The sequence below is a fragment of the Salvelinus namaycush genome, chromosome 15 (genome assembly GCF_016432855.1).
Source record: "Salvelinus namaycush isolate Seneca chromosome 15, SaNama_1.0, whole genome shotgun sequence".
NCBI lineage: Eukaryota > Metazoa > Chordata > Actinopteri > Salmoniformes > Salmonidae > Salvelinus > Salvelinus namaycush.
This window is the reverse complement of record NC_052321.1, coordinates 38,886,092-38,993,555: the sequence shown is the minus strand read 5'-3', so window position 1 is coordinate 38,993,555 and position 107,464 is coordinate 38,886,092. Positions and strand designations below refer to the sequence as shown.

General features: G+C 43.5%; 1 protein-coding gene across 2 annotated transcripts; it reads right to left on the bottom strand.

The window, feature by feature from the left end:
• Positions 1-28,702: 28,702 nt before the first annotated feature.
• On the bottom strand, positions 28,703-107,243 carry efcab11 (EF-hand calcium binding domain 11). Of its 2 annotated transcripts, XM_039009036.1 has the most exons (6): positions 107,104-107,243; positions 98,489-98,584; positions 95,609-95,657; positions 92,514-92,615; positions 80,602-80,692; positions 28,703-29,603 (listed from the first exon to the last, which is right to left on the bottom strand). In XM_039009036.1, the coding sequence occupies exons 1-6, from the start codon at positions 107,179-107,181 to the stop codon at positions 29,522-29,524; spliced, it is 498 nt and encodes a 165-aa protein (XP_038864964.1). In that variant the 5' UTR covers positions 107,182-107,243; the 3' UTR covers positions 28,703-29,521. The 2 variants fall into 2 exon arrangements, with proteins under 2 accessions (XP_038864964.1, XP_038864965.1); XM_039009037.1 differs by lacking the exon at positions 98,489-98,584.
• Between the last annotated feature and the right edge of the window lie 221 nt (positions 107,244-107,464).

Here is a 107,464-nt window from a genome sequence, read left to right as displayed (position 1 = left end):
TTGCTTATATACATGAAAATATCAACAAAAGGGAAACCTTTGTTACGATCTATATTGTGGAGTGCGACGCAGTATATAATTATAAAATACATGTCCTGTCTGTATTGTGTACTTCATACCACTGAGAAAGAAGGTAGAGCAAAAAAAGGGTAGGTTAGATGCATCATGTCTTTTTCAACTCAAACTTTCAAAGTCTAATGAACTGAATCCCTCGTGGACATGTCTACCGACGTGGAAAAATAGGTCATTAGTGAGCAGCGTGTATTACAAACGCATCATTGGCATACACTAATTATTAGCATCATATCTGCCAATCAATAATTGAGTTCCAAATGTCTTGTGGGCAGGACCAATCAAATCAAACACAAAGGTGGAAGACTCCCGAAATGAAACCACAACCTAGATAGAGTTACAAACTGGAACAATGCATGTGTAGTGATGTTCCATGGTCGAAAATGCATACATTTATGCTGAACTAAAATGCCTTTGCATACATTTATCATAGATCACACATCTCAAATGTACTGGACATACATTCATCCAGTAGTTGTGCTTATTCAACACATTACCGTACTAAAACTCAGCTCTCTCATCACTGAACACACACACACACACACACACACACTGAGTGGGGCTGAGAGGAGCAGTGAACCTGGAAAGATACATCTGGAGGAGTTCCTCTTTAATTAATATTACGGATGCTAACGAAGCGGATAATAACGCCCATGCTGCCAGTATGTTCTGGTCAACCAGGTAGTCCCGCCCGTACACTGTCTGACGACGTGGATCGCTCACTGTAAAAGTTTGTGGATTTTTGGGGTTTGTGAAAGCGTAGGGAAGTTTGGGAGTATCTGGGTTACTTGGACAGGACGCAGTGGATTAGCCATATTGTTTACAGAAAACTGTTCAAGACAAGGCCATCCAAGGTTGAGATTACAGGGTGAGTCAAGAGAACCATGCAATGTCCCCCCCCCCCCCCCCCCCCCCCCCCCCCCCACACACATCCCCAAAAATATGCATTGTGATTGATTGTGGAATAGCCCATCTGTAACAGGACATGAACCACTGACCCTGTGGTTTCAGGTAAGTGCACTACCTACTGTGCCATAAAGGTCCCAAAAACACACACATAGAGAAGCTAGAAAAGCAATACAAAACCAACACACTCCATTCCCCATTTAATCTCGGGCCTCTCTCTTGGCCGGCAACGTAACCATGTGTGTTATAATTAGATGGAGGTGTTTTTGTGAGAGTTCCAAAGAGCGCAAGCCTCCCTTGGGATCTCTTTCGCTGTGTAGGAAAGAAAAAAAGAACGCAGATGCCAGAAGAATCTGTCTCTATGGCAACCAAACTCTGCACGCCGACGCGGCCCATGTCTTAGCGTCTGTTTCTGTATCAGGGTCTTATTCCGTTTTAAACTCGCCATAACTGAAGATGTTTCCGTTGAGTCCGTCTCTCGTTGGGTGTATCATACTGCTACATCGCCTGAATGCTGTTACGCTTTTACAAAGAGAGAGAGAGACAGAAAGAGAAAGAGAGAGAGAGAGAGAGAGACCTTTTTACTTCTATTTTAACAATGTATGAAGAAAAAAGAGCCACACTCTAGACTCTGGCACTGTCGCTGGTTTTATGGTTTCCATTTGGAGCCAACCGGCATGATGATCAGAGTTAACACAAGCTAGCCTCCAATTCTGCTTGTATAATAAAAAGCGATCATTGTTGGACCTTCGTCAAATCTGCCAGAACTGGCTGAAGTAAAGATAAGCTGTAGTCTAGTTTATGTATTAACCATTTACACAGGGTCTCTTTTTGCTTGAATAACATACATCTACTATGGCACTATCTGTGAGTAACAGACATCTCTCTGTCAGCCGTTGGCATGACGATAGCTCCTCCAGTTCTTTAACTCTCCAGATTTGTGATTCAGTGCTTCCCCGAGCCACAGACAGCGCAACCAGCCTGCCTTTAGAAATGGGCCAAATAAGGGACACACACACACACACAGGCACACATGCAGAGGAGCAGAGGAGTGCACACTCCACCCTTTATTCTGTCAGCATTTCGGGAAACACCTTGTAAAATGTGATTGATTGATGTATCATTGATTGATGTACATCATTGATTGATGTAGTTGAATGATTTGACCATTTGATTAATCACTGGTTTCACCCTGCCTCTAGTCCCCCTCCCCCATTCACTCTACATCTCTCTTTACCTTTCACTTGTGACAAATGATTGACTGGCAATGGCCCCCCTACACGCTCTCACGAGACCCACTAACAGCTTAGATCGAAGATGACATCTTTCGCGCTTTCTCAACATCCTACTAATACCACACACACACACCATGTGTGCGTGCACACACACACACAAACACACACACACACACACAATCTAAGAGATTTCCAGATTCAATATTTGGGGATTAAATATAGAAGGATGATTGGTCATGTAATGATTAGAGGGGATAGACAACTTACAGTACAATGGCATGTTTTCTAAATCTGTGACTAAATTACTTTTGATTCAGGCTCAGTCAGATAACAACTTTCATTTATTGTCCTCTCATATTCACTCTTACTGATGAAATCAAATAAAAGTCGGCATCATTTATCGCGATAAGGTCAATCATCATAATATTATTGTCATCACTGAGTTATCTTTATATAAAGTCCCATTATTATCCCAACCCTAATCTTAAAGCCATGAACCAGCTAGACAGCTATGGAGCAGGTAAATACAGGCTACCAATGTGTCAATGATCCTCATCTCAGGAATATAACGTTGCTGTCATTATTTAAACACGATGCTGCCAACAGCCGAACCATCTCCATCCTGCAGGATAGGTACAAAATAAATCACTTAATCATAGTGGGAGCCAAACCCATTTGACTGGTGTCCCGCCAGAAAGCACAGACTGTGTATGTGTGTGTGTTTTCTGCCAAGGGAAATGGGAATGGATTTGGGAATACGTTACCGAGCTGGAGATAGAGGCAGAGCAGACACAGCAGACTCACACACCTACACAACGCACACACACACACACACACACACACACACACACACACACACACACACACACACACACACACACACACACACACACAATTACAGTCATTTAAAGCTCAACAGGTCTCTGTTTACACATAAAAAAAGTAATTATTATTATACTTTTTTCATTATTTTGTATTTTACCCCCTTTTTTTCCCCAATTTCGTGATATCCAATTGTGATCCAATTATAATCTTGTCTCATCGCTGCAACTCCCCAACAGGCTCTGGAGAGGCGAAGTTCGAGTCACGCGTCCTTCGAAACAGGACCTGCCAAACCACGCTTCTTAACAGCGGCCCGCTTAACCCGGAAGCCAGGAGCACCAATGGAGGAAACAGTGTGCAACTGATGACCGAAGGCGCTTGGCCCGCCACAAGGAGTCGCTAGAGCGCAATGAGCCAAGTAAAGCCTCCCCGGCAAAACCCTCTCCTAACCCGGAGACACTGGGCCAATTGTGCATCGCCCTATTGGACTCCCGGTCACGGCCGGTTGTGACACAGCCTGGAGATCAAACCCGGGTCTGTAGTGACACCTCAAGCACTGCGATGCAGTGCCTTAGACCGCTGCGCCACTCGGGAGGCCTATAAGTTATAGAGTTAGACAGTTCACTGGGTGTGTGTGCGCGTGTCTCCCTTTGCCTCTATTACGATATCGTTCTGCCTGATAAACCAGTGATAGCTCTGCACTGCACCTTGTTTTTCTCACTTATTGTGGACTCTGTACTCACACTTTATAACACATATCTATCAACAATATATCATTATCAACCTATCAAATATATCATTACAAGCGCCAACCGGCAAGATATTCATCAAACAACATATTTCATCATCCATTACTCCATATCAATTATTGCATGGAACAACACATGGACATTATGAATAGTCCCGAAAACCAGACCCTAGGCAACAGTGATTAAGGTCCGGTTTCAATGACAGATTATTTTGGCAATTTCAACAAGGGAAAAAAATTCTGGCAGACAAATCTCCCAACAAATCACTAGTGTGGGAAGGCAGGGCTTAAAATGCGAGCGGGAACTCGTGCTCACGAAAAATCCTCCCCTCTGAAACATGATAGAGGCCTTTTCTCAATTAGATTTGCTCAACTCCCGCATCCTCTCTCCTCCCTCCTCTCTCACCTCCTTTTGAAAAAGACCAAAAGGTAATCGAGGAGAGGCTGCAAGGAGAGTGAACGGGGACGAAAATGTGCTTGTATGAAAAGAGAAGCTCCTTCTCCACTCGTGCGTCATCAGGCAAATTGTGTTTACAGTTGTGGATCCCCAAATAAATGTGATAAAAACAAAGTCAGTTAATTGTGCAAGGCATATTGTTTTTAAATGTGTGTAGCTTTACTACTCTGGCAATACAACATCAAATACAAAGGGGGTGTGGTGGCAGATATCAAAACTCTTCCGCTTTAGGATGCACTTGTACTTCCTCGCCAAAAGGAGGCTATTGAGGAGGAGAGGACCGTCTTCCGTTTGCCTACTAACGAATTGACACACTACTCGACCAGTTATCGGTTTCGGGGTCACGGAGGAGAGAGGACGGAGGACAGACTTGTGGCCAAAAAAGAAAAAGCGCAAGTCGGACCCAATCCCAAACTCAGACGTTCGTCACTCGCTTCTATAGCCACAAAGTCATAATCCTTCAAATGTGTTTTTAAACCTAACCCTAACCACATTGCTAACCTTATGCCTAACACTAACCTTAAATGAAGACAAAAAAAAATAAAATATTTTTTGCAAATTTTGGCCAGGTGGCTGTGGAATCTGACTTTGTGGCTATAAGCTAGTGGAAAGCATCACAGAAAGCTAGGCTCACCTCCTTCATCTCCACTAGTTTGTGTCAGTTTTACCTCAAGCTCCATATCCGCTGCCCCACCATCTTCTCACTCCTCCTTCATCGTCCTCCTCCTCAATCGCTGCACTATTGCCCTCGTTTGTCTCCACCATGCAGTGTTTTAGAAGGCTATTTACTCATTGCAATGTGGTGCAGCACGTTGGTTTTCACGGCATTACATTGTTATAAATCCACAGCAAGAGGGGAGAAATTGTCTACAATGCTGGCCGTCTCAATATTTTTGATTTTACATTTTTGGAGTGATATTTGTCTGTGTGCAGGCTAGCATGAGGGACAATAAATAGTTAGCCACAATGAGGTTCATTTTGAGAAAAGTCAGCTTACCTTGTAAGCTACCTAGATACACTGCTCAAAAAAATAAAGGGAACACTAAAACAACACAATGTAACTCCAAGTCAATCACAGTTCTGTGAAATCAAACTGTCCACTTAGGAAGCAACACTGATTGACAATAAATTTCACATGCTGTTGTGCAAATGGAATAGACAAAAGGTGGAAATTAAAGGCAATTAGCAAGACACCCCCAATAAAGGAGTGGTTCTGCAGGTGGTGACCACAGACCACTTCTCAGTTCCTATGCTTCCTGGCTGATGTTTTGGTCACTTTTGAATGCTGGCGGTGCTTTCACTCTAGTGGTAGCATGAGACGGAGTCTACAACCCACACAAGTGGCTCAGGTAGTGCAGCTCATCCAGGATGGCACATCAATGTGAGCTGTGGCAAGAAGGTTTGCTGTGTCTGTCAGCGTAGTGTCCAGAGCATGGAGGCGCTACCAGGAGACAGGCCAGTACATCAGGAGACGTGGAGGAGGCCGTAGGAGGGCAACAACCCAGCAGCAGGACCGCTACCTCCGCCTTTGTGCAAGGAGGAGCACTGCAAAATGACATCCAGCAGGCCACAAATGTGCATGTGTCTGCTCAAACGGTCAGAAACAGACTCCATGAGGGTGGTATGAGGGCCCGACGTCCACAGGTGGGGGTTGTGCTTACAGCCCAACACCGTGCATGACGTTTGGCATTTGCCAGAGAACACCAAGATTGGCAAATTCGCCACTGGCGCCCTGTGCTCTTCACAGATGAAAGCAGGTTCACACTGAGCACATGTGACAGACGTGACAGAGTCTGGAGACGCCGTGGAGAACGTTCTGCTGCCTGCAACATCCTCCAGCATGACCGGTTTGGCGGTGGGTCAGTCATGGTGTGGGGTGGCATTTCTTTGGGGGGCCGCACAGCCCTCCATCTGCTCGCCAGAGGTAGCCTGACTGCTATTAGGTACCGAGATGAGATCCTCAGACCCCTTGTGAGACCATATGCTGGTGCGGTTGGCCCTGGGTTCCTCCTAATGCAAGACAATGCTAGACCTCATGTGGCTGGAGTGTGTCAGCAGTTCCTGCAAGAGGAAGGCATTGATGCTATGGACTGGCCCGCCCGTTCCCCAGACCTGAATCCAATTGAGCACATCTGGGACATCATGTCTCGCTCCATCCACCAACGCCGCGTTGCACCACAGGCTGTCCAGGAGTTGGGCGGATGCTTTAGTCCAGGTCTGGGAGGAGATCCCTCAGGAGACCATCCGCCACCTCATCAGGAGCATGCCCAGGCGTTGTAGGGAGGTCATACAGGCACGTGGAGGCCACACACACTACTGAGCCTAATTTTGACTTGTTTTAAGGACATTACATCAAAGTTGGATCAGCCTGTAGTGTGGTTTTCCACTTTAATTTTGAGTGTGACTCCAAATCCAGACCTCCATGGGTTGATAAATTTGATTTCCATTGATAATTTTTGTGTGATTTTGTTGTCAGCACATTCAACTATGTAAAGAAAAAAGTATTTAATAAGAATATTTCATTCATTCAGATCTAGGATGTGTTATTTTAGTGTTCCCTTTATTTTTTTGAGCAGTGTATAAAGCTACTAGCTACTAAAAAATGTATCACGATAATAAAGCCAACAAAATGTTGATTAAAACAGCATATTGATACATAGAGCAACCATGTACTGTCTATTAATGGGAACACCTGCAACATTTTTGCAAGTAACATTGCTAAAATGAATGATATAAATTATAATGAATCTCATAATGTTACCTGTAATGCTCATCTCCTGTAGCCTAATTGTCATCTCCTTATTTTCATACTGTAGCTAAATTACAAGGTTTCGATTTGCACTTAACAATTTCATGTGTCGGCACTTCAAAGGCACGTTCAAAATCTGGATTGCATCAGACATAGTCTTTAAAAAAATATTTATTTGGGCCTCCTGAGTGGTGCAGTGGTCTAAGGCACTGCATCGCAGTGCTAGCTGTGCCACTAGAGATTCTGAGTTCGAGTACAGGCTCTGTCGCAGCCGGGCGGCGCACAATTGGCCCAGCGTCGTCCTGGTTAGGGGAGGGTTTGGCTGGCAGGGATGTCCTTTTCCCATCGCGCACTAGCAACTCCTGTGGCGGGCCGGGCGCAGTGCATACTGACACAGTCGCCAGGTGTACGGCGTTTCCTCCGACACATTGGTGTGGCTGGATTCCGGGTTAAGTAGGCATTGTGTCAAGAAGCAGTGTTGGGTTGTGTTTCAGAGGACGCATGGCTCTCGACCTTCGCCTCCCCCGAGTCCGTACGAGAGTTGCAGCGATGAAACAAGACTGTAACTACCAATTGGATACCACGAAATTTGGGAGAAAATGGGTAAAAAAATAAAACATTTATTTAACCCTTATTTTACTAGGTAAGTTGACTGAGAACACATTCTCATTTACAGCAACGACCTGGGGAAAAGTTACAGGGGAGAGGACGTGGCATGAATGAGACAATTGGAATCTGGGGATGATTCGCGGTGGCCATGATGGTATGAGGACCAGATTGGGAATTTAGCCAGGACACTGGGGTTAACACTCCTACTCTTACAATAAGTGCCATGGGATCTTTAGTGACCACAGCGTGTCAGGACATCTGTTTAATGTCCCATCTGAAAGACAGCACTTTGCACAGGACAATGTCCCCAGCTATGGTCCCCAGATATTTTTTGGGGGGGGACCATAGCTCAACATGTAAACAATGTGTGAATTTAGCTTCTCTCTGTTTCAGATGACAAGGGGTGCATTGCATATGACCAATAAGGCCAATAATGCATTCATACTGTAGGCCTATGGCTGCATTGGTGATGCATGCCATATGATAAGCTGCAAAATGGATACACATGGCTGATACGCTGAGAAAGTGACAATCAAATAAAACAGATTGGAGATCTTACAATCAGACAATACAACACAGAAACACAGACAGAGACAGAACCCCTTCCCCTCTTTATTGCAGGATTGTGATCTGTGATTAATCAACATTGACTCTAGTTCATTTTAAATAATGATTTTCACTTCAAAGAACCAACACTTCATCACTTCAAAATGTACAAATAAGCTAACTCATATGGGAAGATTAGATTAGTCTAAACAACAATATATCATTGAGTAGTAACAAGTAGGCTATTATTACAAAAGTATCATTTCAGGTGAACAAATAAAAGTTCATACCAGCGATGGCCAACCTTGCTCCACTGATCCCCGATGAACTGGGTGAGCAGACATTTTTTTGAGCCCAGCAATAGCACACTTGATTATTAAGTTGAATCAGATGTGTTATTGCTGGGCTGAAACAGAACCCTGCACACCCAGCAGACCTCCATCAGGGTCGGCCTCCTCCAGTTGTAATAGGTCTATACATTGTGTGTGACGTTAACCTATAACCCATGGCATATAGGATATACCCTTAGTCTCTTGGGACATTCATTGGGACCTCTCTCTTCATCTGCAAACAGACTTTCACAGCTTTCCATATCTGAAAACATCGCAAAGAAACAGGCTTTATTCTACTCAAATTGGACAGCACTGAATGTTATGTTGCTATTATCTCTTTGTCCTCAAAGTTTTCTCCTCTAGGGACTGGAGAATCTTTTCATAATGTCCTCCCACAAATAATACCTGCCCTATCCAGTAGCCTACACTCGCCCTTTACCCTCTTCAATGGCTGTTTTCTATGCATTTGGAGACTGTTTTTAATTTACAATGATTACATCAAGATAGCTAGCTGATAGGAAGCTGATGACATGTAATTCACTTAAACGGTGTATAAAGTTAGCTAGCTAGCAGGTCAGTTCTATTCGCGGGAATGTTCACTTAGGACAACAATGGGAAACGGCAGTGACATAGGCAGTGACGTAGGAAAGCCGGATCTCCCAACTCCTCCTTTTCCTCTATGCCAAACTGACGTATTACGTACTGATGCAATGCTTTTCCAACAGTCTTGAAGGAGTTCCCACATATGCTGAGCACTTGTTAGCTGCTTTTCCTTCACTCTGCGGTCTGACTCATCCCAAACCATTTGAATTTGGTTGCGGTCGAGTGATTGTGGAGGCCAGGTCATCTGATGGAACACTCCATCACTCTCCTTCTTGGTAAAATAGCCCTTACACAGCCTGGAGGTGTGTTGGGTCATTGTCCTGTTGAAAAACAAATGATAGTCCCACTAAGCGCAAACCAGAAGTGATGGCGTATCGCTGCAGAATGCTGTGGTAGCCATGCTGGTTAATTGTGCCTTGAATTCTAAATATATCACAGTGTCACCAGCAAAGCACCCCAACACCATAACACCACCTCCTCCATGCTTTACGGTGGGAAATACACATGCAGAGATCATCCATTCATCCACACCGCGTCTCAAAAAGACACGGCGGTTGGAGCCAAAAACCTCCAATTTGGACTCCAGGCCAAAGGACAGATTTCCACCGGTCTAATGTCCATTGCTCGGGTTTCTTGGCCCAAGCAAGTCTCTTCTTCTTATTGGTGTCCTTTGGTAGTGGTTTCTTTGCAGCAATTTGACCTTGAAGGCCTGATTCACACAGTCTCCTCTGAACAGTTGATGTTGAGATGTGTCTGTTACTTGAACTCTGTGAAGCGTTTATTTGGGCTGCAATTTCTGAGGCTGGTAACTCTAATGAACGTATCCTCTGCATGAACTTTTCCTCTGCAGCAGAAGTAACTCTGGGGCTCCTTTACTGTGGCGGTCCTCATGAGAGCCTGTTTCATCATAGCGTTTGATGGTTTTTGCGACTGCACTTGAAGAAACTGTCAAAGTACAGAGGAATTTTCTGAATTGACTGACCTTCATGTCTAAAAGTAATGATGGACTTTCGTTTCTCTTTGTTTATTTGAGCATATTATGGACTTGGTCTTTAACCAAATAATGTCTATCTTCTGTATACCCCCCCCCCCCCCCCCCCCCCACACACACACACACAAACACACACACCTTGTACCAACACAACTGATTGGCTCAAACACATTAAGAAGGAAACAAATTCCACAAACTTTTAACAAAGCACACCTGTTGATTGAAATGCATTCCAGGTGACTACCTCATGAAGCTGGTTGAGAGAATGCCAAGAATGTGCAAAGCTCTCATCAAGGCAAAGGGTAGCTATTTGAATCTCAATTGTAAAATATATTTTTGTTTAACACATTTTGGGTTACTACATGATTCCATATGTGTTAGTTCATAGTTTTGATGTCTTCACTATTATTCTACAATGTAGAAAATAGTAAAAATAAAGAAAAAACATGTTTTATTTCATCTTTATTTAACCAGGTAGGCCAGTTGAGAACAAGTTCTCATTTACAACTGCGACCTGGCCAAGATAAAGCAAAGCAGTGCGATAAAAACAACAACACAGAGTTATACATGGGATAAACAAACGTACAGTCTAAAACACAATCGAAAATTATATGTACAGTGTGGGCAAATGTAGTAAGGTTAGGGAGGTAAGGCAATAAATAGGCCATAGTGGCGAAATAATTACAATTTAGCATTAACACTGGAGTGATAGGTGTGCAGATGATGATGTGCAAGTAGAGATACTGGGGTGCAAAAGAGCAAAAATAAATAAATAACAATATGAGGATGAGGTAGTTGGGTGTGCTATTTACAGATGGGCTGTGTACAGGTACAGTGATCGGTAAGCTGCTCTGACAGCTGATGCTTAAAGTTAGTGAGGGAGATATGTCTCCAGCTTCAGTGATTTTGGAATTCGTTCCAGTCATTGGCAGCAGAGAACCTGAAGGAAAGGCAGCCAAAGGAGGTGTTGGCTTTGGGGATGACCAGTGAAATATACCTGCTGGAGCGCGTGCTAAGGGTGGGTGATGTTATGGTGACCAGTGAGCTGAGATAAGGTGGGGTTTTACTGAGCAAAGACTTATAGATAACCTGGAGCCAGTGGGTTTGGCGACGAATATGTAGCGAGGGCCAGCCAACGAGAGCATACAGGTCGCAGTGGTGGGTAGTATATGGGGCTTTGGTGACAAAACGGATAGCACTGTGATAGACTACATCCAATTTGCTGCGTAGAGTGTTGGAGGCTATTTTGTAAATGACATCTACCGAAGGATCGGTAGGATTGTCAGTTTTACGAGGGCATGTTTGGCAGCATGAGTGAAGGAGGCTTTGTTGCGAAATAGGACGCCGATTCTAGATTTAATTTTGGATTTGAGATGCTTAATGTGAGTCTGGAAGGAGAGTTTACAGTCTAACCAGACACCTAGGTATTTGTAGTTGTCCACATATTCTAAGTCAGAACCGTCCAGAGTAGTGATGCTAGGCGGGCAGGCAGGTGCAGGCAGCGATCGGTTGAAGAGCATGCACATAGTTTTACTAGCGTTTAAGAACAGTTGGAGGCCACGGAAGGAGTGTTGTATGGCATTGAAGCTTGTTTAAAGGTTTGTTAACACAGTGTACGAGGAAGGGTCAGATGTATACAGAATGGTGTCGTCTGCGTAGAAGTGGATCAGAGAGTCACCAGCAGCAAGAGCGACATCATTGATATATACAGAGAAAAAAGTCGGCCCGAGAATTGAACCCTGTGGCATGCCCAAAGAGACTGCCAGAGGTCCAGACAACAGGCCCTCCGATTTGACACACTGACCTCTGAGAAGCAGTTGGTAAACCAGGCGAGGGAGTCATTTGAGAAACCAAGGCTATTGAGTCTGCCGATAAGAATGCGGTGATTGACAGAGTTGAAAGCCTTGGCCAGGTTGATGAAGACGGCTGCAAAATACTGTCTTTTATCGATGGCGGTTATGATATCGTTTAGGACCTTGCGCATGGCTGAGGTGCACCCATGCTCTCAACGTTAAGGCTAATCTGAAGATGGTGCTGGTTAAAGCTAAAACTGGCGAGTAGAGAGAGTATAGGGATATTGTTATCCACGTCGGCACCAACGATGTTAGGATGAAACAGTCAGAGGTCACCAAGCGCAACATAGTTTCAGCGTGAAAATCAACTAGAAAGATGTGTCGGCATCGAGTAATTGTCTCTGGCCCCCTCCCATTTAGGGGGAGTGATGAGCTCTACAGAGAGTCTCACAACTCAATCACTGGTTGAAAACTGTTTTCTGCCTCTCCCAAAAGATAGAATTTGTAGATACATTGGCCCTCTTTCTGGGACTCACCCACAAACAGGACCAAGCCTGGCCTGTTGAGGAGTGACGGACTCCATCCTAGCTGGAGGGGTGCTCTCATCTTATCTACGAACATAGACAGGGCTCTAACTCCCCTAGCTCCACAATGAAATAGGGTGCAGGCCAGGCAGCAGGCTGTTAGCAAGCCTGCCAGCTTAGTGGAGTCTGCCATTAGCACAGTCAGTATAGTCAGCTCAGCTATCCCCATTGAGACCGTGTCTGTGCCTCGACTTAGGTTGGGCAAAACTAAACATGGCGGTGTTCACCTTAGCAATCTCACTGGAATAAAGACCTCCTCCATTCCTGCCATTATTGAAAGAGATCGTGATACCTCACATCTCAAAATAGGGCTACTTAATGTTAGATCCGTCACTTCCAAGGCAGTTATAGTCAATGAACTAATCACTGATCATAATCTTGATGTGATTGGCCTGACTGAAACATGGCTTAAGCCTGATGAATTTACTGTGTTAAATGAGGCCTCACCTCCTGGTTACACTAGTGACCATATCCCCCGCGCATCCCGCAAAGGCGGAGGTGTTGCTAAAATTTATGATAGCAAATTTAAATTTACCAAAAAAACAAAAACATTTTCATCTTTTGAGCTTCTAGTCATGAAATCTATGCAGCCTACTCAATCACTTTTTATAGCTACTGTTTACAGGCCCCCTGGGCCATATACAGCGTTCCTCACGGAGTTCCCTGAATTCCTATCGGACCTAGTCATGGCAGATAATATATATTTTTTTGGTGACTTTTATATTCACATAGAAAAGTCCACAGACCCACTCCAAAAGGCTTTCGGAGCCATCATTGACTCTGTGGGTTTTGTCCAACATGTCTCCGTACATACTCACTACCACAGTCATACTCTGGACCTAGTTTTGTCTCGTGGAATAAATGTTGTGGATCTTAATGTTTTTCCTCATAATCCTGGACTATCGGACCACCATTTTATTACGTTTGCAATCGCAACAAATAATCTGCTCACACCCAAACCAAGGAGCATCAAAAGTCGTGCTATAAATTCTCAGACAACCCAAAGATTCCTTGATGCGCTTCCAGACTCCCTCTGCCTACCCAAGGACGTCAGAGGACAAATATCAGTTAACCACCTAACTGAGGAACTCAATTTAACCTTGCGCAATACCCTAGATACAGTCACACCCCTAAAAACAAAAAACATTTGTCATAAAAAACTAGCTCCCTGGTATACAGAAAATACCCGAGCTCTGAAGCAAGCTTCCAGAAAATTGGAACGGAAATGGTGCCACACCAAACTGTAAGTCTTCCGACTAGCTTGGAAAGACAGTACCGTGCAGTATCGAAGAGCCCTCACTGCTGCTCGATCATCCTATTTTTCCAACTGAATTGAGGAAAATAAGATCAATCCGAAATGTATTTTTGATACTGTTTCAAAGCTAACTAAAAGCATTACATGGACTTGCTCCTACCTATCTTTCCGATTTGGTCCTACCGTACATACCTACACGTACGCTACGGTCACAAGATGCAGGCCTCCTTACTGTCCCTAGCATTTCTAGGCAAACAGCTGAAGGCAGGGCCTTCTCCTATAGAGCTCCATTTTTATGTGATGGTCTGTCTACAAAGTGGGTGGGGTTATATCCTGCCTGTTTGGCCCTATTCGGGGGTATCGTCGGATGGGGCCACAGTGTCTCCCGACCACTCCTGTCTGTCTCCAGTATTTATGCTGCAGTAGTTTATGTTTCGGGGGGCTAGGGCCAGTCTGTTATATATGGAGTATTTCTCCTGTCTTATCCGGTGTCCTGTGTGAATTTAAGTATGCTCTCTCAAAGTGCTCTCTCTCTTTCTCTATTTCTTTCCTTCTTTCCTTCTCTCTTTCTCAAAGGACCTGAGCCCTAGGACTATGCCTCAGGACTACCTGGCCTGATGACTCCTTGCTGTCCCCAGTCCACCAAGCCGTGCTGCTGCTCCAGTTTCAACTGTTCTGCCTGCGGCTATGGAATCCTGACCTGTTCACCGGACGTGCTACCTGTCCCAGACCTGCTGTTTTCAACTCTCTAGAGTCAGCAGGTGCGGTAGAGATACTCTGAATGATCGGCTATGAAAAGCCAACTGACATTTACTCCTGAGGTGCTGACCTGTTGCACCCTCGACATCCACTGTGATTATTATTATTTGACCCTGCTGGTCACCTATGAACATTTGAACATCTTGGTCATGTTCTGTTATAATCTCCACCCGGCACAGCCAGATGAGGACTGGCCACCCCTCATAGCCTGGTTCCTCTCTAGGTTTCTTTCTAGGTTCTGGCCTTTCTAGGGAGTTTTTCCTAGCCACCGTGCTTCTACACCTGCATTGCTTGCTGTTTGGGGTTTTAGGCTGGGTTTCTGTACAGCACTTTGAGATATCAGCTGATACAGTGGGGAGAACAAGTATTTGATACACTGCCGATTTTGCAGGTTTTCCTACTTACAAAGCATGTAGAGGTCTGTAATTTTTTATCATAGGTACACTTCGACTATGAGAGACGGAATCAAAAATCCAGAAAATCACATTGTATGATTTTTAAGTAATTAATTTGCATTTTATTGCCTTTTGCCACTTTATTGCCTTTTATTGTCTCTCTAATGAGAGACACCTTGGAAAAACTACAACTACTCATTCATTTTTCAAAAAACAAGCCTGAAACCCTTTCTAAAGACTGTTGACATCTAGTGGAAGCCATAGAAACTTCAATCTGGGAGGAATTATTTTTAATATCCCATAGGCTTGCATTGAAATGGCCTGTGACCTCAAAAAACAACAATTCCGAATGGAATTCTCCTCGGGTTTTCGCCTGACATATCAGTTCTGTTATACTCACAGACATTATTTTAACAGTTTTAGAAACGTCAGAGTGTTTTCTATCCAATGCTAATTATATGCATATCTTAGCTTCTGGGCCTGAGTTACAGGCAGTTTACTTTGGGCACGTCAGTCATCCGGAATTCAGGATACTGCCCCCTAGCCTTAAAAAGTTAAAGAACAACCAGGAATCCTCTACTGACGGGATGAGGTCAATATCCTTCCAGGATACCCAGACCAGGTTGATTAGAAAGGCCTGCTCGCTGAAGTGTTTTAGGGAGCGTTTGACAGTGATGAGGGGTGGTCGTTTGACCGCAGGCCCATTAAGGACGCAGGCAATGAGGCAGTGATCGCTGAGATCCTGGTTGAAGACAGCAGAGGTGTATTTAGAGGGCAAGTTGGTCAGGATGATATCTAAAGAGGGTGCCCATGTTTACAGATTTAGGGTTGTACCTGGTAGGTTCCTTGATAATTTGTGTGAGATTGAGGGCATCTAAACTCAGCAAAAAAAGAAATGTCCCTTTTTCAGGACCCTGTCTTTCAAAAGACAAATCTTAAAAATCCAAATAACTTCACAGATCTTCATTGCAAAGGGTTTAAGCACTGTTTCCCATGCTTGTTCAACCATAAACAATTAATGAATATGCACCTGTGGAACGGTCGTTAAGACACTAACAGCTTATAGACGGTCGGCAATTAAGGTCACAGTTATGAAAACTTAGGACACTAAAGAGGCCTATCTACTGACTCTGAAAAACACCAAAAGAAAGATGCCCAGGGTCCCTGCTCATCTGCGTGAATGTGCCTTAGGCATGCTGCAAGGAGGCATGAGGACTGCAGATGTGTCCAGGGCAATAAATTACAATGTCAGTACTGTGAGATGCCTAAGACAGCGCTGCAGGGAGACAGAATGGACAGCGGATCGTCCTCGCAGTGGCAGACCACGTGTAACAACACCTGCACAGGATCAGTACATCAGAACATCACACCTGCGGGACAGGTACAGGATGGCAACAACAACTGCCTGAGTTACACCAGGAACGCACAATCCCTCCATCAGGGCTCCGACTGTCCGCAATAGGCTGAGAGAGGCTGGACTGAGGGCTTGTAGGCCTGTTGTAAAACATTTTAACATTTTACCTTTATTTAGCTAGGCAAGTCAGTTAAGAACAACATCTTATTTTCAATGATGGCCTAGGTTTAACTGCCTTGTTCAGGGGCAGAACAACAGATTTTTACCTTGTCAGCTCGGGGATTCGATCTTGCAACCTTTCAGTTACAAGTCCAACGCTCTAACCACTAGGCTACCTGCCGTCCCAGTAAGACAGATCCTCACCAGACATCACCGGCAACACTGTTGCCTATGGGCACAAACCCACAGTCGCCTGACCAGGCAGGACTGGCAAAAAGTGCTCTCCACTGACGAGTCGCGGTTTTGTCTCACAAGGGGTGATGGTTGGATTCGTGTTTATCGTCGAAGGAATGAGCATTACACCGAGGCCTGTACTCTGGAGCGGGATCGATTTGGAGGTGGAGGGTCCGTCATGGTCTGGGGCGATGTGTCACAGCATCATCGGATTGAGCTTGTTGTCATTGCATGCCATCTCAACGCTGTGCGTTACAGGGAAGACATCCTCCTCCCTCATGTGGTACCCTTCCTGCAGGCTTATCCTGACATGACCCTCCAGCATGACAATGCCACCAGCCATACTGCTCGTTCTGTGCGCGATTTCCTGCAAGACAGGAATGTCAGTGTTCTGCCATGGCCAGCGAAGAGCCCGGATCTCAAACCCATTAAGCCTGTCTGGGACCTGTTGGATCGGAGGGTGAGGGCTAGGGCCATTCCCCCCAGAAATGTCCGGGAACTTACAGGTGCCTTGGTGGAAAAGTGGGGTAGTACTTAATGCAACTGGTGGCCACACCAGATACTGACTTTTATTTTTGATTTTGACCCCCCCTTTGTTCAGGGACACATTATTACATTTCTGTTAGTCACATGTCTGTGGAACTTGTTCAGTTTATGTCTCAGTTGTTGAATCTTGTTATGTACATACAATATATTTACACATGTTAAGTTTGCTGAAAATAAACGCAGTTGACAGTGAGAGGATGTTTCTTGTTTTGCTGAGTTCATCTTAGATTGTAGGACGGCTGGGGTGCTAAACATATCCCAGTTTAGGTCACCTAACAGTACAAACTCTGAAGATAGATGGGGGGCAATCAATTCACATATGGTGTCCAGGGCAAGGCTGGGGGCTGAGGGGGGTCTATAACAAGCGGCAACAGTGAGAGACTTATTTCTGGAAGGGTGGATTTTTAAGAGTAGCTCAAACTGTTTGGGCACAGACCTGGATAGTATGACAGAACTCTACAGGCTATCACTGCAATAGATTGCAACTCCGCCCCCTTTAGCGGTTCTATCTTGACGGGAAATGTTGTAGTTGGGGATGGAAATTTCAGAATTTTTGGTGGCCTTCCTAAGCCAGGATTCAGACACGGCTAGGACATCAGAGTTGGCGGAGTGTGCTAAAGCAGTGAATAAAACACATTTAGGGAGGAGGCTTCTGATGTTAACATGCATGAAACCAAGGCTTTTTCGGTTACAGAAGTCAACAAATGAGAGCGCCTGGGGAGTAGGTCTGATTCTGGGGGCTACAGGGCCTGGGTTAACCTCTACATCACCAGAGGAACAGAGGAGGAGTAGGATAAGGGTACTCCTCAAGGCTATAAGAACTGGTCGTCTAGTGCGTTGGGAACAGAGAATAAAAGGGGCCGATTTCTGGGCGTGGTAGAATAGATTCAGGACATAATGTACAGACAAGGGTATGGTAGGATGTGAGTACAGTGGGGTAAACCTAGGCATTGAGTGACGATGAGAGACCTTGCATCTCTGGAGACCCCAGCTAAGCCAGGTGAGGTCTCTCTATGTGTGGGGTGTGTGACAAAAGAGCTAAGGCATGTTGAGCTGGACTAGGGGCTCTACAGTGAAATAAAACAATAACTAACCGAAACAGCAGAAGACAAGGCATATTGACATTAGAGAGAGGCATGTGTAGCCGAGTGATCATCAGGTCCAATGAGCAGCAATAGGTTAGACTGGGAGCCATTTGGTTGTCATCCTCTCACTGTCAGAAAGCTAGCGGGCTGGGGCTAGAAGATGGGTCTTCGGTGACATTGCAACGGAAAAGCCTGCTGAAACCACATCGGACGATTACGTCGGCAGACCAGTCGTGATGGATCGGCGGGGCTCCGTGTCGTCAATTAAGTGTCCAGGCCAATTGGCAAAAGAGGTATTGAAGCCCACGAATTAGCGAGTATACCTCTTCGGCTAGCCGGGAGATGGGCCTAGCTCGAGGCTAGCTCAAGGCTAACTGGCGTTTGCTTCGGGACAGAGGCGTTAGCCAGCAGTAGCCACTCGATTGCAGCTAGCTAGCTGCGATGATCCGGTGTAATGGCCCAGAGCTTGCGGCAGGAATCGGTGATGTGATGGAGAAAAGCAGTCCGATATGCTCTGGGTTGATATCGCGCTGTGCAGACTGGTAGGTATTGACCGAGCTAAAGCTGGCTGGTGACCGAGCTAAAGGTGAAGACCGCTAGCCGTGGCTAACAGTGACTACTAGCTAGTAGCTAGTTAGCTGGCTAGCTACTGATGGAGGTTCCAGTTATAACGTATAAAAATATCAGGTCCGTACCACATTGGGTGAGACGGGTTGTAGGAAAGTATATTTAGATTGTAGGTGGAAAGTGAGATTAAAATATATACGGGAAAAAACGAAGAAAAAAAACGTTGAGACCGACTATTTACATGGGACAAGACTGGACAACACAAACACACGTCCGACTGCCACGCCATCTTGGATGAGTAGGTGTTCTAAAACATTTGACCGGTAGTGTACGTCACTATTAATGGTTGAATCATTGGTACAGTATTAGCCATATTTTTCACCAGATGTAATGCAACATTTCTCTCTCTCTCTCCACCTCCCAGTCGTGCTTTCCTGAGCTGAACCCCTCAGAGCCCAGAACATCTGCATAGAACACACACCGCTCTGGGTTGTCAGGGAGCTGCTGCCTTTGGTCTGAGCATCTCACACAGGTCAGATCATCAGACAGTGAGCGACAGGAATGTGCGGTGTTGGGGTCAAAATAGAAAACGTTATATTGTATGAATAATGCATGTCTCATTATATTGGCCTTTCAATTAACTCCATTCATCAATATTGTAGCGACCTTAACCCAGCACCTAGCGACCGGTCAAGAGGTTCGGACCTCTTGGCGTAACGGTTAAGGTGTTGGCTTGACAGTTGCTAGTCCCGCTCGGGGCTACAATATTCTCCATTGTACTCACTATGTTAGACAATCCCCTGCATCTTCTCCCAGACTCTGAACTGCAGGTTGCCCAGGTATTTGGTCATGTCTATCATCGCTTACTGAGCCCAGCTCAGGAGTCCAGCAATCATTTAGCCTCCCTTGATAAAAAAAACTATAAAATAATTGGCCAATCAACGTTGAGCTGGGCAGGTGCAGCAAAACACCCACCAAGTGAGGCCAGTTTGGATTTGGCTTCACCCCAATCCAATCACATCCTATGCAAAACGTCATTTTCGTTTCTGGTCTGCTTGTGTTGATGTGCTGCAGTAGCTAGTTTAGTAAATCGGCCCTTCCTAAGCCATGGATGGAGATGGGGATTTGGCCTTGTACAGGCCAATGATTATGACGGCGATTCTGATCTAACCATAAACTAATATGTTGTGCCACTGGCCTGAGACGATTGACGTTCAATATGTAGCCTAGCCCGTTTAGGCTCACATTAACGAGCTATTTACTTACTTGGCTTGGCTTCCTCAGTGATTTTACCCACGTACCACTACTGAGTGAACAACACGTGAACAATAGAAACCATAGAAATTGAGAATCAGGAAAAACAACCATTTAGAGTTTTGTTTACTCTCCCACCTTTGGATATATCCCTTCACCCAATAGCAGCGTCAACATCATATGAAGTAAAACATGTGAATCAAGGGTGGAACATGGAAATCTGCCAACGCAAGTAATGACTTATTTCTTGAGTTACCTGAAGAGGGCTTACTTCAAGCAATAGCCATTACAATATATTTAGCTTTGGAAACTCAGCACATCATATTCAACTCACAAGAGACATTAACCATAATGGTGTAGGTTATTCAGTGTGTCCCACCACCCACCACCCGCCAACCCCTCTTTACGCTACTGCTGCTCTCTGTTATTCGTATATGCATAGTCACTTTAACAATATCTAGATGTACATACTACCTCAATCAGCCTGACTAACCGGTGTCTGTATGTAGCCTCGCTACTGTTTTTCACTGTCTTTTTACTTCTTTACCTACCCATTGTTCACCCAATACCTTTTTTTCACTATTGGTTAGAGCCTGTAAGTAAGCATTTCACTGTAAGGTCTACACCTGTTGTATTCGGCGCACGTGACAAATAAACTTTGATTTGATTTGATTTATCGAACGTAGCTGGTTCATATTTGTCCATGCAAGCATTTTAGCCAGGTAGCCTATGACAACAAACATTAAAGCGTACTGTATGACAGAGCCATAAACCGTTTTGCCAACAGGAAAGAGAGGAGGAAGGCATTGGCATACAACTAGTCAACAAGTACGGGGAGTCATAAAATAAAAAATACGTGCATGCACGCACACACAGACAGAAATCCGTTCCATGGACAGCCATATGATATTTAGCAACATTGATTGTACTAAGTTGTTTTAGATAACTAAGTGTTTTCAGTGTATTAATCTAAGCATATATAGCCTTGTTGATTTGATTATGTTTAAATGTTTAGGTTGAAACGGTGCTGAAATATGTAGTTGCATTTATTCCGCCACTGTGTGACTTTACTTTTTTGCTGTTGTCACGGCCTTATCGTATATCACCCTGGGGTATGAACCAATGGGTCGTAGAGCAAACAACGCAATTATCAAAACATAGGTTGTAATATGGATTTTTTACTTACTTGGCTTGGCTTCCTCAGTGATTTTACCCACGTACCACTACTGAGTGAACAACACGTGAACAATAGAAACCGTAGAAATTGAGAATCAGGAAAAACAACCATTTAGAGTTTTGTTTTCTCTCCCACCTTTGGATATATCCCTTCACCTAATAGCAGCGTCAACATCATATGAAGTAAAACATTTTTTTGAATCAAGTGTGGAACATGGAAATCTGACAACGCAAGTAATTCCTTATTTCTTGTTTCTTGAGTTACCTGAAGAGGGCTTACTTCAAGCAATAGCTATTACAATATATTTAGCTTTGGAAACTCAGCACAGCATATTCAACTCACAAGAGACATTAACCATAATGGTGTAGGTTATTCAGTGTTATATGAGAAATATTACACATAGCAATCATGAATTAATCTCCTAAGCACTAGTATGACAGCACATACTGTGGAAGTGTTTCTTCTTTGTTCAATCTGAGTAAATTGTTGAATAAATTGCACATGATTTGTAAATAATATGAATAATAGTATATTCAGATTTATAAATCCACCCCCTGCTATATGTCACCATTACAGTATTAGCCTAGTTGTTCTCTCTCTCTATTTCTCTCACAGATTGGCAGATCTGTGTTGTTAGCATGACCGGCAGATCCAATATCTTACGTCTCTCAGTAAACGTGCCTTTATGGGTGAAGGTGAGTGTCATGTCCAAAAGGGAGGTAACCTAGCCTAGAGGCGAGCCAGCAACCGGAGGGTTGTCAGTTCGAATCCCAGGTCCGACAGGAAAACTCTGGCAGGAAATGAGCTTGCAACCGGAGGGCTGCTGGTATCTAATCCTATATGCCATTGCCTGTCGTTGTGCCTTTAAGCAAGGCACTTAATTCCCCACAACAACAGGTCCCCTGCACCTCTCCAAAACCTGTATATGTATGTGCATGTATATATGTGTGTCTTTCGGAGAGGTTGGGTCAAGAGGTCAAATTTCAGTTGGACCTTGTGTGGCATTGACCAACAAAGAGATTTAATCTTAAAGTCGTAGGAGGACACCTCTCCCCTTTTGTAGTCCAGCTGCACTCTGATCCTCGGATAGGATGAAATGCATAGAAATATAATGAATAGACCTGGAGTCCCCATTCAAGTCAATGTTTTGTCCGTTCTAAGCATTCTATTTGTATGCATTTAATCCTATCCGACAGGCAAAATCCAGATAACTTTTGAAAAACTGGGCCCTGGGGTCTCCTCTTTAGAGAGAGGATCTTACTTCCTAATGCTTCATACTTTTTTTTCGCGGTTCAAATACGCTATAGCCCAAATTCAATACTTTGCTCCTGACTTGATCTCTCCCTTCCTGTCGACTGACTCTTTGACCACTCCCACACTCCAGCGAAGGTGGTCACCCCACCTCCGCCTTCCAGCTGTGCTTCCCTGAGCTGAACCCCTCAGAGCCCAGAACATATGCATAGAACATATAACGCTCTGGGTTGCCTGTGGCCTAAGCATCTCACACTGGTCAGATCATCGAAAAGATAGACATGCATGTGTGGTGTTGGGTCAAGAATCACAGGGGCTAAAAAAAAACAGTAAGAGTCATTTTGTATGAAAAATGCATGTCACAATAATAAACATTTCAGTTAAACTCAACATTAATATGAACAAATGAATCCATCTCACTTACTGTGTTTTACAATCGCCGTCTTTTCCCCAGACTCTGAACGTCAGGTTTCCCAGGTGTTTGGCGACATCTATCAGCGCTCCTGAGACCAGCTGTGGATCCAGTAGTGTGCACTGGACATTCATGAGCTAGTGCTGCAGTGGGGCTGGATTGAGAACCTCATAGGGTGCGTTTACACAGGCAGCCAAATTCTGATCGTTTCCCCACTATTTGGTCTTGTGACCAACCACATTAGATCTTTTCACATCAGATATTTCTCAGTGCTGATCTGATTGGTCAAAAAGAATTGGCCTGCCTGTCTAAACACAGCCAAAGAAGGAGACAAAAGGCAACATACTAACCTTTTCATGGTGGTCTCGAAGTTCTTTAACACATCATATGAAAACCTGTTATTATTGGGTAAAGATGTAATATGTACAGTAGGTAGTATTTTGTTTCCTGACATCGTCCTGTATCGGCAGAATAAAATCCCCCTGATCAAATAACTTCAGTCCCAGTGTGAGGTTGTGACATAGAGATAGAGTGAGCCCCGAAGTGATCTGCACTTTACCTCTCAACAGGTGAGTCAGTGGAGAATGGAATTGAGTCTGGTTAGACAGGTAAATCATATTTTGTGGGTGTGTGGGTGGAGTGAGGGTATTAGTGTGTCTGATTCGTGTACCCGCGTGCCTCACAGAACAGCGTGAGACGGAGGGAGTTAACAGAAGGAATGGAACACTCCCTCCTTCTCTCGTCAGGTGGACGAGTGTTGAAGGGAGAGAAGAGAGGGCAGCAGTGACACTGTGTAGCAGCTAGCCGGTAGGGCAGATACAGGTAGAGAGAGAAAGAGAGGGAGAGAATAACAGTGACACTGGCTGCATCCCACATTGCACCCTAATGACAATATAGTGCACTACTTTTGACCAGGGCCTTTAGGACTCTGGTCATAAGCAGTGCGGCATTATACTGTATAAAGAACAGGGTGCCATTTGGGACGCAATCTATGTAGCAAGGAATATGTAGAGTGGAGGGCAGAGAAGGAGAGCAAGAGAGTAGCAGTGACACTGTAGCAGCTAGCAGCTAGAGAGAGCAAGGTCCCTCATTTGTATCTGCCACAGCTGATTAATGAGATCTCGTCCTCTCCCCGTTCTCTCCTTCTCCCCACCTCCCCTCCTAGTTGTCCCTCGCGCCGCTCCTCTCCCAGGCCTCATTTACATTCGGATGGTGGGAGAGAGCGAAAGAGAAGAGTACATGGATGGTAGGTTACACCACTGACAGACAGGAGCGATGGCTCCATTTAGGGGCCCTATAGAGAGGAACACCGCAACAACACACAATACAAGTGTGAGAGAGTACGTGTGCGTTACAAACTGAGAATTATTCTGTACAGTACATTGTCAGTGTGCATGTATGAGTGTATGAAAGTCGTTTTCTGTGTGTTTAAAAGGAAAAAAGGAAAGTGTGTGTATTGTGTTAGTTCTTGAGAGTATTCATGTGCATTTTGTGCGTACGTGACTGTTCACCTCCCTCTAAGTGTGTATGAGTGTATGTAGAGAGTGTCACGTTCCTGACCTGTTTTCTGTTGTTTTGTATGTGTTTAGTTGGTCAGGACGTGAGCTGGGTGGGAATTCTATGTTGTGTGTCTAGTTTGTCTGTTTCTATGTCCAGCCTAATATGGTTCTCAATCAGAGGCAGATGGTAATCGTTGTCCCTGATTGAGAATCATATATAGGAGGCTTGTTTTGTGTTGGGATTTTGTGGGTGTTTGTTTCCTGTCTCTGTGATTGTCTGCACCAGATAGGTCTGTGTCGGTTTTTGCACATTTGTTATTTTGTATTGTTGTTTGTAGTGTTTTACTTGTTCTTTATTAAACATGTTTAACACTAGCCGCGCTGCACTTTGGTCCTCTCCTTCACCCCTGGAAGAAAACCGTTACAGAGAGAGAGAGCAGCTTGGGTCAAGTGCAAGCGGGTCAAACTGCTGATTCATCAACACCTCCAGGGACTTTACATAGCTTACTGTGTTGTACACACACACACACACACACACAGGAAGTACGACCAATCAGAGCCAATCAGCCAATTAGTAGCATACATTCATGCATTTCTCTCCCTCCCTCCCTCTCTGTGTCGTGGCTCTGTCGTGTTAGCCCAACATGCTGACTCATCGGATAGATTTATTTAGAGCGTGTGGTTTTTACGGCAGCAATAGCAGTGGGACTATCGCTACTGTAGGTAGGAAGGGAACATTGGCTGGGAAGAGAATCAAATGGAACTAGAGCCGCAACAAGAAAGTGTGAGGCCCACATAGACACTACTATAACATAGCATTATAACATATTTAACAAGTGTATAATGTTTTAAATCAGCCACTAGATAAAATGGACTTTGCTTATTCACATTCAGGCAACACATCTCCAATTTTAAATTCTCCATTCAAAAACAGAACCCACAGACAGGTCTCTAAAAAAACTAACAAAAAAAGGGCCTAATTTAGAAAAGTACAAAAATGTAGACACATGACATTTTTTTTCAATTGATTGAGATATACATATAGCCTACATTGAGCATATATAAATCCCACTTACTTTGGAAGCACATCTCCGGAGGAAGATATCACTTTCCATTTCTTTCTGTGTCACCAAATGTTTGCATGTACTGGTAAAGTTACCATGTTGCCAGTAGGACTGCACGATATGGGCTAAAAATCTCATTGCAATTTTTTACCCAAATATTGCGATTTGACTTGCGATATAGATCAAAACACCTGGGTGAACTGTTGGAATCATAGAAATAGAATGATTTTTCTAATTCTATGGTTGTTGTGTATAACAGAGAAAACATGTGAATTCATATTTAGAAGCAACATGGAGGCAGCATCGTTATTGTTTTGGAAGAATATGTTAAGTTCATGCTGGGAGAATAAACATTGACTGTCCAACTCACATTAAATACCGTGGATTGATGGCAGCCTCGGGAAACTGAAGGAGAGAAATGCTGCTTATAAACACGGCAAGGTGACCGGAGACAATTGCATGGTTAAACAGTACATACACGACCTATGCAGATCGATCAAGATGGCTCGACACAAGTATAGGGACAAAGTGTAGGAGCAATTCAGCGGGTCGGATTCGAGGCGTATGTGGCACGGGCTTCTAACGATCAGATTACAAAAAGAAAGCCAGTCACGTCGCGGACACCGACGATGCCCTACCGGACGAGCTAAACACCTTTTTCTCACACTTCAAGCATAACGAATCTGAGCTGCCGAGGAGAGTGTGCTTACGGTCTCCACGAAGGATGTATGTAAGTCATTCAAACGTGTTTACCTTTGTAAGGCTGTCAGCCCAGACGGCATCCCTAGCCGCATCCTCAGAGCATGTGCAGATCAGCTGGCTGTTGTGTTTTTGGAAATGTTCAATCTCTCGATAGCTCAGGCCGTTATCCCCACCTGCTTCAAGATGTCCACAATCGTCCCTGTGCCGAAGAAAAGGAAAGTAACGGAACAACTACCAACACGTAGGACTCACTTCTGTCTTCATGAAGTGCTTCGAGAGGCTAGTCAAAGATGACATCACCTCTTCCCCCCCCCCGACACATTCAACTCACTCCAATTTGCCTACCGCCCCCAACAGATCCACGGAAGACACAATCCCAATTGCACTGCACACTGCCCCTCATTCACCTGGACAAGAGGAATGCACGTGTGATACCATAGTGCCCTCTAAGCTTACCACTGAACTCCTCGCTAGACTTTCTGACGGACCACACCCAGGTGGTGAAGGTAGGCAACATGCCCTCCTCCACACTGACCCTCAACACTCCCTGTATACTACCGACTGCGTAGCCTCACACAGTTCCCACTTCATCATCAAGTTCGCTGACTGCGCGCCAGTAGTAGACCCGATTACCAACAACGACGAGACGGTCTACAGGGAGGAGGTAGGCACTCTGTAAACAACCACTCCTTCAACGTCAGCAAAACAAAGGAGCTGGTTGTGGACTTCAGGAGGAACAGGGCTGTGCATGCCTCCGTCCTTATTAACCGTGGAGATGGTCAAAAACGTCCGAGTCCCTCAGAGCTCAGAGGAGCCGAAATGTTCAAAACACACGGACACCGTGGTGAAGAAGGCAACGACAGCGACTCTTCACATCAGGAGTCTGAAGAAATTCGGCCTGTCCCGAGGGCCCTCAGTGTTCTACCGGATCACCATCGAGCGCATACTGTTGGGCTGCATCAGCCTGGTATGGCAACTCTACCACCGCTGACCACAAGGCAATACAGAGGGTGGTATGCTCAGCCGAACGCACCATTGGGGTGCACACTGCCTGTCCTCCAGGACACATACAACACCAGGTGTCACAGGAAGGCCAAGAAGATCATGGACCTCAGCCACCCTAGCCACGGCCTGTTCTCCCCGCTTCTATCCCTCAGACGTGGGCAGGACAGGGGCATCATGGCTAAAACTAAGACTGGCTTCTACCCCAAGACCATCAGGCTGCTGAGGACACCACTACTCAGCTACCTGCTCCCCCTGTCCCTTCCTGCCACCCAGACTTCCTACCCCCCCCCCCCCCCCCCCCCCGCCCCCAATGGACATTTATCAAGCTGTATAGACCACTACTCCTTTTTTAAAATGGGGTTTTTAGTCACACTGGTGCTCCCAAAATAAAACTCCAGGTCACACAGCAAAATACTGTCACATATGTAACCACATTTGTCCCACTTTAGAGCCCCACCTCCGTGGCCTGGCCTTGAGCCCAGCAGAAATGTGTTTGGCCTGCTGTTTGGTTGTTGGTGTCTAGGCTAGGCTAACAGGTTCTGTTGGACGGGAAAAGCACAGGACACAGCACAAAGCACCAGTTTCTCCAACAGTGGGTTGGCATGGGCAGTAGACAAGAGGAGAGAGGGATGGATGGAAAGAGTTTGAGAAATGGCCAAATAAAAAGATACAAAGATCCCTAACCCAGCCAGACAGAGCCTGTCTGTGCTGTGGTTTCAGCCAAGTCAGTGTCCTGCAACAGCAGCACAATAGACCAGCATGCATCCTTCCCTGCCTCACACCCATGCCAAACCTCTGCTACTGGATAACCTCTGCTACTATCATCTCTGCCACTTTTTTCTCTTTCTCCCCATTTCTGTAGCTAGATCTGTTCCTCTCTCCCGCGTTTCTCTCCATCTTTTCCTCTCTCCCCGTTCATGTCTCTGTATCAGTTCCATTCTCCTTCTCTACCTCATAGCTTCTTTATCCCCCTCCCTCTCTCCGTCCTCGCTCCCTTTCTCTCTCTCCGTAACCCGATGTTGTGTAGAATGAATGGGAGGATTGGTTTAATCCAGTAAGAGAGTGGATTAAAGTGTCTTGTCCCAGTACGTATCGGATGCCGCTACCGCTGCTTCCTCAAGATGAGACGGAGGCAGGATTAGACAATTACTCTATTTGATTAAACAACTGCTTGATTATATTTCCCTTCAAGTCCATTTCCTTATTTCACAGCCCCCTGAGTCCTCTTTGATGGATACATGAAACAAACAAATGTGTGTGAGTGAGAGTAATTGAGTGTGTGTGTGTGTGTTAGAGAGAGACTTGTGAGAGTGTGTTCGTATACAAGTGTGTGAGACTGTTTGTGTTTAAACAACAATGTATGTGTGTTCATACGAGTGTGCATGTAAGCTTTTGACTGTGTGTGTGTGTGTGTATCCCTTTGACTGTGTGTGTATGCATTTGTATGCCGTGTGTGCACTTGCGTCTCTCTGCGTCACACAGATCCAATACTCGGGTACTTTGATTACAAAAACAAATTAATCTTTATTCAGACGGGAGTGCCGGCGTCGTAAATCTCTCCAGAACACAAACATTGTATTTACAGTCCTGTAATTGGCGGGAACAAGAAGAGCGCTGGCAAATCCCCTCTGGAGCAGCAGCCCTGGGTCCTGTTCATCAGGCACCAAATGTACTGAAACCTTGGGGGGACTACCTGAACATGTCAAATAAGCGATTTTGTTGATGTTCCGTTGCAATGTGTTTTACTACTTTGTGCACTAATGAATATGACCCTGTTAACCGGGGCTTTATAATACAGAGAAGCTATGCAGGCGCAGAGCTAGGGCCATCCTGGAGCCCTGCCTGATTAAAAATCCAATATTATTACTACCAGGGGTAATATTCAATTTGGATGCAACCTACCCCTTCATCCCTTCTCCCCCCTCTCTATCTCTCGCCCTCCCCCTCATTCTTTCTCAGGTAGAAGTGCATTTGGGAGAGCAGGGGATTATGGGATGGGACCTGCTTAATGGGGTTGAGAGAGAGAGAGAGATAGTCTGAGAGACAGAGAGAGAGACATAGAGACAGACAGAGAGAGAGACAGAGAGAGAGACAGAGAGAGAGACAGACAGAGAGAAAGAGAGAGAGAGAGAGACAGAGACAGAGACAGAGAGAAAGGAGGGGGTAAAAAGGGAGACAGAGGTGGCTGGGTCACTGGTTCTCTGTCAAAGTAGCAGAGGTGGCACAGAAGCACGTCAACAGTGGGCTCCAAAATGCATTCTGCACAAGTTGCTCCATAGTTGATTTTTATTAGATGTTGGCCAGAACGAAGCTGTCCAGTCCAAGGAGGAGAGAGGAACGGAGTGTCCACTCTCAGTTAGCTGTTGGCCTGTCCATAGCTGATGACACACTCAAAGTCTCTGAAGCTCACGTGGCCATCACTATCCTGGTCTGCCAGCCTGTAAGAGAGACAAAGAACACAGTTAGAGAAGAGGAGGAGAGGGGCGGGGAAGAGATGGGAGAGGAGATGAGGGGAGAAAAGAGGAGGACAGAAGGAGGAGAGGAGAAGAAGCATACGTCTCTGTGGTAAGAAGCAGCCAGTTGTCCAAAGTTGGTTTTTTATTCTCTACCCCTGGAGAGCACAGCTAGTCAGCCACAGTACAGCCAAGCTCTGGCACACTGGCTCCTGGTGTTTTACAATAGCTCTATTCCTCTGTTCTATATCCATAAAATAGCAGTTCTACAAACACATTGAAACACACACGCATTGTACACACACACACAACTGCATGAGCACAAACACACACAGACATACACACACTATCACACCAGAGGATGAGCCACTCCACTCCAGAGCCAGTGCATGAAGAAGTCGCCACAGCAAATTGAATCATGTCAATGGAGAAATTACAGTACAATAGACCTGGCTCTCTCTCTCCTCCATGTCGCTCTGCCACACACACCTTCTCTCCCTCTCGCTCTCTCTGTGTGATCTCCCCATTCCTTGGCTGTGCAAAGTGTGCGTGTAAACACAGCAGCTGTGTGGAGATGAGGATCAACAGGGAGGAGAATTAGAGCAGCATTAAACAGCCAGCCAGTGGAAAATCACACTTCCTCCTCCTTCCCGTGTCTCATCGTCTCGCTCTACTAACCAAAGCTCTAACGGGCGCTCTAAATGAGAGCACTGTGAGGATCCAATTTGGACTCTACCGCAGGGGGTCTATCTGTATCGTAGAAGAGGGTTAGATAGTGGGAGACCCCCATTCACAGCCCATTTATCACTCCTCCGCCGCACCCTCCCACCACCAGGGACGTAGTGGAGGGCGAACAAACAAGACCCTGTCCTCCTAGGCACCTGTCGTCATTTCCCGAAATACCTCTTTACCTGGTGGACCTACTGTGCACCTGCAACAGCTACTCCGTGAATACAGGGTTTCCCCAAACTCGGTCCTGGGGACACCAGGGGGTGCACATTTAGGTTTTTCCCCCCAAGCACTCCACCACACAGCGGATTAGTGAGGAGTTGATTCGTTTAATCTGGTGTGTAGAGCTAGGGCAAAAAACTAAAACGTGCACCGCCTGGGGTTCCCAGGACCGAGTTTTTGGAAACGCTGCGCTGCTACACCTCACATACACTCACCCATCCCTCTTCACCCACTCGTTTCCCTCAAGCCCTCTAAGCTCCGCTAAGAGTGTCTAGAACGGTCTACTACGGTTTAGTAAAGACCCTCTGAATCCCTGCGGGAGAGCAAGAAAGACGACAAGAAAAAGTGACTAAGAGAGAGAGAGAGAGAGGAGGAGAGAGAGAGAAAGTGATACGGAAAGACAGCGGGAGAAAGAGAGAGATTGCTATGGAAAGAGAAGACCAGACAGGGGATACTGATAGACAAAAGATGATGAGGGTGAGCCCGAATAACAACACTTAGGAGACCACTTTATGTAGCATTAGATGGAAGACGAGAGAGGATCATGACTTAATGCCTGCGTGCTGCTTGTGCGTTTGGGTATGAGTGTGTGTTTGGATATGAGTGTGTGTGTGTGGGGGTATGAGTGTGTTAGTGTCATTTAAACAAACCACTTACACGGCGACATTTAAACTGACAGAAGCTACGACCACAATCAAGAACGTACCATTAAGACGTGATTAGTGTGTGTATAATCACACATTTGGAATGGCGTGTGTGTGCGTGTGTGTGTGTGTGTGTGTTGACAGTCTAATTAAGGCCTGACACTGACCGTTCTTGAAACCCTGTGTTGTAGTGACAGCTATGAAATTACAATTACTGCTCAGGCTGTCAAACACAGACTGATAGTGGGTCAGAGAGAGGGGGATGGAAAGGGAAGGGAGCTGGTTGGAGAGGGGGAAACAGAGTCGGAAGGAGATAGAGAGAAGGGCGGGGGGGTGGAGAGAACATGTGGTGAAAGAGTGGGATGGGGAGGGAGAGAAAGGGAGAGTTGACGAGAGTGAGAGGAAAAAGGTGGTGTGAAAGTCAACTCCTAGAGGGCAACTCTGCTGCTTTTCATACTTTCCTTTTAATTAGTGAAACCAGGTGTGTGAACTCCCTAGCCAATCAGTGACATTAAGTGATCAACTAAGTGCCAGCGGGAGAGGAGAGAGGAGACCCACCTGACAGACCCTGTAGCGTAGCTCCTGGAGGACTTCAGCTTGATACCATCCCTTGCTCTAAGTGGTATGAACCTGGGCCTGAGGGCGGGGCTGAATATGTCTCACTCACTCACTGCAGTCAGCTTCCGCAAGGGGAGAAAGACAGCAACTCCCAGGGGCCAGTGGAACAAGCAGGCTATGACATCATCAGCATGCACCGGAGGCCCAGGAGCATTAATCACAGTATTCTCATTGCTCTAAAACAGGATGGGCAACTTCAGTCGCCCCCCCCCCCCCCCCATCCCGAGCAAACACAGCAGATCAAACTAATTGCATTCTAAACCAAAGACCGTGATTTGTTGATTATTGGAGACAGGTGTGTTAGTTGGGGCAAACTTTGTGACACCAGTCAGCCCCTCGGGGACTGGAGTTGGCCATCCCTGCTCTAAAGACACACACTGATCGCGCACACACACAAAGAACACAAACACACCATGTGCATAAAAAGAGAGCATGCCCCCCCCCCCCCAAAAAAAAACAGTTTCAACTCCGTCAATGTTGAATAGAGCGGACTCAGTGGTCCAACACTGTCTACAAAGAAAGAAAAAGAGAGAGAGAGAGACTGCTCAGTAGTTGACTGTTCATTCAGTCCATTACAACTGGTTACACCAGACGGATCCATTCATACCTAATTACATTATCAGTGTGTGGCAGATGTGTGTGTGTGTGTGTGTGTGTGTGTGGAACTCCAATCGGGATATTGATGCTCTCATGAGAGCATCTGCCCCAGTTTCTGCCTGTGCATCACAACACACACACACACACACACACACACACACACACACACACACACACACACACACACACACACACACACACACACACACAGACTTATGGCGTGCAGGAGCCCAGGGTTCCAACCTAGTCAGTCAGTAACTGCCAAAATAAAGGAAACACACCAAAATAAAGTGTCTTAATTAGTGATGCACTGATATGACATTTTTGGCTGATACCGATATCCGATATTTTCCTTGCTCAAAAAAACGATACCGATTACCAATATTTTAAATTTCAGCGGCCTTTTAAGCATTCTAGTAGTTAAATAGTTAACACACACACAACGGTCTAAGGCACTGCATCTCAGTGCAAGAGGCATCACTACATTCCCTGGTTCGAATCCAGGCTGTATCACATCCGGCCGTGATTGGGAGTCCCATAGGGCGGCGCACAATTGGCCCAGCTTCGTCCGGGTTTGGCCGCCATTGTAAATAAGAATATGTTCTTAACTGACTTGCCTAGTTAAATAAGAGGTTACACACACACACTAAAAATGTATTTTGTTGGCATTTACGTATGCCCCCATTACCAGTAAAACATAATCAACGCCTATTTCACTTACTTGCTGTGCTGTTTCGTTGTTAATTTGTTCAGTCGTTTCATTCTCAACCAGGATTTCATCATACATGTCAAGCATCATACATTTCAGCTTTGTCTGTCCGTGGCCTCTCTTCCTTACTGTGTCTGTTTCCATCTTGTCCAGCTGTGTATGTAACATTTCACGTAAACCCGGTTTCTTGTCTGCATCGAAGTAGCGGTCCTTGTACATAGCATTGAGCATGGTGGCGACACAGTAAAGAGGCTCAGAGAGAATGCCACCGAATCGCTTGTTCACAGCCTGTGTCGGCAGTTTTGTTGAGCAGGCGTTTCAATGCCATGACAGAGGATATCATGTCTGCTGCAGGTGCAGTTGATGAGCTTATTTCTCGAGTCAGTTGTTCGAATGGAGCTAGCTTGTGTGTTCATGTTTCCAAGTTTCAAACATATTCTCAAATGCCATTGAAATGGCAGCAGCGGTATGACAACCAGCACATTCGTGAGCATGCAGTACGACTTTCCTTAGTACAAAATCCTCGACGACTGTACCCACTGTGCTGTCAGACTCCGCATGCTCATGGGGCTGATATCGCTGATCCAAATGTCAGTCGTGAAGCTAATATCAGTGACACTATTACTGTGTAACTCCGGTAGGGCAACATCTGAAAAATAACGCACCTGGTAGTGTCTACCTGTGCTCGACCAGTCAGCGAAAGCCAACATCACCCACGACAGAGAACGGTTGATTGTCAAGGGCATGAATTCCATTATCTTGGCATTAATGGAGTTCACCTTTGAGTTGTCTCGCTGAAATTGTCTTAGTCTTTCAAATGACTGCTCAACTTGTTGACTGCTCGATCCACACAGCAGACATTGTGGACTAGGTTAGGAATGCGTTGTTGCACATGTAGCGCTACATTTTACATGGCATCATTACGTCATCTACCTACGTTATATAGGTATGCACGTCAGCTTTGACATCGGTTTTGCACATCGGCGTTAAACTAGACATTGGGCCGATGCCAATGTTGGCATTTTTAGCTAACATCGTCTGATTCCGATATGTTCACTGATATATTGTCCATCCCTAGTCTTAACAGGGCCTTGGGCCACCATGAGCTGCCAGAACAGCTTCAATGCACCTTGGCATAGATTCTACATAGATTCTAAGTGTCTGGAACTCTATTGGAGGGATGCGACACCATTGTTCCATGAGAAATTCCATCATTTGGTGTTTTTTTATGATGATGCTGGAAAAGCTGCCTCCCGCGTGTTCAATTGGGGGGGGGGGGTTTCTATAATATAACAAAGTATATCATTGCCCTTTTAAGACGCCATTGCCCCCTTTAAGAGCTCTACTGCGCAGCTGCCCCAAAACCATGCTTGAAACTCCGGTTGTAAATTAATTTTTAAAACAATGCCATACACACAATTGTAGGAGGCCTTTTTAACAAAGGCCAAAAGTGTTTTGTGTTTTGCCTAGATTGCATTAAGAAATGTTGCGCATTGGAAAGCACTGGAAAGTTACATCCTGAATGGTAAAGTATAAGCTTTGAATTACACTGAACAAAAATATAAACACAACATGTAAAGTGTTGATCCCATGAGCTGAAATAAAAGATTGTTTCAGAAAACTAGGCGTATGTTGCGTGTCACTACTTTACAGGATAGATATTTGAACGTAGACGAGATTTTTTGGTGAACTTTCATGTGCCTTAATAACAAACGTGTATGCCATCTGTAAATACGAATAATACTTTACAAAATACGAGCCTAGTTGGTTTAGACATGGAAAAAGTCTGGAACCTACAGGATAGTAACGCCATGTTTGGCTGAGATAATGGATGGGCTGGACATGCCGAGATGAGTTTGGATTCGTCTGGCATGTAGTATGCTTCTGTCTATAACATGAGCTGCTCAGCATGTGTAGTTAATCCTTTCTAGCGCAGCTTTTTTGACAGATATCACGAAGAACTGCAAGAAACACGTCTCCGGATTACATCTTCCAACTAAGGGCAACCATTGCATCCGTGACGTAGAGGGAAAAGCGTTCATCCATGTCTACGAGTAAGAAAGTCTAGCTAGCTACATTTTCAGATATTATACATTTCTATTTTGTCAGACAGTCAAATTCATTGCAAGTTAAAGCGTACTGTTAGATAGCTCGCTAATGTTAGCTGGCTGGCTCGCTACCAAATATTACGTGTATGATTTGTGCAGTAATATTATTCGTATCCCAGAGCCATTTGCATTTCTAGTTATAGCCTAATGTTAGCTAGCTAGCTAACATAGAACCTAGTTGGTTAGCTTTAGCCACCTGTAGATTCATACAGGATAGTAACGTTATGAGTTGGGATTATGGTTCATTGTTTAGCTAGCTAGCTACATGTCTAAACAAAAGACTCCACTATGCAAGTAACCATTTCACTGTACCGTTTATACCTTCTGCATGTGACAAATAAAATGTGATTTTAATTTATATAGTGTGTGTTTACCAGAGACGGTAATGTGACAAACATGACCTGCACCAAAGTCAAATTGTGGCTATATCCAGGAAAGCCAAAATTCCAAAAGCTGGGCCTAAAATAGCGTATAAGAGATCATACTAAAGATCTTGCTGTGACTCTTATGTTAAAAATATTTGTTGGTCTGATGTGATAAATAAGGAGCATCCAGACGCTGCACTTAATGAATTTATGAAATTCCTTCTTCCAAGTATTGATAAACATGCACATGTTAAGAAACTGACTGTTAGAACTGTTAAGGCTCAATGGATTGATGAGGAATTGAAAAACTGTATGGTTGAAAGAGATGGGGCAAAAGGAGTGGCTAATAAGTCTGGCTGCACATTTGACTGGCTGACTTACTACAAATTGAGAAATGTGACTAAACTCAACAAAACGAATAAGAAACTGTATTATGAAGCCAACATCAATAATATAAAGAATGATGAAAAAAAAAAAATTGAGTACTTTAAATGAAATTATGGGCAGAAAGACAAATTGAACTCATCAAACCATTTTGATGTTGCCAATTATTTTAACGATTATTTAATTGGCAAAGTGGGCAAACTTAGGCAGGACATGCCAACAACGAACAGTGAGCCGTCATCCTCATGCATAAAAAATTAAAAAACAATGAAAGAAAAGTCTTGAAAGTTTGAATTTTGTAAAGTTAAGTGTGGGAAAGGTGGGGAAATTATGGGGAAATTAACCTCCTGGCATTGACAGCTACTGAAAATAGTAGCTGACTCTATAGCCACTCCTATCTGTCATAGCTTAAATCTGAGCCTAGAGAAAAGTCTTTGTCAACAGGCCTGGAGGGAAGCCAAAGTCATTCCGTTACCCAAGAGTGGAAAAGAGGCATTTACTGGTTCTAACAACAGACCTATCAGCTTGCTGCCAGCTCTTAGCAAACTGTACAATCCTACTTCTCTGTAAACAAATTAACAACAGCCTTTCAGCATGCTTATAGAGAAGGGCACTCAACATGTACTGCACTGACACAAATGACTGATGATTGGTTGAAAGAAATTGATAACAAGACGATTTTGGGAACTGCACTGCTAGATTTCAGTGCAGCCTTTGATATTATTGACGATAACCAGTTGTTGAGAAAACATACACTACCGTTCAAAAGTTTGGGGTCACTTAGAAATGTCCTTGTTTTTGAAAGAAAAGCAAATTTGTTTTCCATTAAAATAACATCAAATTGATCAGAAATACAGTGTAGACATTGTTAAAGTTGTAAATGACTATTGTAGCTGGAAATGGCAGATTTTTTTCATGGAATATCTACATAGGCGTACAGAGGCCCATTATCAGCAACCATCACTCCTGTGTTCCAATGGCACGTTGTGTTAGCTAATCCAAGTTTATAATTTTAAAAAGCTAATTGATCATTAGAGAACCCTTTTGCAATTGTTAGCACAGCTGAAAACTGTTATTCTGATGAAAGAAGCAATACAATTGGCCTTCTTTAGACTAGTTGAGTATCTGGAGCATCAGCATTTGTGGATTCAATTACAGGCTCAAAATGGCCAGAAACAAAGGACTTTCTTCTGAAACTCATCAGTCTATTCTTGTTCTGAGAATTGAAGGCTATTCCATGCGAGAAATTGCCAAGAAACTGAAGATCTTGTACAACGCTGTGTACTACTCCCTTCACAGAACAGCGCAAACTGGCTCTAACCAGAATAGAAAGAGGAGTGGGAGGCCCCGGTACACAACTGGGCAAAAAGACAAGTACATTAGAGTGTCTAGTTTGAGAAACAGACGCCTCACAAGTCCTCAACTGGCAGCTTCATTAAATAGTACCCGCAAAACACCAGTCTCAACGTCAACAGTGAAGAGGCGTCTCCGGGATGCTGGCCACCTAGGCAGAGTTGCAAAGAAAAAGCCATCTCAGACTGGCCTATAAAAATAAAAGATTAAGATTGGCAAAAGAACACAGACACTGGACAGAGGAAGATTGTAAAAAAGTGTTACGGACAGACGAATCTAAGTTTGTGGTGTTCGGTATCACAAAGAAGAACATTGAGACACTGAAAAAATAAAAAGATGCTGGAGGAGTGCTTGACGCCATCTGTCAAACATGGTGGAGGCAATGTGATGGTCTGGGGGAGCTTTGGTGGTTTTGTACAGGCTAAAAGGGATCTTGAAGAAGGAAGGCTATCACTCCATTTTGCAACACCATTCCATACCCTGTGGACGGTGCTTAATTGGAGCCAATTTCCTGCTACAACAGGACATTGACCCAAAGCACACCTTCAAACTACGCAATAACTATTTAGGGAAGAAGCAGTCAGCTGGTATTCTGTCTATAATGAAGTGGCCAGCACAGTAACCGGATAGCAACCCTATTGAAATGTTGTGGGAACAGCTTGACCGTATGGTACGTAAGAAGTGCCCATCAAGTCAATCCAACTTGTGGGAGGTGCTTCAGCAAGCATGTGGTGAAATCTCTTCAGATTACCTCAACAAATTGACAACTAGAATGCCAAATGTCTGCAAGGCTGTAATTGCTGCAAATGGAGGATTCTATGACGAAAGCAAAGTTTGAAGGACAATTATTATTTAAATTTAAAAAAAATCATTATTTATAACCTTGTCAACATCTTGACTATATTTCCTATTCATTTTGCAACTCATTTCATGTATGTTTTCATGGAAAACAAGGACATTTCTAAATGACCCCAAACTTTTGAACGGTAGTGTATTTGTTATGGCTTTTCAACCTCTGCCATATCATGGATTCAGAGCTAATAGAACTCAGAGGGTTTTATTTAACGGAAGCTTCTCAAATGTCAAACATGTAAAGTGTGGTGTACCGCAGGGCAGCTCTCTAGGTCCTCTACTCTTTTCTATTTTTACCAATGAACTGCCTCTGGCATTAAACAAAGCATGTGTGTCCATGTATGCTGATGATTCAATCATATACGCATCAGCAACCACAGCTAATGAAGTCACTGTAACCCTTAACAATGAGTTGCAGTCTGTTTTGGAATGGGTGGCCAGTAATAAATTGGTCCTGAACATCTCTAAAACTAAGAGCATTGTATTTGGTACAAACCATTCCCTACGTTCTAGACCTCAGCTGAATCTGGTAATGAACGAACAAGTTGAGGAGACTAAATTACTCGGTATTGCCTTAGATTGTAAACTGTCATGGACAAAACATATATATTCACTGATTGTAAAGATGGGGAGAGGTCTGTCAGTATTTAAGCGATTCTCTGTTTTTTTGACACCATCCTCCAAAAAGCAAGTCCTGCAGGCTGTAGTTTTATCTTATCTTGATTAATGTCCAGTCGTGTGGTTGAGTGCTGCAAGGAAAGATCTAGTTAAGCTGCAGCTTGCTCAGAACAGAGCGGCACTAAGCTAATTGTAATACTACACATGCCAGTCTCTAAGAGTTGACGAGAAACTGACTGCATCACTTCTCCTTTTTATAAGAAACATTGTGTTAAATTCAAAATTGTTTGCATAGTCAACTTACACACAGCTCTGACACACACACTTACCCCACCAGACATGCCACCAGGGGTCTTTTCACAGTCCCCAAATCCAGAACAAATTCAAGAAAGCATAAAGTATTATATAGAGCCATTATTGCACGGAAATCCAATCTCAACAGCAAACCTGGTTGAAAAAAAACAGATAAAGCAACACCTCACAGCACAACGCCTCTCACCTATTTGACCTAGATAGCTTGTGTGTAGGTATTGATATGTAGGCTACGTGTGCCTTTTGATGCAGTTCTGTCCTTGTGCTGTCCTTGTTTATTAAAGTTCTGTATTATGTCATGTTTCATGTTTTGTGTGGACACCAGGAAGAGTAGCTGCTGCTTTTGACACAGCTAATGGGGATCCTCAGAAAAGTTGTATTTTAAATAATGATCTTGTTGTGAGTTTATTTTCTTGTTATAATGAATAGAGATTAGCTAAAGTTAAGATGTTGTCAGCTATGGTCATTATTTGAACTGGCTAGCCAGCTAACTTAACATTAGCTAGCTAGCTATATTAAATACATTTTTAAACGGATGGGTTTATTGATGTTATGCTATTTGGACCACCAAGCTGCAGATGTCATGCAGCCTGTCATTTTTGTGTTTATACTTTTTCATAAAGACAAGTTTGATGTCGGACGACAATAGAATGTTCATGATGTCATGGACTGTATACGGACATGCCGATAGACGTTGTATAAAGCAGCCTTTAGTCTTGAAATCTTTGGTTGTTTAGTACACTACCGTACTCACTCTGTTTAGCACATTGCCTCACATGTGAATACTTAAAGATGTGGGGCTAAGCCTTAAGAGGGTGTGAACGATGTTGAATGGGTGTAGACAAAGAAGAGCTCTCCACTAGGTGTACCAAAACTTTCAAGGGCCCTTTTCTCAAAAGTGGGGTTAGAAGTTAATCAACTTTCAAAGCAAAATTACTTTCCATTGTTCCTCAACTGTAGTGTATGATATACCATGTTTTAGCTCTGAGTCTCTACTTTTATCCAATGTAGAAAACACCAACTACATAAGACCGAATTGAGCCGGTCGGTCCCATTTTCCATATGCACAAAATACCTATTTCTCTCAAATTGTGTGCACAAATGTGTTTTTCCATCCCTGTTAGTGAGCATTTCTCTTTTGCCAAGATAATCCATCCACCTGACAGGTGTGGCATATCAAGAAGGTGATTAAACAGCATTATCATTACACAGGTGCACCTTGTGCTGGGGACAATAAAAGGCCACTAAAATGTGCAGTTGTCACACAACACAATGTCACAGATGTATCAAGTTTTGAGGGAGGGTGCAATTGGCATGCTGACTCCAGGAACGTCCACCAGAGCCGTTTCCAAAAATGGAATGTTAATTTCTCTACCATAAGCCGCCTCTGACGTCGTTTTAGAAAATTTGGCAGTATGTCCAACCGGCCTCACAGCCTCAGACCACGTGTATGGCGTTGTGTTGGTGACCGGTTTGCTGATGTCAACATTGTGAACAGAGTGCCCCACGGTGGCGGAGGGGTTATGGTATGGGCAGGCATAAACTATGGACAATGAACACAATTGCATTTAATCAATGGCAATTTGAATGCAAAGAGATATTGTGATGAGATCTTGAGGCCAATTGGCGTGCCATTCATCCTCCACCGTCACCTCATGTTTCAGCATGATAATGCACGGCCCCAGGAAGCTGAAAATGTCCCAGTTCTTTTATGGCCTGCATACTCACCAGACATGTCACATATTGCGCATGTTTGGGATGCTCTGGATTGAGTTTTTGCCAATATCCAGCAACTTTGCACAGCCATTGAAGAGTGGGACAGCATTCCACAGTCAACAGCCTGACCAACTCTATATCGAAGGAGAGGTGTCGCGCTGCATGAGGCAAATGGTGGTCACATCAGATACTGACTGGATTACTGATCCACACCCCTACCTTTTTTTTAAGGTATCTGTGACCAACAGATGCATATCCGTGTTCCCAGTCAAGTGAAATCCATAGATTAGGGCCTAATGAATTTATTTCAATTGACTGATTTCCTTGTATGAACTATAAGTCAATAAAATCTTGGAAATTGTTGCATGTTAAGTTGATATTTTTGTTCAGTATACTTTGCCAGCAGGTACAGTAGGCTACACACCGGTGTTTGAGTTGAGCGCTGCAGTGGTGCTCATTATAGAATATTTAATTCCCTTCATCTGAACATCAGAGTGTCGGCAACAATCATGCATGTCAGTCCAGTAACAGAGAAAATAAAATATTTGAGAAAACATTTATTTGGGAATTTATTTCGTAGAACAGACATGCTTCTGTATTAGGCTATACTGTATCATCTCCAAACCAGCCCCCAGAGATTTTTTTATTGCGGATCTACATTGATCTCAGAAACGACCTCTCTAGAATCCAATGACAGAGAACTGCAACCCCTGCCCTATGCTCCTTTGAGATCCCTCTTTCAAAGTCACCGAGATAACTTTTTCTAGCCATGGTAGCCAAAATAATGGGCAACTGGGCATTTTTATACATGACCCTAAAAATGAGATATTAATTAACTCAGGAACCACACCTGTGTGGAAGCACCTGCTTTCAATATACTTTGATTAAATGAGGGATACAATGACAAAAAATCCCAATGAAATATATTAATCCCACTTTGCAACACAACAAAATGTGAAAAAATCCAAGGGTGGTGAATATCAAATCCAATCAAATGTTATTTGTCACATGTGCCGAATACAACAGGTGTCTACTTACAAGCCCTTAACTGCATTGTTGGTTAAGAAAGTAGTTACTAAATTAAACTGAAGTAAAAAAAATAAAAAATAATTAGAGCATAAAGTAGCACTTAGTGTAAACTCATAGCTGCTTAAAATGAGAATAAGGCAGGAAGTAGAAACCTATTGTGTTTCCTTATATGACATCACAGATTAGGAGAAAAGATAGGGAAGGTGTAGGGATGGATAGAGGGATATGTGCCTGGGTAGCAACAGTTTGTGTGTGTGTGTGTGCACAAAAGGAGTACGCTCTAAGGTGGGTAGTGAGATACTGCTGGCCCTGTAATGTGAACGCAGAGGAGGAATCAGCCCCCTGCCGCCAGTGAAATGACCCACCCCTGGAGGCCATGCTCTAAAAAGGGGGCTGCCCGGCCTTCTCTAGCCAAGGAGACAGGCCCCTGCCTGGGATGTGTCTGGGGAGAGGCAGGGGGTCGCCTGGGTCTCACACAGACTCCATTACTAACTCATTTCACTCACCTGGGGGGGTGGGGGAGGACGACGACATCAAATCACACACATAAAGAAGATGAGGCAAAGGAGGGAGATACAAAGTGAGAGAGGAGGGATGGAGAGTCCGAATCACTGAGCAGTGAAGAAATACTCTCGCAAGCACACACGCACACACTCTCACTCTCTCTGTTCCAATCAGAGGGGACCGGTGCCACTGTGCACATCATACGTTGTTCAGCTCCTGCTAACACAAACAGCTCCATGGGTACCCACAATCTATCAGTGTGGGGGCAAGCCTCTCTGATCAAATGAGAAATATACTCTGAAACAGCCAAGAAGTGAATGGGGGATGAGAGGAAAGGGGGGGTACGTTACTCTCTTTGTACCCTAAAACACATCTCTATGCCTCCTCGCTGAAACCGTTTCCTTTGTCACAGTCTGAACGATGAAAAGCCTTCATCTTCACCCACACACACACACACACAGGAGGATGAAAGACCTTCCTGTTCTCCGTTGGGCCCTACAGACCCCAAGGGAGGCCTGTCTGTCACATTTGGTTGGAACCAATGTTCCTTATAAGTTGCGTCCGTGCAGCTCCCTGGGACTGCCGAGCAGAAATATCAACCCATAGAGAGAAGCATGAGATTGAACTTCACTCAACTTTCTAGAACAGTGGTCACCAACCGGTCGATGGCAATCGACTGGTCGATCTCCAAAGCCTTCCTAGTCGATCGCAAAACATTTGTGAAAAACCCCCAACAATAAAGCCTTTTCTTCCATTTTTTAAAATGTATTTGTCATTGTCACACCTGATCCCACTCCCCCTCCCTGGCACTCGAAGGCGCCAGGCTCCCCAGCATTACGTACTCCTGCCACCATCAGTACGCACACCTGCCTTCCCCCGTCACGTGCATCAGCGATTATTGGACTCACCTGGACTCAATCACCTGTGTCATTACCTCCCCTATATCTGTCTGTTCCCAAGCTCTGTTCCCCGCTTCAGGATGAATGTTCGTTTGTCTTTGCGTATCCGGTTCTGACGCTGTCTCTGTCCTGTTTGATGTCTGTTCCATATTAAATGTTCTACTCCCCATACCTGTTTCTCTTCTCCAGCGTCGGTCATTACAGTCATGGGCTGTTGGCAGTAGGTGCACCCTTGTGCGCCGGGTAGGCGAACTGTTGCCATTTTGAACCATTTCATGTGTATGAAGGTACACTCTGCCTTCCCGGCGGGCCCAGAGATAAAATCAAGCGCACTATAGGCCTAACGCTGACCAATCGGATGGCTCAGATTACCGTGTCTGCAGTAACGTAGCAGGCATAAGAAATCTACAGCAAGGTTAATACTGTGATATTTCAAAATGTTTAAAACCATGACTAGAGAGAGAGTCTACAAATACAGCAAAGAGCTGCTGTTTTTTTCTTACTCAGCACTGTCAACACTTTGTATTCAACACCTTACTAAGCCATACATTTTTATGGCCTGAACAACAATGCATTATCATTGTTATCGTTGCTACAGTACTGTTTTTAATTGGTTAATGTTGCATAGGCGTACGTTTTTTAAGTCATGTTAAAAAAAGAAGAACTCGGATTGCATTTTGACTCAAAGTGATTTTAACTCAGAAAAGGTTGGTGACCACTGTTCTAGAGTTCTCCCTGTTAACACTATTCACATTTCCCTTTACTGTGGCAATTGTGGTCGAATCAACACAATATTAGCCACTTTCAATGCAACACACCGAAACAAAATGAACTATGCAAGAGATGTTGTTGTAGGTAGAACACAGAGTAGGATTTTATTGCATTGACACGCACTACTCAGCCCGTACTCTACACAGACCGGTTCGGCATAAACAAATGAGCGCTGCAGTAGGCCTATATGCAAACAGAACATTGCCATATATGGATGTGCCATTTACTTTGAGCTGGACTGTGTTCACAGCATGAGCGGTTCTGAGTAGATGCGCTTGTTTTGAGATCAAAGCGAGGTGCATGTAGCCACGTGTATACATTTAGTTCATATCCTTTGCTCGTTAGTGAGTTATTCGCCCAGTAATAGATAATTTGCTGTCAGTAATAGGGGAGTGATTGTCTCCTACAAGAGCACAAAATGTGTACTTTTCTAGACATACAGTGCATTTGGAAAGAATGCACTCTATGTCTAGAAATTAGTATTCAGACCATTTGCTATGAGACTCGATAATTGAGCTCAGGTGCATCCTGTTTCCATTTGTCATCCTTGAGATGTTTCTACAACTTGATTTGAATTTACCACAAGTGGACTCCATTGATTGGACATGATTTAGAAAGGCACACATACCTGTCTATATAAAGGTCCTACAGTTGACAGTGCATGTCAGAACAAAAACCAAGCCATGAGATCGAAAGGAATTGTCCGTAGAGCTCCAAGACAGGATTGTGTCGAGGCACAGATCTGGGGAAGGGTACCAAAATATTTCTGCAGCATATAAGGTCTCCAAGAACGCAGTGTCCTCCATCATTCTTAAATGGAAGAAGTTTGGAACCACCAAGACTCTTCCTAGAGCTGGCCGCCCGGCCAAACTGAGTAATCGGGGGAGAAAGGCCTTGGTCAGAGAGGTTGAGGCTGTAATCGCTGCCAAAGGTGCTACAACAAAGTACTGAGTAAAGGGTCTTAATACTTATGTCAATGTGATATTGATTTTTTAAATTTATAATACATTTTCAACTATTTCTAAAAAACACTTTTTATTATGGGGTATTGTGAGTAGATTAATGAGTCAGGTAAACAGCCTATTTTTATTTTAAAGGGGCAGTGTTGTATTTTGAGACAGCTTATTCAAGCCTAAGTAGCTAATAGGCAGAGGGTAGCAAAATTTGTCTGATTCTCTGTAACAATGGTATGGGAATAATAATGCATTTTATTTTGTAAAGTGGTTTCTTGCATTAAAACAACATTTTCAGTCTCCTACTTGTTAGAAGGACAAGTGGATAAACATGTTAATGTCAAACCCTCAATGTTAAAATGTTATAGGATGAATTTTCTCAGCAGACCTAAAATTCCTGTGTGTGTGTGTGTGTGTGTGTGTTCCTGGATGTGTTTAACTATACTTGTGGGGACCAGAACAAACATTTGACCAACTGGGGAGATTTTAATTAATCCCCACTAGGTCAAATGCTATGTCTAGGGGGAGTTAGGGTTAAGGTTAGAATTAGGTTTAGGGTTAGTTTTAGGGTTAAGGTTAGGGAAAATAGGATTTTGAATGGGACTGAATTGTGTGTCCCCACAAAGTTAGTTATACAAGACTGTGTGTGTATGTAGTCGCAGCAGCTCCGGGGGCTTAGATAAGGATTGACCCCTAGAGGCCTCTATCCAATGAGAGGAGGAACACCCTGCCTTAGGTTATCTGCTTGTCTACTGCGCGCGCACGCACACACACGCACCAGAGCCACTCCACAGGAAAAAAGACTTCAGAGGAAATGCAATGACAACAACTAACATTTCTGATTACAACATCTGTGTTCTTCCGCGTCGGTTTAAAACCATAGAGGGCTCGTTAATTACAATGGGAGTGTGCTCATAAAGCCTCTCAGAGTAAGAGTGCTTGGACAGGTTCCCCCTGTCCATCGTAATCTTATTCATCATGATCTAAAAGGCTAAACTGATCCTAGATCAGCACACCCAATCTGAGACGCTTTATGATAGTCATCATCTGAAACGAGGCTGCACACTGGGCTCGGTTTTTTTCTCTCCCTTATTTGTCGTTTCTCGTATTTGTTGTTTGTTTGTGTGAGTTCTGGAGGCCTTTTATAAAAAGTTAAAAACAGAGAGAGATAAGATAAACACAAGTAGTAATTAAAATAATTTCAGGGCTGAGTTTCACACACACACACAAAAAAAAGGGTGTTCGTTAGTGAGCATTCTGGGAGAAGTTGTTGCCTGGGAGCGATCTCAGCATGATCTCTTCTATACACATCTGTAGGAGAGAGGGAATGGATGGAGGAAGGAGAGAGAGACAGAGAGAGAACATTTGTTTGTGCACGCGGTCATCTCTGTGTGTGTGTGTGTGTGTGTGTGTGTGTGTACATGCACCCCATCGTGACACTGCTGGCTCTCCATACAATCAGATTCAGAAGCTGGTTCCAAATCTATTGATGTCAATCACTGACAAACCCAGCTACAGTACATTTTACACCATTTAGCTAGACGCTCTTATCCAGAGCGACTTACAGGAGCAATTAGGGTTAAGTGCTTACGGGCACACCTAGTTGGCTTGGGGGGGGTTCAAACCAGTGACTTTTCAGTTACTGGCCCAATGCTCTTAACCGCTAGGCTACTTGCCGCCCCAGGTACAGCAAGCCCCTGTCAGTGAGGCTGCTTTACTCTGTCACAGACATCACGCTAGAGAGAAACATTACATTATTACAGCAAGGACATAGCAGGAGCATGACATAGCTAGTCATCTGAAACAGACTTCGTAGCTGATCTGATGTCACTTCCTGTCAACAGATCTAACACAGACGTGTCACTTACTGGCAGCATTAAGCTAGTTCACCAGTCTAAAATCTAAAAGTAAAACGTTTTATAGAACACACACACAGATGCAATACACACACTCCCCTCACTCGTCACTCAACCTGGCAATGCCGACACGTTGTTTACCTTACAGGGCCGTGGCTCCAATGCTATTTCCATCTAGTGGGCCAGACAGAGGGCTGTGTGTGTGTGTATGTTTGTCTGGTACAAAGCTGGTGCAGGAGGTTTAAACGGGCTTCGCTAGGACACGTGCCTGATTGAGTCCTTGTCTGCTCCCATTATTGTTTTAATAAAATCACACACACACACACACACACACACACCTGCGAATGGAGCTTCCAGTGTTACCCGGGCGTTACGTAAAGAAAAGCTTCTGAACGCAGCTCGCTAACTTTGAAACACAACGGGAATCCTGCGATTAGTTCATTAGAATGTTAATTACAGCTATTCAGCAGAATGGAACTACTGTAAACAGAACATCTGAGTTAAGGAGAGAGAGGAAGGAGGAAAGGAATAGGAGCAAGAGAAGACAGAACAACAGAGTTTCTGGAACTTTGGCTTTGATCTTTTTCAAAAACTATATTGGTTGAACCGTATTGGTTTTCCACAGGGGCACAGTATATGCCGAGATACAGTTTGTGATGCAGCACCTTGTAATTGCATGGTTGTATCAGCTCATTCATGGGGGCACAGTATACGTTGAGGTACCGTATCATACTGTGGTTCAGTCAGAGGGTACTGTGCTGTTTGGTCCCAGGTGCAGTTGAGGTCTTTGTGGATTACCTCAGGCTTAGCTCTGCTGCCGTGATCTCAGCTTGTATACCATTACACACTACCTAACAAATATCCTCCCTCTATAGAGTACCCCAGTATGAGTCATAATATCATATATAATAGGTCAAACAGGGAAATGGTTCCAATCATTTTCCCACTATAAATTTGCCCCATAGGGGATTTTAGAAACTGTGTTTTGATAACCATGTAAATCTCTCTCGAAAAAGGGGCCTTTTATTAATATATTCGCCTGTATTTACCCCCCCCCCCCCCCCCCCCCCAAAAGTAAATGCTAATTAGCTGCTAATGTGGCTATCATAAAGAACTACAAATGCCATGATGATCTGGAAGAGACTGCTGAATCGAGGCAAAGGTAAGAATCTCTGGATTAACTATCTAATGTTAGCTAAATGTGGTAATGAATAAATAGGCTACATTTCTTTAAATGGACAAGTCTGTGAACTGTCTTTGGCGAGTTTTAAATTGACACAATATCTGTTAGCAAAGGTATCAGCTCGAGATGATATACAGGAGCTTGCAGGGATTTGTTGTTTTGCATGTCGTCTACTTTGATGCTAATTAGCATTTTCAAATCTGAGAGTAAAGAGATCCGAATATATTGATAAAAGGCACCTTGTCCGAGAGAGATTTACTAGGTTATCAAAACAACATGCCAGGGTAAGCCTATATACGAAACAGACCTTATTTTAAGTGTTTCTAAAATCCTCAATGGGAAAAACGAAAGGTGGAAAAACGATTCGTTTCACCGCTAGATTTTATGGGTATCATGACACCTCCACTGTGGGGCTCTATCCCTTTCCCTCTTTCTTTATATGTGTCCCACCCCCTCTTCATCTCTCCCCCATGTCCTTTATCTGGCTACACTGCATCACTTTCTGTATCTGTCATTTTTCTGTTTAAACTATATAGCTGTCTGCTATATCTCTATATCTACTTCTGAATACGGTATCTTACTCCAACACCTCAATCTATCAGTCTCTCTCTCCCCCATATCTATCTCTCCTCCCTCCCTCATCTGGCTCTCTGTATCTGACCCATAGTGCCCACAGTGTATGACCCTATATCAGACATTAGAAGGGGATAGAATATTTAACGGGGCTTCCTGATTTTGCCAACACAGATGCATAATCTCCTGTTGCTATGGCGCAAGGGAGCCGTGGCAGTGATGTCAGAGGGCACATGGGCATTCCGGAATGTGATAGGACGATGGCGACGGTTGGACGATGGTGCCAGAGATACAGAGGAAGAGCTGACCCCACTCACACATTAACACACACTCTATAGAGAGACATGAAAAAACATATACATTGCACGTGCACATACACATTACAGAGAGACATAAACCATGTACACAAACACACAGCAGTGGTGCGTGGGTAAAATCACTGGGGAAGTCAAGCCAGGGGGGAAAAAAGTGGCGGTCAATCAAAAGCCACATTACAACCATGGTCAACCAAGTTAATGTTTCCGACATTTTCAGACGAGTAAACAAATATTGATTTAGAACACTGGAGAGTTACCGCAAGTCAGCCTCTTGCGAATTTGAAAAAAATTATGAAACACCGAGAGATGAAAGAAAAAGTATTTCATACTTTATCTTTGTACATTCTTTGGGGAAGCCTGGCTTCCTTTGGCATCCATGAATACACGCCACTGCATACACACACACTCCCTGTCCTGACCTGAGCCCCTTGTTTCAACTAGAGTGCAGCGATCAGATATGCTAACACACACATGCGCAATCCACTGGCTGCTCAGCAGTCACAGGGCATGGTATTCTTCACATCCCTTCACCCAACCTGTACACCTCAATTCCCCTCTCCTTCCCTCTGTCCATCCCTTATTCCCTTCTGTCCATTATGTCACCTTCCTCATTTACTAAACACAACCCGCCTTCATTCTCTATTCCATACACATTCCCTTCACCCCTTATCGGTACATCACATCACCTCTCTGTATCGCTCCCTCCATCGCTTTCTCCCCCCTGCTGGCCCACCTCTGTGTGAGCAATTTTACTCTCAGAGACTAAGAAAAAGGGCTGTGAGGGTCATGGAATTTTGGATGACAAAAATGACAGCGGTCACAGTAATAACCGTTTTTTTAAAAACACACATTTTGCCCTCTCCTTCGTTCCTGACTGCATGTGCTGCCATTGAAATCGAAAGAACAGAACGGGCGTCCCCATTCAAGTCAATGATGGCATAATGGGTGGACTAAAAGCAGGATGTAAAAGCAGGAAGTGTACCCATCAATATGTGCTGTGATTTGTTGATTCAACTCAATTGACATAAAAAAAATGAGTCACATGAAGTTTGAATGAACAGTCTACATTACCATGTAAATGATTGCATCACAATACCAGGCAGCCATACTCTGAGTTGATATGCACATAATAATAATAATAATAATAATAAGGAATTCCCCTCGACCACAGCCACAAATTGGGGAAAACAAACATTCTTTCCCATTGATCTTCATTGTAAATTGTTTGTTATACAGAAACATGCCTAAAAGCTCCTGCATGGTTCAATGTACATGTAAACAGGTCTAAAATTCCGACCTACGGTCCACAATGCTCCCGCGTAGGGAAATCGAGCCTGCTAGAAGAGCTCTGTGGCTTCAGGCTATTCGACGTGGGAGAGTGGGAAATGTGGGGACCCCGGTGTCTGTGTGTGTGGAAAACATTTCATCACAGGTAAGATATTTTACACCGTCATGAAAAGGGGATACAATATTACGTTTTCTATGTAGTGAGCAAGCAATGTTGAAAAGTCATCTTTAGACTGCCAAATTGAGTTGTTCTTGCCATAATATGGACTTGGTCTTTTACCAAATAGGGCTATCTTCTGTATACCACCCCTACCTTGTCACAACACAACTGATTGGCTCAAACGCATTAACAAGGAAAGAAATTCCACAAATGTACTTTTAACAAGGCACACCTGTTAATTGAAATGCATTCCAAGTGACTATCTCATGAGGCTGGTTGAGAGAATGCCAAGAGTGTGCAAAGCTGTCAGCAAGGCAAAGGATGGCTACAAGTGTTTAACACTTTTTGGGTTACTACATTATTCCATATCTATTATTTCATTGTTTTTATGTCTTCACTATTATTCTACAATGTAGAAAATATTAAAATAAAGAAAAACCCTTGAATGAGTAGTTGTCCAAACTTTTGACTGGTACTGTATAAATATACACTAGAGTATGTGGACACCTGTTCAAATCAGTGGATTCGCCTATTTCAGCCACACCCGTTGCTGACAGGTGTATAAAATTACGGACACAGCCATGCGATCTCCATAGACAAGCATTGGCAGTAGAATGACCTTACTGAAGAGCTCAGTGATTTTCAACGTGGTACTGTCATAGGATACCACCTTTCCAACAAGTCAGTTCGTCAAATTTATGCCCTGTTAGAGCTGCCCCGGTCAACTGTAAGTGCTGTTATTGTGAAATGGAAACGTCTAGGAGCAACAACGGCTTAGCTGCGAAGTGGAAGGCCACACAAGCTCAGAACGGAAACGAGTGCTGAAGAGCGTAGCTCACAAAAATCGCCTGTCCTCGGTTGCAGTACTCACTGCCTCTGGAAGCAACGTCAGCACAAGAACTGTTCATTGGGAGCCTCATGAAATGGGTTTCCATGGCCTAGCAACCGCATACAAGCCTAAGATTACCATGCGCAATGCCAATCGTCGGTTGGAGTGGTGTAAAGCTCGCCACCATTGGACTCTGGAGCAGTGGAAACGAATCATGCTTCGCCATATGGCAGACCGACGGACAAATCTGGGTTTGGCAGATGCCATGAGAACGCTACCTGCCCCAATGCATAGTGCCAATTGTAAAGTCACGGTTCGGGCCAGGCCCCTTAGTTCCAGTGAAGGGAAATCTTAACGCTACAGCATACAATGAGATTCTAGATTCTGTGCTTCCAACTTTGTGAAAACAATTTGGGGATAGCCCTTTCCTGTTCCAGCATGACAATCCCCCCGTGCACAAAGTGAGGTCCAATGGTTTGTCGAGATCGGTGTGCAACAACTTGACTGACCTGCACAGAGCACCGACCTCAACCCCATCGAACAGCTTTGGGATGAATTGGAACGCCGACTGCGAGCCAGGCCTAATTGCACAACATCAGTGCCCGACCTCACTAATGCTCTTGTGGCTGAATGGAAGCAAGTTCCTGCAGCAATGTTCCAACATCTAGTGGAAAGCCTTCCCAGAAGAGTGGAGGCTGTTATAGCACCAAAGCAGCATATTAACTTCACTAGGGTAGGGGGCAGCATTGGGAATTTTGGATGAAAAGCGTGCTCAAATTAAACTGCCTGCTACTCAGCCATAAAAGCTAGAATATGCATATTATTAGTAGATTTGGATAGAAAACACTCTGAAGTTTCTAAAACTGTTTAAATGATGTCTGAGTATAACAGAACTCATATGGCAGGCAAAAACCTGAGAAAAAAATCTGAGGTTTGTAGTTTTTCAACTCTTTGCCTATCGAATACACAGTGTCTATGGGGTCACTTCCTAAGGCTTCCACTAGATGTCAACAGTCTTTAGAACCTTGTTTGAGGCTTCTACTGTAAAGTGGGGGCGAATGAGAGGGGATTGAGTCAGAGGTCTGCCAGAGAGCCACGAGCTGCCCACGCGTGTTCATGTGATAGTTAGCTTGCGTTCCATTGCAATTCTACAGACAAAGGAATTCTCCGGTTGGAACATTATTGAAGATTTATGTTAAAAACATCCTAAAGATTGATTCTATACATCGTTTGACATGTTTCTACGGACTGTAACGGAACTTTTTGACTTTTCTTCTGCACCTAGTGATCGCGCCTCATGAATTTTGATTACTGGGCTAAACGCGCGAACAAAAAGGACGTATTTGGACATAAATGATGGACATTATCAAACAAAACAAACATTTATTTTGGAACTGGGATTCCTGGGAGTGCATTCTGATGAAGATCATCAAAGGTAAGTGAATGTTTATAATGCTATTTCTGACTTCTGTTGACTACACAACATGGCGGATGTCTGTTTGGGTTGTGTTGGTCACTGAGTGCTGTACTCAGAGTATTGCATGGTGTGCTTTTTCCGTAAAGTTTAAAAAAAAAATCTGACACAGGGGTTGCATTAAGGAGAAGTGGATCTAAAATTCCATGCAAAACAGTTGTATCTTTTAGCAATGTTTATTTTGAGTATTTCTGTAAATTAATGTGGCTCTCTGCAAAATCACCGGATGTTTTGGAACTACTTAACATAACGCGCCAATGTAAACTCAGATTTTTGGATATAAATATGAACTTTACCAAACAAAACATACATGTATTGTGCAACAGGAAGTCCTATGAGTGTCATCTGATGGATCATCAAAGGTTAGTGATTAATTTTCTCTATTTCTGCTTTTTTTACACCTCTCTTTGGCTGGAAAAATGGCTGTCTTTTTCTGTGACTTGGCTCAGACCTAACATAATCGTTTGGTGTGCTTTCGTCGTAAAGCCTTTTTGAAATCGGACACTGTGACTGGATTTACAACAAGTGTATCTTTAAAATGGTGCAAAATACTTGTATGTTTGAGGAATTTTAAATTATGGGATTTCTGTTATTTTGAATTTGGCGCCCCGTAGTTTCACTGGCTGTTGACGAGGTGGGACGCTAGCGTCCCACATACCCTAGTGAGGTTAATGCCCATGATTTTGGAATGAGGTGTTTGACAAACAGGTGTCCACATACTTTTGGTCATGTAGTTATTTGTTTTTAACGGTTATAACGGTTAATGAATTTTCATTACGTTCTTCATCCATAACCGTCGGTTAAGCGGGTCTACGGCAATTGTGCCAGCCCTACTTAGAAATACCATGTTTAAAACAACAAACCATGCCTTTGTATTTCAGGAGACAGTCCCTGAAATGTCAACAACAAAATGCGTAGCACTATCTAATGTAATCTATTACAAAAATAAAGCATATGGAACATGGAGAAAAATGCTCCAAATTCTTCCTGAATCAAAATAATTAGCTAAAACTCATTACTAAAGATGGAGTCATCCATGATTCCCCAAATTATATTTTAAAAGAGGAAGCTAAATATTTTAAACAGATGTTTTCATTTCCATCTCATCCTCACCCTCTGAATGACGATTACTGTAAGGAATTCTTTCCAAACAATAAAACAAATAGAAAATTAACAAATGACCAAAAAGATCAGTGTGAAGGTCAAATTACAGAGGAATAACTTTTTGAGGCTATTAAATCCTTTCAGTCTGGAAAAACCCCAGGGCTTGATGGTACAGATATATCAAGCCTTTTATGATATACTTAAAGCTGTTGTTTTAACTACTCCTATAGAAATGGTCGTTTGTCAGGTACTCCGCAGGAAGGTCTGATTTCGCTATTATTAAAACAAGACCCAGATGGCAAATATAAAGATCCAGTCTAAAAAACTGGAGGCCCCTTACACTTCAATGTTGTGATGCTAAAAAACTAGCGAAATGCATAGCACTCAGAATTAAAGGTTTTACCAGGTACTGTTCCTCCTGATCAGAGTTTTTTTTTTACATGGGCAACACATTGGAGATAATATACGACAACTACTAGAAATAATAGAACAACATGAAACATCTAAGAAGCCAGGCCTGGTAATCATAGAGGATTTTGAAAAGGCATTTGATAAAGTAAGACTGGATTTTTCCATTTCGGTGAGTCTCTTATTCAATGGGTAAAAGTAACGTATAGCAACACCAGGTGTAAAATAGTAAATAGCGGCTACTTCTCAGAGAGTTTTGAACTGTCAAGAGAAGTTAAACAAGGGTGTCCGCTGTCACTATATTGATTCGTTATAGCCATCAAAATTCTAGCTATTAAAATCAGATCAAATAACAACATTAGAGGATTAGAAATCCAAGGCTTAAAAACAAAGTTGTCTGTGAATGTCGATTAGTTTTATATTAAGTCCACAAGCTAGATCCCTGCAATGTCTCATTGAAGATCTAGATAACTTTTCTGGCCTCTCTGGACTAAAACCTTTGATAAGTGTACCATATTACATATTGGATCTTTAAAAACACAACTTTTACATTACCCTACAGTTTACCTATAAAATGGGCTGACGGTGAAGTAGACATACTTGGGATTCTTATCACAAAATATGTAAATGAGCTATCCACAATGAATTTCAAAAGAAAATGAGTAAGATAGACAAGATCCTGCAACCATGGAGAGGTAAATATCGGTCTATTTATGGAAAAATGTGACTTGTTAAGTTTACTCACTTACTTATGGCGCTGCCTACTCCTGATGATTCGTTTTTCAAATTATATGAGCAAAAAATATTTAGCTTTGTCTGTGATGATAAACCAGACAAGATAAAGTGTGCCTATCTATACAATGAATATGAACTTGTTGAGTTGCGATTATTAAATATAAAAGCACTAAACCTCACTCTAAAAGCTACACTTATTCAAAAGTTTTATTTGAACCCTAAATGGTTCTCAAGTAGATTATTAAGAAAAGATTTGTTTAAAAATTGCCTTTTTGCAGATTGCCTTCGATTACTTTCAAATGAAACCTTGTTCAAATTCTCTCTCTTTTTCAAACAAGCATTGCAGAGCTGGTTACAATTTCAATTTCATCCGCCAGAAAAGATAGAACAAATATTACCACAAATATTATGGTTGAACTCAAATGTGCTGGTTGATAAGTCTACCATTGCATACAGTTATTTTATGTCTTTAATGCAGTTGTGTGGGAAGGTCTGCTCAATCCAAGATTACAACCAATTGATTATAGCATTACCCCAAAAATGGAGGCAGGTGGCAGCGGGAGGAGGTAGGGAACTGGTCTGTCTGTCCAATATACTGTAAAGGATCAAAACTGGCGGAGGAACAAAAATAGCATAAATAGTATACCAGTTTCATTTGAGGACCAGGATGTTGAAAGCTGTGCCATACAGTTCGCAAAATTGCTGGGAAGAGATTTTTGATTAACCGATTCCATGGCACAAGGTGTATGAGTTGATATATAAAATGATGCAAGATTCAAGACTTCGTGCCTTTCAGCTAAAATTATTGTACATAATTCTTGCCACCAACAAGGATATAGGATATAGAAACAGTAGACAATTTGTTCTGGTATTGCCCTCAAGTAACCTGTTTCTGGTCTCAGTTTCTGGAATGGCAAAAAAAAAAAAAAACATTAATGTAAAATTGACCCTAGAAATAGCATTGTTGGGAGATCTGGAGAGACCTGGTCAGTCAATTACTAATATACTAATACTCTTAGTAAAAGTATTTCATCTTCAGCTCGCAATCTGTGGATTCTATTCGATTAGATAGATTCAAATTGTATGTTAAACATCACAGCATAGTTGAAAGATACAGTGGGGCAAAAAAGTATTTAGTCAGCCACCAATTGTGCAAGTTCTCCCACTTAAAAAGACGAGAGAGGCCTGTAATTTTCATCATAGGTACACTTCAACTATGACAGACAAAATGAGAAAAAAATATCCAGAAAATCACATTGTAGGATTTTTAATGAATTTATTTGCAAATTATGGTGGAAAATAAGTATTTGGTCAATAACAAAAGTTTATCTCAATACTTTGTTATATACCCTTTGTTGGCAATGACAGAGGTCAAACGTTTTCTGTAAGTGTTCACAAGGGTTTCACACACTGTTGCTGGTATTTTGGCCCATTCCTCCATGCAGATCTCCTCTAGAGCAGTGATGTTTTGGGGCTGTTGCTGGGCAACACGGACTTTCAACTCCCTCCAAAGATTTTCTATGGGGTTGAGATCTGGAGACTGGCTAGGCCACTCCAGGACCTTGAAATGCTTCTTACGAAGCCACTCCTTCGTTGCCCAGGCGGTGTGTTTGGGATCATTGTCATGCTGAAAGACCCAGCCACGTTTCATCTTCAATGCCCTTGCTGATGGAAGGAGGTTTTCACTCAAAATCTCACGATACATGGCCCCATTCATTATGTCCTTTACAAGGATCAGTCGTCCTGGTCCCTTTGCAGAAAAACAGCCCCAAAGCATGATGTTTCCACCCCCATGCTTCACAGTAGGTATGGTGTTCTTTGGATGCAACTCAGCATTCTTTGTCCTCCAAACACGACGAGTTGAGTTTTTACCAAAAAGTTCTATTTTGGTTTCATCTGACCATATGACATTCTCCCAATCTTCTTCTGGATCATCCAAATGCTCTCTAGCAAACTTCAGACGGGCCTGGACATGTACTGGCTTAAGCAGGGGGACACGTCTGGCACTGCAGGATTTGAGTCCTTGGCGGCGTAGTGTGTTACTGACGGTAGGCTTTGTTACTTTGGTCCCAGCTCTCTGCAGGTCATTCACTAGGTCCCCCCGTGTGGTTCTGGGATTTTTGCTCACCGTTCTTGTGATCATTTTGACCCCACGGGGTGAGATCTTGCGTGGAGCCCCAGATCGAGGGAGATTATCAGTGGTCTTGTATGTCTTCCATTTCCTAATAATTGCTCCCACAGTTGATTTCTTCAAACCAAGCTGCTTACCTATTGCAGATTCAGTCTTCCCAGCCTGGTGCAGGTCTACAATTTTGTTTCTGGTGTCCTTTGACAGCTCTTTGGTCTTGGCCATAGTGGAGTTTGGAGTGTGACTGTTTGAGGTTGTGGACAGGTGTCTTTTATACTGATAACAAGTTCAAAGAGGTGCCATTAATACAGGTAACAGGTGGAGGACAGAGGAGCCTCTTAAAGAAGAAGTTACAGGTCTGTGAGAGCCAGAAATCTTGCTTGTTTGTAGGTGACCAAATACTTATTTTCCACCATAATTTGCAAATAAATTCATTAAAAATCCTACAATGTGATTTTCTGGATTTTTTTTTCTCATTTTGTCTGTCATAGTTGAAGTGTACCTATGATGAAAATTACAGGCCTCTCTCATCTTTTTAAGTGGGAGAACTTGCACAATTGGTGGCTGACTAAATACTTTTTTGCCCCACTGTATATGGTGTTTAGAAAACCAAAGAGGGTTGCCAGCAGAGATGGGTGGGACGGGCTGAGGGAAACTAAGGGTTGGGATGGTGGAACTGGAGACAAGTTGGAGTGCAGTTGCTGGGCGGGGGATAGAATGATGGTGAAAGATAAGTAAAAAACATGGTTGATGGGCAGCTCTCGGGGAACTGTGGGAGGGATCTTGAACGGTTGGTGGTCTGGCGGTTGGGAGCTGGTTCAGACCCCCATTTTGACTTGGTGGGAGATCTGTCGACTTGCCCTTGGGCGGGGCGCTTGACCCTGGTTGCTCTGGATGGGATTCTGTTAGATAGCTGAATGTAATGTAAATGTTGAGCGGCTTCACTGCAGGTACATGGTATGTTTTAATATTTAATAAAATAAAATAAATGTTATAAAAAATGTATGTGTGTGTGTGCACCCTGTACCTTTGATCCAAGAGTAACTCCGGTTTTACTTTCTCCCAGCGGGGGGGGGGGGGGGGGGGGGTTCTTGTCTTTGGTTTTTGTTGTTGTTGCTGTTCCTGTTTTCTAAACACACACGGTACACACACACACAGTGCTCAAGTGGAAAGCCCTCCTTGACGATAACCTACGACAGGATTTCCCAAACTGTTTTTTTGTCCCAGCACTACACAGCTGATTCAAATAATCAACTAATCACCAAGCTTTGATCATTTGAATCAGCTGTGTAGTGTTAGGTCAATAACCAAAATGTGCACCCTTTGGGGTCCCGAGGACTGAGCTTGGGAAACGCTGACCTACGACCTTTCCCAAAAGCGTCCCAGGCAACTAATCAGCCTCAGTTAGAAGATAGCAGTGTTTAATATCAGGTGACAACACACACACAAACGCCACTTCCCAGCGCACTGACAGCTGTGTGTTTGATAGGGAGCGACCAATGATCTCTCATCACCCACAAAAAGGTGAATTCTCAGGAAAAGTCGATACTGTGAGTTTGTGTGTCTCACTCTTTGTCTCAACCTCTATTGTCACATTTCCATTTCTCTCTTCCGCAACGTATTTTCTTCTCCCTACCCGTCGCCGTCTCTCCCCCACCAATCTGTCAATCTCTCGATCATACCCTCTTCCTTCTTCTGTCGTTCTTCATCTTTGGCTCCCTCCTTCACCCTCTCTCAGCGGCACATACACGTCAAAACACACACGCATGCACACCAAAACACACATGGTATGGTGTGTGTCCAATGGGAGCACTGTGTGTTTTATCACCGACCAGCAGCAGTATTTCCATGGATCTGCTGGACGGATTAATCACACTGCTAAATGTCCAGGAGAGAGGGATGAGAGGAGAGGAGTAACAAAACGAGAGGAGACGAGAAGATAAGCATGCGCTCCATGTCTAAAGCCCCTGAACAGCGCTCACTGAGAACAGAACTCTGTTACCAAGACAACAGCTCCCAAAGCCAGACAGACAGTGCATGCTAAAGCTGTCTCTGCTGCTAGGCTAAATCCTGTTTTTAACTGGGCCAACACTCCAGGACCATCGTAATAAGCACATTGTCCCAGTCCACACAACCATCCAACACTTCCTTCTCCTCTTGAGACATTCTCCTTTGAAAGCTATCCACGGGCTAATGTGGCTACGCTGACCAGTTCTGGCCTGTTAAGGGATTCAACTGGATTTTTAGACTGTCAGAAACAGGGAGCTTTTTCTGAGGGAAGAGAAGTATATTGGGCTGAATTGTAATGTTGGACCTCTCTTTCTTAAATCAGTTTCTTCCTATATATTATTCACCTATGTATATCTGCTCCTGTGTAGCTACCGGTAACTCTCACTCTGTGAGGAATGGCTTCCAGTCAGTCACTTTACATCTACTGCTCCCCTCACAAAGAAAGCTGGTCTCCAAACATTCACAAGTCATGGAGAACTCTGATAGTATACTCATGTGGCCATGACCAATTGGTTTCTCATCCATCGCTCTGTAAACTGGCATCCGTGTTGTTCGGCACCAAATGTCCCATAGATTTGGTGCCAACATAGCATAAAAGGTTGTGTTACACAGAGGACAGAGTAAAAGGATTGATGGAGTAAAAGTTAAACTAGTTGACTGCAGTGACAGATCAGCATTGACCTTCGGAGGGCAATGGCTGACGCAGCTCTGACCAAGCAGAATTAGTCAAATCAGCATAGACCTCCCGCCAAGATCTAAGAGGCCACCACACCTCTGGGAGGGAGGTTTAGAAAGACAGAGTAGAAAGAAAGAAAGGAGAGAAAGGTTTAAAAAAAAAAAACAGTATAAAAAGAAAGAGGGATAGACAGTGTGTGAGAAAAATAGGAGAAGAGAGATAGCTAGGTTTACATCCAATTAGCGACAGATTTATGTGAATATAAAAATATCTGCATATAGAAAATAGGCACATATAACCACCAGTGGTGTTCCCACCAAACTGTCGTGTTGCAGATAAGTTAAAGTTTTCAAGTCACGAATAAAAATAGAATGCTCAATGCGTTTCCATCACATTTTCAACTCAACTGACAGTCGTCACAAAAACGGTTGCGTTAAATAGCCAAATGTGCCTACTCTGGTCTTGGCATATGTACTTTAGTGAACATCTTGCAGATACAGTGAGGATAGTCTACATGATGAGATTGTGGATAGAGACAGAATGTTTCTATTGGTCAAAATGGCAGTCGATCATCATGTCACCAGAATAAGCCCCTCGACATTTATTAGAAAGGAGCATCAAGCTCATACCGTACACTTTCACCACCCTGTGAAGTTCATAACTTATTTCGTCTGTAGCCTAATTTAAACTGCATGGTTTCCTGAGTCGTAGTGGGAGGACCACAAACCATGTTATTGCATGACTCCAAGTTTACGCCAATATGATGGGTCATGATCAATATAATATTTATGATCAATATTTGCGCATAAAAGGATTTCCACCACCATTTCTCAAATAATTAATTTTACCGACACAAAAAGATCCCACCATGTCGAAAGAACAAATGATCTGTCTGCATTTATCGTGAAAGCATGTGGTTCAACATGTGATAACATGAAACTACTCTGTTAGCCATTGCTGTTAATTTTGTGGGAAATTGTCATTTTAGGGTAAATTTATACAGTAATAGGATACTGTATTAGTGTTAAGAACGCCTGCTCTTTCCATGACGTAGACTAACCAGGTGAATCCAGGTGAAAGCTATGATCCCTTTATTGATGTCACTTGTTAAATCCACTTTAAAATCAGTGTAGATGAAGGGGAGGAGACAGGTTAAAGAAGGATTTTTAATCCTTGAGACAATTGAGACAAGGATTGTGTATGTGTGCCATTCAGAGGGTGAATGGGCAAGACAAAAGATTGAAGTGCCTTTGAACGGGGTATGGTAGTAGGTGCCAGGTGCAGCGGTTTGGGTCAAGAACTGCCCCGCTGCTGGGTTTTTCACACTCAATAGTTTGCTGTGTGTATCAAGAATGACCCACCACCCAAAGGACATCCAGCCAACTTGACACAACTGTGGGACGCATTGGAATCAAAATGGGACAGCATCCCTGTGGAACGCTTTCCACACCTTGTAGAGTCCATGCCCTGACGAATTGAGGCATTTGAGGGCAAAATGTGGAGGGGGTACAACTCAATATTAGTAAAGTGTTCCTAATGCTTGGTATACTCTGTGTATATTTACTGTCAATAGCAATGCACTTGGGTAGGCACATTTTTGGCCCGTCCTACAAATTAACTTGGCATGCCTCACTTGCATTTAAACTTAGCAACCATGTAAGATGTAACCTTGTAAGAGGTGGAAATTTACCAATTGTGATGTCGTAAATACCAGTTGGAATCATTCACGTGTTTCGAACTCGTTGAGAACCGCTGACTGGCTAATGACCAACAGGCTGCATAAAACCTTAAACTAAAAGTACAGCTATCATGCTTGTAAACAAAGTGTTCAAAAACCATATTAATAATACTTTTTATTCATGTTTGTTGTTGCATTTAAATTCCAGAAATGCTGTTATAAAAGGTCATTAGTAGGTGGTGTCAGAGGTCAGCATGTGGGAGAAGTGGGAGCTCAGGATGATAGACGAGTTTCCCACTAGTAATTACCAGTAGAAGGGCTGTTCAAGTAGATTTTTCTCAGTCATATGTGGTAAATTCCCAATTTTCACTTGGTTACCAACTAGGAAATGTCTGACTTGCTAACTGGTTGTAGTTAATCACGTGCCGCATTCAACGAATGAGCAAGTCGGAAATGTCAGAGTTTCGACTAGCATGTGTACGTGGCTATACTAGTGATGTTACGTTTGATACCGGAGCTCTGAGGCATGCGTCAAAATCGCTAGGCAACTTCGAAGCAGTGTACCGATGAGTGTATCACTTCATCAGAAGTACGTCATCAATGATGTCCGAAGCTTTGTTTGATCAGGTGCTTTTTTTTGTTGTTGCTGTGGTTCCGGTGCTTTCTTCCATTCCAAGCTTTCAAACACTGACCACTACTGGACACCATACTTACAAATCTAGTTAAGATTTTGTACATGTAGTTTCACCTGACTGGTAGCTTAGCAGGTAGGGAACTACGGGACATTTAGGGACGTGAGGGTATGGGGTTGAAGGCAGACTATTTTGAGAGAAAAAAATTGAATGACCACTTTCTGCACTATTGTTCAAATAATTTGTTTTATTTAGTATATTATAGGCTTCTGTCTTAAGCATCCTAAATAATGCCATATTCAGTTTTAGAAAAATAGTCAACTTGAAGGGAAGCATGATGGAAACCTGGTATTCCAACTGATTATATGCTACTAAAGCCAATGACGTAACGCTGCGTGACAGAGTTTTGATGAAAACAGCGGAGGAAAAAAATGTCTATCTGATAAATCACACAGATGTCAATAATGTGCATTGTGAACCGATAATAAACCTTTTTTTCGGCACAATTTGGCGAAAGCTCCGAAGCCTTCAGAAAGCCCCGGTTTCCCATCACAAGGCTATACTGAACTTTGAAATGTAGGTGGGGGCAATGAGCAATGAGCTGGCGGGAACTCATTAGCATATTTGGGGGCATGGTCTAAAATATGTTGTATTTGTGCCAACCGTCAGTCGGAATGTTGAACCAGTTTAAGTGGTTTTATCATTGTGTTGATAAAGGTTGAGCGCCTCTTTTGACAACGTCAGTGCTGCAATCTTTGTAAGAGCTTGTGACAAGAGCGGCACTGTGAAGAGGTTACTGTACATTTTATAGTAGCTTAATGGCTGCTGGTTCACAGGAAGTTAATGTTTAATTTTAAATAACTTACTGTCAACTAGTTGCAAGTGGATTATTGTAAAATGAACAGTAATTTACAGTAGCTAATCCATCACACTCACTGACCTGATGGTTTGGTAAGGAAGTGAGACCAAAAAAAAGTTCCAATAAGCTACGCCAAATCAGTCAGTGATGTGCATGTTGCCAACAGAAGATTCTGTGAAGGCAACATGCAACAATTAAGATTTTACTGAGTTACAGTTCATATAAGGGCATCAGTCAATTGAATCAATAGATTCAGGCCTAATTAATTTGATTTCACATGACCGGAAATACAGATATACATCTGTTGGTCACAGATACCGTAAAAAAAAGGTGCGTGGATCAGAAAACCAGTCAGTATCTGCTGTGACCACCATTTGCCTCATGCAGCGCGGCACATCTCATTCGCATAGAGTTGATCAGGCTGTTGATTGTGGCTTGTGGAATGTTGTCCCACTCCTCTTCAATGGCTGTGCCAAGTCGCTGGATATTGGCGGGAACTGGAACACCCTGTCGTCCGTCAATCCAGAGCATTCCAAACAAAAACGCCCCTTTTAAACAATTTACAGTTAAAGATAACCAAGGGTATGAGCTTTCTTCATAATTATCTAAGCTCATTCAGAGAAGAAATCAGGCATGGGCCAAAGCAAGGAAAACTGACTTTGTAGGTGACTGGCAATCTTTCAGACAATTGAGAAACAGATGTACTATATCGATTAAAAAAGCTAAAATCAAGCTACTTTTTAAGCTCTCTCTCTGACTGCTGGTGATCCTACACAATTTTGGAAAACAGTAATTGCCCTGAAGTGTAGATATTCCTCTTCTTCCCTGCCTAAGCAAGTTCTGTCTGACTCTGTCATCATAACTGAGAAGAATGGGATAAGAGATGCTCTTAATCATAATTTTATCATCTCGGCAGGCTTTTCATTTGAGAGAAACGGTGGTTTCGTTGACCCTGGTCAGTCAATCGACTGCTCTTCCCTCTGCCAACCTCTAGCTGACTCAACGGTTAACCTGTCAACTTCTAGTGAATATTTGTTTTCAATACACTTTACGATGTGTGATGTCCTAGACGCCTTACTTAAGATTGATGTAAAGAAAAAAATAAAAAAAAATCCACTGGAGCTGAAATGCTTGATCCCTTTTTGCTGCAGCTCTCTGCCCCCCGATTGCTGAATCATAAACCCATATTTTTAACCTGACGATTATATCTGGTACTATCCCCAAGGTTTGAAAGGCGGCCCATGTACTCCCCCTTCACAAAGGTGGTGACCCTTGTGACCTAAATAATTAAATCTGCCTATGTCTAAACTTCCTTGCCTAGCTAAAATATTATAATCCTTGATTCATTCTTTCCCACTAGTAATTACCAGTTGGAGTGGATTCTTCTCAGTCGTGTGTGGTAAATGTCCACTTGGTTACCAACACAGCATTATGCTGCTTTCACGTGCTAGTCGAAACTAGGAAATGTCCGACTTGCTAACTGGTTGCAGTTAATCACGTGCCGCGTTCAACAGTCGGAAAGCGAGTCGAAAATTTCAGAGCTTCCTAGCATGTGAACGGGGTTATACTAGTGATTTTACGTTTGATACCGGAGCTCCGAGGCATGCAGCTAACTTCGAAACAAATAATAATAATAAAAAAAATCGGCCTATTTCTAAACTTTGTTGCCTAGCTAAAATATTAGGGTAAGGGCTGCTCCACACACACACCTGGAGTAGTGGAATGCTTTTAATAAAGAACCTTAGACATCAAAGACTTGAGCTTATGTTAGTGGGCGTGCGTGTGTGTGTGTGATGCTGGAGGGCATATCAGTACGAGACGAGACACACGCAAGCGCTGCAGAGCACTGTTCACATAACAGCCATCTGATCCACTCAGCGTCTCACACACACGTTCCCTAAAAGAGCACTGCAGTGGTTTCTAGGATCCATCAGATATAGATGCCCTCTCTTTCCCCTCTTTAATTAATGTATTCACTCGTTTATCTGATCCCTTCTTCCTCTCAGGCTCCTCCACTCATCTCCGTGATTAGAATCTTTCCTCACAGGTGGACTGCAGGAGGGAGGGAGAAAAAGGGAGAGAGGAAAGAAGGGGAGGGGAGATGGAGAGAGGACGAGATCTCTCGGAGCCTAAGGCAGGTAAATAGTATTCTCCACACCTTGTTATCATGTTATACGGGTGTTACCGCACACACAGACCTGGGGTTCAAGAGCTCAGAGAGAACAGAAAACCCAGCACTGTCTGTCTGTCTGACACACACACACACACACACACGTATCAGGGAGCAAGAAATGGGGCAACTCCTCTGGGACTTCTGTTCGCTACTGTACGGAGTTACCATGACGATTACATTAGCCTTCTACCACATACCACCACCACACAGGAATTCTAATGAGATGTGTGTGTGTTTTACTGCCTATTGGGATCCCAAGCCAGGGAAACTGTCAGCCTCAATGAAGACAACACATCTGGAAAAAGGGGGCGACCTTGATAACCAAAGCGAAAAACAGCACACTTCTAGATTTAGAAATCTGAACATGTTCAACGACAGACTTAAACCTATCGGAAATATTAAGTTAGCCGGAAGCAGACTACTGTGATTGTCAGCTTCTTCATCAAAGATGCAGGTGTTTTTTTAAATATATTTTTTAAATACACTGATAATAGGCTAGAGGAAGCTGCTTCCCTACAAATAACCAGCTAATGGAAGAACAGACACCTGCTAAACAAAGGGACAATTCAATCATAAAAATAACAAGATCGGATAGGAAACTGATTAGACAAACAAAGGAATACCTTGAAGACTAGGGAGCAGAGGAAACATTATTGAAAAAAAAAAAGGGGGAGACTGGGCTGGGCTGTGCTGATAGACATCTCCTGAGCAGGTAAATACGAGAGGTTTAAAAGACAGAGAAAGAGAACGTGAGAGAGTGATAAAGATCTGCGAGTATCTGCCCCATTAAGAGCACTCACTGATGAGGAATGGAGAGAGTGAAGAAAATAAGAAACATTTATTTCCAGAGGATAAGTCTATTCCATAGCCATGGTAATCAGGTTCAATGGACATTTTCCTGAGAGGCTTTACATGCTTCCTTCCTTCTTCGTCTCCATTAAATAAAACAATCACGTAAAAGAGCATAGACCCTAACATGGGAGGCACATAGCTGGTTCTTTATGGTCGAGATGGCTCATACTGTATGCACAGAAAGAGGAGAGAAGGGGGGAGGACAAGAGAAGAGAAGAGGAACTTAAATAGAGAGGGGAACAGAACGAAGGGAATAAATAGTTGCGATGTAGAGGCATTAGCTAAGTTTGAGAGGTACTCCGTGTAACCTCTTAAAGTAGCTGGAGGGGTAGAACTGATGGTGGGGGAAATTAGCATATTCTCTCTTTCTACCACACAGTTAACAGAGCAGCCTCCTCATTGCACTGCTTTAATAGGACCCAAACTACAGCAGAAAGTTTAATTTAGGAATGATAATTAATTCACTTATTCATCAGGCTCCATTTCCTGCAGATTACACACTTACACACACACGTTTTGGTCTTTGGTTAAACTTCCACTAATCTTTCCCACTCAAGTGCTGCACTCCGACATAGTCAATTAAAAACAGCCACTGATAAGAGTGAAATGTTTCAATTCACAACAGTGTAATGTGATCCATTCTCTTCACTTGAATGGATTTGTAATAACAACAGTTAGCCGAGGGGGGCTGGGGTAATCATGTTTATGAATTAGTAGAAATGAAGAAATTGTAATTTGTTCATTTTAAAAAAGGAACATGTTTAAAGTGAAGGTAGTACCCTAAAGTTCACTCTCCACTGTAGAAAGTCCAATGGAACTGTCCATTGGGTCCTCAGTGTATGAATCGCGTGAGTTTTTTCTGCAAACAATTTGCAATGTCGATGTAATTCAATTAAGGAGTGAGAGATGGGAAAGGAGAGAGGGAGAGGAGAGAGGTGAATATCCCTCGGTGCTGTAGGTGTTTAACCCTTTACACTTGTGGGAATTAGTCTATATGGACAGGGCTGAATGTAAATGTTTCTTAAAGAAGAAATATGAAAAGCATATGCATAACCATGGTAGCAATTGAAAGGGAACAGTTTGGAGATAATGGAAAAATGATTCGATCAAAGGTGAGTACATAATAGTTCACCTGACAAGACTGAATCCAAACGTTACACTTGAATTGTTGTCACTGAATGTGTCCAGATGACATGATAAACTCTAGACCGTCTTTACTCCACACACAGATGCATACAAAGCTCTCCCTCACCCTCCATTTGGCTAATCTGACCATAATTCTATCCTCCTAATTCCTATTTACAAGCAAATACTAAAGCAGGAAGTACCAGTGACTCGCTCAATACGGAAGTGGTCAGATGACACGGATGCTAGGCTACACGACTGTTTTGCGAGCACAGACTGGAAAATGTTCCCGGGATTCATCCAATGGCATTGAGGAGCATACCACCTCAGTCACCGGCTTCATCAGTAAGTGCATCGACGACGTCTTCCCCACAGTGACCATACGTATATATCCCAACCAGAAGCCATGGATTACAGGAAACATCCGCACCGAGCCGGCAGGGGAGAGGTACTCGGAGTGCTCTTCTTGTCCGACTTACACGGAACCCAAACCGATTACGCTCGTGCAACATCGTGCATAAATGTATTTTGTCCCCCCACACCAAACGCGATCACGACACGCAGGTTAAAATATCAAAACAAACTCTTAACCAATTACATTAATTTGGTGACAGGTCGAAAAGCATGAAACATTTATGGCAATTTAGCTAGCTAGCTTGCACTTGCTAGCTAATTTGTACTATTTAGCTAGCTTGCTGTTGCTAGCTAATTTGTCCTGGGATATAAACATTGAGTTGTTATTTTACCTGAAATGCACAAGGTTCTCTACTTCGACAATTAATCCACACATAAAACGGTCAACCTCTGGTCAACTCTCCTCCTTCCAGGCTTTTTCTTCTCTGGACTTAATATTTCGATTGGCAACTTTCATAAATTTGGTGCATTACCGCCACCAACCTCGTTCGTTTTTCAGTCACCCACGTGGGTATAACCAATGAGGAGATGGCACGTGGGTACCTGCCTCTATAAACCAATGAGGAGATGGGAGAGACAGGACTTGCAGCGCAATCTGCGTCACAAATAGAACTGACTTCTATTTAAGCCCTTGGCAACGCAGACGCTCGTTGGCGCGTGCGAGCAGTGTGGGTACAATAATTGAATACCGTAATTTCTGGACTATTAAGCGCACCTGAATATAAGCCGCACCCACTGAATTTAAAAAAAAATATGTATTTTGTACATAAATAAGCCGCACATGTCTATAAGCCGCAGGTGCCTACCGGTACATGGAAACAAATGAACTTTACACAGCCTTTAAACGAAACACGGCTTGTAACAAAAATAGAAAAAATAGCAGTAAACAGTAGCCTACCAAGAAAGTCATTGGTCACTATCTTCTTCCTCCTGTGCACTGAAACCACTGAAGTCATCTCCTTTGGTGTCGGAGTTGAATAGCCTCAGAATTGCTTCATCCGATGTTGGATCGTTTTCATTGTCGCTCTCGTCACTTTCATCCGGAGGCAAATTCCCCGCTGAGCTCATGCTGCCCTCTTCAACACGCAGCAGTCCAGCCTTTCGAAACCCGTTGATGATAGTGGACTTTTTGACAATGCTCCACGCTGTCAGGACCCACTGGCATGATGGGAAGTTTGAGCGCGCTCGATTTACGTCACATTATGTGATGGTGCTCAGTTTTTTGGCGGCATGAATCTTGTGAAAGCGAGAAAAATCCATAAATTAGCCGCGTCATTGTATAAGCCGCAAGGTTCAAAGCGTGGGAAAAAGTAGCAGCTTATAGTCCGGAAATTACGGTAATATAGATCTCCAAATGTATTTTGTAACGCTCACGCACGCGAGCGGTGTAGTTAGGGTATTAGAAAGTGCACACACCACCCACCGCTTCAGAGTATATTACTCACTAATGTTCAGTCTCTGGATAATAAAGTTGCCGAGCTCAGGGCGAGGATTTATTTCTAGAGAGACATCAGGGATTGTAACATACTCCGTTTCACAGAAACATGGTTCTCTCGGGATATACTGTCTGAATCCGTCGAGCCAGCTGGGTTCTCAGTTCATTGCGCAGACAGGAATAAATATCTCTCCGGGAAGAAGAAAGGTGGGGGTGTATGTTTCGTGATTGTGAAAACATACAGGAACTCCTTTTGTTCACCCTACCTAGAATACCTCACAATCAAACGCCGACTATTATCTCTCAAGAGAATTCTCTTCGGTTATATAGTCACAGCCGTATATATCCCCCCTCAAGCAGATACCACGACGGCCTTTAAGGAACTACACTGGACTTTGTGCAAATTGGAAACCACATATCCCGAGGCCACATTTATTGTAGCTGGGGATTTTAACAAAGCAAATTTGAGGAAAACGCTATCGAAGTTCTACCAACACATGGACTGTAGTACTCGCGCTGCTAAAACACTCGACCACTGCTACTCCAACTTCCGGGATACCTACAAGGCCCTTCCCCGCTCTCCTTTCAGCAAATCTGACCAATACTCCATTTTGCTTCTCCCTTCCTATAGGCAGAAACTCAAACAGGAAGTACCTGTGCTAAGGACTATTTAACGCTGGTCTGAACAATTGGATCCACGCTTCAAGATCGTTTTTATCTGCCACCAGAGATTCTGGGTTCGAGCCCAGGCTCTGTCGCAGCCGGGCGCGACCGGGAGGTCCATGGGGCGACGCACAATTGGCCCAGCGTCGTCCGGGTTAGGGAGGGTTTGGCCGGCAGGGATATCCTTGTCTCATCGCGCACTATGTGGCAGGCCGGGCGCAGTGCACGCTGACCAGGTCGCCAGGTGTACGGTGTTTCCTCCGACACATTGGTGCGGCTGGCTTCAGGGTTGGATGTGCATTGTGTCAAGAAGCAGTGCGGCTAGGTTTGGTGGGTTTCGCAGGACGCATGGCTTTCGACCTTCGCCTCTCCCGAGTCCGTACGGGAGTTGCAGCGATGAGACAACTACTACCAATTGGATACCACGAAATTAGGGAGAAAAAAGGGGTAAAAAAATGTTTTTGAAAATAATTATTTTTTTATCACACGGACTGGGATATGTTCCGGATAGTCTCTGAGAATAATATTGACGAATATACTGATACAGTGACTCAGTTTATCAGGTAGTGTATAGGAGATGTTATACCCACTGTGACAATTAAAACCTTCCCAAACCAGAAACTGTGGATAGATGGCAGGATTCGTGCAAAACTGAAAGCACAAACCACCACATTTAACCATAGCAAGATGACTGGGAATATGGCAGAATACAAACAGTGTAGTTATTCCCTCCGTAAGGCAATCATACAGACAAAAACGTCAGTATAGAGACAAAGTGGAGTCGCAAATCAACGGCTCAGACACAAGACGTTTGTGGCAGGGTCTACAGACAATCACGGACTACAAAAAGGAAAACCAGCCATGACGTCTTCCTTCCGGACAAGCTAAACACCTTTGCTTCAGCCATACTTGCTACCAACGACTGTGGGCTCTCCTTCTCCGTGGCCGACATAAGACATAAGACATTTAAGCGTGTTAACCCTCGCAAGGCTGCCGGCCCAGACGGCATCCCTAGCCGCGTCCTCACAGCATGGCTGGGGTGTTTATGGACAAATTCAATCTCTCCCTATCCCAGTCTGCTGTCCCCACATGCTTCAAGATGGCAGCCATTGTTCCTGTACCCAAGAAAGCAAAGGTAACTGAACTAAATGACTATCGCCCCGTAGCACTCACTTCTGCCATCATGAAGTGCTTTGAGGGAGTAGACATGGATCATATCACCTCTGCCTTAACTGTCACCCTAGACTCACTTCAATTTGCTTACCGCCCCAATAGTTACACAGATGATGCAATCGCCATCATACTGCACACTGCCCTATCCAATCTGGACAAGAGGAATACCTATGTAAAAATGCTGTTCATTGACTATAGCTCAGCAATCAACACCATAGTACCCTCCAAGCTCATCATTAAGCTCGAGGCCCTGGGTCTGAACCCTGCCCTGTGCAACTGGATCCTGGACTTCCTGACGGGCCACCCCCAGGTAGTGAAGGTAGGAAACAGCACCTCCACTTCGCTGATCCTCAACACTGGGGCCCCACAAGGGTGCGTGCTCAGCCCCCTCCAATACTCCCTGTTCACCCATGACTACGTGGCAACGCATGCCTCCAACTCAATCATCAAGTTTGCAGACAACACAACAGTAGTAGTATGCCTGATTACCAACAATGACGAGACAGCCTACAGGGCGGAGGTGAGGGCTCTGGAAGTGTGGTGCCAAGAAAACAACCTCTCACTCAACGTCAAACAAAACAAAGGAGATGTTCTTGGACTTCAGAAAACAGCAGATCGAGCACCCCCCTATCCACATCGACGGGACCGCAGTGGAAAAGGTGGAAAGCTTCAAGTTCCCCAGCGTACATATTACTGACAAACCGAAATGGTCCACCCACACAGACAGTGTGGCGAAGAAGGTGCAACAGCGACTCTTCAACCTCAGGAGGCTGAAGAAATGTGTCTTGGCACTTAAAAGTTTGTGAGGGTTTTACAGATGCACAATTGAGAGCATTCTGTATCACTGCCTGGTACGGCAACTGCTCCGCACGCAACCGCAGGGCTCTCCAGAGGGTGGTGAGGTCTGCCCAACACATCACCGGGGGCAAACTACCTGCACTCCATGACACCTACAGCACCCGATGTCACAGGAAGGCCCAAAAGATCATCAAGGACATCAACCACCCGAGCCACTGCCTGTTCATCCCGCTATCATCCAGAAGGCAAGGTCAGAACAGGTGCATCAAAACAGCTTCTATCTCAAGGCCATCAGACTGTTAAACACCAATCACTAGCACATTAGAGGCTGCTGCCTATATACATAGACTTGAAATCACTGGCCACTTTAATAAATGGAGCACTAGTCACTAATGTTTACATATTTTGCATTACTCAACATATACACACACTATCGTTCAAAAGTTTGGGGTCACTTAGAAATGTCCTTCTTTTGTCCATTAAAATAACATCAAATTGATCAGAAATACAGTGTAGACATTGTTAATGTTGTAAATGACAATTGTAGCTGGAAACAGCAGATTTTTTATGGAATATCTACATAGGCGTACAGAGGCCCATTATCAGCAACCATCACTCCTGTGTTCCAATGGCACGTTGTGTTAGCTAATCCAAGTTTATCATTTTAAAAGGCTAATTGATCATTAGAAAACCCTTTTGCAATTATGTTAGCACAGCTGAAAACTGTTCTGATTTAAAGAAGCAATAAAACTGGCCTTCTTTAGACTAGTTGAGTATCTGGAGCATCAGCATTTGTGGGTTCGATTACAGGCTCAAAATGGCCAGAAACAAAGACCTTTGTTCTGAGACTCGTCAGTCTATTCTTGTTCTCGCCAGTCTATTCTTGTTCTGAGAAATTAATGCTATTCCATGCGAGAAACTGCCAAGAAACTGAAGATCTCGTACAACGCTGTGTACTACTCCCTTCACAGAACAGCACAAACTGGTTCTAACCAGAATATAGAGAGTGGGAGGCCCCGGTGCACAACTGAGTAAGAAGACAAGTACATTAGAGTGTCTAGTTTGAGAAACAGAAGCCTCACAAGTCCTCAACTGGCAGCTTCATTAAATAGTATCCGCAAAACACCAGTCTCAACATCCACAGTGAAGAGGCGACTCCGGGATGCTGGCCTTCTAGGCAGAGTTCCTCTGTCCAGTGTCTGTTCTTTTGCCCATCTTAATATTTTCTTTTCATTGGCCAGTCTGAGATATGGCTTTTCTTCCCCCAACTCTGCCTAGAAGGCCAGCCTCCAGGAGTCGCCTCTTCACTGTTGACGTTGAGACTGACAACGATGAGACAGGCTATAGGGAGGAGGTCAGAGACCTGGCAGTGTGGTGCCAGGACAACAACCTCTCCCTCAACGTGATCAAGACAAAGGAGATGATTGTGGACTACAGGAAAAGGAGGGCCGAACACGCCACCATTCACAGCTTTACTTGGCTCATCGCGCTCTAGCGACTCCTTGTGGCGGGCCGGGTACCTGCAGGCTGACTTCAGGCGTTAGTTGAACAGTGTTGCCTCTCCTGAGCCTGTTGGGGATTTGCAGTAGAGGTCGACCGATTATGATTTTTCAACACCGATACCGATTAAAATCGGCCGATATATAATAATGACAATTCCAACAATACCGAATGAACACTTATTTTAACTTAATGTAATACATAAATAAAATCTATTTAGTCTCAAATAAATAATGAAACATGCTCAATTTGGTTTAAATAATGCAAAAACACAGTGTTGGAGAAGAAAGTAAAAGTGCAATATGTGCCATGTAAAAAAGCTAACATTTAAGTTCCTTGCTTAGAACATATGCAAGCTGGTGGTTCAATATTCCCACTTAAGAAGTTTTAGGTTTAAGTTATTAAAGGAATTATGACGCGTCGACTATTTCTCTCTATACCATTTGTATTTCATATACCTTTGACTATTGGATGTTCTTATAGGCACTTTAGTATTGCCAGCCTAATCTCAGGAGTTGATAGGCTTGAAGTCATAAACAGCGCTGTGCTTCAAGCATTGCTAAGAGCTGCTGACAAACGCAGTAAAGTTTGAATGAATGCTTACGAGTCTGCTGCTGCCTACCACCGCTCAGGCAGATTGCTCTATCAAATCATAGACTTAATTATAATATAATAAACACAGAAATACAAGCCTTTGGTCATTCATTTGGTCAAATCCGAAAACGATCATTTGGAAAACAAAATGTTTATTCTTTCAGTGAAATACGGAACCGTTCCGTATTTTATCGAACGGGTGGCAACCATCAGTCTAAATATTGCTGTTACATTGCACAACCCTCAATGTTATGTCATAATTATGTAAAATTCTGGCAAATTAGTTCGCAACGAGCTAGGCAGCCCAAACTGTTGCATATACCCTGACTCTGCGTGCAATGAACGCACGAGATGTGATACAATTTCCCTAGTTAATATTGCCTGCTAACATGAATTTCTTTTAACTAAATATGCAGGTTTAAACAAATATACTTCTGTGTATTGATTTTAAGAAAGGCATTGATGTTTATGGTTCAGGTACATTCATGCAACGATTGTGCTTTGTTAAATCATCACCCTTTTGGTGAAGTAGGCTGTGATTCGATGATAAATGAACAGGCACCGCATTGATTATATGCAACGCAGGACAAGCTAGTTAACCTAGTTATATCATCAACCATGTGTAGTTAACTAGTGATTATGTGAAGATTGATTTTTTTTTACAAGATAAGTTTAAATGCTAGCTAGCAACTTACCTTGGCTCCTTGCTGCACTCGCGTAACAGGTGGTCAGCTTGCCACGCAGTTTCCTCGTGGAATGCAATGTACTCGGCCATAATCGGCATCCAAAAATGAAATCGGCCCTAATTAATCGGTCAACCTCTAATTTGCAGCGATTGGATCGCAATTGGATATAACGAAATTGGGGAGAAAATATGGGGTTGGTACAACAGAAGAAAAAAAAAATACAATGGTTTAAATGAGAGGAATAACCGGTGCCTCCAAGTGGCCATACACCTTTCCAAAGTGTGCACAGTTCCTAAGCAATTTCAATGCACTTTTATGACTCAAAGAAACCGAGGTACTTTTTTTTAGCTCTCCTAGCTGTGCCGTTGAGGAACTACAGCAAGCACACTTGTTGTTTTGTTTGGAACACAACCCGGCTCCCCAGCATCACACAATTACTGTCGTTGTTTACATAATCCAAAAACGGCCATTAGAAATCGCAATCCGGGTCATGTGGGCATGATTTGAAAGCTTGTTCTATTGCCAACATGACTAGCTAAGTTATAAAATACGATCTCAAAGTGTTAGCCTTTCACAAGGCAATTGATGGTCATTTTGGTGCGCATAGAAAGGAGTCGTGAGTGCATCCCAGGTGTGTATGCCGCAGTGAATTTCCTTCAAACAAACAAACATTGGCTCATTCTGTTCAGAACAACCCAGTGTATGGTGACATGTCATCTTGTAACTGTAGATCAAACATAGTGATCCTAAACATTGACACTGTATATAATGACATGAAATGTATGATTTGGAGATGTGAAGTGGACATTTGGACTCACGTGTGTTTGGCTTGCTTGTACGACATCAAAGCTGTGTTTATTATAATCCTCAATGTCTTTTCTTTCAAAATACATCGAGCCATCTTACATTTATAGCATTTCCATCACTCAGACAACAAAAACAGTTGCAAAAGTTGCCCAATTAGCGGGAGGGATGGGGGCAACTTCTTGTCAGGTGCGGTGCTCAAGTTCAGAACGGCTGTCATTGAGAACCCGTACAGCAGAGCCAGAGCTCTGACGCCATGTATAGCACGTTGCTGTACAGCCGCTACGTTCCAATTGAAGAGCTTATTACTGCCCAAATCTGTCATGTTTAACCCGTATACGGTTACGAGTGTGAAGGGCGACCACAAGACTGATAGTTGCTGTGGAGACAGAGAGCGAGAGGAGCAACAAAGGAGAAGCAGAGGAAGAGCAACAAAAGAGGTAGAGAGAAAGATCGAGAGGGATGGGTGAGGAAAACAGAGAGAAGAAAAAAAGGGAAGGAAGGAGGGAGAGGTAAAAGAGAGAAAAATAAAGGAGGAAGGATAGAAAGAAAAATAACTAACAAAAGAGAGAGTCAAAGAGAGAAAGGAAAAGGGGGGAAAACAACTGCAGGTTCTGCTGAAGGTGCGATGGTAGGCACTGCGTTGCCACGTTGTCATGGAGACAGTAACCAGGCGAGCGGTTGCCGTGTTAATGGTGTGTGTGAGCAAGAGCTCGGCGGCACGCGGCCGTAAATCTGGAGCAAATAAAAAGGAGGCAGCAGGTGCACGCCGTAAATGTGTGTGTGTGTATTTACACGTGTGTGTGTTAGAGAACGTTTGTGTGCACAAACACACACACACACGCTTGTGTGGTGTTAATGGTGTGATTCTGTGATCCATTGTTCTGTGATTATGACAGAAAGGACATGGCAAGGGACTGAAAGGACAGAGAGAACACACACATGATACACACAACACATTGCTGCACACACACTTAAAAACACACACCGCAACACATTCGGACTGCTTTAGTTCTATTCCGAGGTGTATGAAGAACAAGCATGTTCTCTCTCTTCCTCCTTCGCTCCTTCCCTCAGGGTAAGTGTTATTATTTATCACTTTGGAGAGATAATCTGGACTAAACACAGCCCTGGGCACACAGATAAACTCTATGCACACGTACACAAACACACTTTAGCTTTTTTAAACTCCCCACTTTCACGCTAAATATGACTCTTTTCCCTTTCTCTTGCGCACTCCCCCTTTCCCTGCCAGGCCCCCTCCCTTCTCCTCTATTCATTCCCTTTGCTATCTGTCATGCTGTTTTAAAAAAGGTAGCCTAACTGAACACAGGGGAGGACAGGGGGAGAAGGAGACCGGGGAGGAGAGAGGGAGAATGGGACCGGGGAGGAGAGAGGGAGAAGAGGAGGAGAGAGGGAGAAGAGGAGGAGAGGAAGAAGGGGACAAGGGATGAGAGTGGGAGGAGAGGAGGAGAGAGGGAGAAGGAGACCGGGGAGGAGAGAGGGAGAAGGAGACCGGGGAGGAGAGAGGGAGAAGAGGAGGAGAGAGGGAGAAGAGGAGGAGAGGAAGAAGGGGACAAGGGATGAGAGTGGGAGGAGAGGAGGAGAGAGGGAGAAGGAGACCGGGGAGGAGAGAGGGAGAAGGAGACCGGGGAGGAGAGAGGGAGAAGAGGAGGAGAAAGGGAGAAGAGGAGGAGAGGAAGAAGGGGACAAGGGATGAGAGTGGGAGGAGAGGAGGAGAGAGGGAGAAGGAGACCGGGGAGGAAAGAGGGAGAAGGAGACCGGAGAGGAAAGAGGGAGAAGGAGACAGGAGACGAAAGAGGGAGAAGGCGACAAGGGATGAGAGAGGGAGGGGAGGAGAGAGGGAGAAGGAGACAGGGGGAGGCAGACACAGAATGAGCTCAGCATTGCCCTGGAATGAGCCCAGCATTGCCATCTATGTCTGCGTCCAAAATAGCACCCTATTCCTTATTAAGATTCCCATAGGGCTCTGGGCCTGGTTTCGCAATAGCTATGGAACTTAAGTTTACGAGTGTTTTAACGATGCATCGTTGCTATAAATGGCAGAACAACTCACATGCATTTCCCAAAACACCACACAAGGAGAACTTTCACTAAGTGCATCGTTGGAGCAACGATTGTGCTTTTGTTAAATCATCACCCGTTTGGCGAAGTAGGCTGTGATTCGATGATAAATGAACAGGTACTGCATTGATTATATGCAACGCAGGACAAGCTAGTTAACCTAGTTATATCATCAACCATGTGTAGTTAACTAGTGATTATGTGAAGATTGATTGTTTTTTATAAGATAAGTTTAAATGCTAGCTAGCAACTTACCTTGGCTCCTTGCTGCACTCGCGTAACAGGTGGTCTCTGATCAGCTTTCTCCATTCACATCTTCAATACTGACATGTTAAAATCGCCACTTCTGATGACAGATCAGCTGCTAGATATATTATCCCTGATGGCTGCAAATATTGAGGTGGCTTATTCTAATGCTTACCCTATAATAATGCACCATCGTAGATTTCGCACATATGATGTTACACAGTAGCCTACAATTACAAAATAGAACTCAATTGAATGGACATTAAATTGATCTCAATATGATTTGAATATATAGGCCTAACCTATTCTGCATTTGTCTTTTAATGCAGTCACCTCGATTTTAAATTGAAGAATATTTTTTATCCTTTGCATGTTTGTAACAATTGCAAAGACTTTGCAACTTTGTATTTGTAGTCAACTTTGTTCTGAAGTTATCGGCGGACACAGAGCGATTATGTTTAGCCGAGATCTCCTGTGTATAAAGTGATGCGGAAGGGCAAAAAATGATTTAACGACGCACTTAGCTGTTCGGCGATTGGTCTGAGGCCGTCCGTAAACAACAAGCGTTTTCAAGTGCAACTTTAGTAACGGTGGCTCGGGGAAACATCTCGGAGATTTAATTATGCTCCTACGAAGGTTCTTACAATGATACTTAGCCTCGATATGCTTTAGGGAAACCGGGCCCTGGTCAAAAGTAGTGCACTATGTAGGGCAGGGGGTACTATTTGAGAAGGTCCGGTCACATACTGTAAATGTCCTAGGTGGCAAAGGTCCGGATGGATATTGTCATTTATAGGCATAGTAACAAACCCCCACCTCGCAACCCATGTAACCCCAAACTGTTCACACCCCTATTTTTGGCAGAGATACATTTTTAGCAGTTTTAAATCCAATTTCCTGCAATTCTACACATTTTGCCATGTCTTATATGATACGGGAAAAATCTGTAAATTTTTTCATAGCTAAATAAATACAAATTATTTGACTGGACTGAGAACACCTGTGTGAACAACTAAACCCACCATTTGGGATACAGTGGCCATGTCGACCAACATTGATTTACAGTAAAAGAGAGCCTGATAGCATTCCCAACCCCTTTCCAAAACCATTTCCCATCCCAAAACCCTTTCTATCCTTTCTATAAACCCATGCCCAATCTCCTCCACACTGACTCTCAACACATGGGCCCCCAAGGCATGCGTCCTCAGCCCTTTGCTGTACTCCCTGTTCACCCACGACTGCGTGGCTAAGCATGACACCAGCTCCATCGTCAAGTTTTCTGATGACACCATGGTTGTAGGCCTGATCACTAACAACGACGAGTCAGCCTACAGGGGAGAGGTACAGTGCCTTCAGAAAGTATTCACACCCCTTGACTTATTTCACATTTTGTTGTGTTACAGCCTGAATTCAAAATGAAAATGTGTTTTTGATGCGGCCACCACTATGCCTGAAAATATGGAGAATGGTACTCAGTAATGTGTTGCATTGGATTTTTCCTAAACATAACACTTTATATTCTGGAGAAAAGTGAATTGCTTTGCCATTTTTTTTCCACAGTATTACTTTAGTGCCTTGTTGCAAACGGGACGAATTTATTTATTTTATTTAAATTGCCGAGAAACTGAAGATCAGCCGTTTCCAGCTACAATAGTCATTTACAACATTAACAATGTATTTCTGATCAATTTGATGATATTTTAATGGACAAAAAAAAGTGATTTTCTTTCAAAAACAAAGACATTTCTAAGTGACCCCAAACTTTTGAAAGGTAGTGTATGTGTGGGGTAAAGAGATGAGGTAGTCCTTCAAAAATCATGTTAAACACTATTACAGCACACAGAGTAAGTCCATGCAACTTATTATGTGACTTGTTAAGCACATTTTTGGGCTTGCCATAACAAAAAGGGGTTGAATACTTATTGAGGAGACACTTCAGTTTTAAAATAATATATAATTCCACTTTCACATGACAGCATATTTTTGGGCTATGTAGGCTGTTGACAAAATATATAAATGTAATACATTTTAAATTCAGGCTTTAACAACTAAATGTGGAAAAAGGGGTGAATACTTTCTGAAGGCACTGTAAACTGTCATTGTGGTGCCAGGACAACAACCTCTCCCTCAACTTCTGCAAAAACAAAGGAGTTGATTGTTGACTTCAGGAAGCAGAGGAGAGGACACGCCCCGATCCACATCGACGGGACTGCAGTGGAGAGAGTCCGCAGTTACGTTCCTCGAAGTACGTATCACTAAGAACTTGATATGGACCGACACCACCACCACTCTTGTCAAGAGGGCGCAACAGCACCTCTACTTCCTAAGGCAGCTGAAGAAATTCGACACGCCTCCTCAAATACTACCACTGCACCATCTAGAGCGTCCTGCCTGGCTGCATCACTGCCTGGTATGGGACCTGCTCCGCCCACGACCGCAAGGCCCTCCAGCGAGTTGTGAAGACAGCCCAGTGCATCACTTGGGCCGTGCTCCCACCCATTCAGGACATCTACTCAAAACTGTGCCTGAGGAAGTCCCGCAGCATCATCAAGGATCCTACATACCCCAGCCACAGACTGTTCACTCCCTTACCGTCGGACAGAAAGTATCAGACCAACAGGCTCAGAAATATTTTCTATCCACAAGCCATCAGACTGCTGAACACTGACCACCTGCACTGACTCTCCGTACCTTAGCATACAAGCACTCACTCAGGCACACACATATAGTACGTTCATGCCACACACACACACACATTACGACTTTTGCTACTAGAATTGTATTTATTTCTAAATACTGCACAATTTAAAGACTTATCCTCCAATCCCCCCGTCCCCGACACACATGCAAATATTGCACTATAAATTGCTGAGTGCCTTCCTGTATTTACACTAAATGTTTTATTCTATCGCGCCATTTACTTTTTATTCTTTTACTTGATTATTTCTTACTGCATTATTGAGCGGGAACCTTCAAGCTCTTCGTTGGACGTTGTATACCATGTGTATGCTGTATATACGACTAATGAAACGTGAAACTTTAACCCATTCCTAACTCCTTCCCAACCCTTTCCCCATCCCATCCCATCCCTTCTTCCCATTTCCATCCACTTTCCCAACCAATTCCCATCCCATCCCCAGTACCTGAAGGCCTCCAGGACAGTCCTCTCAGGCAGACGAGGAGCCACTCTACTGAAGGCTGCTCTAAAGTCCTCCAGCTTCAGGAAACCACGACCTGCAGGGAAGAGAAAACACAGGAGTAAACACACATACTGTATGTACGCACAGGCATGCATGTGCACACATAGGCATGGACACACACACACACACACAAAGTGGTAGTGCGATGGAGAGAGAGAGAAGGAGAGCTGAGTTGGCTGTGGAACAGAGACATCCTGTCTGTCTGAGATAGAGCTACAGTGCCTTCAGAAGGTATTCATACCCCTTTACATATTACACATTTTGTTGTGTTATAGCCTAAATTCAAAATGGATTAAATAGATTTATTTTAAATGACAAAGTGAAAAATAGTTTTTAGAGTTTTCGGCAAATGTATCGAAAATGAAATACATAAATATCTAATTTGCATAAGTATTCACACCCCTGAGACAATACTTTGTAGAATAACCTTTGGCAGCAATTTCAACTGTTAGTCTTGCTGGGTAAGTATTTAAGAGCTTTCCACAATTGGATTGTGCAACTTTTGCCCATTATTCTTTTCAAAATTCTTCAAGCTCTGTCAAATTGGTTGTTGATCATTGCTAGACAACCTAACACATTTTGTATTTAGGACAAAAAGTTAATTGCTTGCCACATTTTTTTGCAGTATTACTTTTTACTTTTGTTGCAAACAGGATTCATGTTTTTGGAGTATTTTAACAAAAGTTCTGAACCTTTTTATTCTGATAGTTTATAAAGATTGCAGAGTAAAGATACATTTCTGCTAAGTGTATTATTGATCGATTCACTATGACTTTCCAAATCACCCAGCAGTGCTATTGTCACACCAACCTTCGCTTTGGCTCCCCCTCCTGTCCAGCTCAGGCGTTCGGCGTCGCCGGCCTTCTCGCGGTTGCTGAACCTGCTGCTAGCAAAACGCCCTTCACTCATCAACCCCGGCAATGTCTTGTCAACATTACACACACACCTGATTCCAATCCCCACTCTATCACTGTATATATACTCCCTCTGTCATTTGCTTTGTCGGTCTTTGTAAATGTTGCTTGTTTTGCTGAGAGGAATCTCTCCTATTTACTGAGTACTTTTTAATTTTTGCACTTTGGGTTTCGTCCCGCTTTTATGTATTTTTATATATGAGTGCTTTAATAAATTCAGTAGTTCTAAACCTGCGACTGCCTCCTGCTCTCAACAATTGTGACAGCTATTTGCAGAGCTCCAGGTAAATGTTGCAATTATTCAGCCATTCCTGAACCTGCGACCAAAAACAAGCAACATATGGACAGTACCAAAACAAATGATCTAATGATTCTGTCTCTTCGCAGCAAAATCTGCACAGCTGGGATGGTTGTATCCCCCAAATACTGTATGTAAAATTCTTTGGTTGCAAGAATTTTGTAAAATAATTCAAACTGAAAACCTTAAAGTTCTGAATGTGCCAAGGAATCGGTACATTGAAAATCTCTTCCCAACTATTTTGCAATCTGTATGGCACAGCTGTCCATTTTTTGGTCCTCTAATGAAACTGGTATCGTTTTTTATTTATTACAATTTTCCTTAACCAATTTTGGTATTTAATGCAGGGCCGACAGAAAAGTTCCCTACTTATTTACCAAGGCAAGTCAGTTAAGAACAAATTCTTAATTACAATGACGGCCTACCGGGAACAGTGGTTTACTTGCCTTGTTCAGGGGCAGAACAACAGATTTTTTACCTTGTCAGCTTGGGGATTCGATCCAGAAACCTTTCAGTTACTGGCCCAATGCTCTAACCCCAAGGCTACCTGCCGCCCCATTTTTGTGGTAATGCTGCAATTAGTTGATTGTAATTTTGGATAGAGCAGACATTTTCATATTTTTTGTTAGCTACATATGTGACATAACTTCACCAGTCCTATTTATGATATAATTTACAGGCAGCTTCATTAAATAGTACCCGCAAAACACCAGTCTCAACGTCAACAGTGAAGAGGCGACTCCGGGATGCTGGCATTCTAGGCAGATTTCCAGTGTGTGTTCTTTTTATTTTATATCGGCCAGTCTGAGATATGGGTTTTTCTTTGCAACTCTGCCTAGAAGGCCAGGCCTGCTCGCTGAAGTGTTATAGGGAGTGTTTGACAGTGATGAGGGGTGGTCGTTTAACTGCGGACCCATAACGCATGCAGGCAATGAGGCAGTGATCGCTGAGATCCTGGTTGAAGACAGCAGAGGTGTATTTAGAGGGCAAGTTGGTTAGGATGATATCAGGTTGTACCTGGTAGGTTCCTTGATCATTTGTGTGAGATTGAGGGCATCTATCTTAAATTGTAGGACGGCTGGGGTGTTAAGCATGTCCCAGTTTAGGTCACCTAACAGTACGAACTCTGAAGATAGATGGGGGGCGACCAATTCACATATGGTGTCCAGGGCACAGCTGGGGGCTGACGGGGTCTATAACAAGCGGCGGCAGTTTCTGGAAAGGTGTATTTTTAAAAGTAAAAGCTAGAATTGTTTGGGCACAGACCTGGATAGTATGACAGAACTCTGCAGGCTAACTCTGCCCCCTTTGGCAGTTCTATCTTGTCGGAAAATGTTATAGTTAGGGATGGAAATTTCATGATTTTTGGTGGCCTTCCTAAGCCAGGATTCAGACACGGCTAGGACATCCGGGTTGGCGGAGTGTGCTAAAGCAGTGAATAAAACACACTTAGGGAGGAGGCTTCTAATGTTAACATGAATGAAACCAATGCTTTTACAGTTACAGAAGTCAACAAATGAGAGTGCCTGGGGAATGGGAGTGATGCTGGGGGCTGCAGGGCCTGGGTTAACCTCTACATCACAAGAGGAACAGAGGAGGAGTAGGATAAGAGTACGGCTAAAGGCTAAATGAACTGGCCGTCTAGTGCGTTCGAAACAGAGAGTAAAAGGAGAAGGATTCTGGGCGCGGAAGAATAGATTCAAGGCATAATGTACAGACAAGGGTAGGATGTGAGTACAGTGGAGGTAAGCCTAGGCATTGAGTGACGATGAGAGAGGTTGTCTCTAGAGGCACTATTTAAGCCAGGTGTGGTCACCGCATGTGTGGGGGGTGGAACATAAGGGCTAGCTAAGGCATATTGAGCAGGGCTGGAGGCTACAGTGAAATAAGACAACAATTACTAACCAAAACAGCAATAGACAAGGCATATTGACATTAGGGAGAGGCATGTGTAGCTGAGTGATCATAGGGTCCAGTGAGTAGCTAGGCAAGCTGGAGGCACAGCGATTCAGACAGCTAGCAGAAACACCCTCGGACGGTTACGTCGGCAGACCAGTCGTGATGGATCGGCGGGGCTCCGTGTCGGCAGCAAAGGGGCCAGGTCAATTGGCAAAAGAGGTAATTGAAGCCCAGGAATTGCTTGACGGATTTCTTCGGCTAGCCGGGAAATGGATACTCAACTCGTCTGAAGAAGGCCAGTTTTATTGCTTCTTAAAATCAGCACAACCGTTTTCAGCTGTGCTAACATAATTGCAAAAGGGTTCTCTAATGATCAATTAGCCTTTTAAAATGATAAACTTGGATTAGCTAACACAACGTGCCATTGGAACACAGGAGTGATGGTTGCTGATAATGGGCCTCTGTACGCCTATGTAGATACTCCATTAAAAAAACTGCTGTTTCCAGCTACAATAGTCATTTACAACATTAACAATGGCTACACTGTATTTCTGATCAATTTGATGTTATTTTAATGGACAAAAACATTTGTTTTTGAAAGAAAAGCAAGGAAATGTCTAAGTGAACCCAAACCTTTACACGGTAGTGTAGGTATAGGTGAAAAGCAGAAAGTCCGGGTAGAAGATGTTCAGGAGCCTTTTGGTCGAAGACTTGGCGGTCCAGTACCACTTGCCGTGCGGTTGCAGAGAGAACAGACTGACTTGGGTGGCTGGAATCTTTTACTATTTTTAGGGCCTTCTTCTGCCACTGCCTGGTAGAGGTCCTGGGTGACAGGGAGCTCATACACACTACCCTCTGTAGCCGAACGGATGCCGAACGCAAGCGATGATGCAGCCAGTCAAGATGCTATCAATGGTGCAGCTGTATAATTTTGCGGATCTGAGGGACAATCTTTTCAGCCTCCTGAGGGGAAAGAGGCATTGTCGTGCCCTCTTCATGACTGTGTTGGTGTGTTAGGACTAGGGATGCACCGATATGACATTTTTGGCCGATACCTATATCCAAGATTTTCCTTGCCAAAAAATCTTATACCGATATTTAAAAACTTTTGCACCTTTTAAGCATTCTAGTACAGTTAAATAGTTGAAACACACACACTGACCAAACAGTTTTTTTGTTGCCAATTACATTTGTCCCCATTACCAGTAAAACATCATCAAAACATAGTTCTTTCACTTACAGCTGTGCTGTTTCATTAGTAATTTGTTCAGTCATTTCATTCTCAACCAGGATTTCATCATACATGTCAAGCAGTGAAGTTTCAGCTCTGTCTGTCCATGGGTCCTCTTCCTCGGTGTGCACTGTCACTGTGGCTGTTTCCATCTGGTCCAGCTGTGTCTAACATTTCACGTAAATCCTGTTTCTTGTCTGCATCGAAGTAGCGGTCCTTGTACCTAGCATCGAGCATGGTGGCGACACAGTAAAGAGGCTCAGAGAGAATGCCACCGAATGGCTTATTCACAACCTCTAGTAGAGTACTTTTGCAAGTTTTAACTCGACGGTCTGTGTCGGAAGTTTTGTTGAGCAGGCGTTTCAATGCCATGACAGAGGGTTTAACGTCTGCTGCAGACGCAGTTGATGAGCTTATTTCTGAGTCAGTTGTTCGAATGGAGCTAGGATTGTGTTCATGTTTCCAAGTTTCAAACATGCTCTCAAATGCCATTGAAATGGCAGCAGTGGTATGAGAACCAGCAAATTCCTGAGCATGCAATACGGCTTTCCTCAGTACGAAATCCTTATCGACCCACTGTGATGTCAGACTCAACATGCTCATGGGGCTGACATCGCTGGTCCAAATGTCAGTCGTGAAACTAATAGCAGTGATGCCCATAGCAAGTAGCTCATGGATGTGCGTTTCAACAATACTGTGTAACTCCGGTAGGGAAACATCTGAAAAATAGTGCCTACTTGGTAGTGTGTACCGGGGCTCAAGGTGATCAATCAGTCGGCGAAAGCCAACATCATCCACAACAGAGAACGGTTGATTGTCTAGGGCAGGGGTGTCAAACTCATTCCACGGAGGGCCTAGTGTCTGCAGGTTTTTGGTTTTTCCTTTCAATAAAGCCCTAGACAACCAGGTGTGGGGAGTTCCTAACTAATTAGTGATGTTAATTCATCAATCAAGTACAAGGGAGGAGCGAAAACCCGCAGACACTCGGCCCTCCATGGAATGAGTTTGACACCTGTGGTCTAGGGCAATGAATTCCATCATCTTGACGTTGATAGATTTCGCCTTTCAGTTGTCTCGCTGAAATTGTCTTACTCTTTCAAATGACTGCTCGACTTGAACTTGTTGGAAGTGTGCGCTTAGTTTATTTAGTCGCTGAACGTGGGGGTGATGCACTTTCAAATAAGTAATTAGGATTTAACCTTCTCCCCTCCTCGGTAAATAATAGCATCACAAATGTTGCATATGGCCTTTTATCTTCCTTTGAAACCTCAAGATAGATCCACACAGCAGACATTGTGGGCTAGGTTAGGAATGCTGTGTTGCACATGTAGCGCTGCATTTTTCCTGGAGCCATTACGTCATCTACCTACGTTATATAGGTATGCACGTCAGCTTAGACATCGGTTTTGCACATCGGCGTTAAACTAGACATCGGGCCGATGCCGGATGTTGGCATTTTAGCTAATATCGTCCGATTCAGATATGCTTACCAATATATTGTGCATCCCTAGTTAGGACCATGATAGGACACTGAGGAACTTGAAGCTCTTGACCATCTCCACTACAGCCCCTTCGATGTGAATGGGGGTGTGCTCGACCCTCTGTTTCGTGTAATCCACGACCAGCTCCTTTGAGGGAGAGGTTGTTGTCGTCTCTGACCTCAGCCTTACAGGCTGTCTCATCGACGCCGGTACTCAGGCCTACCACCGTCAGGTCGTCTGCAAACTTAATGATGTTGGAGTCGTGGGTGAACACGGAATACAGGAGGAGGCTAAGCATACACTCCTGAGGGGCCCCTGTGTTGAGGGTCAGCGTGGCGGATGTATTTTTTTCCTACCCTCACCACCTAGGGGTGACCTGTCAGGAAGTCCAGTATCCAATTTAAGAGGGAGGTGTTTAATCCCACGGTCCTTAGTTTAGTGATGAGCTTTGTGGGCACTGTTGTGTTGAACACTGAGCTGTAGTCATTGGACAGCATTCTCACGTTGGTGTTCCTTTTGTCCAGGTGGGAAAAGGCAGTGTGGAGTGCAATAAGAGATTGTGTCATCTGTGGATATGTTGGGGCGGCATGCGAATTGAAGTGGATCCGGGGTGTCTGGGATGATGACGTTGATGTGAGCCATGACCCTCCTTTCAAAGCATTTTATGGCTATAGATATGAGTGCTACGGGACAATAATCATTTAGACAGGTTGCCTTGGTGTTTTTGGGCACAGGGACTATGATAGTTTGCTTGAAACATGTAGATATTAGACTGGGTCAGGCAGAGGTTGAAAATGTCAGTGAAAACACCTGACAGTTGGGTCCGCGCATGCTCGGTGTATGCGTCCTGGTAATCTGTCTGGCGCTGCGGCCTTGTGAATATTAAGTTGTTTAAAAGGTTCTCACTCACACCGGCTACAGAGAGCGTGATCACACAATCGTCCGGAACAGCTGATGCTCTCATGCATGGTTCAGTGTTGTTTGCCTCAAAGCATAGAAGGCATTTAGCTCATCTGGTAGGTTTGCGTCACTGGGCAGCTCGCAGCTGGGTTTCCCTTTGTAATCCGTGATAGTTTGCGAGCCCTGCCACATTCGACGAGCGTCAGAGCTGGTGTAGTAGGATTTGATCTTAGGCCTGTATTGACACTTTGCCTGTTTTATGGTTCGTCGGAGGGCATAGCGGGATTTCTTATAAGCGTCCAGATTTGTGTCCCGCTTCTTGAAAGCGGCAGCTCTACCCTTTAGATCAGTGTGGATGTTGCCTGTAATGGTTTTTGGTTAGTACGTGCGGTCACAGCGGGAATGACGTCGTCAATGCACTTATTAATGAAGCCGATGACTGATGTGGTAAACTACTCAATGCCATCGGATGAATCCCGGAACATATTCCAATCTGTGCTAGCGAAACAGTCCTGAAGCTTAGTGTCCGCTTCATCTGACTACTTCCATATTGAGCGCATCACTGGTACTTCCGGTTTGAGTTTTTGATTGTAAACTGGAATTAAGGGGATGGAGATATGGTCAGATTTGCCAAATGGAGGGTGAGCTTTGTATGCATCTCTGTGGTTAGGTTAGTATTGTGGAGTAAATACAATGTTGTTGATTCATCCTCAGTTTCCACCTATTACAGCCATTAAACTCTAACTGTTTTAACTTCTTTGGGGTAGGGGGCAGTATTTTCACGTCCGGATGAAAAGCATGCCCAGAGTAAACGGCCTGCTACAAAGCCATAAAAGCTAGAATATGCATATTATTAGTAGATTTGGATAGAAAACACTCTGACGTTTCTAAAACTGTTTGAATGATGTCTGTGAGTATAACAGAACTCATATGGCAGGCAGAAACCTGAGAAAAAATAGAACCAGGAAGTGGGAAATCTGAGGTTGGTCGATTTTCAACTCAGCTCCTATTGAAGATACAGTGGGATATTGGTAATGTTGCACTTCCTAAGGCTTCCACTAGATGTCAACAGTCTTTAGAACCTTGTCTGATGCTTCTACTGTGAAGTGGGGCCGAAGGAGAGGGGAATGAGTAAGGTCTATCATGACCTAAACATGCGCGTTCACGTGAGAGCGAGCTCTGTTCCATCGCACTTCTGAAGACAAAGGAATACTCCGGTTGGAACATTATTGAAGTATTATGTTAAAAACATCCTAAAGATTGATTCAATACTTCGTTTGTCATGTTTTTACGGACTGTAATATAACTTTAACTTTTCGTCCGTACTTTCCGCTGGACTTGCCCGCGCGTCGTGAGTTTGGAAAGTGTACTGAACGCTAGAACAACGAGGAATTTGGACATAAATGATGGACATTATCGAACAAAACAAACATTTATTGTGGAACTGGGATTCCTGGGAGTGCATTCTGATGAAGATCATCAAAGGTAAGTGAATGTTTATAATGTTATTTCTGAGTTCTGTTGACTGCATTATATGGTGGATATATTTGTGTCTTGATTGGGCTCTGAGCGCCGACTCAGATTATTGCATGGTTTGCTTTTTCCGTAAAGCTTTTTTGAAATCTGACACAGCGGTTGCATTAAGGAGAAGTGAATCTAATATTCCATGCATAACAGTTGTATCTTTAGCAATGTTTATTATGAGTATTCCTGTAAATTGATGTGGCTCTCTGCAAAATCAAAGGATGTTTTGGAACTTCTGAACGTAAGGCGCCAATGTAAACTCAGATTTTTTTATATAAATATGAACTTTACCGAACAAAATATACATGTATTGTGTAACATTAAGTCCTATGAGTGTCATCTGATGAAGATCAAAGGTTAGTGATTCATTTGATCTATATTTCTGCTTTTTGTGAATCCTCTCTTTGGCTGGAAAAATGTCTGTGTAATTCTGTGAATAGGCACTCACCTAACATAAATCGTTTGGTTTGCTTTCGTCGTAAAGCCTTTTTGAAATCGGACACTGTGGCTGGATTTACAACAAGTGTATCTTTAAAATGGTGTAAAATACATGTATGTTTGAGGAATTTTAATTATGGGATTTCTGTTGTTTTGAATTTGGCGCCCTGCAGTTTCACTGGCTGTTGAAGAGGTGGGACGCTACCGTCTCACGTACCCTAGAGAGGTTAGTCACCATTGGCCTCATGGTGAAATCTCTGAGCGGTTTCCTTCCTCTCCGGCAACCGAGTTTGTAGTGACTGGGTGTATTGATACACCATGCAAAGTGTAATGAATAACTTCACCATGCTCAAAGGGAATAGGTGCCCTTTTTCGCGAGGCAAGGGGTGTGAATACTTTCTGAAGGCATATAAAGTTATAATACTGAGGCACATACATACAAGATGAGTGGGTGTGTATATACAGTATATAAACTCAGCAACAACAAAAAAATGACCTCTCACTGTCAACTGTGTTTATTTTCAGCAAACTTAACATCTGTAAATATTTGTATGAACATAAGATTCAACATCTGAGACAAACTGAACAAGTTCCACAGACTTGACTAACAGAAATTGAATAATGTGTCCCTGAACAAGGGGGGGGGGGGTCAAAATCAAAAGTAACAGTCAGTATCTGGTGTGTCCACCAGCTGCATTAAGTACTGCAGTGCATCTCCTCCTCATGGACTGCACCAGATTTGCCAGTTCATGCTGTGAGATGTTACCCCACTCTTCCACCAAGGCACCTGCAAGTTCCCGGCCATTTCTGGGGGGGATGGCCCTAGCCCTCACTCTCCGATCCAACAGGTCCCAGACGTGCTCAATGGGATTGAGATCCAGGCTCTTCGCTGGCCATGGAAGAACACTGACATTCCTGTCTTACAGGAAATCACGCACAGAACGAGCAGTATGGCTGGTGGCATTGTCATGCTGGAGGGTCATGTCAGGATGAGCCTGCAGGAAGGGTACCACATGAGGGAGGAGGATGTCTTTCCTGTTACACACAGTGTTGAGATTGCCTGCAATGACAACAAGCTCAGTCCGATGATACTGTGACACACCGCCCCAGACCATGTAGGACCCTCCACCTCCAAATCGATCCCGCTCCAGAGTACAGGCCTCGGTGTAACGCTCATTCCTTCGCCGATAAACGCGAATCCGACCATCACCCCTGGTGAGACAAAACCGCGACTCGTCAGTGAAGAGCACTTTTTGCCAGTCCTGTCTGGTCCAGCGACGGTGGGTTTGTGCCCATAGCCGACTTTGTTGCCAGTGATGTCTGGTGAGGACTTGCCTTACAACAGGCTTACAAGCCCTCAGTCCAGTCTCTCTCAGCCTATTGGGGACAGTCTGAGCACTGATGGAGGGATTGTGCGTTCCTGGTGTAACTCGGGCAGTTGTTGTTGCCATCCTGTACCTGTCCCGCAGGTGTGATGTTCGGATGTACAGATCCTGTGAAGGTGTTGTTACACTTGGTCTGCCACTGCGAGGACGATCAGCTGTCCGACCTGTCTCCCTGTAGCCCTGTCTTATGCGTTTTACAGTAAGGACATTGCAATATATTGCCCTAGCCACATCTGCAGTCCTCATGCCTCCTTGCAGCATGCCTAAGGCACGTTAACGCAGATGAGCAGGGACCCTGGGAATCTTTCTGTTTTTTTCCCCAGAGTCAGTAGAAAGGCCTCTTTAGTGTCCTAAGTTTTCATAACTGTGACCTTAATTGCCTACCGTCTGTAAGCTGTTAGTGTCTTAACGACCGTTCCACAGGTGCATGTTCATTAATTGTTTATGGTTCATTGAACAAGCATGGGAAACAGTGTTTAAACCCTTTACAATGAAGATCTGTGAAGTTATTTGGATTTTTAAAAATTATCTTTGAAAGACAGGGTCCTGAAACGTTTCTTTTTTTGCTGAGTTTATGTGTGAACACACTATTATTCCAGACCCCAATTATTATCAAGCTGTTGTCAAAAGAGCCAATTAACTATTAATGCAGTCGAGGAGTATGCCATGAATCACACACACATCACACACAGGTGTGCAGTGCACGCGCACACACACACAGGTGTGCAGTGCGCACAAACAAACAGTGTCTAGCATCACACCATAAAACATGCTTTGAGGATGTAGTTTCAGGCAGCCATTAAAGAAACCAGCCGTGTCACACACAAAGGTCCTCGTCTGTAATGGCGGGTGAGAGGGTTAATGAAGACAGTCCCTGGGCCATTTACTACAGAGTTAATCATCACAGTCACCTGACACACACACACACACACACTCCCCTGCGGATATAAAACTCTGCCAGAAACTGTTAAATTTGTGAAAATCAGCTCTAGGAACATTCTTGGTGGTTCCAAACTTCTTCCATTTAAGAATGATGGAGGCCACTGTGTCCTTGGGGATCTTCAACGCTGCAGAAATTTGTTGGTGCCCTTCCCCAGATCTGTGCCACAATCCTGTCTCGAGGCTCTACGGACAATTCTGTCGACCTCATGGCTTGGTTTTTGCTCTGACAATGCAATGTCAACTGTGAGACCTTATATAGACAGGTGTGTGCCTTTCCAAATCATGTCCAATCAATTGAATTTGCCACAGGTGGAATTCCAAGTTGTAGAAGCATCTCAAGGATGATCAATGGAAACAGGATGGACCTGAGTTCAATTTCGAGTCTCATAGCAAAGGGTCTGAATACTTATGTAAATAAGGTATCTGTTTTTCATTTTTTATACATTTGCAAAAATTCTAAAAGCCTGTTTTCACTTTGTCATTATAGGGTATTGTGTGTAGATTGGTGAGGAAAAACATGTATTTAATCAATTTTAGAATAAGGCTGTTATGTAACAAAATTTGGAAAAAGTCAAGGGGTCTGAATACTTTCAGAAGGCACTGTGTGTGTGTGTGTGTGTGTGTGTGTGTGTGTGTGTGTGTGTGTGTGTGTGTGTTCGCACGGCAAGGCCTAGAGCACCCTCTTCTGGCGAAAGAAAAGCCAAAGAGTATGGGCAACAAAGAGAAAGAAAGGGGGATAGAGAGAAGGGGGTGGAGATAGAGATGGATAGACGGAGGAACAGAGAATGAGTGATAGAGAGATGGGAGTAAGAGAGAGATGGAGGGGGGGTGTACAGTACATACAGTTCACATCAAAGGTGTTGAAGATCTGCCTGGTTTTCTGGTAGTGGTCATCTGATGACAACTTCCTCCCCATGAGACACGCAAACATCTCTATACACACCCCTAGAGAGAGATTGGGAGGGGGGGGGTGATGGAAAGAGAGAGAGGGAGATAAATAAAGAGAGCCTTCTTCCTATACATGGTGGTAACAGTAACAAACATATCACCTTACAAATGCACGCACACACACAAATGTGAGTGTCTGGCAATGAATGAAAGCGTGCTGTGTGCTCAGGGCTTCAAATGAAGGTGGAGAAAAAGAGCCAGAGCTGCGGAGAATAGAGCGAGAGAGAGAGAGAGAGCAAGAGAGAGAGCAAGAGAGAGAGCAAGAGAGAGAGCAAGAGAGAGCGAGCACAAAAGAGGGAGAACTGGAAAGAGCAGTGCCAAGCTTTCACAGGAAGGGAAGAATAGAGGTGTGTTTGGATTAGGGAAGGTGTCGTGTGTGTGTTTTGAATCTGATTCTGTTAGCCGCACGGTGGCCCCTACCAAAGATCTGCGACTATGACTCACCACATGGCAAGCGTACACAGCAACCGTGCCTAGCTAATTGATAGTACTTCACGCACGCACCCTGGTCTCCCACAGACCAACGTCTTGACCATTAGACCAAGATGAAATTATTTTGTGCTGAGGGGGACACTGATTTTGAAGTTGCAGGCAGGGCTACCTCATCACAAGACCATGAGCCTGAACCATGTCCGCTATACTTAGAACACCGGTTAGGGGTGAGAGAGAGAAGGGGAGGTGGAGGCTAAAACTTCCTACAGGACTTCCTATAGGGATAGATAGATTTATTTGACCATTTCAAACAACACAACCACTCAGAGGACAACACAAGAAAGTTTGAAAACATATTTGCAAATATAAACATAATAGTCCTAGGCTAGACAGTAGACATAGCCTACTAGGCATACTCGGGTTCCACATATAACACATAACAAAACAACGCATAGGACAACACTGTCAGAGGCTAGAGCAGGACTCCCTTAGTAGATACGCGATCTCAGGCTCCTAAACGGAATTAGATGATGCTCGTATCTCGCAAAAGGTAATAGCTCGAAAGGGTTCGGGTAAGAAAATGGCATCATCAGCAGAAAATTACAGTTAGTAATGGTAAACATATAAAATTTAAGTTTACCATAAAACAAATCAAAAACAGTTAAGATTTCGTTGGCAGCTCATAAACCTTTAGCTAAACTGTTTCTCAGCTAGCTAAGTCAATAGATATAGCTTGTCAGCTGTAATCTGCAAATTGCGATTTAAACAGAGCTAACGTTAACATTCTAAAGCTAACTGCTGTTTATCCAGTTAGCTAGTGTTACTAGCTAGCCAGCCAGTTTGCCATAGCATAGTGCTAGTAGCCTAGAGTTGATAGGTTCCTTACTTTAGCAACGCCACAAAGAAAATATCAAATGGCAAAAATTGAAGGCACTATGTGCCTGCTTTTCGTGTGGTGGCACACGAGCACGCAACCTGAGATCAGGGCAGGCGGAATCGACTCGCTATCTGACATAAGACAATGGTAGAAGACAGTATGGTAGGTAGTTTCTTGCCAAAGGCCTCTGTTTAACCCCTATTGAGGGGCTGTGCTTTAAATGAGCCACAGAGAGACAGTCTAGCCAAGCCCACACCCACACTGCCTGGCCCCATTCACTCTTAGCCAGCCACACACATTCTCGATCTCTCCCTCTAGTTAGCCACCCACTCTGTCTCTTCCCACCATCACCACCAATTTACTAATCATACCATATCCAGAGGAGCTGTTTAATTCATTGCTCTCGCTCTATTCTGCTCTTTTCCCACTCTCTCTCTCTCTGACAAATTTAACGGATTGTGAAATATTTAATTGCATCAACCATGCCACTATCTAAATTCTTTCTCTCTTCCCTCCCTCTTTCCCGTCACCCCCTTACCCTCAATCCCTTCCCTCGTTTTCTCTCTCTTACTGGGCAATGTACAGATAAAAATTTTGCTCCTGGCTTTAAAAACAAAAGAGAAATGACTTCCTAATCTTTAACCGTTTAACATCTTCCTTCAATAGCCCCGTATCTGTCTAGTCAGCCACCTTCCCATCTCCACTCTCTCTATCCCCCTCCCATCTGCATGTCAAGAAGCCCCCAGTTAAAGCGTTGGCCGCATGTCGTCACAATAACAATTGCACCGCAAGCCTTTTGTGAGGCATTCTTTTAATTACTGGAAATGTGTAAAACGATTACACCCAATCTAAATCAAGCGTTCCCTCTTGTTTTATCTCGTTTCTTTCCATTTCACCAGGATGGATTGGAATGATACACTGAATAGGTTGCTTTGTTTGGTTTTGTCTTCCACCATCCCATTTTAAATGGAGATAGCGGCTAAATGCTGCAAGGTGGATGTTATGCTGTGTGTGTGTGTGTGTGTGTGTGTGCTTACACATCAGCATGGGTCCCCCTACTTTGCGTCTCAGTTGGAGGGCTGCCTGTCGTGGCCATAAGTGGTACTGTGATGAACAGCGTATGAAACTGTAATGACGTCTAAACTGCGGGCACGCTATAAATTAATCTAAAAAAGCCATTGAGGCTGTCAGAGGATAGCTGCAGGCAGGCACTCGTGTATGTCTGTGTGTGAGTGAGTGAGGTTGAGCCACTCGTCTCAAATTAAATACGGTCTGCGATGGCTGTTCTCAAATTAAATACGGTGTGTGATGGCTGTTCAGAGGCTATGTCCTGTGGCTATATCTTCCACTTGTTCATTAACACACACACACACACACACACACACACACACATATATATATATATTGGAGTGCTTCCGTTTAGCACGACTGGATGTGGGAAGATTGAGTCACTATCATATTTACATAAATCGACACATCAAGGATATACAGTATGAGCTAAAAGTGCGGATGGTGTACATATTTTCTCATTTCTGAGTGCTTGTATGACACACACAGACAGACAGACAGACAGACAGACAGACAGACAGACAGACAGACACAGTAATATGTACTCATTCTGTCACAACAGCATTGTGCTTGTTGGAGAACTGAGAACGGTTCCTGGTACGGTCAGACTTACCTGGTGAATCTTTTGCCTGGGCTTGATCCATTAACATGTTGGTTTCAGACTGCAACATACAAGCACAAGGAAATTAAAGACTGACCTGGTAGATGACTGAGGAAATGTCATCTATTTGAATTTAAGTGATAGAAAAATTATTAAGATATCCCATTTGATATTTATCAGTGTAGTTTTTGTGAGGTGATTATCATGCAAATTAGCTAGGTCACAAAGAAAGGTTAGAGAATACTTTTTAGATAAAACTAAGTACAGCGGCGCCATCTTGTGGAATGAAATGAGCATTACTTCACTGCTCCTCAAATTCAACTTAAACGAGGCTGGATACAACCACACAACTGTAGCTCTGGTCCATTGCGTGACACGAGGCAACTCGTCTTCGTGCGATGGACCAGAGCTAGCACAACTGTACATGGGGTCTATACGGTATGAAAGTGGTACTTCCGGTTGTCTCGTTTTGTAGGCTATGAATTGGCTTAACATTTTCAGCGTCAAATTCATGAACAGTCATATAAGATATATAAAAATGTATACGTGTTTCTGTGTTAATTAACTTACCATATGCCGGTTTTCAACGTATTTGATGGCCAAGAAGCACGAAGCCAAAAAGTTACAGTACCACTGTTTCATTAGAACTACAACTCCCACCAGCTGTCTCACTTTCGATACCTTAACGGTCTACAAAAAAAGTATATATATTTATTTTCTTCAAAAAGTACTGGCTGGCAATATTAAGTAAAAAAATCTAACACACACCAAACGGCCTCTAACTAACGGGTTCTTACCGTTCTGTAAGTCCTCGAGCAGGCACGCTATCAAGGCTGCAGCTGTGGCAACCCAATGAGCACTGGCTACCCTTTTCGCACAGGGACCTTTGTTAGCAAGGTTCTGTCACCCACATAGTGAAGAATGATGTTGTTTTGATGCGTGGCTACCCTACGTAGCTACAGTGGCATGATCTTATCTTGTGCACATGCTTGATGATGGCTAACGTTAGCTTGCTAACTGATTAGCTAGATTGATCAATGACAACCCGGGGCATAGGTTTAACTACTTTTAATAACTAGATACATCAGCTAGCAATAGAAGTGTGTAGCCATGTAATGGCACACTATCAACAACCACTGTCTGGGTGGCGCATTGTATTATGGTAGCGCAGTCTTTGTTATTAACACACTACATACTACCTACCATGTTTTTCTAGCTAGCCACATACTTATGTTGTTTATCTTATTTAAACTGGCAGACTTGCTATCTAAAATGAGAATGTATTAACAAGTTGGTTAAAGTCTATACAATATAAAATCACATAGCCAAGTAGAGCAACATACTGTAGCTATCGAAACAACGTCATTTGTCACTATGGGGGCCACGGAACCTTGCTAACAAAGGGCCCCATGCGAAAAGAGTAGCCCATACACATTGGGTTGCCACACGGGAGTTCAATTGATACTATTCTAACTTTCAGTGATGTGTCTTACTCCTTGAGCATCAAATATGTTGATAGAAGCCATCGGATATGAACAAATCAATGCACAAATATAATTGTATCGCTCTCTTATATGACTGCATTTTCATGAGTTTGATTATATAAGCTTGAAGCTCATTCAAAAACAATACAGGAGGTGGGAAGGATTAAGCGAGGGGGAAAGAATGGAGCTAAGAACGAACGGTACAAACCAACGTCTACCGAATACAAGCCTAGTAATTTCACTTACGAATCAACAACAGGAGTGCTGGTTACAAGCTCCTCTCCTGAAAACCCTGAGATGGAGGCGGTTAGTGAGAACTCAGAAATCAAACCCGACGAAAGTGAGGAAGTACCTGCTACAGGTTGGGTGAAGACTTCCAAGCTTCACCACAATGATCAGGACAATGCCAGAGATGTTTGAGCCAGTGGGAGTAATATATTTGTGGAGAAAGTGGATTCATGTCTTTTGGCCGACCCATTTGTGGTATTTTGCTGGGTGGAGGGGAAAACTAGGTATTGTTAACTCGCGCGAGACTGAAGAGACTGTCTATCCTTTACCTGATAAAGTCATACTAGGATGTGTCAGGTATCTGGTAAGAGCTTTTGTTTCTAAACCCACTACAGTGTTTCAGGTGCCAAGCTTATGGTCATGTTGCACCAGTATGTAGTAGAAAGATTTTGAGGATTGAGAAGTGTGCAGGAGGGCATGGGACAAAGGAGTGTGACAAAGGAGTGTGTCGTTTCGGTGGTAGAAGTGTGTATTAATTGTGGGGGGGGGGAATTGTGTTTCAATTGTGGGGGTGACCATATTGCTAGGGATCAGAAATGTCCTGTGCGAGTGAGACAGGTTGAGGTTGCCAGGGTGAGAGCAGTGCAGAAAGTGTCATATGCTGAAACAGTAAGGAAAGTAGAGGATGGTGGGCAAAGGGTGAGGGAACCTGAGAGGATCCCTGTGAGTAGTAGGCCAGTACAGAGTGAACAGAACAATTTGTGCTTTAGTAAGGTTCGCTTCTTGGAGTTTATTGCTATGGTCATTATTTGTACCGCACAGATGGAAAGGAAATCCCAGAAGATTGGTCTGGTAGTAGCAGCAGCAGAGAAGTGTTTGTGTGTCAGAGATTTTAGTGCAGAGGAACTACAGGGGGTTTGAGAGAAGGGGCCAAAGTAGGGAGTTTGTTGGGGATAGTGGTGTATATCTAGGGTTAGATGGTGGTGCCATTTATTTTTTTCCATTTGTGAACAAAACGTGCACCCTTTCAGTTTGTTTGCCAGCTCATAGAAGTGGTAGGATAAGAAAATCAACTACTTCCAAATGGAGATGGCCTTAATGACGCTGCCCATGCTCTCAGATGCCATAACGGAACAGATACAATGATGCAAAGTCTATGATATCATCTAGTTTCTACTACCTTTGATGGTTTATATCCAAACAGCATGACCACCGCCATTTTTAAGTCTTCTCTGTTCAGGTAGCCTTTCTTGTCCGTGTCACACAGCTCATAAACCTTTGGAGGAAATACATTGTCATGTTACAAAAAAAGTCTACCTTGTAGGGGTGAGAGAGAGGGGGATGGGGTGTAATCAATGATTATATATATATATATATATATATATACACCAATGATTTATATACACTGAGTGTACAAAACATTAGAAACACCTTCCTAATATTGAGTTGCACGCCCTTTTGCACTCAGAACAGCCGTAATTTGCCGGGGCATGGACTACAAGGAGTCGAAAGCGTTCCACTGGGATAATGGCCCATGTTGACTCCTATGCTTCCCACAGTTCTGTCAAGTTGGCTGGATGTCCTTGGGTGGTTGACAAATCGTGATACACACGGGAAACTGTTGAGCGTAAAAAACCAAGCAGCATTGCAGTTCTTGACACTCAAACCGGTGCGCCTGGCACCTACTACCATACCCCATTCAAAAGACAAATTTAAAAAATTGCCCATTCACCCTCTGAATGGCTGGCACACACACACACACACACACACACACACACACACACACACACACACACACACACACACACACACACACACACACACACACACACACACACACACACACACACACACACACACACACACACACACACACGTCTCAATTGTCTCAATTGTCTCAATTGTCTCAAGGCTTAAAAATCCTGTTTTAACTGGTCTCCTTCCCTTCATTTACACTGACTGAAGTGGATTTAACAGGTGACATCAATAAAGGATCATAGCTTTCACCTGGTCAGTTTATGTCGTGGAAAGAACAGGTGATCCAAATGTTTTGTACACTCAGTGTATACAGATCATTGGTATATACCCATCATTGGGTGTAATCCAAAGTCTGCCCTTACGAAAAAAGACTGCAGTCAGAGTGCAGTATAAATGCAGTATGCTGAAAATACTGCGTCCAAAAGATTTTTTTACTGCAGTAATTTTAAAGTATAACTGCAGTTACATGTAATGATGATTAATTCTGCAATTACTGCGTCCAAAATACCATAGTCGATAGCAATTACCGCACTTTTACTGCCGTTTCAAAACGGCAATCTTTTTCTGCAAGGGTGGCGCCAGTAGGTTATAGTAATAATGGACTAAAGGAGCCTAACATTGCTCGTTCTAGTCCAAGGACCATACATGTTCTGTTTAAAGACAAAATGGCTCTGGAAGCCAAAACAGCCAAATACTCCATCTAAACGGGATTCGATTCTCAACTGCGGTACGGTTCTAGAAACATAAATCCCTCTACCTTCATATCAAAATTATTTCACAAATGCAAAAAAATACACACTTACTGTACACTGTTTTAACCGGTTTGAAACACAGTTGCAGCCAATGTTCCCTCTACTAGCAATGAATATGAACAAATGTGCACATTTGGCTACATGCAGCTCTCGCTTTTATCTCAAAACAAGCACATACGCTCGCAACCACTCATGTTGTAAACACAGTCCAGTTCAAACTGAATGGCACACATCCATATATTGCAATGGTCTATTTGCATATAGGGATACTGCAGCTCTGATTGGTTATGCCACACCGGTTGGTAGAGTATGGGCTGAGTCGTGCATGTCAATGTAATAGAATCCTACTCCGGTGTGTTCCGCCTACAAGAAAATCTCTTTCATAGTTTGTTTTGCATACTAAGTCTTGCATAGTTTGTTTTGGTTTCGGTATGTTGCATTGAAAGTGGCTAATATTGGCAATTTCCACAGTTGAAGGAAACATTGAGTGTTAACTAAAGGGGAAAACTAGAAAGTCGAGTGTAGTTCAATCTCTTGCTTCTCTGCATGGGCTGATATTTCTTCTGCGCGGCAGTCTCGGGGAGCTGCGCAGCTTAGATGGAACATGGTTGCAACTGACAGTACGTTTCAGTGACAAGTTTTGTTGCGTCCGTCCGACCTCTTCCGTTTACACACTGGAGTTCGGCGATGCAGATAGTGGACTACCTGTGCTAATTAGCGGTCTTCTGTCTGTTTTCCGTAAACAAGCGCTGTAACATATAGCTTTGCGGGAACCCTAAGCCTATAAAGATGTGTAGTCATTAAACTTGATCATTATTTCACACTGATATGAAAGACACGTTCCTTATGTTTCCAAAACCGTACCGCAAGCAATGCGTGTTAAAGGAATGTTTCACCCATTTTGAATGTTATATTGTTTTTGTGCATCTCTTGGCGGTTCTTTTATTTTGGTACTTTTTACCCATTTTATCCCCAATTTCGAGATATCCAATTGGTAGTTACAGTCTTGTACCATCACTGCAACTCTCGTTTGGACTCCGGAGAGGCGAAGGTTGAGAGCCATGCGTCCTCCAAAACACGACCCTGCCAAGCCCCACTGCTTCTTGACACACTGCTCGCTTAACCCGGAAGCCAGCCACACCAATGTGTCTGAGGAAACACTGTACAACTGGCGACCAAAGTCAGTGTGCATGCGCCCGGCCCACCACAAGGAGCCGCTAGAGCGCGATGGGACAAGGACATCCCGGCAGGCCAAACCCTCCCCTAACCTGGACAACGCTGGGCCAATTGTACAACGCCTCATGGATCTCCCTGTCGCAGCCGGCTGCGACATAGCCTTGGATCGAACCCGGGTCTGTAGTGATGCCTCTAGCACTGCGATGCAGTGTCTTAGACCACTGCGCAACTCGGGAGACTCTGAGCGATGTTCTATCAATTACCGGGGTCATTTCATGTTTATCTGAGCTATTGCTGTTCAAGCAGGCAAATATTTGTCCAGGTATGAGGTAGCATTGCGATAAAGTCACTCTCACTACACTGGAAGTTAATAGGAATACGACTTTGAGATCGTGAAAACATCTATCATACATGTCAGATTTCAATAGTGGCCGATGTCATAACGCGGGAGGTAGTCTTCTCTCGAATGAGTCATTGATCATATTTTTGCCATATTCCTACCTTGAGAAATGTGTAATTTAAAAAATATATAATTCACATATTAATGTTATTTAACAGTGTAAAATCAGAGATTACATCATAGGAATTTTGGATGGATTTTTCCTTTAACGCTTAAAGCAACGGTTGGGGCTCTTAACAAATCTCGGTCAGAACTATGGGGCAAAACAGACAGGGTTGGCTTATATTGTTGATAACATGTCAACTATATTTCGTCTTCAATGTTTATTGAAAACAACTACAATTGCACAATGAGCACTTCATGTTGGTTAGATAGCTAGTGAATTTTAGCCATTTCATTGACATGAAATCAGTAAAAATAAAAGACATGGTATCAGGAACAAGATGAAACGAGTCACTTACGATTACCCACATGGCAGTTCGTCAATGTTGCTAGCTTTCTATCCATCCACAATTACAATATACAGACTTCTGCCCCATTGAAGTGTGCGCTAGTGATGTTACTTTTGATACCGGACCTCTGAGGCATGCGAAATCGCTAAGCAGTTAAATTCGAAGCACTGTACCAATGCGTATCACTTTATCAAAAGCATTTGATCGAGTGATTTTTCAAACCGTGTGTTGCAAAACATGAGATCCCACTGAATTTGCCATGGTTCCAGTGCTTTCTTCGATTCCAAGCTGGTTTCAAACACCGACCTTTACTGGACAATGTACTTATTTTTTGTATTGTATTTACTATGGATCCCAATTAGCTGGGTCCGACAAAATTAAGGCAGTTATACAATTATTAATTGTTTTTGTTTTTTAATCCATGTGTACACGTGTGTATAGTGCGTATGTTATCGTGTGTGTATGCATGTGTCTGTGCCTATGTTTGTGTTACTTCACAGCCCCCGCTGTTCCATAAGGTGTATTTTTACTTGCTTTTTGAATCTGATTCTACTGCTTGCATCAGTTACCTGATGTGGAATAGAGTTCCATGTAGTCATGGCTCTATGTAGTACTGTGCACCTCCCATAGTCTTCTGGACTTGGGGACTGTGAAGAGACCTCTGGTGGCATGCATGGGTGTCCAAGCTATGTGCTAGTATTTTAAACAGACAGCTCGGTACCTTCAGCTTGTCAACACCTCTTACAAAAACAAGTAATGAGGAAGTCAATATCTTCCACTTTGAGCCATGAGAGATCGACATGCATGTCATTAATGTTAGCTCTCCCTATCCTTTTAAGGGCCAGCTGTGCTGCTCTGTTCTGAGCCAACTGCAATTTTCCCATGTCCCTCTTTGTGGCACCTGACCACACGACTGAACAGTAGTTTTCCAGACAGAACCCACTCCTCAGTAAAAGGCACGACAGTCTGCTTGGAGTTTGCCAAAAGGCACCTAAAGGACTCTGACCATGAGAAACAAGATTCTCTGGTCTGATGAAACCAAGATTTAACACTTTGGCCTGGATGCCAAGCGTCACGTCTGGAGGAAACCTGGCAACATCCCAATGGTGGTGGCAGCATCATGCTGTGGGTATGTTTTTCAGCAGCAGGCACTAGGAGACGATTCAGGATCGAGGGAAAGATGTACAGAGCAAAGTACAGAGAGATCTTTGATGAAAATGTGCTCCAGAGTACTCAGAACCTCAGACTAGGACGACGGTTCACCTTTCAACAGGACAACGACCCTAAGCACACAGCAAAGACAACGCAGGAGTGGCTTCGGGACAAGTCTCCGAATGTCCTTGAGAGGCCCAGCCAGAGCCCAGACTTGAACTCGATCTAACATCTCCGGAGAGATCTAAAAATAGCTGTGCAGCGACACTCCCCATCCAACCTGACAGAGCTTGAGAAGATCTGCAGAGAAGAACGGGATAAACTCCCCAAATACAGGTGTGCCAAGCTAACGTCATACTCAAAAGGACGAGGCTGTAATCACTGCCAAAGGTGCTTCAACAAAGTACTTAGTAAATGGTCTGAATACTTATATAGATGTGATATTTCCGTTGTCATTATGGGGTAGTGTGTGTAGATTGATGACGGGGAAAAAACGATTTAATCAATTTTAGAATAAGACTAACGTAACAAAATGTGGAAAAAGTCAAGGGGTCTGAATACTTTCTGGAGGCACTGTATAAGATCTCCTAAACCTGTGTTAACCTCAGACCTTATTTCCGGCATTTATTCCAAAACCCTATATTTTTCCCCATAGGGATGGCTGAACCAATGATGTGTATAAACGTGACTGGGCCGAACGAACCAGGGGTAAATTATTTCCGGGTTTTAGCAGTACAAGCTCTATAGAGCCCCACACCACATTGAATGTGTCATAGTACCCATAAAACCTGGCAGTCATGCAGGGAAATGGTTCCAATTGTTTTTCCACCATTCATTTTTCCCCATAGGGGATTTTAAAAACACATAAAATAAGGGCTGTGTTTCGTGTAGGCTTACCCTGGCGTGACGTTTTTATAACCATGTAAATCTCTCTCAGACAAGGTGACTTATCAATATATTAGACTCTATTTAACACTCAGTTTTGTAAATGCTAATTAGCATCAAAGTAGACATCATGCAAAACTACAAATCCCTGCAAGCTCCTGCACATCAACTCTAGCTGATACCTTTTCTAACAGGTATTGTGTCAATTTAAAATTTGCACAAGACAGTTCAAAGAATTTTCCATTTTATAGAAATGTTGCCAATTTATTAGTTGCTACATTTATTTAACATTAGATAGTTAATCAAGAGAATCTTACCTTTGACTCGCTTTCGGATCATCATGGCATTTGTAGTACTTTATGATAGCCACATTAGCACCTAATTAGCGTTTCATTATGGGGGGGTAAATACAGGCGAATATACACTACATGATCAAAAGTATGTGGACACCTGCTCGTCAAACATCTCATTCCACAATCATGGGCATTAATATATAACATTGATGTTGGAAAATTGCTGCAGGGACTTGGTTCTATTTATTTATTTTTTAAGCCACAAGAGCATTAGTGAGGTCATTAACTGTTCAGCAGTCTTAAGGCTTGGGGGTAGAAGCTGTTAAGGAGCCTTTTGGACATAGACTTGACGCTCGGGGAACCGCTTGCCGTGCGGTAGCAGAGAGAACAGTCTATAAGACTGGAGTCAGGTCGGGCACATATGTTGGCCGATTAGCATTTGGCTCTCGTAGCGTTCAAAGAGCACACTGGACGCTCTGGCAGAGGAGTAGGGTTGATCCGAGCGTTTAACGCCAGTCAAGCACCCAAGCTAACTGGCTAACGTTGGCTAGCTACTTCCAAACACAAATGAGAGAACACCTCACTCTGACCATTTTACTCGCCCTATTAGAGATGGTTAGGCTGTTTTCATGTTATCCAGAGCATTGGTGACTGTAACTGTGCTGCTGGCAACAATTTAATTTAGCTTTTTTTTGCCGACTTTTACTGACACCGGCTATATTCAACAGGTGATGAGCGTTCGTAAATTCATCAGGTATTCTGCACGAGAGTGCTCTGAAATCGGAGTAGATAGCCAGAATGAACAATGTCCATTGAAACGCACAACGACTATACCACTTAGCTAAGAATGATGTGAATAATAAAGACAATAAAGGTTGGGTAGTTAGTTAGATAGCAGATAGTTAACAATACTGCCTGACAAGTTCGATATATTAGTAGCCAACTAACGCTAGGTAACTAGCTAACATACCAGTACATACTGCTGTAATGCTATGCGGTTCGTTATGATAGCGTAGCTAATAAATTGTCAGCCAACATAACGTGTAACGTAACTTATTTGAAAAGTTATTACTTTATTACATTGCTCAACATTTTAACATGTCATAATTAGTTAAAGCAATGAATTTGTATCCACTCTCATTTTGCATATTTTCCTCCAATCTGAAAACGTGAAGCCACACCCATTTTCTGAAGAATTGCATTATGGGCCCTAAAAGCACGGACATAGTGTCCACTGCATGTATACTTTGTATTTTGGCGAATTTAGTATGACATCCGGGAACTTTTGGCATACTAACTATATCCATACTTTGACCAATAAGCATACTATATACTCAATTCATGTCACAAATAGTACAGTTAGTATGAGCATTCAAACACAGCTCAAGTTTGTTTCTAGTAATCTCCCCTCCTTCAGGGGCCTCATTCTTTGGACTTTATATGGCCATTGGCAACCAACTTTAAGATGCATTACCACCACCAACTGGACTGTGGACCTCAGTTCATCTTTCATTATAAACTGGGTGGTTCGAGCACTGAATGCCGATTGGCTGACAGCCGTAGTATATCAGACCGTATACCACGGGTATGACAAAACATTTATTTTTACTGCTCTAATTACTTTGGTAACCAGTTTATAATAGCAATAAGCCACCTCGGGGGTTTGTGGTATATGGCCAATATACCACGCCGAAGGGCTGTATCCAGGCACTATGCGTTGCATCGTGCATAAGAACATCCATTAGCCGTGGTATATTGGCCATATACCACACCCCCTCGTGCCCTATTGTTAATAACCCACATGAGTATATGCTCATAAAAACCAATGAGGAGATGGGAGATACGGGACTTGCAGCATGTGAAGAGTCACTAGAAACAAGTTGTTTTAGCACCTGCCTAGAAGACGCGCGCGAGCAGTGTGGGTGCAATGATTGAATAACATGTATGTGTAAATGTATTTTGCACGCGACGTGGGCGGTGTAATATGTTGACCAGACCAGATGTAAATGTACATATACATATTATTCAATCATTGCACCTACACAGCTCGCAGAGCATCTGCATGGCCAGGCGCTAAAATAGAAATGGGTTATATTTGTGACTCTCAACGCGCTGCAAGTCTGGCCTCTCCCATCTCCTCATTGGTTTTCAGCAGCATATACCAAAATGCCATCTCCTCATTGGTTTTCAGGAGCATATACCCACATGGGTGATTGATAGATGAACTTAGGTCCACACTCCAGTCGGTTGCTATAATGCACCTAAAGTTGGTTGCCAAACGCCATATAAAGTCCAAAATAAAAAGAAGAAGAAACCTGAAGGAAGGAGGAGAGATGACTAGAAACAAATTTGGTTTACCGTTTTATCTGTGAATTAATTGTTGGAGTAGAGGACCTTGTGCATTTCAGGTAAAATAAATAACCCAATGTTTATCTCCCAGGACAAATGAGATAGCAAAAGCAAGCTAGCTAGCTAAATTGCCATAAATGTTTAATGCTTTTCGACCTGTCCCAAAATTGTTATAATTGGTTCTGAGTTTGTTTTGATATTTCAACCTGCATGTCCTAATCGCATCTGATGTGGGTGGACAAAATTAACGTGCGTGTGCGGTCTTGTCAGCATGTAAAACATTAGCCGTGTAACGTTAGTGTCGCTCACCTGTGAACTGAACTCTGCTTGCCTTGGCATCCCGGACCCCCTGGTCTCTGAACACGAATGATACTAGTGTAGACGGAAATTATGTGATGTGCTTTTACAGAACTTGACATGGTAATAATACGGTAAACTTCGGTACCCTAAACTGTACTCCCACACAAGGGCCAGCCAATTACGGAGCCATTCTGCCTCTATCAGACAACCGCAAAATATATGTTACCTACAGTAGTCTATGAATGGGTACAGTACCATTAGCTAACGTTAGTTCTTACCGTTTCAAACTTCTTCTTGTCGATGTCGGTGATTTCTCTAGGTTTTCTGGCTAAATGTGTTAGAGAACACATTTCCATGTTGGTACATTGCACAGACGAGAAGTTAAGTTTCCGTGGAGACCGTATGAGGTTCACGGTTGGTTACCTGTTCTTCTTCTTCGGTATCATGGTGTTTGCACATTTTGTTTGTGCATGCCGCCACCTACTGTGCGGTAGTGTGTGGTCAATCACGTTACATTTTGGTTACCTGTTTGATAGTGGTGGAAAAAGTACCACCCGCTAAACCTGAATAGTGTAGGGCAGCAGGTCTAAGCATTAGGTTTGGCCTAATAGTCAACATAGAACAACATAATAGCAGCCC

Bases quoted from the DNA above. Each gene is read 5' to 3' on its own strand.
- efcab11 (XM_039009036.1), bottom strand. From the start codon at position 107,181: ATGGAAATGTGTTCTCTAACACATTTAGCCAGAAAACCTAGAGAAATC. The intron at 95,658-98,488 runs GTAGTAGAAACT...TGTATGTTGCAG, and splicing joins TTGGATATAAACCATCAAAG to TCTGAAACCAACATGTTAAT. The intron at 29,604-80,601 runs GTACTGGGGATG...TCTCTCTTACAG, and splicing joins ACTGTCCTGGAGGCCTTCAG to GCTGGCAGACCAGGATAGTG.